The following is a 144,179-nucleotide window of genomic DNA, read 5'->3' on the forward strand; positions in this document are numbered from 1 at the left end:
CTGCATGAAAGAGAGAAGCTAAGGAAAATAATTCAAACAAGGCAAGACAAGGAAGCTGGTACCCTAGCTTTAGCATCACTCTGAATACTGATGCTGAAGAGAACTGCCCTGCTGTACATGTGAGGTGAACTGAGGGTGATTTTCTTGTTTTATGCCCACTAATAAACACCAAAACATTTGGGGGAGCTGGAAAGGGCTGGCTGAAATGGGGACAACAGAGACATATTGGGAAATGCAGAAAGCTTGTCAAATTGTGTCTTTTCTTTTACGTTTCTCTCTCTCTATATATTTCTCCTTACAGAGAAGGCCTAGTAGCATGTTAAAGAGAATGAACCAAAGTTTATTTAATATTTCCTGACTTTTTTTTTTTTTTTTTTGGTATGCTATGACCTAGATTACTTAAACAGAGTTTTCTTTTTTAATTAAAATAAGTATAGATTACAAATCACTGTATCCTTTTAAAAGTATTAAAGTCACGTAAGAATGGTGTAATTAGAGTAAGTGATGAAAACTTTCTGGTAAGGACTTCAAAACACGTCAGATTAATAATGAACAACTTGAGGAAGGTGTTGCAAATAATGTTAATTAAAAATGTCCACGTGCAGTCCCTTTGAGAGCATGTGGATAAATATCTAATAGTTTATATCGGGGTCTCAGTTTATACTGAAAATGAGGAAGTCTTTATAATTCATAACTATTTGGAGGTTTTATGAACAGTCTTTCTCATATTTCCCACTGGAAACCATTAGATAATCTGTTTTTATTATACAGAGCCAAACATTAGGCTTAATATTTTTGTTTTAGAACAGACCACAGAATCATGGGGATATTAGCCATCTCATAATTTTTAGGGGTGCCTTAAACCATGTACATTTATTCCTGTCTTGAGAGTTTCTTAATGTTACAATCTTTGATTCCTGTCCTCCTAAAAATGTTACCCAAGATACATATAAAACAGGCATTAAAGCAGTTTCCTACTCCATGTTTCTTCATTAACCATCTACCTTACCACCCACCAATCTACTGGATTTAAGAGCCTACATAACCGAGTCCATAAATTAACAAAAACTCCAGGCAGTTGGAGCAACCAAGCAGTAGATGGTACATTGGCCCTAATGTTCTCATGTTAGCACATTAAACAAGCAGGCAGGGAGCTTTTAATAATAATAATTATAATTATTAATTTTTACAGACAAGATGCATGTCTTTCCTTGACCTTCTTTCTTGCAAACCAGTTCATTTTTGGGGCCGAATCTGAGTTAACAGAGATAACAAAAGGTCTTGGATTGAAAGATTATTCTGAGTTTCTGAGGAACATTGTGAATAGGAAATAATGAACTTCAGGCACAAACAGAACTGGTGTTTGGTATTCTAACCTATGAGTTATTCAGCATTTCAAACTGACAGCTTGTAAATGTAAATTTTATTAAACACAGAGCAATAAATATTTCTAAGTTTCTGTCATTTTGAATTTTAGTGGCTCACCTTGAGGCCTCCAGCCTTTTAAATCACAACTTGTACGAGCACAGCTCTGTACCAGTCACTATTCTTAAATGCCTGCTTTTAAAAGCCTCATTATTGCATTTGCTCACAAAACATCCTTGTCAGAATCCAGGTATGCATGTCTCACGTCAGTGATAGGCTGACAGGCTCATGCCCTCTGTTGTGTTTACATTGTATGTTGTATAAAGCTTTATTCATTCTCAGAAAATAAAACAGAGTTAGCCGTGATATCATCCTTCAGACCAGCCAGATTTTCTCCTTTGATCTCACAAAAATGCTTTGCATGTGCATGGCAAGAGTCTGGCTCAAGGATCCTTGTTTTGCACTTGAGACAGTCACTGAATGATTCAGGACAAATGAAAACACACCAACACATATCAATTAATGCTAAAATCCATCAGGAAATATTTTGGGAAAGTTCTTGCGTGACACAGTGAGATCAGTGGAGACCTCTGGTAACACTTCAGTGCATTAACAGAGCTTGAGGAGGAGGCAGTTTTGTGTAGGGAAAGGATCTCAGGAACTCAGCCAAGCAGCTCAGACATTTATGAGAGCAAATTTTTTTTTTGTTGTTTTCAGAAGATTACAGCTGCCACTGAAGCACCAAAGCAAAGTGACAGAATTGCACAGCCTCCAACAGGTTTATGACTGCCAGTGAGAATCTAAAATCCAGCCACTTCACTTGATGTGCTCCAACAGTCACACATAAAATGCACATCTGTGTGTGCGGCTTGGGAGTGAGTGTGTTTGTCCATGTAAGGGAACACTATCAAGACAAATTTCAAATTTTCTTATAAAAATGGTTACTCTAGTTAAAAGTAACTACAGCAATCACACCAAACATTTCAATTTGTGTTGCATGGTGAGAAAAATTAAAGACTTAGCACACCTAATTGTATGTCTGAATCTTGGTTCTCGTAGCACTCTAGATGTGTATTTTTTCACAGTATTTAATTTTCACTGTATTTCATAGTATTTCACTTGCAATGAACCGTACAAATTCTTAATTTAATATATTGCCAAACTGAAAATCTATCTATCTATCTATCTATCTATTAATCAGCAAGAATTTTCCCCGAGGAACAAGTTAGCCAAACCAACAGGTTTAGATTCTATTAGATTATTCTATTACAGTCAGCAACTATTAGATTCTACGGGGATATGTGATGAAAGCCTCAAGACGTTGAAAAGAACACCTAATATCATTAGTAACACCTGCATATCCTCAAAACCTTAACTGCAGTCTGCTTGAGTACAGAACTAGTTATGTAAATCATGTCACAGTCTTTGCTTTTATTTTTTCCTCATGTACTACCCCTTACAATCTCGTACTCACTGACCATTTTCTATACTCTTCTGGCTGCTAACAGTTTGGCTGACATAGATCTGAGATAATCATATCATAAAGCTAATCCAGCTCTGTCAAGAACACCTACAGTTTTGGCAGCAGTAAATTAAGAGGCCTCAAAGATATGAAATTTCCTGGGAGGAAATTAGTTTGGGAGCACTTAGACTAGCATTGAATGAAAGCATTTTGGGTGAGTTTTGGGTAAGTGAGTTTTGATAACACGTTAGAAGAGAGTTTTGAAAATCAGTTATCCCAGACATTATTTTACTGGTCAGACTCATGAATTATTAGCAGTTAATTCTCATTTTAGTTAGTTGTATGCAATAAGAAGAATAGACAGAAAGTCTCTGAAACTCTAGCCCTCTGTCATTCCAGCTGAGATACATTATCTCAGAACTGTGAGCTTTACTGTGTTAAATAACACCAGTAATATCCAAGAGAGTATGTTTACTACAGCTATGACAGGCCAGCTGCTGAATCTGACCATCCTCCCCAGCTGCCCAGCCAGGACATCAGCTGCTTGGCTTGCTGGATAGCTGAGATGGCCCAGCCTTGCTGAGGTGTGACGGAGGTATGGGTACACATTCATTTTTCCCAAACCTCTCGTGGTGGTGGTAACTGTGGGCAGAGGTGTGGTAGAAAATAATGGAGGGAGTGGGGATGATAACATCTCGAGCTGCTGCAGCTGTTTGCTCTCTGATGTGTCAGAGCCCTCTGTCACTCTGGTTGGTGACAAGAATGCCTCTCGGGCACAATAGACATTTCAGAGCTGATTAAGACGTGCTACATTTGGTTATTGAAATGGGGATCACTTTTCTGGCAAAGTACACAGGGGTATTTAATATTGCCATCATCTTTGCCTCCGTTTGCTGACAGGTTGCACTGACATGGCTCGGCGGGTGAGTGGCTGGATGGTTTGTGGAGGTAACATCAGGCCTGTCATCTCGTGTAGTCTCCAGCAGCAACACAGCGTGAGTGGGAGGCTAATAAATGACATTTACAGACATTTCAAACTCATTTTGGACTGTCTAATTGTCTAGTCAAGAAAATCAAGCTTGTGTGTCTGCAGTTGGTGAAAACCTATGTCTCCATGAAGGTGTCACAGAAAAGTGTGCATCCAGCTAAGTAATTAGATAATTAGATGAAATAATTATATATATATATATATATATATAATAATCAGGCTGAGGTGTACAACTGACTGACTACTTTGCTTGTATAGTCAAGGCAGCCCAAAACACGTTGTCAGGGATGAGGATCTCAGTTCTCTAGGCGATTTACACAACCAGAGTCATTGGCTCATATTTGTTCCATAAAAATCACAACTTGCAAACTAGGGATAAAGAAAGAAATAGGAACTTGCCACAGTCATAGAGCAGAACCAGGAAACAACAAAGCAGTTTTATTCAACAGGATAGACGACTGTACTGGATCACCAGTACCTTCCAATTAAGATATTTATAGACAAGCAGGTGGAGCTGTGAAGGACAGGAGCAACAGGCTTTTATCTCTTCACATCTGAGTCTCTGGGTAATTGGACTTGCAACAGATTTTTCCCATACAGTATGGGGTCTTCTTGAAGAGCAATGCAGATGCATAACCATGAGCATAACAAACATCACTTAAAGTCTGCAGAGATCTCTTTCTGAAAAATAAAAAAAAAGCTGCTGGAACAGAGGTTCACGTTTTGCCAAGCAGATCATAACCCAGAATATTTTTTCTGTGCTATTCAGAGACTAGTAAAAGAAAGCCTAAGAGTCTAGGGAACCAATTAGTTTAGAGCACACTGAAAGCACGGTTGGCATGTGCTGCAGTGAACACAGAATTGCCTGTTTAGATAGAGCAGTCATGACTGTAACACCTGCGGGTTAGTGACGGAGATAAATGTATTTCTGGAGAGGTCAAGGTAGGAGGCCTTGAGCTCTAATCTTGCCTTTGAGGCTGACATCATGTAGGACATTTAGCAGGTCAGTTAGGCTTGGCAGAAAAGGGATGGTAGTGAATTTCCCAGGTCAAGATTCATTCAGCTCATGTATGTGCAGTTCTTGGGACAGATATCAATAAAGAATGATGATTGTTGGAAAGGCCAACTACAAAAATGCTGAAAAGGATAAATTCACTATCAGGGACATTTTAACAATCGTTTGCAATTAATAAAACAGAATTTTTCTTCTTGTAAACTGTTCACGAATAGATCATATCTTCACAGATTGATAGACTATTTAAAAGCATTTACTGATGTACTTCCAAGGGAATTCTCTTGGCATAAAGCGTAGTGTGAGAAAAGAAAAATTAATAAGGACCCCCAGGCAAGTAGAAAATAGGATACATTGCAACACAGGTTTATTTCAGGTAGATTGTGTCAGACTGACGTGACAGTTTTCTTTGCTGAAAGATTTTTTAGACAAGAGGTATATAGTAGGTATCATCTACGTGTATGTGGACTTTGATAAAGATAGGGTAGCTACTCATCAAGTTAGAAAGGTGGAAATCTGTAAATTATCTGTAAGATGGGTGGACTAGCTAAAGGGAAAATGATTATGGTATTACTGAAAGAAGTATCATGTTGGAAGGGCTGGGATACCTCAAGGAGCTCTAAGCTTCAGCTGCAATCTTGCATTTCTTGATGAGCTGACCACAAAAAGAAGGATTAGTCTGAGTAACTGATAAGAGAATGTTCAAAAGCTATAGCAATGTCTCAAGATATTGGGCCAAAAGAACTGGTTGACTGTGGGATAAGATTCAGCCATATATAAATGGCTGTACTAGGAAACTAGCAACTGAATCTTCAGGAGAAGATAACACGTAATAACTAACAATTAAACAAGGGAATGCATTGGCTGCTAGATCTATTGGAACTATCTGTCACCATTGTGATTTATCTGTGAAAAACCAAATGCAATCCTAGCATTTATTGGCCGAAGACTTAAGACAGAGAGAAGGGAGTTGGACAAAAGACTGCTAAGATGTTATCTGACTCTCTAAAGTGCTTACTTGGAGGGACTGGTAAATTGGACTAGAACAAGTGCAGGGAACTGTTAAGATGATCAAGGGATAGGGGACACTGAAGGGAAACTAGAATGGAAAAAAAGACTGAAGGAAACTGAAGGACAGTGTTTTGGTTAGACCAATAAAATTAAAGATTAATGACTACAAGACTGCTGAAGCTACAGGATGAAAAAAGCATCAGGCAAGAAACTACATGACAGTTTAAGCACCAAACATAATGACAGAGAGCTTTGATCAATGAATTTAGCTTATGGTTTAATTTGTAGGCACTAGCTCAGGTTTTGTAGTGTACTGAGTCTGGCTGGGATGGAGTTAATTTTCTTCATAGCAGCCAGTACGGTGCTATGTTTTGGATTGGTGACTAAAACAGCATTGATAACACCCTGATGTTTAACAGCATTTGTACAACATCAAGGCCTTTCTTTTTCCCATTCTGCCACTGTAGCAAGTACACTGGGGGTGAGCAATAGGCTGGGAGGGGACACAGCCAGGCCAGCTGACTCTAGCTGACCAGAGGGATATTCCTTACTGTATGATGTTCAGCAATAAGAGCTGGGGGAAAGGAGAAGGAAGGGAGGACATTCAGGATTATGGCATTTGTCTTCCCAAGTAACTGTTATATATGTTGAGGCTCTGCCTTCCATGACATAGCTAAACATGTGTCTGTTGCTGGAAATAGTGAAGGAATCCCTTATTTTGCTTTACTTGCATGTGCAGTTCTGCTTCACTTACTATACCGTCTTAATCTCAGCCCGTGAGTTTTTCTCGGTTTTGCCCTTCTGGTTCTTCTGATTCTACAAGAGGACACTGGTGATTCAGGTGTTTGCTTCCAATCCTGCCTTCTTAGATGCTAGAAAAGAGGCTGAGAATTATTTTCCTTAATTATTGTAAGAGGAAGAAAATTTTCATGGCATGGCCTTTCACTAGACTGTCATCAGGTCAACACTGTGAAAAGGACAGCTTTCTCCGTTATTCAAACAAGCACTGTGGTTTGTAGACAAGGAACAAGAGTTCCCCGTGATCCCTGGTGTTCAGGCAAGAAATTCCAAATTTGTGTGACTCTTTCAGTAGCAGTTAGACCCACTTTGTGTGAATGTAAGTTCCCTCTCCTCCAGAAAAGTTCTTGTTCTGAAGGTCTTTTTGACCTCTTTTGTTTCTCTAGCTGTTGTTGTAATTTAGCCTGCCTTTAGCTGAATTTTCTACTCTGAGTTGGCTAGCGTGCTTTCCTTCAACAGCGAGAAAAAATGTTTACCACAGTGAAAATGTGGTGTGGCTTCAGTAGCAAATTTGGCTAATGGAAAGACCAGAGAACTTGTTTGTGAGTTCACACAACTGGAGAGCAAGTTTCCAATGTGGGTTTTTCGGGTTAGCTGTGGCCAGAATTACTGTTGGTGTCTTAAGTACTGGCCAGGTGTTATTTAGCTATTTCCCTTTTCACAGTGCAGGGAAAATTTAGCACCTTACACAAAGAAAAAAAAGAAAAAAACAACAACAACACTGTACTATTTAATTTACTCTTCTCTCGCCAGCACAGACTGGGTAGCAGGAGATGTGCTATTTGGGACCAAACGCCTTGTTCACTTTTGCGGGAAGGAAGATGAGGTTAGCCTTCTCTTAAACATTTAGCTTGGCCTCCATACTCTTGTGCCTGGTGAACCTCACTGGTCCTGTTTTACTGGTTATTTTGTGGGGAACATCTGGCTAGCGGTTCTTCCCTGTTTTATTATGCAATGTAGTTCATAAAAGTTGCGGCCTTCAGTTTAACCATATTCCTGTGTGGAAAGTCTTGTTCACTGCAGCGTCTGGGCCAGAGACATTTACATCACTGTAATCAACAAGCACTTAAAGCAGTTATTCCTTAAACAACCTTGGCTTAGCAGAAAGCAAGATGGAAGAATGCCCTTCCAAAAGCAAGGATTTCCAACTTGAGTAGGAACTGTTTTCTACATGTATTAAAAACAAATGATTATTTGCCATTTCCGTTCAGTTGCCAGTCTAGTCAGCTGTGTTCATCACTCAGCCTGACTCAAGGCACAATAATCAAACAGCACAGAAGAAAGATGATCTGGTAAAGACATTAGAGATGATACCGATGAAGAACAAACCATTTGTTGCTGTTGTTTCTTTCTTCATTTGCTTTTGTTTTGTTTTTATTTGGAAATCTCTACTGCAATGAACACTAACAACTGCTTTTTACTCTGGTCTGGAGCAGGGTGCTAAGATCACCATAATAATAGATGTTATTTATTTTTTATTGATGCACATTCCACCTATTTCTGCAACATGTTCACTTTTCAGGAAAGACACTCCTCATTCAAACAGATGTAATAGGAATTTGCATCTTGAAGATTAGGAGGGTCTATGGATTTCAACTGCAAATGACTTGAAACAGAAGAACTGGTCTGAATGAAGTATATTAGGAAATGCGTGTGTGTACAAGCACAAGAAGAAACAGCAGAACAGCAGTTAAAGGAGGGGCTTGTACTGGTAACAGAGGACGTGGTTCCCACACAGTCAAACTCATAAATGTGTTGTTTCCATCAAGATCTGAAGACAACAGCATCAATGACTTGCTAGCTAAAGACCCTGAATTCTTGATTAGGGTGGCAGCAAGGTTGCAGAATCTCACACATGCTGTTCCTTTTCCATCAGTCCAGATTTCTACCTCATTGAGCTTGATTCACAACTATTACCAGAATGTGAGAAACATCCACAGGTCTGACACAGGGAAGGATGATGCAAATGATTGATTCTTACTATGGATATTTCCTATGGAAGTAGTGATCTTAGTTTGCAGCAGCTGCAATAAAAATAAACAAACAAAGCTTTATGGACTCTTGAAAGTCTCAGTTGAAAGTGGAAACCTATGTTGACTAAATTTAAGCCTTCTGACATTTGGTTTACTCTTCTCAGCAACCTCCCAGGGACTTCTGCAAGGTGTTTCAAAAACCCAACTGATCAAGAACCATCAGGTTAGGGAATTAAACAAACTAGTTAAGATTGCAACGACAAAAACATTTGAACTTCTCCCTAGAGGGCCTGCTGGAATCAACAACCTGTATCACTCTGTAAAATAACCACAGCACAATGCTAATGTGCTTGCTGAACTTTGACAAATAAGATATATAAAGACATGTAGCCTGATTGTCTTCTCTGCTATATAAATCAAAATTGTCAAAATGATTTTTTTAGTATAAATCAAAATAACGGTATTCTTTTGTATTTCTATTTTCAATTAAAGATTTGACGGCACTGGGCAACTTTAGTCTCATACACTGATTTTCCTATGGCCATAAATGATTTTGGTACCTCACTGTTTTCCATGCACTTAACAACTGCAAGAAGGCTTTGGGGGCTGAGTTTTCTACTTATTTTACTCTGCTGTCTCCCCACCTTCTGTGGTGGTCAATCACAAACATCCATTTTTTACCCATAACAACTTTTTATTTTTATTTGCAAAATGATGCTTTAACATACAAACATTTATTTAAGCAGATCAGTTATGCAGCCTTAAGACAATTTTAAGGACATGATAAAATAGTTCTGTATTGTTTACTCACTTAGGTGATGAAGATAACTTTTAATAAGTTCAGATGATTTTCTAGAGGACAAATTAAAGTATTATAGGAATAAAATTATGTTTGGGGAGATGTATTATAGCACAGATGTGTCTTTGTTGTATTTCAAGTGAAATACATGGAGTCTAGAACATTCTCTGACTGTCCGACTGTCCTGCTTTTGCACTTGTGGCCCGAAATCACTCTAAATTATCTTCTCTCAGACACAAAAAAGCAGTGGGGAATTTTTATTTTGCTGGGGTTTAACAATCTGGCTCCTTCATGCCTCCTCCTCAGCCTCTGCCCCTTCACCCTGAGGGGAGCAGCATGCATGCCCAATGACTGCCATGCCACCCCTGCCTCCTGGCAGGTGCCCTGTCAGCACAGGGTCAACATCTTCTCACATGGCCCAGCTCCTTCCCTTCTGGGCTGGGAGCCCGTATTTCCCAAAAGAGAGCTCTCCAAGGGTTGGGGCTGCCGTAAGGTCGTGGGACCTGAGTGGAAAAGTTTCCCCCGACAGAGCTACAGACCTCTGTGAGGAAAAACTTAAAGCTAAGCTCCTGGTGGAAAAAAAATGTAATGAAGGATGAGGAGCCTGGCTGTGTTTTCACTTGCTAACCCGTGCTATGAGAGCACTGATATAAACATCTTTTTTCTGGAGGAAGGAGGAAAAAACCGCCCTTTTTGTTCATGAGTTTTAGGTAACTTAATTGGGAAGCTTTGAATTTATCCTTTCTGCTCTTTCTTAAGGTGACTGAGGCAGAATCAGCAGGGTTGTGGATAGTTCCACCAATATTTCCAGCGGTTTACTGAAGCATGTGTCTGCCCTGATGAGAGATGTGGAACTTTTAAATGCCTAATGGTAAGTGTACAACAGCTCTGTGTCAGAAGTCTTCAAGGAAAATTCCACATTTGTTGTCCCCATTGCTCTTTCTCCTGAGAGCTGCCATTCAGCTGGGCCCTGGTGCTGATCTTGCTGAAGTTCTTATTCAGGATAACTTGCAGTATAATTAGGCCAAAAGATGATCTGAAGTGGAAAATAGTTGATGAGTAACACGCTTAATTTGTTTTCAAGTATAGAGAGAAAGTGACATAGATGTGTGTCTGTCTGGTTTTCCATTAGAAATTAGTCTCTCTCTCTCTCTCTTTAAGAATGTCACTGGGAAAGCATTTAGCCTCAATTCTGCAGATGCATGAATACATGAGTAATTTTTTTTTTGCATCAGGAACCTTGATCCCACTGAGGATTCAGTAAAACCGTGTACTTGTAAGACTGAAAACTTCTGACATGCATTGCAAACACAAAACCTGAAAGGGATTGAAACAGGAATTATTTCTATTCAGATGTTATACAAAGCTGTATTAAATATTTATAGCTTGTTAAAGTACATCTATACTTTATACAGCTTATGCTGTCTCTTTTGTTCAACTTGCTTAAAGCCTGCACCAAGAATTGTTATCACTTGTCATACTGGAAGGATATGGCAAGTAGGGGAGCGTGGTGATCTGGCATTATCGCATGTTTTATGACTTTGGAATAAAGAATACAATTCTTAAATTTACATATAAAACCAAGTTGGGAGATGCAGCATGCATTTTGGAGGACAGTACTATGAATAAAATTATATCGACAAATTTTATAAGTAACCTGAAATATAGGATGAAATTCCATGGGGACATGTAGAAAGCACCACAGTTAAATAGGAATAAAACCGTAAGCGTATGAAATTCTGATAACAGGAGAAGATTCAGAGGTTGTGGTGTGTGTGTGTGGGTTTTTTTTCTTTCTTTCTTTCTTTTTTTTTTTTTCTTTCAGTAAATCAGAAACAGTATGAGTCAGCAATGTCATACCGTGAAGAAAGCAAACATCATACTGGGATATATAAACAGGAGTCTCGTATGTAAGACACATGAAGTAATACTTCCACTCTACTCAGCACGTATAAGGCCTCAACCAAAGTACTGTATCCAGTTTTTGGCACAACACTCAAGGAAAGTGGAGAGGGGCCAAAGGAAAAGAACAAGAATAATCAGAAGTCTAGAAAAGACAACACAGGGAAAGACTGAAAAAAGAGGAGTTGTTTAGTCTACAGAAAAGAAGACTGAAGACATACTAACAGTTTTCAAATATGTGAAGGATTGCTGTAAAGAGAAGGTTATAAACCATTGGCCATTGTGCATAACAAAATAATGGTTTAAAATTTGGTTGGGGTAAGGTTTTACTACCACTTATCTATAGGGTTAACAAAAGTTCTGAGTAAGTAGCCTAAGGAAACTGTGATGTCTTTGGTGGCTTTTGGAGGTTACAGAAACAGCTGTCAAGAGTGGCTGAACTGCAAGTTGAGGAAAATAGGTTGGCATAGGTGTGATGCTTGCTATCATATTTGTTTTCTATGCTAGTACATTTTTAAATAAATATTAATATATCTTGTTGCTGTGTGAAAGCCCAACCAAACAACAGAACAAAGAGCCTTAGCCATGTAAGATGATCGAGCTAGAATGAAAACATCGCTCCACTGTCAAAATTCATTACCTTCTTTTAAGAAGGCTCACAGACCATGTTTTTTGTGCTTATAGAGGAAATATCCAAAGGACTTGCTTGTTTTTTATTTTCCTTTTGTAAGTCTTAAAAGCGACTGGCCAGAAAATGCCCTTCGCTGGAGGCCTGTGGGGTAACAAGGTACGCAAGGACTTGGCAGGACATGGGGTGGCCATCCCAGTGGGACAAGTGACATGAAGTAGTGATTTGGACTGGTGGTGCTGCCGGTTGGGGGCAAGACAGTTGAAACCGTGCTGGTAGGTGAAAAACACGGAGTTTTGGAGTTTTTCACCCACGCCAAATGGCGGCAGCGGGCGGCCACGGCGCAGCCCGGCCCCCGGCCCCGCGCACCCGCCTCAGCCCCGGGCGGCGGGGAGGCGGCTGAGGAGGCTCCCGGGCGGGAGGCGGGGCCTGGGCGGGCCGTTAGCCCCGCCCCCGAGGCGTGGCTGGCCGTGGCCCCGCCCACACCCCTCGTTGCTTAGTTACAGCGCCGGGCGTCACTCGGCGCTCGGCCGAACCACTCGCCCACCCGCCGCGGGGGGGGAGAAAGGGAGCGAGCCTCGGCCTCTCCCAAGTGCGGCTGCGGGGCTCGCTGTCGGAATCCCCTCTCCCCCCTCCCCTCCGCTGTCCCGTTGGTTTCGCCCAGCGCGGCCCTTAGCGACGGCGGGGGCGCCGAGGGAAGATGGCGGCTCCGTGACCGCGCCGCCGCCGGCTCCTGCTCTCCTGCCTCGCGCCTGCCGCCCGCCCTCCCCGCCGGGGCCGGGGGCCATGTCGGACTCGGACTCTGAGGAGGGCCCGGACCGCCAGCTCAAGCTCGTGGTGCTGGGGGACGGCACCTGCGGCAAGGTCAGTGCCGGCCCTGCCGCCGGCGCCCCGGGCCCCTCCCGGCCTTCCCTATCGCCTGCCGCTGTCGCGACATGGGGCGGCGCGACCCCCTCGGGGGGTCATCCCGGTGGAGCTGCTGGGAGCGGGCTGAGGTGGCCTGGGGGTGGCCGGCGGGCTGCGGGGGCTGAGGGCTCGGGGCCCGGCCCGCGAATCCGGTGTGAATCCGGTGCCCAGGGCAGTTTGTGGCTATTTCAGTTATTGTGTCAGGGCACCTCTGGGCTGTGTTAGAGCGTTTGTGGCTTTTATTTTTGTTTCCCATGGTCAGCATAAGCATCCTTACAGTTTCTGAGTGTATCTAAACGTCTTGCGATGTTTGCGAAGTGCTCGTGATCGTATCTATTGTAATATGTAGCCCAAATCCCTTGGTGAGATGCACCCACAAACGTTCCTTTGATTGCGCGTTAGATAGTCATACGTCTGTCATTAGCTTGAAGAATACAGTCGTATCTCTGTCATTAACTTCTCATAAGAGGGGCAGGAGGCCTTCCTCACAGGTCAGATGTAAAGTAGAAATACTCACAGAGGTGGTTTAAATGAACCACCTGCCACTAACAGAACGAAGCCCTTAGCAAAACCATGCGCGTATTTTCACTCATGCAGAACTGTGGGAAAAAAAAAAAAGTTGTCTTTAATGAATCTAAACCCAGCCTGAAGTCGTGTTGTGCTCATGTGAGTCAGTAGATACAATTTCAAGTGACTGTGTGAGGAGAGCATAATAAATGCCCAGGATTGACAGCCAGAGTGCTGTTGCACTGGTAGCTTTCCTCAGGAATTTTCCATTGAAACTGAGGAATCCTTTCACTACTCCTGTTCAGCACCATGTAACAAGACCTCTAGCCGAATGTGGATTTTCAAGCATTCTTGAGTTTTGATGTGTGTTCCTGCTGGTTCCTACCTCTCACTCAGGAGCTGCCATTCATTGAATCTCCTGCTGGCTGTAGGAATCCTGTGCTTCAAGTGCAGCTTATTTTCCATGAGCAGCAGCTAAATTGTGGTGGGCTGCTTTTCCTCCTGTCCCCCCTAGATGATGCTGTAATAGAGGCTTCTTCCACTCATCCTGATGGCCTAGCAGCAGACACTGCAATAATAGATTTATTGTAAGATATTGTAAAATAAAGAAGTGACCTGGTCTCGGAATGGAAGGGTAAAATGTGCCTAGTGCCATTTCAAGCGCCTCAGAAGGCCAAATTGTTGAGGTTCATCACCTTCATTTGGCTCAGTTGTATCCTGCCTCTCAGGTCTGTGTTACAGCTGGTCTGTATGCTGTACGTACTTAGCCTCACATTTACTGTACAAGGCATTGTTTTTTCTCTTCCTCTGTCACTGGGATCATTGGACAGGAGGAGTGTAGGAAATAATGTAATGTCTTTGAAATGTCACATCTCATGTGTTTAGTGTGAGATTTTCAGATTTGACCTTTTCCCACTGCTTGCTCTCCCCTGCCTTCAAACAGAGTTATTTTACTTTTTCCCTCTTGGCCATCTGGGGCTGGCTGATCTTCAGTTCTCTAGCAAAAAAAAAAAAATGATGCTTTTGTGCATCAGCGAGCTGAAGGTGAAAACTTGTGTTCTTTTTCCTCCTCTGGTGTCGCACATTGTGTAGAAGCAGTGTGATTCACGTTCTGTGGACATGCCGGTGGCAGTTTTAAAACAAATCAGTATCAGTTTTAAGCTAAGGGCAATGTTTATGTTTCCACTAGCTAGGAATTCCTGTCTGTGAGGCAAAGGAGGGATATTGTCCTTTCTACTCTTTTTTTTTTTTTTTTTTTTTTTTTTTTTTGTGTGTGTGTGGTTTCAGTGAGTGTTGGGATACTTGGGGAGTTTTAATGTAAGGAGTAAGCACGGCTGGAGCAAGCTCGAAGGAGATAAGATTATAAAGGGAAGAAGGAATGAGAGTGGTGTGAGACAGAGTAGAATCTGAAAAAAAAAAAACACATTAGAATAAAATGGAGAGAGTAAGGAAATGGTAAGTTGTTGAAAAGAAAAATTAGGAAGGCAGGATTGGTCAGTAAGGTAACAGTAAGAGAATGGTTTTCTAGTTTGTGTAGTTCACCAAAATCAACCTGAAGGCAGATCTGGAATTGGAGGTAGGGATAATTTGATTAAAAAAAAAACACAAACAAACATCAATTATTAATAGCAATCAGTTCCTTGATTTTGATGACAAGAAGGAACGTGGATGCATTAGGCTGTGTATATAGGTTTTAAATCAACCCACTCTTCCCAAGCCTAAATGATTTTCCATTAAAATAAACCAGCAATACAAGTATGAATTGGGGTATGGGGAGGTGGAATGTGGTTGTTCAGATATTTCTACTCTTGCTGGATTGGTGTGATATGGGAGTATATGACAGTACTGATTTATTTGCTGATGTTGTAAAATGTTTTGGGCCTCTGGGAGCTATTCATAGGCAAGGGGGTCCTGAAAACCAGGTGTGTGGGAGGAGGAAAGCAGTCAAGGTTCTGTCTTCCTGCTGTCCCTTGCAACTGGGAACTGAAGGATGTTAGCAGAAATGCCGCGTGTCGTCTAGTAGTGGCTGATGAAAGCAGGTAATGCTCAGCCCGGTGTGGGAACTTGCAGGAGTTGAAGCATAGGCTGGAATACAGAGGGTTGTCCTACTCCCTTGAGGATTTGGTGGGATAGCACTTTTATTTATTTTTTAAGTATTGTGCTAATTCTGGATCTGATTGTCATTCTTGGGCTCAAAAACTCGGTAAATGTTGACCAGAAGTAGCCACTGCACAGTCTTGCAAAAGGAAAACTGCATCAAGTGTCCCATGCAGATTGGCCTATCTTCACACCCAAATGTCTAATTTGGGAAAGTCTTGGTATTCTCTACTTCATCAAGCAAAGTTTCATCAGTAATTAAGAATGGAAGGACCATTAGATGACAGAACTGCTTCCTCTGTTAGTATTCCTCAAAATACTTCCTGCTTCTCGCCCTGCAAAGCGAGGCTGTTCTGTCAGGAGTCCTCTGTGCTGGACAATTACGAACTTCTGTGCTAGCTGAAGCATTTCGTTAGTTGGCCTAACCTTTTCACTTAGCTTGTCTTAAGCTTCTTGCCAGTAGGGATGGTATGTGAACGTTGCTGTGCTTGGAGAAGTAGAACTAGGTGTTTAAGAATAGAGGGAAGGAATAGATGGATGTTGCTGTTTGGAAAGTGAATTTTTCTCAATTGGTTGGTGAAGTTGGTATGTGAATGGAGATTTGTGGCTCCAGGACTCTGTGCTTGCATCCTGCTGACTTTTGGCTTCGGTTTTAATTTCTAACAACTGTGATACTACCCTTTGGCTTCATTTCTGAAAGCATTCTTCTATAGGAATCTACTCAAAAGAATTGCCTTTGGCAGGGTGGGTAGTTGGAGCTGCCTATCATTGCTTGTTCTATTTGGCTCGTCTGCTACTATTTTATCAATATTTCTTTTTTTTCTGTTTCTCGCTATGTAGGTATTTAGGAACGGTGTGTCGGCACAATTTATAGAGTTAGCTGATTGCACTGAAAAATGCAAACAAGAAATTGTCTCTCCTCACCTGCAAGGTTTAATTGTGTCTTGGTTTATTTCCAGAAGAACCTCCCAAATAGCCCATTATATTTCACGCTTAGACAAGTGTGTTTATATTTGTAATTTTTTTTTTTTTTAGTGTGCCTTGATTGCTGTGTGTAAGAACCAGATAACTTTTATTATCTGAGAGGGGTGTTTGTAAGATTTCACTAGTGCTGTTTTGTTCACAACAGCACATGAAGATTGTTTGAAGTATTAAGAAAAATGTGCAAGCCTGCCAAGCTGGGTCTCATGGCAAGTCTGCTGTGAGAGGTGATGGCTTGGTTGTCTCGGTAGAGATGTCAAGGAAGAAGGCCTTCTTGACAGCATGCTGTCCCCAGATTTCTAGATTAGTGACTGAAACCTTCTGAATCCAAACTTATTTTTGTAAAGTGTTCTGATCATTTTATTTCTTTTTAAAGCTACAGTTCTGCCGAACCATTGTTTAACTTCCACTGTATTTTTACATAGCTCATCCCCATCATATCTTTACAGGTAAAGCTGTTAGGCAGAGTATTTCATGGGAAGCGTGGTAGAGAACATTTTTAGGACTGAGGGGAGTATTTGCATTGTAGAGGTACCTGAATATACATTGAGATAACTCCTCTGACTGGTGTGGAGGAGTTTGAACTGTTGCTCGTTTTGTGGATAAATGGTTTTTCTGTGAATGAATAGAGAACTCCAGTCTGGTAACCCAACGCCTTCCGTGAGCACTAACATTCATTAGAAAAAAAATTAAAAAGGAGTTAGTCAATGACTTTTCTGCTATAAATTCCTTTGCATTCAAGAGCACAGTAGAAGAAAACTATTTAAGAGAACTTTGCCATGCTGTTGATTGCTTGCCGCTCTTATGGGCTTGGCTGTTAATTGAATGGATGTTGTTTATTTTTACTAACACCCTTAGAAGCCCTCAGGGAATATTGAGTATCACAGAGTGATAAAGCTAATATTTACCAAGCCCTTAAAACAAGAAGGGAGTGGTTGCTTATATAATAGGGATCTAAATTAGCATGTTGGAGAATACAGCACACTATGATAGAGGCAGATGATACTGTCGTCTGTGCTTTGGTACTGATTTCCTTTTATGAAAGGGAAAAATTCAGGAAGACTCTTACAGTGTATTTATTTCTGCAGTGTTCTTATTCGTATCTACGTCTTTAAGGTCCTAAAAGATTAAAAAGGTCTTTGTAATTCTGAAATGCTACCTACTGACATTTTTGATATAGATTTTTTTTTTTTGTACTACAGTCTAAGTTTGTATTGAATTTAATTTGTGCGTGAAGTTGGTAATACTGTTACGTAGCTGTAGGCAGAAGAATCTTTTCACAATTCATCCTCTGTGGTCTTTATCCTTTACACAGTGATATAAATATATAAGCATACTTGTGCTATTTCTAGTTTACTTTTTTTCTTTTCTTTCCCCATTTACTTATTTATTTTTAATTCTCTCTGGGCTTGAGTTCAGTGAAGTAAATGAAAATGCTGCTATAGTCTTTAAGTGATTTTTTGGATTACTTCCTGAACATATCTTCTGATCCCAAAATACCACTTAAGTATATTCTTATCACTGTCATATTTAATGTGATTAGAACCATAAAAACAGTATATCTTCTGTTACTTACTTCACAGGTAATTGTGTAGTTCAATAGATGTTTGCCTTTTCATGCTAGAGCTTTAATGCTGGAGCTCTTGTGGTCATGTTTTCTTGCAGAAGAAGAGTAAGTTACCTTTTTTTTTCCTGTGTGTGCTTGGCACATTGCTATATAATTTAGATAATTGTTATAACAGCTCTATTAACAGAACTTGCTGATTCTTTTTTTTTTTTTTTTTTTAACTGTTGGTGCTATTTTGCTATTGCATTTTTAATTAAATGTGCTCTAACAGCAATTACTAATAACAGTTGATGTGAATCGCTTTTTCAGGCCTTGATGAACTGAAATCTGGAGGAAAAAAAATCCTTCTTGCTCATTTATTTATTTATTTGTAATGACTATTTTTTATTATTGTTCCAGGGCTTTTGTGAGGCTCTCAGTCTTCCCCCCATACATGTAAATGCATATTTTTCTGCTATTAGTTTGTTCTTATATTTCAGATGTCACACCAACAAGAAATTTCTAAGCATGTGCCACAACTTGATGTAGGATGTATGTTAGCTACCTGACATTCATATTTAATATAGCATTTTGTTTTTTTTCCACAGCATGAACTTGTGTATTCTTTGTAATTGCATGTTTCTCTCTTTTTTTTTTTTTTTTTAAATGGTGGGGCTTCTGTCTGTCTAGAAATCTTATATTGCTAGTGAAAGAAAAGAAATGCCCTGCTTCATTACTTTATGTAAGCTGGGTATCCTTTCAGCAGTATGTAGCAAAACCTGATTCCAATAGTGTATTTAATAAATCCATATAACATAAATCGAAGAAATAAGATTCCAGAGTTCTCTTTAGAGGAATGTTTCTGTAAATGTACATTCTTAACCCAAGTTTAGTCGTTTCTCTGTAAAAGTGTGTGCAGTCTCTCTTCCTATCTTAGACCGCATGTAGTTGCTGCTCTGGAAGCTTTGATGCACAGGGGCAGGAATCCTGCCACACTTTGGAGCCCCTGTGGGACTGTGCTGTGCAGATATCCCTTCCCTCACAGAAGGCTGGTCTGGGGTTGTGGTGTTACGCAGCAGGGATGGACCCTTGTTTGGGAAATTTAATACTTTTTTAAAATAGTGAGCTTTCCAGGTATGGATATTGTCATTTAGATTTGTGTCAAGTTGAGCGTGCTGTTGGCACCTTACTCAATTTTGTGTAATATTTTGTGATATGAATATCAGAGTGTCTTTGAATTGCAAAGGAAATACGCGCCTTGCTGATTTCTGCATACATTAGTAGCCATTGCCACCTGCTGTTACTAAGCTGAAGCTGGCTGGAATGCTTATCAATATAAATTCATGAACACTGGCAGCACACATTGACTTTAAACTGTTTACCTGTGTTTTGTACTTCTGGTTTAATACAATTTATTTTGCTGTTTAAAATGACAACGTAATATGATATTGTTCTTTTTTAGACATCCTTAGCCACACGTTTTGCCCAAGAAACTTTTGGAAAACAGTACAAACAAACCATAGGACTGGACTTCTTCTTGAAAAGGATAATATTGCCAGGTAAGAGAATAAAGATTCTTAATGCTGAAAGGTTGAGATGCAGTAAGACTCCAGAAACAGTCTTCAGAGTAATGTATACTAAATAAGCTTAGTACAGTGCTTTTTATGGCAAAGTAAAACAGGCTATTTAGAGAAAATTTGCTTAGTATGTTCTTTCCAGGTGACAAAGGGTTATGTATTTGCAACATATCTTTAAGTATTTAAGTTAAGCACTGCATTCAAGTAAAAGGAATGCTATGCTATTTGTATTCATGATTTTTATTATCTCTGTTTGAGCATACTCTCTGTTCATGTGAGTAGTGCAACATAAAACAGTGAAGTAGAACTTTAAATGTATTCGTTGAAAATGTATATGTATTTTGAAAGAAATAGTTTTATTATTATTATTATATTTTTAATGAAATACACAACTTGTATTTGGGTTGTGTGTGAGAAGCATAATGCAGCTATGGAATCGCAGGGCTCTAATATGTGAATGCTGTTTTATGCAAGGCAGCATGAAATTGCTGGCATTTAATAGACCACTAAAATTTAGGGTCCCTTGGCACTCATAAAAATACAGTTTGAGCATTCAAGATGTTTCACTTCACGACGGCAAAGAAACTATTTAGATGCCAGTTGCAGCACACTGCATGGAAAATGCAGAGAAATAATTAAAAAGAATAGTTGCTGCTAGAAGCTTGTTTCTGAACAATTGGAAGTGTAAAATAAGGCTTTTCACTGAGTGCTTTGTTGCTCAGTTTCCAAGCATGGAAGTTTTTCGATGTAAGCATTTCCTCCTGTTTTCTGAAATAAAAGTTGGAAAAAATATGTTTAATGGTTAAAGTTGTAGTGAGATTTGATAAAGTTGATGCAAGTTTTGTGTTTTTTCATTGCGGGTTGGTGGGAGAAGCAAACCCAGATATTTAGTATTTCAACTGTAACCTGATGTCATAAGAAAATAGAAGGTCCTTGAACTTATTTTTGTGAAAAAATTATATTGATGATAATTTTATGATTATGTGTTACTCTGCATAAACAGAGTAGTCTAGTCAGAATATTCCTGTAAGCACTGTCTTGGTTTGGCCACTTTGCTGTACTTCTTCAGTATCTGCTGAGCAATATAGTACCAAACTTCAGTGCTTATTTCTACATATCATCAACTGAATGTTTTCTTATTGTCCTACTCATGCCTTTAAAAATGCCAGTATGCAGATTACATACAGCAGTACTTGCAAATGGAATGTGTACACAAATCATGCAGTGTGAATGCTGAGAACTTGTATTTTGCAAGTTTTTTTTTTTTTTTCCAGCTGCTAAGCATACAGAAGCTATTAGTACATTACTGGGATTCTAAATATTCTTCTTGAGCAGGAAAATTATCAACTGTTGACCCATTAATAATTTACTTTGTTCTAATTTATTCTGTCATAAAATCAGAATGAAGATGCAAATAGCACCAAAACAACAACAAAGTCTTTGCATCTCTTTTCTTTGTTTATCAGTAACAAAATACTAACAGACATGGAATGTATTCATATTTAGAAAAAAAAAAAAAAACCATTTTTCTGTAGGTTGTCATTCAGGTTTTGCCTTTGAATGTACGTAGGGAGATATAAATTTTGTGTTTTATAGGTAACCTGGACTGGTGGGGGAGTGAGAGGGAAGTAAGGGGGGAGGTAATATTTCTAAATACTGCTATGGAAAGCATTACTTAAGTAAATGGATTTTTCTAATTTCTTGATTAGTTCTGGGTTTGCAGAGCTGCTATGTTTACTTGTAAGGCTAATTCATACCACTGCACAGGATTTATAATCTGCATATCTGTAGGCAAAAGAGGCCTGATTTCTCTTATTTAGTAGAATAGTTAACAATTGCCTATGTTACAGTGTTTGAAATGCGTTTTTCTCCTTTAAATGTAAGCAAACACTTCAGAACTTAAAATTACTGATTTCTAGAATTGCACAGAAGTTTATATAATGATGCATTAGAAGTCCATTTTAACTTGTAAAATAAAGTACTGGTATTATAATTTTTAATAAAAGGTCTATTTATCTCCTGTTCTTTTAATAACTGATGCAGTCTTACAGTGAAAGAGGAAAATACTTGGTAAAACGGTATGAGTTAATACAAATAGTCATTTAACTCCTATTTATTTGATTACTATTTAATTGATGATTTAAATTAATCTTTGGTTGTGTGCAATATGATACATTATTTAGGTGCTGAAAATTCTCTTCATGAAGTTTATTTGAAGTATTTTTCTCAAATGCAAATCAATTTCAGTATATTTTGTGACGCAGTATGTTGTATAGTCTGGATGCAACCACGGTGCAGATTTTAGTGCTTAAATAGCGTATGTGTTAGTCCGAGCTTCTGCTGATAGAGATCCTTAAGAGCCATAGTCAGAAACTTTTAGGAGGGTTGTGGGTGCAGTTCAGTAAACAAGATTCTTCCGTGAGAAGGATTTTTTAAGTTGTCAGTGCAAGAAGTGGGCAGACGTGTTTTTAGCTCCATCTTGACTGTGCAGCACTTTAAGTAAGGTTAACCAATGCACCAAGTGTACCTCTGCAGGGTTGCTGTTGAATCAGCCCAGTGGCTTTAGTTCATACCAAAAGTGATCTAGAAACCTGCACTGTGTTGCTTCAGCTATTTTATCTTTGTACTTGAACAAAGTAAAAAAGTGTTACTGTTTTCTTGTTCGGTGTATTATTATTGCTCCGGGATTCTTCAGTTATTTTTATTGTGTGTTAACTTTGTTTCTGTCTTAATTTATGCCTTAATTTAGGTTCTTTTTATTTTGTTCCTGTTCTCCAGATTGTATGTTCCTTTTAAATATACATTAAAAAAAATAAAACAGATTTCAAACTTTTTGCAGAAAATTTAATCTGTTGTTCTCATAGTTATTAATTGAATATTTGCTAGGCAAATGATCTAATGTTTTTCTTCTGTCAAAATAACTTTAACATCCTTCTTTCTCCCCCAAAATCAATCTGAGCACAAAGCAAATACTACAGGACCTGTTTTTTAGAAAGGGGAAAGTAAAACATTGTATAAGGGACAATCAATATTAATTTAATTAATTTCAGTAGTTAGCGAGGTCTTAATAAAGAACCATTTCATGCAAATGAACATTCCAATATTTTTTTCTCCAGTCTTCTGTTGTTAGTAAAGGAAGGTAAATAGTAGGTTTTTAAGTTGAGGCAGACCATTTAATTTAATGTCCTGTAATAAAGTTTCTCAGATAATCTCTGAATCCAGGTACTAAGCCCAGTTTGCTGTGCATGGTTGCTACTCTTGGGGGAGAGAGAGAGGATGAAGTTAGATTAGATTTAAAGCATTTGAACACAAAATTGGGCATCCGAAAGTTGTTGGGTTTGAAAGTGGTCATGGTTCTAAAGCTTTTTTTCTAAATAGCTGGTATGAATGATGTGCTTAATTTCCAGTAGAGTGCATGCAACCAGGTTTGGGTAGAATACTTAAGCGTTGTGGACTTCTTGAGCATGTTTCTTTTGTTTACTCACTAAGGATGCGTGGTCACTTCAAGCTTTGGGCCAGCTGATAAGACCAGCTTATCCATGACAGATGCTCTGTGGAAGACTCTTACCTGCATTGTCTGCAGTCACTCCTGCTCTAAGCTTTAAAAAGAATCAAATAATAAATTGCAGTAGGTGCACTGTCAAAAGAAACAAACTTCTTACTCTGTAAAAGGTTGCCTTTACTGGAGTGTTAGACTTATTTACTGAGGTACATTCGGAATTTCTTTATCTTAATGTTTGCTAAAACTTGAAAAAAAAAAAGTTTGAAAAAACTTAGAAGTACTCTGACCAGATTGTCCCACATTCATCCCTGCGTATTTGAGACCAAATTACTGGTTTAGGAAATCTGTGCTTTTAACCAGATAAAAGCAAGATATATCATAAAAATATACGGCATTACATTTAGTATCACAGGTAGTATGTATTCAGCTATATAGTTCTAACTTGTTCTTTATATCCCAGCACTCCGTGACTATATTTCCAAGGAACGCATTCACTTGCATAACTAAGGTGGTTTGTTTTAAACTGATGGCTGAACAGATCACCTTGTATAAAATAAGGTTGTTAATAACACAAAATAGCTGAATTAAAAGCATACCTTAACAGCCCCAAATACCCTTTTTCACTCAACTCAAGTTCTGTGATGGGGAATTTCTCTCTCTCTCTCTCTCTCTCTCTGTGTATACACACACATATATAGGAATAAAATTCATAGGCAGTTATGGTTGGTTTTGAGTACATAGGGTTGTCATTAATGTGATTTTATGGAGATTAGAACAACTTTAGTCAGATATTACTGTATTAATTTGGTGCTTCCAGGTAATCAGTACAGTTTTGCAGTTTTCACTGCAAAATGAGTCAGATTGTACTTTAAAATCTGTAAGTGTGTTGTGACAAATTTCTCTGTGCCCATGTTTAGTCTGTGGGTTTGCAGGGTATGTATGACTTGGAGAATATTAAATATTCTGCATTTTTTTTCTTGTAACTATGTTTTGAAAGCCCATTAACAGTTTTAACATGGTTTTAATATCAAATCTGAAGACTGTTTAGAGTAGAAAGGAAGATCTGTTCTTGGTGTAGATTCTTGGAAGATGAAATTATGTAAATCACATTCGGCTTAGTTGCCTGCTTTGGGGTGGTGGATGGAGGAAATAATCATAGTCTGCATCTTCGGTGTAGACTTGTATCGGCATCTCCAGTTTAATTTGTCAACTACATAATTCTTTGTAGTACTACTAAGAGCATCATTACTAAAATACAATTACTCTGTGCATTTTCCACACTTCTAAATTTTCCTCTCAAATTTTGGAGGTGGAATAGAAAGGGGACACAGTATTACCTAATGTGGTTAGGTTGATATTAATTGCATTAACTTTCATTTCCAAGTGTTGCTCTATAGAACTTGCTTTCTCTGCATAGCTTTAGGCATTTCTTTATTAAAGTATGTTGTATAATTTCTAGTTAGGAATCTCATACTTCGTGCAATTCTAATTCTTTTCTATGAGGTAACTATATTGGGAAGTTAGTATTTAGCTATGGTTTTATGGCCTTGTAATGAACTACCTGGACGCAAGTGATTTTTTTTCCAAGTGATAGTCATTTTTATCTTTAAATTTGGTTACGATTTCTGCTATACTCATAAAAAGCTATTGCTGTTGATATGCTATGGTGCATTACCTGCCGTGATAATATATCTATAATTTATTTCTATCTCAATTTTCCAGGTTATACAATATCTGTGTAACTTTCTTTTCCAGGAAATTTGAACGTTACTCTTCAAGTGTGGGATGTTGGGGGGCAAACAATAGGAGGCAAGATGCTGGATAAATATATTTATGGAGCTCAGGTACAGTATAAATGATTATAACTATATCTGTAATAATTATATAGAATTAATTCAAACTTTATTCTCAAAATTATGGATGTCTTGCATCATATTGTTTTCTAAATCTCAGAAATGTTGAATCTCTGAATCTAAACTTAATTGATATAAATATACAATTTTTTGGTGTTGATTTAAAAAGAAAAGGAAGGGTGTGCGTTTGTAGATCTGAACAACTCAAGAACAGATGTATGTTTCCATGCTTTTTGTCTTGAGTTAAGAAAAGCAATCATAGTAAATAGTAAGAGCTATTTGGATATCCACATGGTAGATATAGTGGCTGCTTTTAGAGCAGATGCCTCCTGGGGGGAAGAAGTAGAAGGAGGAAATTAAGAGCAATCCTACACCATTAAACTCATACATGCAACTGAGGTTATAGGAAGGCAAACAAAAGGAGGCAACCAGGTAGCTAAATGTTTTTGCAGAACTCCAATCCAATGAAAATTTATTTTATTTTTAGGTTAACTAAGTAACATAAAGTGAGTGATAGGTTTAGGTAAGAGCTAAATGTTATAATAGTATCTTGAGTTATGAGCTGATTTAGGAGGATGCACTGTATGTCAGACTTCCTAAAATGATTAATCCTACAACGTACTCTGTTATTTAATTTGGAGTTTCTAATGAGAACAATAAGCACGATACATTTCATTATACGATATTACATTTATCAGAAAATGTATCTGTTTTCTGCAATAATTTATGAAGTATGGAATCCTAAAACTTGATTTGGATGGAACCTTTATGGTGATAAGTGCAGCACAGGAATGGCTAATTCTAAGAAGATTAGGAATTACTAGCTGATTGGATAAAGATAAACTTAATGTTTTGTCACTTTCAAAACCAAATACAAGTGTTTTTAGCTGTTGCATCTGTTTTATAGGGGTTTTTCTTATTTTTAATAAAAAACACTTTGCTGCCCTGTGAAAGGTATATCAAGCAACAGGAGAAACTGGCTTTCATGACAGAGAGAATTTGATTAATCACAAATTGTTGCCATATGCCCAAAGGGAACTCAGTGAAAGAAATAAAAGGCTATTAACCTTTTTCCTGCACTGCATTTGCTGATAAACTCAACAGTTCCTTATCCCTTGTTCCTTGATAGTACATCAAAAATTAATGACAGTACCCCAAAGTAGGTGAAAAAATTGGTATCAGTAAGTCTAAAGTCAGAATAATATGACTTGTAGCCATTCTGAGCATATTAACAGCAAAAAAACCCTACATCCGATCTCTTCTTCACTTCTACTCAACCCCCTCCACGTCATTGCAAACCTATTTTTTTTTTTTTTTTTTAAGGAACTAATGGCTGTTCTCACTGCTGGTATTGGTGAACAATGTCAACTTCTGTAACAGGCTTCTTATTGTCAGAGCTGACTTTCAAGACACTATTCTATTAATTTTGTAACAGCATCTTTGGAAGTCAGATAAAACTTAACTTTATTTTTACCTATTCACGAAACACCATGAATAATTCTGAAAAGCCCTGCTTTTAGTTTATTTCCAGGCAGATATTTATTTCATGTTGAGCATCTCTAGCTGTGTAGAAGAAAAAGAAGAAAGAGGAAGTAGAACAAATAGGAAAACTTAGAAGGAAAGTTCCTTTTATGTACACAGAAAAATCCAGTGAATGGATGGCAAAGCAGCAAGAAAATAATTAGGAAGAGCTAGCATGGAATTATCAAGGGTTAATTTTGCCCAACCAATCTGATTGCCTTCTGCGGTGAGATGACCAGCTCTGTGGAGAGGAGAGCAGTCGATGTTGTTTACCTTGACTTCAGCAAGATCTTTGATGTAATTTCTCCTGGTACTCATATAGACAAAATATATAGATGTAAATTGGATGGATGAACCATAAGGTAACTGAAAAACTAAACAGACATCTGGACTTAAAGGGAGGTGGTCCACAGCTCTGTGTCTTACTGGTGTCTGGTTGTGAGTTGCTTTCCTTAGGGGTCGATACTATTTCATGTCTTATTAATCCTGTGAACAATGGAACAAAACATGGTTTGTAAGTTTGCAAATGGTTCCAAATCGGGGAGGAAGGGTCACTGTGCTGGAGGTGAGGGCTGATACTGCAAGAGACTATGACAAACAAGAGGAATGGGTCAAGAGAAATGTTGTGAAGTTCAGTGAAGGCAAATGGAAAGTACTGCACCTAGGACAGAGTAACCTCAGGCAACAGTACAGGCTGGGAATCGACTGCCAGAGAACCAGCTGGAGAGTGTCCAGCGAAGAACCACCAAGCTGCTTAATGTACTGGAGCATCACACGTGAGGAAAAGTAGAGAGAGCTGGGACTGTTGCTTCTGGAGAAGAGAAGGCTTATCAGTGTGTATAAATACATTAATGAAGGGGGCTAAGAAGACAGCTGAGCTCCTTTCAGTGGTATCCAGTGACAGACAGTGGTCACAAACACAGTACCATCTGAATATCTGGAAATACTGAAGGTGTACTGAGGGTGACCAAGCACTGGCACAGCTGAAAATGTGAAAATACCTTGCAAATAAACAGAAATGGTATCATAATGATACTCTACTAAAGTTAATATTAGAAAAAAAAATACAGTTTTGCTCTAACACTTCACGAACATTAAAAAACAAAATGAAAATTGTAGTTCATTCATACTGAAATCCCCCATAGGAGGAGGGCAGCTGAGGATAAGCCTGAAAACCAAAACAAGTGTTTTTAGTTATTGTTCTCTGTAGCTTTCTCCGATGTCCAAGATTTACCACAATAAACTTGACACCTTTTAAATGGTGATTGTCCACTATTCAACCAGTCACTATATTCATACTGTTATGACACTTCCATAATTGCAGGTCTCTTGTATAATAGTGCTACTGCTGTTTGTGTAGTAAATATTTCAGAACCACTCCCATCTCTCAGCTGTAATTGCTGACCCTATCCACGTATCTAGTTTAAAGTATCCTTAAAAGCTGGCATATGCTACCTCATAAATTGGCTTGTTAATAGTAGTAAAAGTACTGCAGACTCTGCCTTCTCTAGAGACCAGCAAATCATTTCTGCAATATTCTAAGTTTCCAGTGGCCTATTTTTTTGAACATATTCTATAATTCTGAAACAAAAAGCACTCACATATGCACTAATGTAAGCAAAATGTCCCTATTACTGGACTGCAATTATGCAAGCAGGGACTATTTGCCACATTGCTGGAGACTAGAGAATTAATACACTGTTCTCAGCATGTTGTCCTCCATATGTGCCAAACCTTTTTCATGGCAGTGAAATGTGCTAATTATTTAAAATAATAATAATAATAATAAAAAGCCAGTGTTAATTTTCCATCTCAATTCCTCATGCATAATAGGGAAATAACAGGCTTTATACTGTCTACTCATTCCATAGTAGTCCCTATACTGTAAGTTGGTGGAAAATAATGCATTTTTTGGGAAAGCAGTGATGGGTTTTCTGTCTTAAATAAAAATAAATACATTTTAGCTGCGGAGCTATGGCTAGTCCTTTATTCACATCGCATTAAGTTGCTTACAAAGTGCTTTTTTGACAGAACTTAGGCAGGAAGTATTCTTTATGACTTGGATGATGTGGTGCCTTTTTTCTTATCTCTGAGATACTGTATCTGTCAAGTACAACAAGTATTCACAAGATTTAAAAAGAGAATAATTAAGAAAAGAATATGCTTTCATGGCAGTGTGTTAGGTCATGCAGAAGGGTAGAAAAAAAAAAGGAAGCTAGTTCCAAACTTTGTTCAATAATATGTTTCACGGTAAATCTACAATGAATGCCCTTTGTTCTGAAGGAATTGGCTACACTTGACTCGATCTGTAGCAGTGTAGCATTTTGAAGAAGAATTAGTAGAAACAGCCAACATTAAGTGCTTAACTTATCAGTGCTGAAGATGCTTTAGATTTTTGCAAGGTGGTGAGAATAGGACTTGACTGCTGGTGAAAGAAATGTGCTGTGTGCTTTTTCTCCTTTACAGCTTTCAGCTTTTTTTTTTTGCCTTTACAATACCTGTCCTTCAGTTCAAATTTCCAAGAAGCATTTAATAACACATTTAATAACACAGGCTTATGTTACGAAAGACATATATACATACAAAGTCATTTGGATAGTTAGAAAAGTGTTCAGGAGATACTGAGACAAGATATTAAGGGATAAATTATAGAATAGTTGGATGAGGGAAGTGGATGTTTAATATTAGATTTGATTAGTGAAGTAAAGGAAGGAAGATAGAGAAAAGAAGATGGGTGTCACAATTTATAACTTTCTTAAAGTAACTAGTGAAAGCTGTTCTTCAGGAAGTAATAGTGGATATACCAATGTAAGTCACTAGAACTCAGTTTGCCAAGGAGTTGATGGCATTGAAGGAAAAGGGGATTTTCTGTAAAGGGGATTTTCTGTGTGTTTTACTGATCACAGAATTATAGGAAGGTTCACGTTGGAAGGGGTCTCATGAGGTCTCTAGTCCAACCTCCTGCTCAAAGCAGAGTCAGCTGTGAGATGAAACTAAGTTATTCAGGGCTTTGTTGAGTTCCTTCTTGAAATCTCTAGGATGGAGACTTCACAACCTCTTTGTACAGCCTATTCCACTGCTTGGTTCTTCTCATGCTGAAAAAGCTTTTCCTTGTATCTAGTCAGAATCTCTCGTTTCAACTTTTACCCATTATCTTTCACGCTCCTGCCATGCACTGTTGTGATTCTGTCTTCTCGACAGACTCCTCCTGGCTCTGGGAAGGCTGATTTTAGGTCCCTGCAAAGCCATCTCTTCTGCATAATGAGCAAGTTTCGTTCCCTCAGCTTTTCCTGTTAAGACAAGTGCTCCAACTTCTGGTCATTTGGTGACCTTCTACTGAACTTACTCCAGTTTACTGATGTCTTGTGGTATCTAAGACTGGAGTTCAGATGTGATTTGACAACTGTTGGTATTAATATGTCCCTCAATCTAGTGGCTATGCTACTGCTAATGCAGCCCGGAATCCTGTTGGCCATCCTTGCTACCAGGTATCAATGCAGGCTCCTATTTGGCTTGCTGTCCACCAAGACCTGAAGGTCACTTTAAGATGCTCCCCAGCCTGCATTGTTTATTCCTCCTTAGCCGCAGGACTTTGCATTTGTCCTTGCTGAATGTTGAAAGGTTATTGTTTGCCCATTCCTTGAGTGTGTCTACATGCAGACTGTAGCCCTGCCCTTGAACATGTTGGCTGTTCCTCTGAATTCAGTGGTGTCTGCAAACAATGCATAAAATCATATAAAAAGAGATCTACTGATATATTCCCTCCAACCTTTTACCAGCATTATCATGCGTTTCATCAGTCTTGTGTTTGTTGAAGTATTCAATTTTTTTCAATTTTCTTTTGTCAGTCATGTTTTCTAAACCTCTGATACTGCTAGTTATCTTCTAGCCTATCCTTTTCTTGACGTTGTGTCCAGAGTTGGATGCAATATTTCACCTGAAATGTTTCATGCCAGTGTGATATTTGCTTTTTTTGTTACAAAATAAGCTTGATTTATATTCAGCTGTGATCTACTGTAACTCCTTGATCCTTTTCTATAGAACCTGCTACAAAGCCAGATGTTTCCTATCCTCGTGCAGCTGATTATTCCTTCCTTTGAACTTGTCATGGTACTTATTGAACTGCATCCTATTATTTTTAGACTGTTTCTCGTTTTATAATCTAAACTGTCCTCAAATACTCTTGTAGTCTTTACCAGTTTGTATAGTCTGTGAAATTAATTTAACGGGTACATTATATTTTGTGATCTAAGGCAGTCCTTATAAAACTATCAAGTAAAGCAGGGCCCAGACAAACCTGTGAAAAACTTGACTTGAAAAATCTGTATGTATTTGTATGAATTATATTTATAAATTATTATTTTGAAATAATATTCATTAAAATTTAATATGAGAAACAGTGCTCGGTTGCGGGGATCTTTTCCAAATGTGAACTCCATGAAAACAAGCACAACAGAATCCAATTCTAACTTTATTCGTTGTATACAAGATTCTCAGGAATGCCTGTTTTGAGTATTCATCACCTGTAGCCTGGTCCACAGCCTCTGAACTATGGAACTACCCTCTTCTTGACTTCTAACCATTTCTAATTTGTCCTTTGAAAGTTAAAAAGATTGTTAGTACTTCTTGCTTGGCTTCTATAGCAGTAAAGGAAGGGAGCTGGACTTTCTTCCCAAAGGAAAGCAGAGATGTAACAAGTTGGGCAATGTGCAGAAATGTATGCTTAAGCTGTTTTTTTTTTTTTTTTCCTCAGGAAGGGAACAGTAAACTACAAATAAGATTAGCTAAAATAAAAGTCCTTCTCCAGTGTGATTTTTCTCTTACCATTAGTATGAAACGCTTTTTAGATTTTTCACAATGCATATGCAATTTGATGTATTTCTAATGTAACTAATTGTACTCTTTCCTGAATTGCCATATTTTTCTCCCTTTGTAGTTCATCTAGTGTCTGAATTTGGAACACACAGAGTGCAGATGAAGTACTGTAGTAAAATTTGTTTATTACAGTGGCTTACACTGACTCTTGTTTAATTCCTGAGAAGATAAAATGTCATTAATTGTAAATGCCCTATTTTATTATAATAATAAATTAGACTAATGCAGATTTTGCCATATTAAAATATTTTTACAACTTGTAGCATTTTAAATGTATCTTTTTCTTTAGGGTATTCTTTTGGTTTATGATATTACCAACTGCCAGAGCTTTGAAAATTTAGAGGACTGGTATAATGTGGTAAAAAAAGTGACTGAAGAATCAGAAACACAGCCACTTGTGGCCTTGGTTGGAAATAAAAGTAAGTTATTCATATTTAAATATTAATTGGAATACTCTGGATGTTGCTCTCTAGTGAAGAAATGTCACAGGGCATATATCATCAGTAAAACGAAACTAAATAATACTGTCTTGTGCATTACTGCCATGTACAGATGACATATTTGGGTGTACCTCAGGGTTCTGGGCAGTTAAGTTGAGGAACTTTTTGCAGCCTATCTGCCTGTGTTTTCTTAGAGAGCAGCACACAGCAGTGGAGAGATGTCTCATCCATGTTTGAATTTGATAGGGCTTTAGGATATAGCCATGGCATGCATCTAGAATGGAGACCCGAGAAGCATTCCTGGCTCTAATAACAGATATATTTCATGGTTCTGTAGGTCAAGAGACTGGTATGTTAAGCACTTGTATCTGTTACTTAAAGTACACTAGACACAATATTTGAGTTGTTTATTAGGCCTTTTTACATGCTATCTCTGATTTTGCACGAGTTTACTTATTCCTGTTCTCTGGATTTTTTTTTAACTTGTCCTCTTATTGATCATGTAAGTACAAAATAGCTTCTTTAAATAATGATCACCTCATTAGTTCCCTAATTAGCTGGATATCAAATTCCCCCATTTCCAGTTAAGAAATTTTCAGAAATATTATTAGCATATCTGAGGTCTTGATCCTTGTTCTATTACCCTTTTTGTATCAAAGATAAGAGCAACATAAAACAATTTTATAAATAAAGTCAAGTGGTAGAAGCAGGTACCATTTTTTAACAATTTAAATACATTTATTTGAACAACATACAACAGACTTTTTCTTTTCACTTTCTGATTCCTTTGTGTCTGTGTCACAATGTCCACATCAAGAACAAATCTGGAAAAAAACAAATAAACAAACAAACAAAAAACCATTCTCATCCAGAAAGGTAATGCTTAAAATAATTTTAATACAATCTAGAGACAACGCTTTCATTCAGAAACGTTAATGTAATGTTGCTACTATGATGCTATAACATTTTATGATCTTCATTGTGAAAGAAAACAGGGAAGACATTGGGAAGAAAACATTGGGAAGAAAACAGGGATGCTCTTAGAGTTACAATATACAGATAACATTTCTGGAAGTATAACATAGTGTTGTTCTGCATCAGACCAAAGTCAATAATACAGATTCTGTTGAAATTCATATGAAAAAACATATTTCACTGATTTATATTTTGTCCCAAAACTGTACTTGCTAACTGGAGTTCTGCAAATCTTAAGAGGCATTTGTAGTAGGATACTTTGTAACATAGGATAAGTAAAATTCTTTTGTTAGAATGACTCCATAGAGGTACTAGATCAAACTCTGTTTTTCATTTGCAATTAAAGGACTTTGTTTTGTAATTATTACACCTTTAGTATGTATTTTTTTTCCTCATATACATGCCTCTGATTCTTTAAAATCCAACTATTTCCTGGGGAGCATCTGCAAACAAAATATGGTTTTGTAGGTGAGTTTCCAGATAAAGACAGATGCTGACTAGGGAAATGGTTTTCATTTCATGGTGATGGCAGCTGAAGGAATAGTGTACTTGCTAACTTGCTTTTCATGAGAAACTGTATATAAAGAAAAAAAGCAAGCTATTACTTTTGTGTGGTCCTAAGGATACTTGTTGGTTTTGCACACGTTGAACCCCTTGGTATCTCTCAAAAGAAGGCAGGCAGGAGGTAGTTTTACAGTTGTCATGCTTTTAATTTTATTTCAGCATGATAAGAAGTTCAGCTTTTAGAACTGCATTACTTTTATGAATTTGATAAAACAGAAGAATATCTAGGAGGGCTTCCCCCTCAGTACTTCAATAGCCTGTGAGAGGTTACTGATGTTACTGAAATAAAATACAAGGTAAGTGTTTATATAGAAGTATGGTATTGATTCTTGCATATTATGAAAGGATAAAGCTACTGATAACAAGTTCTTCAGATGGAATCACTGTGTTCAGAATAGCTCAGCTTTACTCAGTAAATTATCAGAGACCTATGCATGACATAAGAGCAATAGGTTTGAAGTCAGTAAAAGCCATTTGATGAACTAACAAACTTACTTGACCTTGTACATTGTAAAGAACATTTTTCAGTCAGTAGTTTGGCTCAGAACTGCACTGTGTTTTTGGAGCTATTTGTGTGTTTTAGAAAAATATCCAGCTATATTCACATCCCCAGAGAAGTGATTCATAGAGTCATAGAATGGTTTGGGTTGGAAGGGACCTTAAAGATCGCTCAGTTCCAACCCTGTTGCCATGGGCAAGGACACCTCCCACTAGACCAGGTTATTCAAAGCCCCATCCAGCTTGGCCTTGGTGTCGATGGCAAACTTGCTGAGGGTGCACTTAATCCCACTGTCCATGTCACCGACAAAGATGTTAAATAAAGCAGGTCCCAATACCAGTCCCAGCAGAATGCCACTCATCGCTGATCCCCACCTGGGCATTGAGCTGTTGACCTCAACTCTTTGAGTGTGACCATCCAGCCAATTCCTTATCAACCAAGTGGTCCATCCGTTAAATCTGTCTCTCCAATTAGAAGACAAAGATGCCATGTGGTCTTCTCATGTTGGCTGTCACCAATCACCTCCCTCTTTTCCATGTGCCTTAGCATAGTATCCAGGAGGATCTGCTCCATGGTCTTGCCAGGCACAAAGGTGATATTGACTGGCCTGTAGTTCCCCAGGTCTTCCTTTTTTCTCTTTTTAAGAATGGGGCTTATGATTCTAACACTCAATCTAATGCTATCCTAATTCTATTTTTCTGATAAAAATTTTAAAAATATTGCCAAGAATAAATGAAGATAATTGTGTGGTATTTGAAAAGTTGGGCCAGCATTTAGATCCATCTAAGAATTTTGAAACCTTGCTGAAACCATGCATTTTGAAATTTGGGTGTAAAATAAGTGCTACTTTTTTAAGCATACTTAGTTAAGCTTTGGCTGTCATTTGATTTTTTTTCACTTACCCGTTTCTTACAGACAGTATTTTTCTGTTTTGGGGTGAACACATCTGGGATCTCTGTTGTAGTGCTTCAGGAAAAAAAAAAAAAAAAGGAATAACTATATTTAAAAAAAAAAACAAAAAAACAACAACTCAAAATCAATTGTTTTCTCAAATGATCTTGTTCTTAAATACAAGTTACTTTAAGTACAGTAGTGTATAGTGTGTAATTGTGTACTAGCTGTTAATTTGGCTATAAAACTTCATAATTTATTGGTGTTCTGTTACATCAATTTGTAGTCAATCTGTTAAATTTGTTAAGTTTCCTGCAATTTCTTCAGTATTCCACCAAACAAACAAAATGTTCAGTGGTGTTTTAAATTAATCAGTGCTAGTTTTGACTATTCTATTTTGTTGTACATTGCAATAGATTGAAAGAACACACACAGTAGGTTACTGTGTGTATGTTGAAAGCACGACAATTGAGTGATGGCAATTCATTAAAATGATGTGATTGTAAGAGGTTAAGATTTACTTATGAAACAGTAGAAAGATAATTTCTACATACAAAGCTCTAACCAGTCTCCAGTCTCATCTATCAGAAATTTATTTGAAAATAATGTAATATTATGAATTGAGATCTTCTAAATTCTTGAGAATTTAAGTCATCTTAAGGTGCCTATCCTCCTGCTGGGTGCTTAGTTTTATTCTTCACTCTTCCTTCCCATACATTTTTTCTCTAACAGATTCTGTAAGAGAAAGTAAAAAATTGATTTCATTCGGACCTGCTGAAAGTCAGACCTTACCCAGACCTGCTTCCTGCAGTTATGTCCTGTTGTCAGTTAACCTGATCTTTCCATATGCATTTTGTGGATGAGCAAGGAGCTCATCAACAAGATCAAAAAGAAGGTCTATGAATTGTGGAAAAAGGACCTGTCCTCTTGGGAGGAGTATAGCAGTATTGTCAGGGCCTGCAGGGATGCAACGAGGAATGCTAAAGCACACCTGGAGAAGAAGCTGGCAAAGGAGATACAGGATAATAAGAAGGGTTTTTTAAAGTATGCAAACCCTAAAGGGAAGACTAGGGATAATGTGGGTCCCCTGCTGAATGAGGGGGGTGTCCTGGTAACAGGGGATGCTGAGAACGCAGAGATACTGAATGCCTTCTTTGCTTTGGTCTTTGCTTCAAAGACTCTCCCCTGGGACTCCTGGACCCTGGAGGGAGGAGAAAGAATCTGGGAAATGGAGGGCTTTCATCTGGTTGAGGAGGAAGTGGTTCGGGAGTGTCAGGGTGGGATCAATGCACACAAATCCATGGGCTCCAATGGGATGCATCCACATGTGCTGAGGGAGATAGCAGAGGTGATCGCCAAATCGCTCTCTATCATTGAAAGGTCTTGGAGAACAAGAGAGATGCCCAAAGACTGGAGGATAGCCAATATCACTGGTCTTCAAGAAGGGCAAGAAGGAGGATCTGACCACAGGCCTGTCATGCTCACCTCTCTGGAAAGGTGATGGAACAGCTTGTTCTGGATGCCATCTCCAAGCTATTGGAAGAGAAGGTTATGAGGAGTAGTCAGCATGGATTCACCAAGGGGAAATCATGCTCGACCAACCTTGTCACCTTCTATGATGGCATCACCAACTGGGTAGATGGGGGGAGAGCAGTGGATGTCATCTACCTTGACTTCAGCAAGGCTTTTGATACTGTCTCCCATGGCATCCTGCTAACAAAGCTGAGAAAGTGTGGGATAGAGGAGTGGACAGTAAGGTGGGTTGAGAACTGGCTGACTGGCCGAGCTCAGAGGGTGGTAATCGGTAGCGCAGAGTCTGGCTGGAGACGTGTGACTGGTGGTGTTCCCCAGGGGTTGGTGCTGGGTCTGGTCTTGTTTAACATCTTCATCAGTGACCTTGATGAGGGAACTGTGTATGCCCTCAGCAAGTACGCTGATGATACAAAGCTGGGAGGAGTGGCCGACACTCCAGAAGGCTGTACTGCCATTCAGTGAGACCTGGACAGGCTGGAGAGATGGGCAGGAAAAAAACAAATGAAGTTTAACAAGAGCAAGTGTAGAGTCCTGCACCTGGGAAGGAACAACCACAAGTATCAGTACAGGCTGGGGGATGACCTGCTGGAGAGGAGCTCTGCGGAGAAGAACCTGGGGGTCCTGGTGGATGGCAGGTTGGCCATGAACCTTCAGTGTGCCCTGGTGGCCAAGGCCAATGGGATCCTGGCATGGATTAAAAGGAGCATGGGCAGCAGGTCAAGGGAGCTGATTCTCCCCCTCTACTCTGCCCTGGTCACGCCTCACCTGTAGTACTGTGTCTAGTTCTGGGCTCCCCGGTACAAAAAAGACAGGGATCTCCTGGAAAGAGTCCAGCGGAGGGCCGCAAAGATGTTACGGGGCCTGGAGCATCTTCCCTATGAGGAAAGACTGAGAGATCTGTGTCTGTTCAACCTTGAGAAAAGAAGACTAAGTGGGGATCTTATTAATGTTTATAAACACTTTAAGTGTGGGAGACAGAGGGATTTGGCCAACCTCTTTTCAGTGGTTTGTGGGGACAGGACAAGGGACAATGGCCACAAAATGGAGCACAGGAAGTTCTGCACCAACATGTGAAAGAACTTCTTTATGGTGAGGGTGATGGAGCACTGGAACAGGCTGCTCAGGGAGGTTGTGGAGTCTCCTCTGGAGTTCAAGGCCTGTCTGGATGCCTACCTGGGCAACCTGCTTTAGGGAACCTGCTTTGACAGGGGGGTTGGACCTGATGATCTCTTGAGGTCCCTTCTTGCCCCTACAGTTCTGTGATTCTGTGATTTGTGCATTTGATAATAAATAGAATTTTAAAAGTGTAAAGTTGAATTTCTTTTTTTGGTTGTTTTATATTAGTTATAAATTGTTAGATGATGCTAATCCCAAAATTTACAGTTAGCGTGGAATCTTAAATTTAACTTTCTTTGTAACTTACTTTGCAGTAGTTTAATTTTATTTAATATCACGTATATCTGAACCATGCTTATTTCTATGTTGCTATGTACAACTTGAGTTGCACCAGCAATAAAGGTTTAAGGCTTATTGTGAAGATTAACAAATACTTTTGAGCTTCAGTGCAGTAACTTTTATAGACATATTACTGTGAAATACTTTTGAGTTATATTGTGTAGTATAAATTAAGCTGTGGTCATCAAATGAATGTATTTTTTTCACTTAAGATGTTTACTTAAACTTAGGATTGATTTAAGGTTCAGTAATTCACAGTGGATCTTCTAGTCGTTAGTGTGAGTTAGAGAGGTTTTATGGTGTTATGTGTGACTGATGTGTTTCTTTCCTTTCTACCTTGACTACTACTATATATATTTTCCTCTGCACTAATCTATAGGCGGAGTCCTCAAGTGTCCTACCAACTTTTTCAGTGGATATATTGTAAACAAAAATTAACCCAGGTTGCATGGGAGCTACACTCATTTTGATTTATAGCTACCTAGATGGTCTTAGGGCGGTGGTTATCTGTAGCTTATATAGGGACTAGGAATTATCAGGTACTGTTGTATAGTGGATGGATGAATGATTTCTATCCCTAGAGATATTAACCAGACCAACTCCTCAATAAAGACTAATAACTCAGATTTTTAAACAGTCTTCATGACAGATGAGGGCACAGAGGAGAATGCATCAACACTAATTAAGAATGTTGACCATTTGTTCGTCTTAGCCATGATTAATTGATCTTGGAGTGCTATCTCTGAACAGGAAGTGATATGCTGTTACACTGTGAAGTTGAAAGGTTACATTTTAGTGTATCCTTTAACTTGCATTTACATACAATGTAAAATCTTTTTACCTATCTTATCTGAGTGCGGAAAGAAACATTTTCCAGCCCTGGTCCCAATGAACATTTGGCGTACTGTGTCCTAATGTGAGTCTGGCTGGTAACAGGACATACCCAGCCTGCATTTGTACTCGGTTACTGCCTTAGCCACTTAGTCTCCCCAGTTGTACTGAGAACACTACTTCATTAATACTCTTTTTGGGTCTGGCATATTAAAGTTTAGCACTACACATTTATTCTCTCGTACTTTCCCACCTCCCCCAGCTGTTTTCTGTTCTTGTTTCCTGTGGGCTTGCACTTGTTATGTCCTTCACCTGTAATTAAGACAAGTGTTGAACAGTAAATGCAAAGACCCCTGTTCTTTTGAGTCTTATGCCTGATTAAACTAAAGTTCGTGTATGTCTGACAGCAGGTCCCATATGTGCTTCTGGGATTGGAGGGTAAACTACTTACATGTAGAGACTCCCTTAAAAAGAAAACCTTGTCCTATGCTACGGTCAATTTACCAACTCATTTGAATAAATGTAGAATGCTACCCTGTTTTAAAATATGTATAGAATGTTTGTCTCGACTAACTTGTAAGATTAATAGAAAATCACAGTCTTATGTATTTGTTTCTTTCAGTGGTCAGTTAACTCTTTAAAAATTATTTTTATCAAGAAGCTGAAATTAACGAATGGGAAAATCACAGGTGAAAATGGTCTTTTATTCATCATAATGATAAATTTCCAACTCGGTGTCTGAATGTATTTTGCATTACTTTAGAGATGGGAGCAAGGTGAAAACATACAAATTCTGGAGTGATAAAATTGCATTGCTTGTCTGAGAAAACATCTGTCTTGAAAGATTTTGATCTTAAATCGTGCTTGTTGTAATAGTAGTGGAGCTGGCTGTCTTCAGTGCCAAAATGGTCTATTTAATTAATTCTGTTACGTTGTCATGTGGGCAATACTTAACTGTGATATATGCCACACAGGGATAGAAGTCACAAGTGTGATTCCTTAGAAGGTAACTAAGCTCACAGAAATTCGTATAGAACAAAAGGAAAGGAACGTGTGGGGAAGGTTTACTGCTGTTCTGTAGTATTTACTTAGTATTCCATTGCCTGAGAAGGGAAACCAGCTGACAGGATATGTCACAAGGATCTGGACATACATACATAATGAATTCTGGCCCAGATCTGTTGTGATAAATGTTGCTTCTGGCCACAAATTAAATCACAGAATCACAGAATTGTAAGGGTTGGAAGGGACCATGAGAGATCATCGGGTCCAAGCTCCCTGCCAAAGCAGATTCCCTGCAGGTTCCTTGGCCACCAGGGCACGCTGAAGGCTCACGGTCAACCTGTCATCCACCAGGACCTCCAGGTCCTTCTCCGCAGAGCTCCTCTCCAGCAGGTCATCCCCCAGCCTGTACTGATACTTGTGGTTGTTCCTTCCCAGGTGCAGGACTCTACACTTGTTCTTGTTAAACCTCATTTGGTTTCTTCCTGCCCAGCTCTCCAGCCTGTCCAGGTAAAAAATTAGCCCATGTTTTAATTGTAGCCTTCACAAAGAATCCTTCATAAAATGGTCTTGTACATGGGAAGTCACAGAGGACACAGCAGCTGCTGAATCAGGTAGTTAAAACTAAATTTCAGACTTTCTGGACTTTCTTCCAATGCTGCAGCCATTACTGGAATATCTATACATGATGAATTTTGATGGTGACTCTTCAAGGATGAGAGCAAATAGTCTGTGCCAGAGTGCTAACACACGCACATGCGCACACACACACACACACACACACACACACACAAATGTTTTCTGTTGTGTTGCTCAAAAGACCATTAATGATCATTGGCATCATTGTTGTGCAAACTGCTTGCTGAAAATGACATTTCCTCATTCTAATTTTACGGTGCTTTAACAAAAAAAGAGGGTAGTTTTGAACTAGTTCAGCCAATAGACTGTTCTTATGTTATGCTTCCTTACTTCAGTGAGTGTGGGTAAGTTGGTTTCTTCTCCTTCCTGCACTTAATCCCGAGTCTGCTTGTCACTTTTTTTTTTCATTTGCTCACATAAGTTTTGCCTGCTAAGACCAACCAAGAACTGAGATCAATTTCAAAGACCTGGTAGAATATTATTAGTGTGGTTGGAACTCAAATGCTAATGTGACAGAAGTGCCAGTAAATAATATATTCTCATTCACTAACAGTTATGCTTAAATTCAGAAAAATCTTTAAAGATGTCATTGAAAAATGGAAATAGAAGTAAACCGTTTAAATACAAAGGTTAGAACAGTATATGTATCCTATTTTTACAATAATACACAAACGTAATGCTGAGAGATCTCTTACTGTTTCCATAGATTTTGTCTTTAGTTTATTTAGCAATGTAGACACACGTCTAATAAAAAAGATGCTGCATAAACCATAGTCCAGGCTGAATGTGCTTCTGTTTTTGGTTTAGGTAGAAATGTTTTTTCTGGCTGCGTCCTTCATACTTAGGTCTTCTTACAACAAATGGAAAGCCCTTAATTGTACCTAAGGGAATAGTTAATCTACGGTGGACATATGGTGGACAAAAGCTGAGTCTAGTAAATGAAAAAAATTATAAACAGAAAATGTGTGAATGTCTGCACAGTCTTGAGAGTCATGGGAGATATTGTGCTGTTGCATTTTAGCTTATTATAAGTTATTCTGCTATTCTTTTCTATTATTATGTTAATGGAAGTCAGTACAGGATAAAATATGCGATTAAAAAAAAAACACAAACAATTTCTTATCTATTTTATTGGATTGAAAAAAATACCTGTTTTTAAGATAGGACAGAATTTATTTTCTTTGCAAGTGTTTCTGCTCCCATCTTTGCCACGTGCTGTAAATGCAGTTTGATTTCACTAGTCGAGTGAAGCTCTCTGAAATTTTTAAAAGTTATAGCTTCTGATTAGGGGCAGTTAATCAGTGTTAACCCTGAACAGCTCTTGGGCTTTATGGATTCAAGCATTATATGTGGTTGCACTGCTCCAGCAAAAGGTTAAGTATTAATGGAAAATGTTCACAGCTCTTTTACTCAAAGAAAACATGTTACTTGTAAGTTTTCTTTTGATTTTACTTTTACAGTTACATTGAATGTCTTCATTCATTTAGCCATCCATAAAGCAAATATTGTTGCACATGCAGTGGATAATAAGTCTTTTTAGGACTACTTGTGTGGTATGTCACAGATCATTAACTGCAAGTAACCACCTGACTTGAGGGAAGTCTGGAAGCATCATTACAGTGAAATAGGCTTTTATTTCTGTATCACTGCAGCACATTGATTTGTAGGAATGTCTCCATTAGCTACCGTGGAAATATATTCTCATATATTATTATTGAAGGAAGTCGATGATAGAGGATAACCAATGTTTAGGTGTGAATAGGACATTAGTACTCAGATTTCGGACAAAGCGGGGAAAAGAGACAAGTGCTATTGTAGTGTTATTTTCAATTTAAAACCTAGATAAAACTTATCTTTTTGTAATGCCTCACAGTTTTAGGGTCACACTAATAAAATATAGTAACAGTTGCACAGTATTTATGTGTACACTACAACTTCAACTGAAATGTATGCAGTAACTGAGTATGTTTACTAATCTGTACAGGCAGAAAGTGTGGAAGAGAGGTTTCTTCCTAACCAGCAAGGAAGACTTAACCTTTCTCCATTTAGTTCAACAAACCCTAAAAATTTCTGATTTTTATCAGAAGTAACCTGTAATTATTTCATATCCAATTAGAGAATTAGAGCCTATTAGATAGGCTTTGTCAATTTGGAGGACAGTCATAACTAATAACCTCCATTAATAAGATTAACAACAGTTTGTAGTATGCAAAATACAAGTCTGACACAATGCCCCGAAAGTACTTTAGAAAACTTGAAGTTCTTACAGAGATAAAAGTTAAGATAATACTATAGGATTATCTTGCTATGTTGATCTTTTGCAAAGTAATTTGCTGTGAGATCCCATCTCATCCAGATGAGTATTTTTAATGCTTAATTTTTTTTAATAGTGTAAAATGAGCCATACCATGTTTTCTGCATTCTTTTGTTCAGTGTGGGGAATTGTTGGCTGTAAGATAAAAATTGCAGTTGGTTATGTACGTCTAAACGTGGAGCAATTCTAGGGACTTTATTTACTGCTCCAAGTTTACTTTGATATATTCATGACTAGCTCATAGATAGTAATATTCTTGTGGATTACTTTTTTTTTTTTACATACCATATGTTGTTTCTTTGTCATGAAATATCATCCAATAGGTTTACTTAATTTTGTGTGATAATACTGTAGTTGTATGTGATGATAGAATCCCTTAATATTTTGAATATTTTGAATTAATATTTTGAATAAAAGAGAAATAACATCTTTTTTCTGAGACTAAAGAACTTATTCCTAAGCATTCCTACATTTATAAAATAAAAATCATTTGAACACTGCCATCAGGTTTATTGCTATTATTTTTTTTTCAAATGCTGAACAAAAACAAATTCAGAAAAGGTGTAGGCTAAACAGCTTAGTGGAACACACAGAATGATAAACTCCCTTAAGAAAGGCTTGCGTTTGGAAAATACTACGAAAATTATTTTGGAAAGTCATTATGTGTATTGAGGGCAACTTTAAAATGCCTGATTCTGAAATCTTAAACATTTTTGTGGTGGATAAGTTAATTTTGAATGAAGGCTGGAAAAAGGTTAAGATCTGTACTGATAGTGCACCTTTGATATTATTGAAAGAAGAGAAGAGAGGCCCTCAGTTGCTAAATGTTTACTTTATACATTTACAGGAGAAGTTTGTATGAAAATTCATGTGGTGTAGTCATGCAAAGGAAAAAAGCAGGGTGTAAGAGTTGTTGGTCAGGCTGTTAAGTAGGACTGTTCCTAAAAATGTTTATGTTCTATGTCCACATAGAAAATTGTGGCATTTTGGAGTCTACTGAACACTCCTCAAAACCATTACGGAAAATCTTTTAAGTATTTTGATTTGGAGATGCCATTGCTATATCATGGGAAGTCTCCTATTCTCCTACAGGCTGGGCTCCTTACATTGTGGTTATAAGGGCTGTTTTTGTTTTGATTTGTTTTTGTTTTCTCTTTGTCTTCCATGAATGATGAATCACATTGTCTTAAGTATGGTAGGGCTTTGTCAGAGTAACATGTTACAAATACTGTCTGATTGGCAAATCCAGAATTGGGAGAAAATGACAGTTCAAGACAAACAAAGACCCCTCAGACTGAGCACCATAGAGATATTTCTGAAACAAACTGTTCTCCTGGTTGGAATTTTTTAAGGAAGTTAGTTTTTTTTGGGGGAAAAGGAACATTTTTGAGCAGACAAAGCAGTTTTCAGTTAAAGAGAAAACACCAACTAATAGTTTTGGCTAATGATTCTGGACTTGTCCAGTTGTAGAGTATTGCCAGAGGGTTTTTTTTTTTTTTTATTTTGATCCATTGTTCAATTCTAAGAATGCTGTTGGGGTAGTTTATTTTAATAACATAACCTGTACTTGCACATAGTAGGGGCAAAAGAAAAAGCTATATTGCAATTCTGTGAGCTTAAAAATTGAAGGGTATTAACAGCTCTTTAAGAGGAATATTCAGTAACTACTCATCATGCTGTAAAGATATTTTCTAGAAAACACCGTATAAGGAGTCATAAAGTATGCAATGCAAGTTCAGGGTGTAGAAAAGTTCTTGGTTTTCCTAGAAGTTATTGTATTCTTTACTCTGTAAATTCTTTTCATGCTACAGTAACTGTAACTTTCTACAACACTATTAATGTTTATCAAGAGCAATTACTGAAAATGTCTGTACTTAATGACACTTAACTTGCAGTTGTTTTGTTTGTTTGTTTGTTTTGGGAGGTGTTTTTAAAGTGAAGGCTTTTTACTTCTTAAGTTGTCCCAAGCTACAAAGTACGAGTAATGGAAACAATATAATGGAAGAATAAAGAATGATCATGGTAGAAATCTCTTCATTGCCAGCTAATGCACTGCAAAATTGATAATTGTTAATTTTCTTGAACTGGCTTTTTAAAGAACATACATTAACAGCTCTTCTTCGTACACAGTAAGTTTTGCAGTTTAGTTTTGGGAATGGTGTATCCAAAGGGTTTTTAGAGAATAGTTACTGGTGTAGTTGCATGTTTAAGTGGTTGATCACTAGAGCAATAATGCTGGTTTCTGAGCACAGCCAGTACTTTTTCCAGCTGCTTTATAGTGATATCTTGAAGCTTAAAATGTAATCTATATGGGTAAGCCACAAAAGCCACTATATATTAAAGCAGACTCTGACAGTAAATCAAAATTGAACAGCTGGCAACACTACTAAAGTCATAAACTTATTTATTAAAAAAACTAAACAGAAGAATTATATTAAAAAGAGAGGAATATGTTCTACAGACCAGTGGATATAGCTTAAAACCTGGAAAGTGCTGTAGATTAAGGGCCCAATTTATGAACATCTGTTCTGGCAGTTTCTGTAAGATTCTCATGTTCTTTACAATAAAAGTGTGAAACATGCTTCCCCCCTCCCTCCCCATACTAACCATGCTTTTCTGCAGTTCATAAAAACTTGCACTTGAGCCTTATGTAACTGGGCCTGTCTGCTTTACGCACTTGCTGGAGTAATTACTATTTGTGAAAGAGCAAGGACTACAGCATCGTCACAGTCCCACGGCATGTAGTTCTCCTAGCTTGTTCCAAGCGGTCTTAGAGACTTCAAAAGCAGTGAATGAGCACCAAAGTTTCCTTCATATATTTAGACTTAAAGTGTGGCAATGAATAATGCAGGCAGGCCACTAGAGAGCAAAATGGACAGAAAAAACATCTTGTACGTGGTCATGATGTTCTTGAAATGTACTTAAGAGCGTTGAAATGTACTTACAAATCAGCTGTTTTGCTCTAATGTATTTCATATCTTCAGACACTTCAATAGTCACCAGAAATAACTGCTAACACCCCTCATATTCTAATTTTGAAATAAAGTATCCTATAATGAGTAATAACATTTTGTTTGTGATATTTCCACTGAATTCATTTTTTTGTCATATTGACAGCTGTTTGGAGATAAGCTTTAGGATGTTCTTAATTCTGCTTTGAGAAGGAAATGAAAAATAATGCATTCAAAACTGAATGTCCCATTCTGCTGTCACTAGTGCTGTTTTGCCTTTGACATCAGTGTGCCTAAGATTCATTTCAGAGATTTTAGCTACAAGCTCCTTTTTATAATGAAGTTTGACCTATGCAGCATAGGTGATAATATTTTGCTGGCTAGCTCTTGCTTCATGTCTGGTATTTAGCTTGCACTAGAGTAGATCACTGTCAAATATCAGTTTTATTCTCACCCAGTGCGGCATCTGCTAACATCCCAAGCACTGCTGCCATAAGGAGACAAAGTCTGTCTCTTTACAAAATCAGAGATTAGGAAACCGAGGTGCAAAGAAACCGCCGAGCAAATGTGCAATAAAACCACTTTATTTGTCCTAAGCAGATTATAGTCCTTTATTGATGAAAATGGTTATGCTTTCTTTTCATTTGAACTCGAGTAGTTTCACCACATTATGCCTTTGTTTATTAGGTTGGATATATGTTATTATAATTGTTTAACCTGAGAACACTTCTAGCTTACAGCAGGAAAAATAGAGTATTTCTATTATCTTTTGGACAAACAAATATCATATGGGATCGAGGCATTTTCTGTTTCCATGTCATCCACTTTTGAGCATTTTATAATGTGAATATATCCCTGTGGTCCTATTTATTGGGCATATCCATTTCTCAGAACATTTAGCCATTCTTTTTTCTTTTAAGCTAACTTATGGAATATTAAGGAACTATATTTCTGCCAAGTCTTTATTGGTCATTGATAGCTCCTTTTGCCTTTTTATTAACTGATGCTATAATAATTGATTTATATATATTTGTAGGGCTGAGGGGAGCACTATTAGACAACTAAACAAAAAGTTACTTTACTTAAAGTTACTTTTAAAACCACCTCATAGTTATGAAAAATATAGTTGGGAAATTATTATTTTTTTGGCTCTGTCTAATATGAAACATGTTTTGTTAATTGGTTCACTGTGAATCATTTTATCTGTCAGGGGTGTACAGTATATTAATCTCAGTTCTCAAAGCATGCCTTCATTCAGAGAAGGTTCAGCAACATTAATGCTCTATTTGCTTTATCAGCATGTTTCCCTGTAGTGAACTTCTGTTTGTTGGGTTTGATATGTTGAAATGCACCAATGTAACTTATATGCACCTGTATAAAGTATTTCACATGACCTTTGTTTAATTTTCAAATTGTGTCTTGATTTCAGCAAGGAACTAACCCAATAGAAATCAAGGCTACATATCATCAAAGACAGTATCAGGTTATGTCTCTTAGGTAGGGGTCTGAGTTGTAGTGTGTTTATTGACCTGGCTAGAATACTCTGGATTCCTGGTTTTGATTAGGTCAGCTGGTCAAATTTGTTGTGAATGCTTTATGTCTCATCCTTGAGTCTCTTGTATGCGTGTGGACACTGGAAGGAACAGAGATCACTAAAATTTTCCACTTGCCTTCCTCTACTAGGCACTGCTGGGCTGGATTACTTCTCATTCTTCCTACACTACTTTGTTCTCTCCATTCTCTCTATGCCTAGTCCCTTTTACTTAGTGCAAAGGGAGTGCTCTTAGTGTTGTTGCTTTTCTTTTTCATTCGTAGATTGGTGCTTCATCACTAGGTGTGAACACCAGGTTCTTGTTCTTTTTAATAGTATCTGCTTTTGAGAAGTACAGGTTGTTCTGCATACTTCTTTAGTATATTAGACATCTTCTAAAAATTCTAGCAGCTTCTTTGGCTGAGTAAACTTGATGGATGAACTATTAAGGTCTTCTGGTTTAAATGGTATATGTACTGCTGCACTGAAAAAGATTTCTTCTGGAGCTGCTACAGTCTGCAGTGTATATAATCCATGGGAATTAATGTGGCATTTCCTTCATAATCCTATGAGTTTTCTGCCTTAAAAATATGTTTATGTTTTTCCTGAATGTTTGAGTAGAAAAGACCCTTTAAATACTGTGAAGATATCTAGAATTATTTTATCGTCATTGTGTGTTTCTGAACTTAATGTGTATACGTTGAACTATGTGTAATGTGTATATGTAGAAATATGTAGCTTGACATTTTTACTCTCCTTTAAAAAAAAGTCTATAGTGCTATTTATTAAGTAATATTAAACTTTCATGAATCTGCCAGTGCTAAGAAACGTAGATAGCTGTCTGATGGGATTTTCAAATGTAGCTAAACCATTGCCAGGTTGCCCAGTAGTTGCTTTGGTGCTTTAAAATGTCCCTCTAGGCATGCCTGCATGCATCTTTCAGTATCCCAGTACATTTGCAAATCTGATTAAAAATGTTTAATTATTCCAAGAACAGATGTAAGTGGAAGTCAAATTCCTTTGAGAGCCAAAGCAGTAAATATATGGCAATATTAGTGAGCTAGTGCTGATTTGTGTGTCACATAAGATGTATTTGGGAGTAATATTGGAACCTGCGAACTCCATTCTGGAATTAATTTTAGGATTGCTCCAAAGGAAGAGCAGAGCAGATAGCCAAATTCTATTATATTTGCAAAATATGACAATTTAATTTTCGAAAATATTTCTGAAGAAACATAGGGTTAACTTTCCATTAGCTAATAAAATCTTATAAGTGTGGTGTGCACTTAGTTTTGTGAAACTTACTTTGTGTGTTTATTCTACCTCACTTCTTGTTCTGGAATTCTTTTCCCTAGCATCAGCACAGCTGCATCATCCATTTCCACAGTCCTTTTAACCTCCGCTTTTAATTAAAAAAAATTAAATCAGATGCTGTTTAAAGCTTCCCGTTTAGTTTTGGGAAAATAAAAGTTCACATCTAGCTTAGGCGTGTGTGAACAGCTGTTAAAAGCCACAAGCAAAACGATACTTGTAAAAGTGGTGGGGGGAATTTTAAGAGCAAGCTGCCAGTCTGACTGTACCTTTCAATAGCTCTTCACTTTCAGCCAAATGGTTTTAACAATAATTTTCTTTGGAAAAAAAAAAAATCCAAACTGTGTTTTATAGCAGCAGCAGCCCAAGCAGTTAGACCAGTGGTAATAGGAGGCAACTTGCCATTTCTCTTTAACTTTTTATGAAAATTTGCTTTGAATCTGGGGAAATTGCTCATTAGAGAGGTTGGAAGGGCTGATGTCCATCAGCGCCCACCCACTGCGTGGGTACATCTGTCTCCATCTGATTCTAATGAGGGACCTTGTACACTGAAATTCCAGAGTTCCAGGTCTAGGCATAGGTAATACTTCACTTGCACTGTATTTTACAGGTATTATAGTCCTGTTCATGACCGCAGCATTTTAAAGTAATTATAGAATTTCTGTTTGAGTCTGAGTTACCAAATTTGGTTAATCTGCTGGATGGAAACATGCAAAGAACTTAATCAGATGCTGACTATTTAAAGGAAAGAGGAAAGACTTAGAAAGTTATTTATCCAGTCCACAACTTTCAGAGGCAAAAAAAAGAAAATAGATTTCCTCCAAAAATGCTTTGGCTTTACTGGTGGTGAGGGGCAACAGTGTGAAATAACCTGTGACCTAATAAACTTATATACGTATCTCTGGAATTAGTGTGGGCAGTTTTCTCTGGGCCTGTGATAGTCTGTTCTATAACTGAGCTATCTTCAGTGCAATGCCTCCGAGACAGGCCTGCCCCGTCCCCGAAAAGGCTTGCCCCGTCCTCCCACGCTGCAGCATGGCAGGGGGAGAATAAATTGGCTTAGCTCAAGCTTCCTATGTCTCTATGCACTGGTACTCGTGCAGAGCATGCCTCTGGCTGTAGAATCATCTTCATGAAGTTTGTAAGCCTGACAGATTTTTGGCTGTGGAACCGGCCTGGGCTATGTGTGGAATATGGATGTGAAGCGTGAGTGTGACAGAACAAGCTGGTGGTAACTCGTGCTGAGCCACTGAGGTGAGAGGTCTGCTGAGCCACGCTTTCTAATTAAGTCTCTTGACTTTAACATGGGGCAGCAGAATGATAATAAATGCTTTTCAAATCTCTGCAAAGCTGCAGTTTTTTATTGAGGTTATTGAGGTGTCTGTTTTCTTTTAATCTCAGTGGATTATGGCCTGTGCTAACTGGTGCTGTCAGTAAAATGGCTTGGTATGTATTGCTTTGTTATACCAGTAGCTGCTGTGTTGGGGTTTCCACACATGCTATGCCTTCAGTATCACTTTTGTTCCCAAGAGCATAGCCCACAGTGTGCAGCCTAATGTTTTGTGTTTAAAAGCTCAGCATGGCTGTCATTTGACATGGCTATCTTTAGAGTATGCCAGTGCTTCCTTCACTTGAGCAGCTAGTGAAGAAGTATTGGATAGCAGTGTTAACTCTATGAAATTATTTTATGTCTTCACATCATTATTAGCAAGCAAGATTCAAAAAGATTGTTAATATTTCCAACTTCTTGGGTGTCTCATTTTTGCATCATTTAGTCAGAATTCCCTAAAAATTTCCCACCATCTTTTCTGAAAGGGAAAGAAGAGATGAATACAACAACCAAAAAATGCTATGTTTGTTATTTCCACATGTGACAGGGAGTATCCCTCAAGCCATATTGCAAAGCTCCTGTAGGACTCCGTCTATACTGGATTTAGAATTTTGGGTATAAACCCCAGAATTATCCTTAAGAATCGAGAAAAGTTAAGGTGGTCCCAGGCTGCACAGTGTATATAGGAGAGCATCAACAATCAGAGGAATGGAACAGCTTTTGTATGAAGAGAAATGAAATAGTTGGATTCCTTATCATTAGAAAAAGAGACAAATATGTGTATGCTGTGGAGAAGAGACCAAAGAGCAATTATTTAGCATCTTGTCATGAGATTTCCTTAGTTTTTGAAATTTTGTTAAACAGCAAGCCTTAAGCAGATTAACTTATTTTCTTACATGGTAAGTAATTAAACTGTGAAAGCCAAAATAGCTGTCTGTTGTAAAAGCCATGCATATTGGTTCAGAAAGGGACTGCAAAGATTTGGGAAGGGCTGAACCACCAGTGGCTAGTAAATATTTCAGCTGTATTCCTAGCAGGTCAGAGATATAGTATCAGGCTGATGGTGTATATCAAGGAACAGTCACTATATTAGCTTATTATTTGCTTATGTTGCTTTCTAAATATCTGTTACTGACTGCTCAATGAGGCAGGTTACTAACTGGGTAAAACCAGACCTTCAAATATCAGATATATAAAAAAAAAATCATATATATATATTCCTGACCTTGAGCAGTTACAACCCCTGCTCTCCAGCCCCTCCAGCCTTCCCCTGTACATCCAAAATAACAAGAACAGCCAACAAAACCAACCCACTCACTGTTCTGGCATTCAATGCCGTACGTTGTGTAGCTGAATTTATATGTATTACTTTGTGACTGGTTAGTGGGAACAATTGAGATAAGTGAATCTGGGTTCTGGCTGATGGGCCATGGTCTGAACTGTTCAATACAATTCAATGTTTCAATGATCAATGTTTTTGGATGAAAAACTTGAAAACTAGTTTGTGGGCTAGAGAGAGGAACTGTGTATTTGAGCAATCACTAGTCAATAATGTTATGTCCTCAGGTTCTTTACAGTATCTGCTATGAACAAATTCAGCTGTGGTAGTCACTCAAACTCTTCTGAATACCCAACTTCTTGTCTATAATATATTAAAAATGTTTGGTTCACTGGAAAGATCTAGAAACCTAATGTATTGTTTAATACATTTTTATAAAAGTATTTTAGATGGAAGTATGTTAAATAGTAGCCTAAATGGATGTCCAACCATTAGCTAAAGCCAAAGCTTCTTTGCCATTCTAATTTTGAAAATCTCAGCCATGGAAAGTATGCCCTCCTAATATATTTTAGAAGAGGAGTGTATTAAGTCATAAAGAAAATAGGATAGGGCCACGCTAAAATTTTAATAGATAATATCTTAGGGTTGCATACCCCAAGATATTTCTAGCTTCTTGATTCATTCTCCCTTTCCTTTTCAAACCTAGCAAAGGAAGTGTGGCTTATCCTCGAGGGCTCCTACTTATAAAAAGTAGAGTGGGTTTGCTGAACTGTTTCAGGTTGTGACAGACCAAAGTGATCTGGAGAAACATGCTTACAGCATCTAAATTCCCCTGTAAGTCAGATGTCACTTGTTGCTTTTCTGTAACTTCAATAAAAGTTGAATGAGGCAGAAACTCTTAAAAAACTTTTCTTTGCTTTTAGAATGATTTAGGGAAAAATGTTAAAAAAAGTTTACAAATAGGAGTCCCAGATTAACCTAACTTGCTTGCTTAATATTTCCAAATAAAAATGATTCTTGACAAAAATAAAAAAAAAATAATTGAGTGCATACATGTGTGACATTCAACTGCTCTCAGCGTCTTTGCAACACTCAGGCTCTAAGAATGTGGTTTCACAACTGATTTAACCCAGTTTTGCTTTTGTCAGCTGTAGGCATGGTAGTACTGCACAGAGGGTTCAGTTCATTGATCCAATCTAAACTGAACAGAACAAAGGGAGGAGCTCTTATTTGCATGAATTTATGGATTTATCTTGTGTTGTGGTGGTGCTGTCACATAAGAAGATTTGGAAGTGCTTGGCCAGCAGCAGCAGTCAGGACCATCCATTTGACTTGCAATTAGCTTAAACTGCTGAAGAAATGACTGCTTTTCTAACCCTAATTTCAAGCTAGCCTCTTCCACTGAACATTTCTTGAAATAGGTTTTTTTCCTCAGACTAGCAGAGTCTGAGGAAATAGGATTGCTCTGCACAGCCAGGTCAATGAGGTAGTTTAGAAAAAGAGTATAAGAGGCTGCTTTGTTAAATTTGTAACAATCAAATAATTTACAAAGTATTTTTCTTACGTCTTTGGATTCTTTATGTATTATGTATTTTGTTCAGTCCCTTGTAAATAGCCTGATGAGTTGCTTCCCCTTGCTCATCTGGGAGATGGTAATACTGTAATGTTGCAAGTGTAAGTGTACTCTTAGTTTATCAACTAACTGATGTTTTTAGTTTGCTTAGACAAATAGTAGATACAAATATTGTAGAAGATTTTTTTACATTTTTTTTTCTTCAGTATTTTATATTGTATTCATTATATGATATTCAATATAACTTCTTCAGTATAATCAATTATAATTTTCAATTAAGTTAATGAATTTTTGGACCGAAGTGTTCATGTCATGATAGAAATTTGTCAAGAAGAAACAAGCTATATGCTGATTCTACTTGGAGATGAGAACAGCTTTACACATACTGTGATGAATCCCTTATTAGTAGATGTATTAAATGAAATTATTATTATTTGCCTGGGTAACTGCTTAGTATATTAAAATACATGAGATGGCAAATGTGAAAGATTTGTACAGATCCACTTCTACTGCCTGGTTTGAAATCATCCTGTTGTTGAAATATAAATAGTCTGAATTCAGTTCTTTGTAGCCTTTCAATTGCCACAGATTGGTTTAAGAAATAGCTAATAAATTTGCTATCAATGATCTGAATATATTTGATATTATTTTCTGATTTTATAGTTAATCAAAGTATATTTCTTTACTAAGCAGTTTTACTTTTTTCTTATAAAATCTTTCTTATAAAATTTTTCACTGCCAGTTGAAAACAGGTTAGCTTGTTAATAATTAGTTACAAAAGCTTCCAAATGGAAGAAAATCTGGGCTGCTGTCAAGGAGGATTTGATACACATGGAACAGTTAAGCAGTAATAAATTGCTTAGTAACTGAGTAATTTTACTCAGATATGTTCCAGTCTTGCATCTACATTGGAAAAAGTTTGGAAGAAGAACTGAAGTGATGTTTTAAATTGCTTAATGCTGGAGTTTTATTATAATAACAATAATACTGACTTGGACTGATCTTTGAACATTTAAGGCTTGTTTTTATATCCTAGTGAATGATTTCATGTTCATTTATACTTTTTGTTGTGGGAGAGCTCCCACAGGGGTATGTAGGAGAAGCAGTAAGTGTCTCCAACCCATTATTACATCTTCTGGAAGCAACACTGGAACCAGGCATGGAAGGGCCCTGGAGGTGACCTGGGCTGGCTCTGTTGGGAGCAAGCAATTCAGAGTATTGGATGAAAACACCACACAAGTTTTTTAACATGGCTGTTTGTCTTGAGATGAACAGAAATATACCCGGAGAAACAGTCTGTATAGATGGATGCAGCAGTGGCCATTAAGAATGCTGGAGCGGCTCCTGTGAGGAATTGTTATTTATTAGGTAAATGCTTTTTATAGGAAGAAGGTTCTTATTAATGGTTCATTTCCATGTCTTCATAAAATATATTACTCTTTGTTCCTACCCATTCTGTTGAGAGAACTGTTCCAGGAAGTGCTATGTAAAGATAAAGCATTTACCTTGATGTTGTAGTATGTCTGGACTTTCTATTTTTGGAAGAAATGACTTGTACAACTGTACCTAGCCTACAAGATGCTGTAGAATGCTTGAATATAGACACAACTGCAAATATGCCAAACACTTCAGTGTAATTAAAACAAAAGCAAACAAACAAACAAAAAAACAAAAACACAGAGAACCATGTAATCACAAATTGCATCTAATCTCTTAATAAGGAGATATCTACCTTTAACAACCTGAAAGATTTAGTTTTCCATTTTCAGTAGTGAGACTGACTTTGTTAACATGCCTGCTCATTTGAATGCTGACAGGAATTCAACCCATCAGAGTTCCTGAAGGCTCTAATTCCATAGTGGTTGGTTTTGCAACAAAACTGGTTTACAGCTTGAAGTTAGCACTGGTGCCCCACAGGAAATCAGAAGGGTGACTTGGTCTGGGTTAAACAGAAGATAGCAAAAAAGAAATGGCTATTTTTAAGATGGATCAGCTCACTGAGCTTCATAAGCTCATACAAGCTGCATGGCCTCCTAAGCTGGTGAGGAGAGAATAAGTGCATTGTGGCATGAGGGTGAGAATGAACAACCAGGAGTGAGACAGGATGGTGATATTTTTTGAGCTTTGGTGCTGACATTGGTTTGTCTTGAAACTGTGGCCAGAAACTCCTGTTGTTGCCTGTAGAAGACAGATGGGAGTGACTGCAGGTAGGATTCAAGAAACATACAAGTCTTCAGAAAGATCCCCAAACCCTGAGTTTACAAAATTATCATGAAATTTATATTTGTTGGTTGTCAATCCACTAAATCTTCATGAATTTGAGAATGACAAAATCATTTAGTAGTGTTCTTAACATTTAACTAACGGTGATTATACCTTTTCCTGCTATTGACAAATTCATCCATGAGGTAGTAGATGCATCAAAATTAGTTAAAATATTTGAGAGATGAAGAGAAGCTGATCCATCTGTGGCTTGCAGATATATTGGACTAGCACCATCTTCTGAATGTTTGCTACATTACAGCTTAATGTCTTCACTAAGGTATTAAAGACCACATTAAAAAAATCACTGAGCTTTGAATTTCAGCAGTCATAGTACTGTAATACATTCCTTTTACACTCTATTGAATTTATGAAATTGTTAAATAAAACCAAGATCAAGAACATCTCCACTTGAATTAATGAGAAATCCACATTTTTTAACACTTTATCTTTTAATCTGCGTCCTAAAAAGCAGATCTAATATTACAAGGAGGAAAATTATTTTGTGAAGAAAGCTATTGAAATATAGCAATTTGTCATTAGTAGTTCAACTCTATCAGTATAAGCAGTTTTTAATGTTGTTTCAGTAATTCTGATTAAAAAAGTTCATGCTGAATAAAAGCAGTTCTTGTTTTTCTGTCAGTAACTTTTGTTTCAGAGTGTCTGGTCAGTTATTAAAGTTCAGTGTGGGAAAATTTGAAAACTACTTCCAAAAATGTTAATGTGTAATCTAAAGAGCAGCATATGTTTTTGAGGTTAGACTCAGAGGAGTTCATATGAACATTTAAAAATGCATCTTGCAGTCATCAGTGTTAAAAATTTTCTTACAAGATTATGAATCAAGCATTCTGTACTTCTCATATGTTGTTCTGTGTTTGTGAGAGGAAATGTACATTCTAAATGGCATAACTTGTTCTTTCAAAGTATTGCTGAAACACTGGCAATTAGAAAATGAAATACCATTTACAGCTTTTTTGAGTGTTTATACTTAGTTATGTCGTTATGAAGGATGCTGGAGACAAAAAGTGAAATATTGCGCTTATTATTTGTAGAAACTTTTAAGTATGTGAGAAGAAATGCTGCAGCTGGAGTTTTAGAAGTACAAAGTAATTACTACAGATTTTTGTGCTGTATTTCAGTAGAGTTTCAGTATTTAATTAACAGAATTGCCATGTCCCTGAGATGGTCACCCTAATGCTATTATGGTATTATTTCTAATTCCACTAGCCTTTTCATTGTCCACTGCCAGTGTGTTAGAGTGGGACAGAAGGGACTGGAATTCCAGTCCCTGTGTGATGTGTTGATGCTGGGCATCCTGGATTATGGTTTGCATGAGTATAGGTTGATTTGTTTTGTTTTGCTTTCTTGGTGTTGTTCAGTAAATAAGTCTTCCCCGACTGTGTTCATGTGCCATGCTGGCCTGGTGATTTTTATGGTCGAATTAATACAGCAAGGAAAATCCAGCTGGAGGTGTTCTTCTGGTCTGGCCGCACTCAGTTCTTTTTATCTCCAGGAAATAGCTATTTATAAGGATGTTTGAGTCCAAATTAGCAGCTTTAACTTAATAAGGAAGAAGAACTAATTGCTATCAAAGTTCTTGTTGGCACAGGGATTAGGAGACCCAGCCACAAGCTTTAAAGAAGATGAAAGATGATTTAATGCATAAAGCGGTAAAATTATGGTTCAGTGAAACTTCATGTGATCTTAGGCAAGGCTTCAAATTTATCTTTTCATCCGTATTTCATTTTTCATTTGTAAAAATATGGACAGTCTGCCTGAATTACTTGGAAAAGAATTAGTCAGCAAATAATCTGTTAGTAATTGCAAAACGCTTCTAAATGATGGTGATAAGAGCTGTGTAAGAATCTGACTGTCTAGATAAAAAGCAAGTGAACAAATGGTCTTTTTTCCTGGAGTAGTTTATAATCTCAGCACACATTTCACTGTGGAAAGTAAAAACTAATTATCCAAAGGTGTGAAAATAAAGAAGGTTAAAGCCCTGTGAGATGATGCTTTTGAGAGAGAGTGGCATCAATTTGCTCACACTAAGCTGTTCACTCTCCATAACACTATCCAGAAAAAATGTCTCATGTTCTTTCATTCACACCCCAGCTTGATGTTTTAAACTTACCCTAAGGGCCTGCTTGTTTAGTTATGTACGCTGCAGACAGTATACAGAGGTACACGGTAAGTTCATCTGGGCTGCCACATCTACACCCTTTGTGACCAGGTTAATGCACTTACTTGGTCATCTCTTTATGTCACAGTCTGCAATACAGATATATCTTCAGTGCACTTAGTCTCACTGGAGTTGCAGGACAGGGAGATGCATTTCATCCTCCTCTTGCTTTATGTGTCCTTATGATACTCTCCTAAAAGAAAAATAGATAAATAGGAGAATAGGTCCAGTAATATTTTAATTCTGAGCTAATACTATAAAGTAACTCATTTGCTATATTTGTTTAATAATATCTCTTTTGAATACTTGCTTCCAAAAACATCTTCACTGAGGTGGGTATAAGGAGTATTGGTGCTTAACAGTGGATATTGGATTGTAACTATTAGTGTAATTGTAGTCTGTTCAAATGATAAATGGTTGCAAAAATTTCTGCAAAGAATGTATTGAAAAATAAAAGTGGGAATTGTCTGAGAAAAAAAAAAAGTATTCTCTTTCACTGTCTATTCAAGCTGTGTCAGCCGATCATCATCTCATTTTTGAAAAGAAACTTTGGTGTATTCTTTTATTCTTTTTTTTTTTTCCCTTCACAATAAATTTTACTTTGGTATGAAAAGATGCCTGCAGTTTATATTTGCAAAGGTTAACATATCTTCTTAAAAATGACCTGTCATCTATCAAACATACATGCTTGTTCTTAGGTGAGAATCTTGTCTCATTGTGTCCTCCATTGTCACTGGGTTTGCTGAGTAGGAAAGACCTGCTTCTGGCTTTTTCTCTTGTTATTTCCTACATTAGAAAGAACTATTAGGACCAACCTGATTTTATTCATTTACCTTTATCACATGAGCTCATCACATTTTTTTTTTGTAATATGTTCTTTGAGAGGAAAGAGAATTCCACATAAGCTTTGTACAAATAAATGCAGGCCCATAAGAGAGGTATGCCTGAAAGCAGGCAAACCTCACTGCATGGACAAGGTGCCTTCCTGCTTTTAACTGAAGAGACATGGGGATTGCACATCTTATATTTCCCGTATTAAGCATACATTTTTTATATTGATTCTGTAGAAATTCATGTCTTGGATCAGAAAGAGCTCAGATCATAGATTTGACATTTTATAAGGTTGACATATGTGTTTGTTGATAATTCTGATTTTTTTTTAGAGGAGGAAGTGTTACAATGCTTTGTGTAAATCACAAGAGTTTTTAAGCTATCCATTTTTTTTCTTTCTGAAACCAGTGATTTCCTGTTGTAGCTGGAAATGTTAAGTATAGTTTTTTAAGTATTAAAGTACAGCACCAGCTATTATTATTCTGCCTTAGCAAGTCTTCTAATACAACATTTGATTTGTTACTACATCCTCATAGGGAAGCATCAGCAGTAGAGTGTACATGACAGTGAGAAAGTAAACACATGCTTGCAATCAAATTAATGTATTTCATCTGTCTTCAACTAATAACAATCTGTCATGCTATCTATCTGAGAAGGGGCATAAACAGTTTATTTTGTGTTTGGAATAACTTCCTGGAGGTAGTTAATGTGACACGTAGTTTGTCTGACATGAGTATAACCAGATCAACACTCTAGATGTTTTCTTGATAACCTAAAAAAATTACTGAGAAAATCTGTACTGGAACTATATTTATATTTCGTTGAGCTTCCTTAAATCAGACTAGAGGCATAGTTTTCAGGACTTCCATGAAGGAGTTTTCTTTTCTTGGCAGCTATACAATTTTAGTGTGAGAAAAAGATTGAAAGTATTAAAAAAAAAATACAAAAAGTTGCTGTTTGCACTCTGGCATTTAGATTTTTGAAAATTAAGTGCTATATTAATTTGAAAATACCAAATCAAAACTGATTTTTTAGAAAGCTAAGTAATGTACAAAATGTGTTAATACTGCAGACTCATTGCAATTTGTTGCAATTGATTATTGTTTCTGCATTATTCTAGTTAGTCTTATAGTATTATGTCAGAAATTAATTAGTTATAATTAGTAATAATAACAGATAATTACTATATCAGATAATTATTTACACAGAAATAACCTTTGTGTCTAATTAGAAAATGAAAGTGCACTTGCTTGAAGTTACAAGTAACCATTCAAATTCTCTTGAAAAATTAGGGCTTAATTAAGCTGCATCTTTTAGTGAGAAGGTTACTGGCAAGCTGGACAATAAAAAGCTGGGGAAGTGCTTTTTTGTTGTTGCTTTTTTTTTTTTCCTGTTTTCTTCAGAGTGATGGCAGGGCTGGAAGAAAAGCTGGGTGGTATCATCTAGTGCAGACGAGGCCTGGACGGCTCTTGGTGGCTGGCGCTGTGGGGCTGACCAGTCCAGGCCCTGCTGAGGGGCCTGCAGAGCCCACTGCTCCCAGCATGTGTAGGGATTTCTGCTTTTTTCTTTCGAATAGAGTACATGTTGGAGAAAGCCCCTTTACTTCCCTTTTTCAGGCACTTTTACTTAGGTAGAGGCAAAGCAGAGCCTTCATGCTCTGCATCAGCCGTGTATGCTGCGTGAAGACAACACCGCGTAGCACTGCTCTGTCAGGGCTTCAGGTGCTCAGGCTAGGTTTGTTCTTAAGAAGTCATTCTGAAATTTTAACAGAAAAAGGATGAAAAAAATTTTCATATACAGCCCCCCTCTCCTTTTTTTTTTTTTTTTTTTTTTACAGCCCTGGAGTATTTTCAGAAGGGAAAATATGTACATAATTTTAAGCACATGTAAATCAAATTAATAAATTATTAAAGCATTTTACTTGTCATGTCTGTGTGGGCTAATCGTGATAGCTCATTATTTAAACATTATGTAATTGTATACCTTGTGTGAACAGCTGCAAATACTTTGCAGAAAGATTTATATTTCGTTTTTCACAGCACACTATAAAAGAATATATTTTTGTGCACTACCATAGATTAATATAGATGTTTACTCATAACTTTCAAACCACCTTTAATTATACTAAAATATAAAAGTTATGCATGATAATTATGGATCAAAATAGTTGTAAATTTATGTAAGTGTTAATACAAATTTTAATGGTAGATTCTATAATTATCAATAAATAAGTTCAGCTTAAGCTGGAGAACTAGCCCTTTATAACAGATTCCCTCATAGTTATTACCCTTGCAAGCTTTGAAAGTGAAAGACTATCAGATTTGGGTAGAGGGGTGTCTTTTTTACTGAAATACTCTGAACTCTAATATTTCTTTTCATAGACATGGTTTAGCAAGATTAGTTATCACTGGTATTATCAACTGAAATGACTGTATAGTGCCTTATAGTTTGCAAGTATAATCTCAGGGTCCAGGAGAAATGCCAACAAACTATTAAACATTCAGACTTGCTTAACATGCATTATGCATGCCACTCAGCTGTTTATGGCACTCTGAACAAGTACTGTCACTATTTTTTTCAGCCGCCTGGAAGTACCTGTACAAGTTATATGTTTGTTTTTCTTCCAGACTTACCTGAAAGAAAGATTCTTGCAAGAATGTGTGTTTTCTGACTTAAAGGAAGCTTCTAGTTTTACATGGAGCTCTTCTTCAATGAAAGAAGACACTGGCAGTCCTTTGGGAAAGGGAGATAAATAGCAGAAGTAGCAGCCTTTACATTCTGCATAAATGATGTTCTGGTGTCTTTTTAAAATATGTGCAGTTATTTGCTTTGGTGACAATATTTAAATCAGAATAAACTATTATTATTTGTGCTTTGAAAGATGATGAATTCAGAACATTCATCATTTCACTGGTTAATGATGCATATTTTAAAATGTTTACTAGCTTCCTGTTTTTCCCAGTTGTGTTACTCTGTAAATTGTTATACATATTTTATTAATACCATAATTTTAGACAATACAGCTCTGGGATTTGATATCACACTTTATTACTTGAAGCATTACTTTATTACTTCTGGTGAGCTAATTATGTTTGTGATAGTTCATTTCAGTGAACTAAACTAGTATTTATGCTGCTTGACTATTGGTTTTCCACTTATAAGATGTATTGGAATGGAAAACAGAATATCCTGAGCTGGAAGGGACCCACAAGAATGATCTCTTGCTCCTGCACAGTGGTGTGAAGTGGCTTGTTGCAAGCCTCTGTTATCTTAGAATGGTATATACGTAGACTAAATAGTGTAACAGAAACACATTTGACATTCATTTGTTTACCTTTAGTAGTTTCAGAGTCTCAAGTAAAAATAGCAGCATGAATCAAGATTGTATTGCTATTGAATGGTTACGTGTGGTGGAGATTGTGAGACACCTATTTCTGTTAGCTAGCACTTTCTAGTCTCTTTGTATTTCCTTGCTGCTAACCAATAAACTCAGATGTCTGTGGTTTACTCCTAATTACTCATGTGAAGTTACATAAGAATTTGTCTTACAGTAGGCTAGCTTATATTGTCTCAAGTGTTTGCTCAGAATTTTTCCCATTGTCATATGCTTTCTAGCCTTGCAGACAATCATTTAAAATACACATCTACTCTGTTTCCTTTTCTGTTTTAAATTAGCATTGTCTCTCAGCGATGTATATCAGCAATTTGAAGGATGATGAAAAAGTTGTTTATATGTCACCTGAAGATAGGATCTAATTAATTTTCTCCAGTTCTGACTTAAACACACTCTTTTGTTCTTGTCTTCTTTGAATTGTCATTTGCTTTCCAAGAAGCGACTGTGGTGTTTACATCTTTTTCCTTATATTGATTCTGCAATTTTCTTCTTACCTGCTTTTCTTCACACACTTTCAGGAATGTCTTGGAGGGGATATCTCTGGGACTTCAGTGGGAGATCCAGACCTCTCCCCTTGGTTCTGTTTTCTTTGTTCACTTCATTAGAACTCTGTTTGGTCTCACCAACAAATCAGAATTGAACTCTGCAGAGTTCATGAGAATCAAGTCTTATGGCAAGTCTCATCTCTTGCTACAGCAGACTGATCTATTCTAGTTTCATCAATGAGTTCCACTTGTATCTATCTGGCTAGGTGGAAGTCATGTCTGAATTCATGAAGTTCCCAATCTACTTCGTTGTGCCATTATTTTTATAGATCTCTGTGCATACTGCATTTATAGATATGTTACTTAAGGAGCAGCAATTATGTCCAAGCTTTGACTGAAGTGATTCTTCACACCAGACAATTTGAAGGTAAATGTTTAGTTTGATCCCTGAGAAACAAAAAGTTAGGTTCTTCACTAGTTAGAAACAAAGTTGCACAAGAGGAAAAATAAGACAATGGAGATAATTTTTGGAGCACATCTGGGAAAAATGATATTTCTGTAGTTGTCACACCAACTTTTAGCGTGTATTTCAAGAATAAAAAATGACCAAATGGCAGCAGCCTGTGTTGTTCTTAGAAGAGGACTTCAAAATGACTTTGGAGGCTGATGAGACCAAGACCAGATTAGGTGAGGCCCTGAGCAACCTGATCTGCTGGGTGGTGTCCTTGCCTATGGCAAAGGGGTTGAAACTAGGTGGTCTTCAAGGTCCCTTCCAACCACAGCCATTCTGTAGTTCTGTGAGCCCCTCTTTCTGTCCTCATCTGGCCAGTGAGGGAAACAATACTGGGACTTCTCTCTCACTCCTGTTGGTTGTAATACTATGCTGCTTCTCTTGCTTTCAGTTTTATTGTGGTCTATTACTCCATTTGATGTAAAAGTACTCCATTTAATGCAAATGTGCAAAAGTGGTCCCTGTATAACCAATGAATTAGTAATGTTCTTGTATTCCTATTAGATTTTAACTATCACTTTACTAACTTTTATACTATCTACCACTTCCCCTTGGCCCCATTTTTAAAATCTTTGAAGATATATAAAAGAAATATCCTTGTCGTATTCTTCAAAATTTACTCATCTTGGGGTTTAGCTTTTTATGAACAGAAACCATTACTTATTAATATAGATAACACAGTTTGTATGCAAGTGTTTTAACCAGAGTACCGGTTTGTAACATTTATGTATTTTAGGGTTGCGATGTTTGTGAACTGTTATATCTCTTTTCCCTTTTCAAACAAAATCCTTGTGTCTCCTTTTGACATCTCATTGTGGATTTCTAGCCATAAACATCAATTCTACTTGGTAAAAATGGAGCTATTAATTTCCTCTTGCTATTGTCTTCTCCCTCATTCACTTCAGATGAGGAGGATGATTGAACCATCTGGCAAGTAAACTTCTCTTGGCCTTTCTCTAAATGTTTGTGTTCAATCCGTGTCCAAATCTTACACATTCTTTATTCGTGACCTTTATTAGACATGGCCTATGATAACTGCTATCACAGTTAAAACGTTCTTTTTTTGCATTGTAATTGCTGAAATTCCTTAATTTTGGCAAATGCATTGTTATCTAGTCATTTAGAATATTCTGCAAGACCATTTTCCTGGTTTGTAAAATCAAACAGTATTTATATATATAATTCTCTTCTTTCTGTCCAAAAGTTATTTGTCTTTGCCATTAAACTTTTCATGGCTTAAGTGCATCCTTGTTATCATCCTTCATCCCAAAGATACCCATTCCTGCTGTTAACTGGCTCATCATACCAGACCACATTGGCCAGCTGTTTTTCTTTTTTTTTTTTTTTCCTATGAAGTTCCTACATTCCTTATAAACATCTATTCAGAAGATCATTTTTCTCATCCATATCCCTCCTACAGTCTTTTACTGTCATGTCTAAAAAAAAAAACGGACAAGAGTTATCTCCTGGTAACCAGGAGTTCTGCCTGTTTAGCTGACCAATGTCAGATGTTCAAAAAATCAAAAGAAAAAAAGAAAAGGACTGGAGGGTAATTACTCACTTCATTTTAGCAGATCTTCAGTGACTCTCTATGATTATGCCCTTAGCCTGTGGCAATGCAAGGTAATTTGAGTTAGCATAGTCGTCTTTCATTGACTGCAAACAGCAACTTTTTATAGTTAAATATTTATTAACGCTTGAAACCCTTTTCTTGTACTAAAACTGTGCCCTCTTTCATTGAGGGCTAATGTAACATGAATTGCCTTGCATTTACTGTGGGCTGAGAGTGTGCACATGGACAGTTACCTGGCAGTTATCTAGCATAACACTAACTGTACAGTTCACAGCAGACTGCCCATAATTCAGAAGACATGAGCTGAAATACTCCTAAGTGGGGAGAGGGACTGATAATTGCACAAAATTCAGAAATGCAATTTCACTTTGATTTTCACTTCCAGTCTGTTAGATTTTTATTTGCTTGAATAGAAAATAGGAGGCATTTGGGGGATATGATTTCCTACATGGCAGAGGCATGTTCTTCTTGAAAATTCATTTACATTTCTGCATGCTCCTCTGTTCCTCTGGTCCCTGTTCTTTCCTCCTTAGGGAAGAGATTGTAACTTGTAAGTCTGTAAGCACAAGCTCACATAGGTATGCCATGGTATCATCAGATACAGTGTAAATATTGGTTGACTGGATCAATGGTTGTCATTAAATTGTAATTGTGTGTGGGTTTTTGGAGTTTTGGTACAGTTGAAGAAATACATTGATGTGAAGGTGGGGTTAAGGTTCTTCAAATAAACATATTTATTGACTGATTTTTCCCAAAAGATTAATCTTACTGTTGTGCTTTCCAGGCTCCACTTAGCATAATATATAATGAGTAAAATTAATATTTAATAATGATGTGGTTTAGACAGCATGCTGTGCTTTTTTTTTCTTTTTTTTTTTTCAAAAAGCATTTCAACAGAGGCTCTCTCCCAGTAGTTAGTTTTAAAGGAAAAAGTTAAGTAGCTGTTACACAGACTGCATGAAGTTTTTTTATCAACTTTGGGATTTAGCTTAATAAATGTATTTGTTCTTCCTATTTTTTGTGAAACTGTATAACCTACATTTAGTATTATGAAATACAGTACTACAAACGTTCATGTTAATAGCTTAGTATTTTAGTCCTTCACAAATTAATGCCTGCGGTAACTGGATGATTTTAGGCCTGTTCTTGTAAACAAGGCCTTACTGATGTGCAAGGAACAGTAATATGTGGCAAAAACTCCACATTAACCAAAGTAAGCAGTATAAATGGGGTATAGGAATCCCCTGTTAGACTAAAAATCTCCAAGAGAAAATCTCCAGAGCCTACAAATTAAAGACCTCCAATATCATTTTAAAATAAAGCCTTTTATGTAGTATGAGAGCATTTTTTCAGCTGATAATCAAATGACACTATTATGCAGGCTTACTAGATTTGCAAATTTACAAGTTTTTACAAGTCAGTTGGGTCCCTTCCTCAGGAAATCAGTTTAAGTTTTTTTTTCCTGTATTGACTCAAAGAGCCTGGTTGTCCTTAAATCCTTCTGAATATATTTGCCTTATAATTTGACGGCATTGAGTCAACACCCTTATAGGAACTGTAATGCAATAAAAAGAGAAACTGTTCAATATAGTTTCCAGTTACCTTAGGATCAGATTTGGAGAAACTGGAATGTACACAATAAAACCTGTGCGAGACTTGAGTTCCATGTTACGTTGTAAGCAACTAGGGATTTTCAACAGAAAATGCCATTTGAAAGCTTTACCCTGCTTCCAATGGTTATAAAATGATAAAAATGAAAATGTGTGAGACTCTTGAAATATGCATTTTACTATTCTTAATTTTTGGATTCATACCTTTTTGTTACTGAAAACTTCACGTACAAGTAAATAAGCACATCAATGTTTTTATTCAGTTCTTTTTTATTATAGTGAATGTTTTTGCTTTACCGTTTTCTGCAATAAAATTCTTTACAACTCATTTACATTTTTTAACTTAGAAAAATATGTAGATTCATCTGTACTTTGTGAACTCTATTTTAGAAGAGTCTTTACATTACAATAGATATCCAGCATACATCATGCTTGCAAATGGAACGCACAAAATTTAATTCAGTCTTGTTTTTTTTTTTTTTTTTTTTTTTCTCCATGTAGTTAGCAGGAAAGTTTTTACAAATTGCTTGCGTGAATCCAGAAATAAATTTGTCCTTTAGTTCAGATATGAATTTGTTGCATTTGGTTGCACAATTTTAATTGTGGATTCATTTTTATTTATTATTACTGTTTTCTGGCATAAGATTATAAAAAGAAATGTGTATTTGCATACATATGCAAAGAAAAAGATTACATTTGATGTATTTCCATTGAATGTGTTTTCTAAGACAGGTAACTAAATAAATGGTCTCTACTGTAGTAATTTATTTTTTTTTCTACTTGCTTTTAGTTGATTTGGAGCACATGCGTACAGTGAAAGTTGACAAGCACCAACGATTTTGTCAGGAAAACAATTTCAGTAGCCATTTCGTGTCGGCCAAGACAGGAGATTCTGTAAGTATGAAAAATAAAGTCCTTGTAGATTTTTTTAAATTTATTTTGTAGATAGTTGTTATTCTGAGATTTATTATACTTCACATATTGAACACTGAAGAACTCTGGCTACTGCAGGTCCTTTTTGCTAGCCTGCTTGCATGAAAATAGATCTTTTTATGAGTGCGTATGTTTTTTACAGTGGCTTCTCATCTGATTTGTGGTTTGAGGTATAGATCTTAATATGGAAATGCTCTGGCTTATACGTCAGCATGAGAAATGTGACCTGCTGGATCTCTGCTGTCAGCTGGTGACTAAACATATTCCTTAGTTCCAGATGAAGTTCCATCTCTAGAGCATCAATACAGAAATTTTTAATAGTCGATAAAGTCACAGGATCCTGTTATGATCACAGTTTTAATATGGGTCCTGAGTCAGGAGTCATTCTCTCTCTGGGTCCATTGAAATTTGAACATTCTGGTATTTGTAATGCTTTGCAGAGTGTATTTTTGAACAATCATTTGACTCTGACCTAGCTGGGATATTTGTTTTAGTTGGAAGTGTATGGAAGAAAAGGTTCTCTTTTAGTTGACTGTATCAGTCAGATTAAACCACATTGTATTGTTTCGCTTGATTTCTGTCATATGCCTAATGACTTTGTCATTCCCATGAAAAACAATAAATCAGTATGTCTCAGTAATGTTATTTATGACAACATAATTTACTTTATTTTAATGTTATTGAACAGTAAGACCATGTTCAATTAAATGGAAGTATAGTTCTGTAACACATGTGGACTCACTGATTGTTTTAAGATCTTTGATGAAAGATCATTTACTTCTACAATGGATTGCCAAATTTTATAAGTTAATTATTGTGTTACACTGCTGATACAAGTGCAGTGAATCCTGATTCTCCTTAGAATTTGTGTTAAATCTTTGGCATAATTTTTTGTTTAAATGGGAAAATGGCTTTTTATGCTAGAGGAAGAAAAATTTTATAATACTTTATGCAGTGAAGCTTGCAAATGATAAAATATATTTTTTTTCTCAAGGAGACAACTGTTTGGTGGGAACTGGTAATAAGAAAACCAGCATTTTTATAAGATTGATATAGTTAACATTATAAACTATGAAGGAATCTTTATTATGTCTTTTTAATTGATTAATGGATTGCAGCAGCATCCCACTATATATACTGATTATACTTTTTAACTTGCTGTTTAAAAACAAAAGTAAATCTGAATATACCTAGAAAACACTAACCAGAAGTTTCTGTTTAAATGGCTACTAACAAAAGAAGGTATGAGCTATAGTTTACAGTAATTCATTTTGAGTTTTGGTATAGATTTGAATTAACTCTTTCTACCTACTACTGCACACTGGCCTTTCAAAATCTTCCTAGTTAATATATTTGGGTAGTCGTGTGGAAAAGACAGGGTGCCAGTGATTTGAGAAGAGGACGTCTGTTGCTACTGTGGATAGAGACTAGGGAGTCTTACATACCCAGTTAAGGTAGATGAAGTGATTTGTTTGGTTTACCTCATATCTTTCCAACAAACTCATTTGCAGAAGATAATTTTATATACTTAGAAAAACCCAAATGTCTCCTCAGAGGAGAATTGATCTTCATGAAAGACTTCTTGCAGCTTAACCATCTCACTGTCCATCAAACTGCCTACCTAAAGGGTTGAGCTCATGCCTCATGTTTTTGTGAACAAAATATCCTCATGGTAGGGGATCTAGTTTAGTACACCTGAGAGCCTGGTGTGGGTTAAAGTAGGTCTCTGGAGAAGGTCTGCCTGCTTCAGGTTGCCTTCCTTGCTGTGTGGATGCTAGTAAAATAGACCAATACTAGACCAAGGAGGGCAGAGTAAGAAAAATGGTTTTTGGAAGCTACTTCGGCTTGTTTGTTGTGCCACTTATGTGCTACCAGTTTCCACCTGAGCTGTAAGAAAAGACTGCGTGAATGGTATTTTTATTTGACTTTTCACTGAAAAGGGCTTTTATAGAGGCCTTACCTTTTGGGGGTGGTGGCTGCATGATGAAAAGCAAGGTATGCTGGTGGGTTAGATTTTGTGCACCGTGGCACAGCCACATAGGTAGGATGCAGCTTAACAATGCAGCGAGTTCAGCAGTGGTACAGTCGTAAGCTGTTCCTGTTTAATGTCTGTTCTGTTCTTTAATGTAATTTAGAATGCAGCTGCCTAAACAGTCAGATTGGTGGACTGTATTGAGATGAAGTATAGGAGTTATTTAAGATAGCCTTGCCTCCCAATGTTATCTGTCAAACCGTGTTTGAAGTCTAACTCTGATAGACTGCTTCATGCCATACAACATTTTGCTTATTTACTAAATACTTCAGTTCAGTATAACACATTTAATGCTTTGTAAGACTCTTGAACAAATGTATCATTGCTTGGCATTGGCGTTCATAATGTTTTAAAAACGTGTGCAGCAGAGATTTTTGTGATGTTGATGCACAGTTCCATTGTTCTTAATTTCAGAAATCTACATCTCTGTTGCACAATACACCGGTAAAATATTTTTGTGCTAAACATTAGTGAATACCCTTATTCATATTTTATAGCACTGAGAGTGGTATTTGAGAGGTGGGTTGTGTAAAAGCTTGTTTAAACTTGGGTCTCTGGAGGCAGAGTAGAAGTGTTGCCTAACAATCTAGCATACTGTTCATTCCTCATACCATTGTTGAATTATTTTCTCCAATTTTTAAACAAAATTGAAAGTACCAGATGAGGTTATTTTCAGATCTGCTTTGCACAGGTCATAATTTTGTATATCTCATTGTTTACAGTTCAAGAATGGTTTGATATATTTGAAAGAACTTTGAGGATGTCTGTTTTTAATCATTTAAATGTGATTTAATTTTTTTTTTCCCGTAGGTCTTCCTGTGTTTTCAGAGAATTGCTGCTGACATCCTTGGCATCAAATTAAACAAAGCAGAAATGGAACAATCACAGGTGATTTCCACAAATACATGTTTTTCCTTAATATTTTGCTTAGTATTTAGAAAAAAAAAAACAACACAGATCACATTGCAAATTATTAACTGTCCTATAAAGCAAACTACAGCTATTGTTTTAGAGACAATGATTTACGTTTACAACAGCCTTTTAAAAACATTATCGATCTTTATTTATCCATCATGATAAACATGCTGAAGTAAGAAAATATATGTTCAAAAATATAATAATAAAAAAAAGGTTTTAGATCTGTTTGTTTAAAAATAGTACATAAAATTTTCTTAGAAATTAATGTCTCTATATGTTTGCATATACAGGTAGCATGGAAGATATTTTTCTATATACGTGAATTACTGTACAATGATGTCAGATACAGTTTTTATGATAACCCTCTTCCTTTTTAATTCTTTTAAATATTAAGTTTAATTTTAGAATACTACAAGGTTAAATGATAGAAGGCATAAATTGTGAATGGAAATCTTCTAAATCAATGTTCAGTGTAGAAATACAGGAAAAAATATTATTTGTCAGTCACAGAGTCAGGAATTAACTATGTAAAGTCCTTTGGTTGGTTAATCTCAGATTTTAGTTTTCACTGTGTGCGTATATAATACAGGATAAGGATACTTTCCTCAGTAGTGACTGCTTGCCTCAGAGAAAAAATGCTGATTTTGTAAAAGCACTATTTCCAATTTTGTTTCTGATCTGCAGATGAGAAATGAATCCTGTTCTGTTTCAGTATAGCCATTCTCAACTGCATACATACCTGTGGAATCACATGTTTTGGTAGCTATTGTGGCTCCTTGCCATATGAAATTGTTTTTCTCACCATACCAGTCCAAAATAATCTCCCCCTAAAGGAGTAGTGTAGTTTTCTTCCTTTAGACTTTGTGTTTTGTTCTTTACAGTGAGTTGGGGATTTTCTGCCATCTCCTCTGCTGTATAAAAGGGCTGAGAGAGAGGACAGTGCTTCCCAACAATAGGTGGGAAGGTCATTAAGAAGGATGTCCCCCATTCTCTTATATTGGTTAGTAGTGAGTTAGGGATATGAATGCAGTGATTTTACTGTGTACACATGTCAAAACCCTGTTGCATGTCCTGCTTTAAACTGTAACAGAGCTTTTTTATTTTTCTTTAAAGAATATTCCATGTAATTGTATGCAAAATAGCTCTAATGAGGGCAGTTTTATAACCTTTTAATTTAGTGGGGAAAAGATGTTTTCAGTATTCTTTTTAAATTTGAACTCTAATTTGATTAGCTGCATTTAATAGAGTTAAACCATTTATTTAATATCAGTGAATGTTCAAAAATGTGTTAATTGTTCAAATAAGCAAGCAAGCAAGACATTTTCCACTATAACTCCTTTTTCCTTACCACCTCCTTCTTCCTAGTTCCTGCTTCTAAAAATAATTTTGCTGCCAGAAACCTATATGCATAGGTTTAAACCAGAAGGATTTTACCAGTTTCAGAAACCTCAGAAACAAAGATTATACTACTGAGACAACCTTTACTGTATAAGGACGTTTAAGATTACAGCACACTTATTATAAAATTATGTGTTAAACTAAAAGGTGGCTGAGCTGCTGGCGTAGTATCCTGGAATTGCTAGTTGCTGTTAATATTAAACAAGTACTCCAAAAAAAAGTCAATAAGTTTATTTAAAAAACAAACAAACAAAAAACCAACACAAAGCACTTCTTGTGTATACAGGTTGCTCTTCTGCTTTTTGAAATATACACTGAATATGTAATTTCTGTTTTCAGCATGGCAGTGTTTACAATCTGTGTGGAAGTGGTCAAGAAAACTGTATCACAAGCAGTAAAATGGCAAAATAGCGTGCACATCTAACAAGTAAAGCAGAAAAGCTTCAAAAAGCTATGATTTATAAGTAGAGAAATATGGAGCATATATTTTTAATATTCTTTTACTACTTAGTCATCATTTTTCTGTTGTTCTGAACCCTATAATGGTTTGTACTTAAATAATTTATCACAAATATTCTTTAATTTTTCTTTGGATGTTTAGCTTGGATTGGAACAGTAGACTCAGATCTGTCTGTGCTATTGTGTCCTCATAACTCAGGTGTAAACTTGTAGATAGGTATGAAAATGCCTTCAATTATAAAGAGAACATGGGGAATGAGGTTATACAGAATATTGTAGCTTTCTAAAGAAAGTGTCTGTTTATAGGTTATTTTTAAGGTAACTGATACTGGCTTTTTCCTTTTTACCTTAGTATAATAATCACAATTTTTAATTATGTTGACCAGATCAATGGAATATAAAATATGAGGATAGGACAAGGTTGATATTAAGCAAATTTCAGTAGCAATAGCCTCTAAATAATGTGCATAATATAAATACTCACTGTGGCCCACACATTACTGGTAATGTGAATCCAAGCTGTCAGAATTAAAAAATAAATAAATCTGAACATAAACAGTAAAACCAATAACAAAAGAAGAAACAAAGCCTGTAAATGGAAGTGGATAGAAAAGAAACTTAATTGTCTCATCATTCAGGTACAGCAGAAGTCACTATATGGTGATATGCTTCATGTAGCTAAAGGGTGTAAAGAAACTTGTCTTTGAAAGCTTCTTCTGATCAACCATAGTATCAATCTATTCTGAATAAGCAATAATTTGTTGTTAACGGTATAATGTTTGCTCCCTTTGAGAGTGCTATTTTGAGTGGGCAGTAGCAATTGTCCATAATTAAGTCAATGAGAAACCAATGATAATCGTATTTGAGAGTCCGTCTGTTAGCTTTATCTTAAGGTTCATTGTTGTTCATTTGGTATGGAACCAAATAGTCTGGTCACTTCCTAAGAACAGGAAGGAAAAGTCTTCTTAAAATTGGGGAAGGAAAATGTTAACCTTCACAGCTTCAGAGAGAGAAATAGAAGGATGTTTCTTGAGAGAAATGTATTAGTCTGCAGTGGAAAAGCCTACCTGAAGTAATGTGTAGATGCTGTTATCCAAAAGCATGGATCTGGTCTTTTGGCTGGGAGGAGGTGGTGTTAAATGATATTACCATTACTTGGGTACTGGTTTACTACAAATGTTTTTGTATAATAGGTACAGATTCTATAGTGTGCGTAATGGGGGGATGTTTGCTTTTAAATTTCTCTCAAGTGGGCATTAGGCTTCCTTAAATTGTAGAATGGCTATATGGTCATGCTCCTAAAAATTTCTGGGACTTTAATATTCTACCTATTGTGCTATAAAAGTAGATAGATGGGTAGATGCTATAAAGGAACAAAACAAAACACAAAAATAAGTGTGGCGTATCCTTATCTCAGTAAATACGTGAGTAATGAATTGAATTTCATCTTTGATCAAAGAGTAGAACACATTTTAGTTTTACAAGAGTGCACTGTTTACTACCTGGATTATATCTTTGAATTTTCAGTATTTTGTGTAATGTGAGGTTTCTTCATTTTGGAAAATAAGAAGGTGTCTGCTTGAGTATGTTTGTCAGAGAACATCAGATGTCTTAATTCAGTCTAGGAGGTGACAAAGTGTAAAGTGAAACACTGAGTTTGAGTAAAACACGAACAGTGGAACACTGTGTGCTAGTTACAATCTGTTATGTATTTATTAATTATTACTGATTGTCTAATATTGAGAGTATTGTTTAAAAATCATTTCTAGCACTTGTGATTCTATGTCTGAAGATGCTGTTTTCTTTGTTTAGAAACCTATTCTAACTGTTGAAGTCAGTAAGAGGACCCTAGAAGTGAGTCACTTGGTTGGAAACAATAGGAATCCTAAACACGTTATTGGAACTGGTGTGAATTTGGGGGGGTTGACTCATGTCTTCTGAGCTTTGATAACTTGCAGAACTGCAGCAATCCATGTGAAAGTAGATTGGGTACTTGGTCCCCTTCAAATTAACGGCTAAACCATTAATTAAGTGCAAGAACAAACCATAGCAATTGAACTATTTACCATGCATTGTTATAGAAAATGGCTGCAGCAGTTTAACATGTAAATGCGACCAAAGCTATTTGTTACTGCCCTTTTCCTGGAATTTATCGCTCCCACAGCAGAATCACAAAATGGAAGGCAATCATGTGCCTTGGCCACATCAGGGTGAAGTTCAGCAGCTTAGCTTAAACTGCTGATGAAAGTTATTTTTAAGTGAAGTTGCCAGACTTTGTGCTGAAGCGGATGAGGTGCAAGTACACGTTACATTCCACCAGCTTTCCTTTGGCAGCAGTGATCTCCAGCAGAGGACTGGAACAGACATTTGGGGGTGGTAAGTTTTTAAGCTATCTCAGCTAGAGCTACTAAATCTTGTCTGTTCCCATGCTGAGATGACTGTTAATCAAACCTTTATTTGGTCAGAACTGTGGTGAAACAAAGGAATAGATTACTGTTTGTGTGTGACTGGAACGTGTTTTTGAAATGGAACAGTTCCAAAGTAAGAAAATTGCAGATTCTGACTTATTTTCAGTCCTCAAATTCCTCTCTTTTAAATCACAAGGGTCTGATGAAATTTGAGGAAATAGCTCCTTTACTAATCAAATGTTTTTCTTTCTATATTTTTTACTTTCAACCATAGTATAAAAACTGCATGGGGTACAGCTTTGTTCCTTGGCATTGGCAAGAGGTAGCGTTTTTGTAAGTGATGTGTAGTTTTCTCTTTAACTACATGCCAGTTCAGCAAATGAGGGTGTGCATGTGCCAGCTTTGTACAATAAAATGTTTGGCAGATAAGTCAGATTGGGAATTCGGAGCACCTGCACCAAGTAAGTTTCTTTCTCATTACCGACAGTGGTTTGAACCTTGGCAATGATATGCCTTCTACAGATACAGATACAAAGAGGTTTTTAATTACTGTGGAGTTAATAAAATAAATGCTGCAGTGTTTTTTTTTTTTTTTTTTAACTCTTATTTAAGTGAAATTCCTTGAGAAAATCCACGTCATTTATGTTAGTCAGCTTCTTGCTACAATGTGCCTAAACAGGGGTCACTAACCTAGCTCTGTTTACATGATGGGATTTAGCCCAATGTTTTGAGGAACAATTAATTGCCTACTGATTGCAAGATTTTTTTCTCAGCTCCAGTCAAAAGATTGGTATGAAGAAACTAGGTCCTGTGAGGTCAGATAACACTGTTTAATGCTAAAACTCCTACTACTGCCTTACATGGGATTTGGCAACCTTTCCCTTGATAACATCAGGCCAGGAGTCTAGTAAATCATGAGTGTTGTCTACTAGATAAGATAATACGAACGTGATCAATTAAATTCAAGAAGAGTACATCAGCAGCTAATAAATCCCGATCCTTTACCAGGCAATCTAATTACTATTACTTGTTTGACATACAGGTTTTATGTACACTGTACTGATTATATGTTCATATAATCCATTTATGTATCCTTCAACATATAATCAATCAATATAATCAATTTATGTTCCTTCAACATAATAACATAATTTCATTTATCCTAACCGTGAAAATATGTTGTGTAAAAATCAAAGTATTTTAAGAAAAAAGAATTAAATTGGTTTAGCATATCTTTCATAGCAGACCACCTCTGTAGCTTTTTTGCTGAAGTTATAGTATGAATTTTTCTCCCCTTTGTATAAACATTGTGTTAATAAAAAGCTCTTAACAGTTTTGTTTGCCTTTAAGGGGAAAAATGACTTTTTTATGTTTTTGAATGCAGTAAAAATCAAAGCTTGCAGCACTTTGATGTGAGGTTTTTAATTTGTCACTGTTTTTTGATTAATATTTAGTTATAATGTAATAGCTATGTAATGAAAAAGATTGATGCATACCTCTAGTAGACTTGTTACAGTTGCTGATAGGAATCTGACTACTGTAAAAAATTTATGTACTTTATGCTTAAAAGAAGAGGCCATTGTCATCTTTCCTTCCACTGTATTGCTTTGCCTTTTATTCTGTCTCTTCCCCTGCTTTAACACATTTTTGTTGATTGCATGTATGAATATTTCACTTTGATGCTTTGAAAGTTGCATGTCCTTTAAGAAGCTTGAGAACCAGCTCAGCTGCTGTTAGTGATGCTTTCAGCTAAGCTTGTTGCTCTTGTTCAGCATTCGACCTGAAAATAAATGCATTTTGTTTTTGCTTCTGCATTGTCATTTTATGTCGTTCATTCTTCCTTTTCAGCTACTGATCAGTCTTTCCATTTTTTTCCGTCTCTTTTCTTTTTGCCTTCTTCTCCTTCACCTCTATCCATTGTGTTGATACATCATTAACAACAGCATGTTGTCAGGGCAGAACTAGTGAAATATCCTGAAGAAGATAACCAACATCACAACACTTCCAACTGCCAGAGCAAAGTCTGCTCAATGCAGTAGTTCAGGTATTGATGTAAAACTTGTATTTTTTAAAGCTGCTTTGCTTTTACATGAAGTAACAACTACAGTAAGTTCTATTGGGAAAACATATTTTATATCTGTAAGTAGTAATAATACTTAATAGCGTATGAATTTGAAACAGTATGCAATTATGTGGTATTTCTAATAAATGGTTAGTTCATAGAAAATCTGTAATAATTCACAATAGTATTAGGAAGGGCTTTCAGTGCTGTATGTTCGAAATGTTACGCTGCTGCCTCAAATGGAAATGGACACAAATTGGAATCTTTTTTCTCTCTCATATATGAGAGACCAACAGTCCTGTCAAATGCTTTGTAAATAGAATGTGTAACATCTGTTGGATTTATAATAGAAAATAAATATTTATAGTATGCAGAAGTTCTTTTTATGTTAATCTTAGTCTGCATGCCTGTTGAAGCTTTTTTTTAAAGTATGGTTGTATATGAAATTTGCTTTGTATCCTATCTGTATTTCCTCTGAAAGTGCTTATAGTAAAGAGTGAAAGACAAAGTTCCCTACAATTTCCAGTTACAACTAAGGGAGTTATTCTTAAAGAATGCATACTATACTCTTTGTAAACTTCTATTATTTACATACAAAACAATTCTCATGGAAGAATAACTGTATTCATTGCTTTTGCAAAGGAGTTCTGTTTTGTATTAGTCCTGTAAAATTGTTATGAAAACCAACCTTCTTCTGCTTGGTATGAATAGACTGGTATTTAGACCGAGACCTGATAAGACTTTCTATAAGGTGCTGAAGAGAACTGAACTGTGACTGTTTTGCCTAATTGCTTTTTTTTTTCTCTTATGTTTCATAGTAAAATATCTCTTGAATGCTTTGCCAGCATCAATATTGTATTTTGTTTCTCATTATTGCTGTGTTTTCTTTTATGACAGAGGGTGGTGAAGGCAGATATTGTCAACTACAGTCAGGAGCCTGTGACAAGAACCGTTAATCCTCCTAGAAGCTCAATGTGTGCAGTTCAATGACCATATTATTTCCCTTTGGTTTGATACCTTTGACTGTTCTCCTACCTTGACACAGGCTCTGGGATTTCCAGGAACTTTTAACAGTGACCATCGCTACAATGCAATTCAAAAACGTGTTGTACCATTGTTCATTGAGAAGCAGCAGGCATTTTTTTGACCGGCTGAAATGAAATGTTAGACCACACACTTTGAAAAATTGAAGTCTATATTCTTTTAAATTATATTTCAATAAAACAGTATAACTGTGTTTATAAGTTTTCTCCTACCTGTTTGACTGGTACTGGAATACAAATGGATGAAGAAGTCCTGCATTTGAAAGCTTTTAAAAGCATCACTACGGAAGGGTATTTTGCCAAAGTGGTTTTTTATTTTTTTCTTTGTCTTTTTTTTGCTCCTGTGATCTAAACTAACATTCAGCAAACTGTTACTTGGAAAAGCTATTGCTGGAATAATTTTAGACACTAATATATTTTATCAGGATAATTTGGAAAGTACTCCATAAATATATCTACATAGTGCGAAATGTATAAATTGTATCCAGGAAGAAGCAGTGCTTGAAATAAAGCTGTAATATAAAAATAGTTACTTTTCTGAAGTCTCAAATTGTCTTCATGGATGCTCTGGAAAATGCTAATGTTTTATGTATTTTTATTAAGCACATCAGCATTACTTCTTGCAGCAGCAGATAGGCTCATATGTCTTCATGAATATGGATGAACCTCAGTCGGCAGTTTGGGCTGTAAATGTTGAGTGATATATTCAGCATGCATTAGAAACTGTTGATAGATCAATTAGGATCAGTCATTTTTAATAACTAATTGAATGACTTACTTTTGGACTGGTATTCTTTTCTTTCTAGTTCAGAGTAAAAATAAAAGCTGTCTCCTTTGTGATCATCACATTTCTCCTCTGTTCTTTTTCTAGCAGTCTCTTATACATGCAGTTCTCTACTGCCACATCTAAATAGAAAGGTAAGGTGAGAAAAAAAAAATCAAGCCAACCTAATTCCAAGCTAGAAAGCTTTTCCTGCTTTAACTCTAGAATGTGTTTTCTTACAAAGTATGACAAAACATCGTGAGATTTAGAAAATTCATGAGGCTAAACAAAGGAAACTTGTATATTGCAAGTGGAAAAAATGAAGAGGTCCTTTAAGAAAATATTTTTGTTGAGCTGTTCAAGAAAGGGCCTAATAGTTGGAACAAATATGTTAAAAAATTACAAATGGCATGAATACGCTATTTGTTATCATTTTGGTATACTCAAAGTTAACTGAAAAGCTAAATCCATTTTTAAACTGTTCAGTATGCAGCTTGATGCATAGCTCTATAAAGTCACGATAATGACTTTGTGTTGTGATATTTTAGCATCAAATGCGGGAAGTTTTCTGAAACAATCTGTGTTACTGAGAGCTTGTACACTAGAGGTAGGTGTGAATTTTCAATAGATTATTAATTTCAGAACTATAGTCTGTGTTCTTGCTTCTGTCCCATGGAGCTCATGTCCCACTGCATAGCATTTACCTTACAGTTAAATGCAACTGAACTATCTTCCACTTGCCACCAGATGAGAACATCTGCCTCAAACATTTATTCTGAAGTAGCTGATGAAGTTTATATACTCCAAAGCATGTGGTAAGTTTTTTTTGAACCCTCAGGTTTTTTTTTTTTTGTGTTCGTTTCCTGAACACTGCCCATATGCTCAGATATTCATGAGAACTAAGAACCTCTCTGAGATCTCCCTAGATCTTTTTCTAGCATGTGAGTCAACTTCATAGTCCTGCTTACCAAGTGATATGTAATATGGTCTTAAAATGTTTTTTGGCATTTCAAAAACTTTTCCCCACATTTTATAGTAAGCTAAAATCAAGGGTTTTTAATAAAGTTATTTGAAAAATGGTAGAAATAAGATGCACATCAGTTTTTATTGAAAGCCTGTCAAAGATGTTCAGGTACTTAACTGGCAATTATCTTCCATTCTGTTCACTCTGTTGGTGTTGATGTTGAGGAAGTTCTGTGTGCAGGACCAAGACAGCAAATGCTATGAAATTTGTTTGCTCCCTGTATGCTTTTGGCATGCAGGTTCAGATAGTGGGAGGATTCATAGTCATACAGACAGGTCTACTGAAGACTTTTTTACAATGTAAATTGAGGCATCCAACTTTGAGCTGCAGAAAGTCAACATGACAAGTCCTTAGCAATTTTGATTAAAAAAAAAAGTTTGTTTCTCTTAAAACCTTTTTGTAATCTCACTTTTCACAAGCGAATATTTTTTTCATAACTTGTTAAGCAAAGGCCCTTATTACCTGAATAGTCAAAAACTTCTGCTTTTACACTTCCTAGTCCAGGCTATTTTACAGATAGATTTTGTCTCTGTCCCTTTGTGATCTTTTATTCTCAATGTGTGTTTTTCTAGCTGTCTTTACTTTTACTTCCTTTTGTGTTTTCTTCCCATTGATCTCTTCACCATTTTTTATGTTTCAGTCCTTTCCTCCTCTGAATGTGTTTTGTTTACATTTGCAAGCCATTCTCATTCTTCCTACCTAACAAGCATGTGTATTATTTACGCTAACCATGAATCTCTTGTCTTCTATGCCCCCAGCCCCTCCTCGTGCTGCCCCTCTTAACCTCCTCAAAATTTCTGTGTTGTATACTCACTTCCACTCTCCCTGCCTTTCCCTACCTTAGCCACCCCATTTAGATCCATTACCTGTCCACATTTTAATCCTTACAAATGAGCTTTGCTCTTTTTTGCTCAGCCCTGGGGACCCCACCCTGAGCCTTTGGATTCCAGCTGCAGCCTAAATCCTCGGCTGTGGTAGCTGCCTTTGAAGTATCGCAGCAGCTGTTGCTGGAGATTCACGGGTGCCTTTGCCATCTGTATGGCCTACGCTCCACCAAGCTGAGCAGAGAGGTCAGAGATAATTCTGGAGGATTAAGCTACGTGGAGAGAGGGAGTAGCCTGTTCTGCAGATGAGGCAGGGGCTATCTGGAGGCTGATAGGGAGGAACTGATTGAGTCGGCGAGGTGTGTAGTGGGGAAGCAGGCAATATCACCTTCTGCAGGTAATATTGCAGATCTCCAGGGTGCACACACAACTGAATTTAAGCATGTACCACATCAATGAACTTAAAAGTTTCTTGCAAGGTGAGAATGGGTTGAGAGCAATTCAACAAACAGTAATGAGGTTAAATAATGCAGCACTCTCCTGAAGTGAGGCGACATATGCTTAATGTCCATTGACATTGGGGGGCGGGGGGGCAAGCATGTTCTTTCCTGAAGCTGAGGCCAGATGAAGGGAAGAGGCTTGTTTAGGCCCTGATCTTACACAGATGCACACTGATGAAGTGATCTGCCTGCTCAGAGCTGTTGTAAGTAATCACTGAAGTAACAGCTCTGCAGCTAAAAATTGTTTTTGAGTTCAGCTTGCCACTGCAGTTAGCCGCACTTGCTGTCCTGGATGCCAGTGGCTATGTTCTCGCTGATGGTACATTTAACCACCAGTGCTTTTGAAACAAGTATTTGAAATGTTGTTGTACACATGCAACTTTTTTCTCTTGTGGCTCTAAAATTTGGTAGGGCCAAATTTAGTCTTTTTCCTGAAGTTATTTTCCCTTATGACCAACTGCAATGAGTGCCAGAACCTCTGATCAGTCCTGGATCTCCTCTCCAAGTATATTGTTCTTTTGACAGTTCATAAAAGCTATGAAAAGACATGAATTTCTTTTTAACCAAATAATTTTTTTTAAAGGTTTTAAAGGACACATACAAGGTCAAAATTACATGGTGTGCTCTTTTGAGGGTTTGAAAATTGTTGGTGCTATCTATCTGCATCATTAAGCATCTATTTACCTTAAGAATTTGTTCCATAAAGCACTGATTGGGTTTCAGTTAAAGTAAAGGGCTTTTGAATTAGGTTGTTTCTTTGAAATGAAGAGCTAATTTGATTGTCATAGTAAGTGCTGGCAAATTCACCTCATGATGAACCTAGTAGCCAAAGTTTTGTAATAATTTTATAATGAAAAAGGGCACAGTGATATTTGATTAAAGTTGGCAATTCTTTTGCTTTTTTGATGATACGGTAATTTAAATAAATCAGTCTGTGTTTTTCCTTTTTACATCTACCCTATGTTAGGGTTGCATTTTAAATGGCTGTGTTTTCATGAAAGAGCTTTGTAATTTTTGTTTCAAGATTATCATGACCTTTTCATAGTCGTTATAGCATGGAGTACTGTTTAGGAGGGGCCCCTATTTCGTCACTGGCACAGGCTGCCCAGAGAAGCTGTGGCTGCCCCATGGAGGTGCCCCACCTGGAGGTGTTCAAGGCCAGGCTGGATGGGGCTTTGGGCAACCTGATCTGGTGGGAGGTGTCCCTGCCCATGGAAGGGGGTGAAACTGGGTGGTCTTTAAAGTCCCTTCCAACCCAGACCGTTCTATGATTCTATGATTTGTGTGTTGACCTGAGACCCAAGGTTTAGGCCACTGGACAAGAGCAGCAGGCGGCACTGAAGCATGGTCAGTATGTACCTTTGCTCCGGTCAGATAATGGCTCTGAGCTGGCACAAGAGCTGTAGTTTACTGGTAACAAAACAAAACCCCTTGTAACTTGGTGTCTTTAATTCTTTTGAAATACATCTTGGTATATGTGACTGGAACTGTGCTGTTCTGTTTATCTTTTATCATTGACCAAAGACTAAACTGCTGTTCCTTAACATAAGTAACAATTCTACAACAGTGGGAATTTTTCTGTGAGAGGATTTTTCTCATTCAGAATACTTGCATTCATTCCTGCTGGTAGTTGTATGCCAGTAGTTGTATGATGGTTGTGCTATAGATGTGCTTAAAGCACCAATGAATTTTACAGAAATTATATTTGCAAAACTGACATGATTAACTGCTGTCTTCTTTCGTCTGGAATTTTAGTGTTATTTCCCAAGCAAAGTTGTTCTTCTACAATGTTGGACTTGAATTCTTATTTTTCTCAGTTCAAGTACTACTGCTTAACATATCATCTGATTTCTTTAGGCTGTCTTTATTTAAAAACAACTCATAACCACTTAAAATGTCAAAATAGCTGAATGCTGCTGAAAAGAAGCAGCCAAAACATATCCGTGTTTGCGTAGGGGTAATGGCATACATATGAGATTAAAACACCAGTCCAGATAATTATCTGAAGGAAGCAAATTTATACTCTGATTTCAGACACTATGAATAGTATGTGATTAGAATTTAATGTGCTACAGCTTTATTTACAAAATACACAGGTTCTATATAAAACTTCTTTTTATAATGTACTCTCAAGAAGCCTTGGGGATCCCTGTTTAACTTGCAAATGCCGAAGTTTGATCTTCCCCAAATAGAAGATAGTGAAGCTCCTGAGTTCCACGAACTGTGATTTCTATTTTCAGCTTCCCATAGAGAGCTGACTGTTCAGCCAATTTAAACTTTTTTCTACTCCACTTCATCTTCGTTCATTTTGGCACCGACGGGGCTTTTGAACTGGAAAATTTCCAGTTAGCTAATTGGCCATTTGCCTTGTTTTATGTGGGGGTGATGTCAAGTGCTGAAATAACCAATTGACTGAAAGCAATCTTGTTTCAAAGGTTGGTCAGAACCAAACCTAAGAAGGTACCAATTTCAGGTTTGTTTTGTATTTAACCGCTACACTGAGTTCCTTATTCTGGTGGACAAACCTCTGAGAAGAATATAGATTTGAGGTCAAGAGCTTGTGTTTGCCCAGATACCACATTTAGAGCACTGAATTCTAGGGGAAATAGCTAGGAATCCAGATCTTTTTTTAATTTCACTTTCAGGACTTTCTCTACATCTACTCCCTAGTATCATATTGACAATCAGCATTTTCATAAAGATAAGGATTTAAGTCCCTGTTTAAAAAGCAAAATGTGGTAATTATACATTTGTTCAGGATTTTTGGACCAAAGTGCACATGTATGAGGTGTCACTGGAATAGGTGAAAGTGTTTGATACTTACTGATAGCCAGCTTTACTAGTTAAAATAAGCTGAATATTCCATATTCTGCTTTTTACTTTTATTTTAAAATATGTCCTAGAATGATTATGGATACCAAAAAATATACCAAACTGATTTTAGCTAGTTTCTACTTCAGAAAAATGGATCCTGCAAACTGCTCCAGGCAAACATTTTTTTCTTTGCCAGCTAAACTCCATTTCTGTCCTTTCCTGGGCTGATCCATACCAGGTAGCTTGCAAGATCATGACCTACTAATCCTTTTTGATTTCTGGTGAGCTTTTAAAAACAAAGTAGACCAAGAAACATCAAAGGAGGATTTAAAAGACACACACCGTGCCCTGAGAAGTAAATGTTGCTTTGGAAAGCATTCTCTCCTTTACAGAGACCTGAATGCTGTGGTTCAATACTATTCACCAAAAGCACTTAAGCATATGCTCAAAATTAAGCGCATATTTAAGTTCCCTTGAAGTCTACAAGATTTAAGTACACACTTGAAGTTAAATACATTTTGGCATACTTTGCTGACATAGAAATTCTGGCTTCATTGAAGTAAATGCCTTTGAGGCTAAAGTTCATTCAGGAATTTCAGTGTTGTTTCTGAAATTTACTATCCATTGTGAAGGGTATAACCTAAAGCCACTCCCAAGTTCAAAAGAAAAAAAAAAGTGGAAAAGGTGTTTTTCAGATATTCATTTGCCTTTCTGATGCCTTTTCCTAGCAAGAATGATACTGAATGTGGAGAGAGAGAGAAAGAAAAAAAAAAAAGGTGAGAAATTGAAATGTGGTTCATCAGTGTATTTACTTGTCATTGGGTGAGTTGCCATTTTTGGAACAACTGGTCTTTGGATCCGTGATGAACCAGAAACAGAGAAAATAATCTGGAGAGGCTTGGTATAGGCAAGTCACACTGAAATCTGAATGCTGAACCTATGGTGCAGCAAAACATATTTGTAGCGTCTGAATTGCAGATCTGACAAGGAGGATAAACAAGAGCTGGTACTTGTTGCTCAGATTTGGAGAGGTATTTGATCATCATTTTGGAAAAAAATGAAGTGTGATTTCTGGATATATTCCAGTATTTGTCAAAGAATGGTGAGGCAATGTTTAGCTGCATAATGGAAACTGGAGAGAAATTTTGACATCCCACTCATCAATCCAATTGCTTTTTTATCTCCCCACTGTCTTGGAAAGAGAGCAAAGTGTAAACCAACATTTGGCACAAATGGGCTGTCTGTGCCGTTTAGCAGCAATTAGCATGTAATTGGTAACAATTATACAGACAACCCATTTATAACAGTGAGTGAGCTAACAACCTAGCATAAACTACAAGAAAACTAATCATATCCCCCAGGAATCACACACTGATGTAAGAAAGGAAATAGATGTCCTTCAGAATAACATCTTTTCTGGTTTTATCACCCAGAAATTCAGGGATGCAAATTGGCCTATTCTTGACAGATTACACATTCTCAAAAGTACAATTTGCATGTGCAGAGAATAAGCTCGAGTGCAATCAAGAGTCTTGAGAGAGCTCCTTCCCCCCCCCACCCCCCCCCACTGTGATTCTGCTATGCTTCCTCCTTTTAAAATTTCTTGTCTTGACTAATTTTTCTTTCCGACTAGAAGGGGAACCTTTGAAAGTCAGAATGTGAGTCTGTCACCATGCAGTTAACAGCCTGATCTCCTCAGTCAAGAGGACCTGGTAGCCTGCCGGGTCCCCAGCAGCAGAGACTGAGATGACAGGCGGTGGTGTCATGCTTGGGGAAAGCTCAGCCAAGTTGTGCAGTTGCAGAACTGCATGTGATCAGTTTGACTTGTACACAGCAGCTGAACATTCAACCGGCAGCTGAATGTCTTCCACTCTTCTGGAGAAGAGACAAACTGATATTTTTTAAGGGGAGTAGAAGTTTACTGTAGTTCTGTAATTACGACAGCAGGCTGGATTTTTCTGCATTATCCTCGGTGTGGGCATAGTCTTCTCCTCTTTGGGTGAGAAAATCATAGCGGTATAAAGATGTTAACTGTACTGATTTTGCCTGCTTCTGTAGGTCTAGGAATTCCAGGTGAATGTTCCCATTTCACATGCAGAGTAAATCCAGTTCCTTGCAGCTATTATATAGGTACTTCCATGATACCTGTGCTGTTATATCATAAATAATCATCTCCTCTTTTGCTATATATATGTACTCCATAAGAATGTGTTTGAATTCATACAACGTAGCCCCATTAATAGTTTCATTAAAATAGAAATAAGGGAAGAACTCCGAGTGAATGACAGAACTGAGGAAAATGCAACAATTTCAAAATGGAGGTTCTTTTGTGCACATCTGCTCTTTTCCATACTGGCGTAAATCATACATGTGAAAGAAGGTTGTGGTCAAGGTCCATGCAGAGCCTTCCGTTTCATGCAGGTCCTACACAGATTTGTGGAGCTGACCACGTGGAAAGGTAGAAAAATTCTAGACAGGATCAGCACAAGAACTGTGCTGTTGGCTCTGCATTTAATTATAGGTTTTTAACCTTAAATTATTTTAACTGGTTTTGTACCCATTTTTTGATACTTCAAAGTGACTAATCAAATTATTACTATTGTAAGTGCACATAAGCCTCCGTTTTTTATTAGGTATTTTTGCAGGCAGATTTTGTGTGTTTGGAGCTGGGCTTTGCAGGCAGGCATTTTCAGCAGAAATTGGCAAGACAGCATCTCTGGTGTACAAGGAGGAAGTACAAATGCTTCCCGTGCGCCCTTGTACAACACTCAAGCTGTCTGGATCTCAGGACTTTCTGCAGAGTGCCCATAACCCTTCACCCAGCAGGACTGCTATGGACACGATGGGGGATGCCCTTTGCTTATATACTGTGGCTGTGGAGCTGTGGTTTTTACTGGTATCTTGCTGAGACATGGGAGGCGTCAAGCAATCTTGTCAAGGTATTATTGCTAATGCTTTCATTGTGCAACTACGCAGTCTGATGGTGTCTCTGCTATAATCACACACACAGTGGAGAACTGGGCCAGATGTATTTCAAGTGGAAAATAGGTTCAAGTGTACAAATTATCCCTGTGGAGTTAGCTGACTCTTTGCATCACACAAACCATACAACATTAAAAAAGTCTATTTCTGTTACGCAAGTGATCGCTGAGGTATTTTGGCAAAGCCTGGGGATGGATGAATGGTTTGCTTGACTGCAAGCCATGTAAGTCAGTCTTGGGATTCTTCTGAATTAACAAAAGAAAGACTAGTCTTTTTACTGTTTTGGCCCTTTCCCTAATTATTCTAGTAAAACCCAAGAATTTAACAAAACCACCTTGTTAAAATGCTTAACTCATTAGAGCTGTGGTCTCTTGTATATTTGGCAACTTCAGTCATCTAAACAGCAGCCATGTATCTACATAGATCTATTCAAGACATACAACTGCAGAAGAATTGTTAATATTAGCTTATATTATCTGATTTTTGTTGTTGTTTGATTTTGTTTTCTTAAAGCATTTGGTCTGAAATCTTCGGCTTTGTTTCAAACTATGGTCATTTCAGCTACCATTTTTCTGAAGAGCACAAGTAGGGTTCATATTCTTTGGAGTCTATTTTTTTCTGCTCTTTAAATCAAGCAGGTAATGTATAACTGACTCTTTCCTTATCCTTATCTTCATTTAAGCATGAAACTTCCAATATGCACTTTTCAATGGAAAGTTAGGTCTGATCTTGGATCTGCCTCATCCACAACTTGATTTACTCTTGCAAGTTCACAAATACATCCCTAAGTTTCTTCTAAGCATGACTGACTCTTTTCTTGCTGAGCTCTTTAGTGGGACATTATATTGCTTATACCCACACAGATGTGTGTGTATAAGTATATATAAATGTGCATACTCTTGCACATGTGTATATTTCATGTTAGTTGGTGTTAGATGTTTTGGATAGATGATTTTCTCCTCACCTGTCTTTTCTTACTGATTTAACATGTGTTTTTTTTTTTGTTTGTTTGTTTTTTTTAAGTACTGCTAAAATCACATATTAGATCATTTGGCTAAAACTTGGAAGTACCTACAATTATTGATATTATGTATAAAATACTGCATTAAGTATATCTGTCTCTACACTATGATGACTATATCATTACAGTAGATTAAGCAGCTCCAAGGAATGCTGCTGAGCAGTGGTGCATTGTTGCTTACACTACGGTGGTGTAGACTTGACATGCCTGCTCAGAGCTCATTGACTTCCAATTACATGTTGGGTGCAATTGCATGGTGCTGGAATAAGTATAGAAATGGGAACGTGGCTGGAGAGTAATTGTCAAACTATGTCTTGTTCTCATTTCTCCAAAACACTTGGAAATTGCCAGTAGTATCAGCCTATAGTGTTTCAAATCCTCCTTCCTCTTCACCAACCAAGGCAGCACAGTTACTTGTCTGGCCATGTTACAACCTGGACTAGAAAAATGAGCCTGCCAAAAAAATGTGCAAGAGGAGCAAAAGAGAATCAGTTTTTATTAAAAAACAGGAGCAGAATGTAGAGCAACACACATTTGTTAAGCATAGCTGCGGGAACAGGGAGCAGTGGCACAGACATATACCCTTGGTCAGTATTTCTGTGAAGGCAAATTCTCATGGAATTGTAAACTCGGGAATATGTGTGGGTCTTTATGACCTGCATTCCTCAAGCCATACAGAAGTTTTAAGGAAAATTGACCTTCTTCTCACCACTGTATGACCTCGTCTTGATGTATATTCACTTGCAGAAAGTCAGTTTGAAAACACATCCTTTCCTGGGCTCCCAGATACTCAATTCACAATTCTTTGCATGTTGCTATTAATGGCAAGGGCACAGAAGACAATGATTTTCAAGAATTTCCTCTTCTTTTGCCAAGACAGCTGGCTTATCAAACAACTTTTGGCACAAAAAGACAGACCTCGCTTTGTTCTGTATATGGATTTCTTTCGTGAGTATGTCTGGACAGGTGAAAATATCAAAAATAAGACATTGAATACCTGAGCATCTGACAGTAGGACTCGGGTTACTCCAAGTTGTACAAACTGATCTCTCTCACTTTGTTCTATAAAATCTTTTTTTTTTTTTCTCCTTTTTCTTTATTTTTTTCTTCTTTTAATTCAATAAAGAAAGATAATTACAATAAACATAAAATGACCTGTTCCTTCTCTTCTGCATCTCTACAGTGGTTTCTTGAAACAGCAAAGGAAAGAGCAAGAAATGCACTGGGATAGACTTTCAGTCTATCTGAAGTCTGTTATAAAGAAATACTTTACATTCCTCTCTGGGTTTGCTGGCTTTTTTTTTTTCTTTTCATAAAAGGAACAGTTGCTGTTCATAACATACCTGGCTTTTCTCTTCTTCCATCTGATTGTGAATAACTGACTTGAGAAAGGGAGTGCAACATCATGCCAGTGATGGCTCTGTACTGATAACTTTCTTGTTTAATTCTGCTCCTGGATCAAAAATGTGTGTGAGAAATGTGTATGCTTACTTCAGTATAGTGACTTGCAACTGAAGCTCATGTAATTGTGTCTACATGCATCAAAGCTGAAGTTACCCTCTCAAACAGAAACTATAGTGCCTGGGCATAGCTTGTTAATTTATACTTTGGAGTATGTTATATACATAAATGCTTATGCCATGTAAATGACACATTTATCAAATAATTCAAACCGAAGAGTATTCCCCTCCTGATTGTTTTGTCTGTGTTTGTTTTGGGAAGCACAGAAATACATTTAATTGTAATCTTTATCAAAAAGTGCTAAAAACTCTAACTGTGATCTGGAACTCCTGAAGGTATGTTGTTCAAATGCAGAAAGAAACACGTTTGCCCCAAGGAGCTGCCATCATAGGCAAATGTGGATCTCCACCACAGGCATAAGTGTAAGGGGAGGAATAGTGTACCTTTACAGGTGGAAATGGGAAGCTCTCTAGGTTGGTTGTATGACCAATGCAACAGCTCACTGTTCTGCTGTATCTGGGATGCTTGGTGGCACTGATTTTCCAATTAAACTTACTTATTAGACTCTACTAAAGACTGAGAAACATTTCTGTTTGCCATGGCTTCCACCTTCTCAAGGTGGAGGCTGAATGAGGCCTCCTGGATTCCCACAGAGAACAAAGGGAGTCTGCTCAAGCTCCTAGTGTTCAGACAAGTATGTTCGTGTATGGCGAAAATGGTGATATCAGCATCATATATTCAGTGTGAAGGTCTTGTACCTTGCACTGAAAAGCTGGATGGAGTTGTAGCACAGAAACTGAATGGTGGTGCTGCAAACATCTTTCAAATAGGAGCCTGTGGCTGGGATCTGTGACTTGTGAGTTTGTTGGCATCACATGAGCCATCTCTGCTAAATTCAGAGAATGTGTTAGCTGCACAGGGGCTTCTGTGCTCCTGATGGAAAATTGTCCTGTTCTGTGCTTAACAGTGTCATCTAGTCAGATATGATATGAGTTTTATGTTAGGATCACAGGGTTTCTTGTCTTCCAAGCCCACATTAATACTTGACAACCCAAGGAGATAGCTGGAAACGTAATCAGGTGGGTTTATGTCCTTCACCTGGAAAGCATCCATTTTCGAAATGTTAAAACCACAAGCAGTACAACTAATTATGGTAAGAGAGCAGAGGCTCTTTGATTCCAGGTTGTTTCTACACTAAACTAGATGGTATAGCCTTCAGAAGAGTTGCTAAATTTTAATGAATAATCGATGCATAAATGACTAAGAGTTTATCCATGCAGCTACACAGTACTTACTACTGAATCTAATACTGACTGTATTGAGTCAGGAAATGGATTTCATGGAGTTGGACTCCTGCCCCAGATTGCTAATTGGTTACCATTTACACTCACAGAGTCATTGACCTTTCAATTTGTAATTTATGAGGCAGTCTTACATCTGATGATACTTCAAAATATTTTAGATCTTACTTTTTATCCAGGCCAGCTGAATAAATGTTCTAAAAAGTCACAGGGATTTGATAAAGCTGAAATAAACCCAAGCATATTATTTTTTGTCAGTGTGCTGCTATTTTTTTTTTTTTAAACTTGAGGCATTTCATTTGGTCTTAAAGTTGCAAGTAGGAAAACTGTTTCTGTTGTGGTCTCTGATCTTACAAGTCTTTATGGCACTCCCCATGAAGACTGAGTGCTCCTGGTTGCTGTGAGGTTTTGCTGTATGAATTTGATAAAAGGAAAAATTAATTTTGCCTCACACCTCCAACCAGGGTATGCTACCAGAGCTGATAATGCACAGTGGAGGACCAGCACCTCTGTACTTCTGTAGTCTCATTTGGTCTACAAATGAAGCTGCATAGCTGTAGATTATGCAATGACATACCAGGTGTTTTGGAGCTCCAAAGACACACCAGTGACCTAAGGAGTACAGACAGGCCTTCGGCCTTTAGACTGAAGGCTGCTGATCTCTGCACTGAACATCCACACTCTGACCATGAACTCTGGAATGTAAAGGCAGTGCCAGGATTTCCTTCAGACTCAGAGGCTTAAAGCAACTGATGGTGATGGAGTGTTTGAGAGGCCTCTCTTCAGAAGCCAATAGAGAGCAGACAGCTTGATTTCAGGACGGTAAAGATTTAAATAAGCATTTCCTACATCCTTCTGGTTTCTTCTTAGGATCTAGTGTAATTGATGTGCAGAGATACTGCAGAAGATGTGTGTATGATCCAAGGCATGCACCCACCACTGATACATCTGTACTGGGTAGCTGTGTGTGTCTGGATGAGGAGAACCTGCAGCAGGGGATGCAGAGAAACACAGGTTTTGAAAAGTGCATCTGTTCTTATGCTTGTGGCTGACCAGCCCATCGACACGAGTTGTTCTTCAACATGCAGGAGTGTGCTGATTTGACAACCAAAATGCAGGTTAATGTAAGAAATTTTCAAATAATTCCTTTTCAGTTATTGTAGAGATGAGAAATTGGAGCTTGTGGGAAAGGAGAAAAAAAAAGTGTAATTTCATGTTACTGTTATTTTAACAAAACCTCAAATCTACAAAGATAGCAAGGGTTAACTCAGAATGTGTAATACACTTTGCCTTTTTGAAGAATTAAAAAAATGTGCAGGAACAACACCTTTCACCACAACCGTTAGCATCGCCTGCCTTCAATTGGATCATCTTTCTTTCCTCAGAAGGCTTTTCTGGGAACTGGCCCTTGAAGTGGTACAAAATGAGGCACCCCTCACCTTGGAGGTGGCCTTTGCAAGCGAGTGCCTCTCTCTCTTCCATGTGGAGATTTTAACCCATTATGAATTTAATAATATATATATAATATATAAAATCAAATATATAAATCAAATTCCCTTTCCCCAGAAGTTAGTATTTTCTTCTGTAAAGACTGTCTGCAGAGCTGCTGCAGCTCCGGCAGTGATTTACCACGTTACGTTCCCCCTTCCAGTTCCCTGCTCTCAGTTCGTAAAAAAAAAATGTACTTTTCAGGACTGGGGAGAGGAGTTTCACCAGCAGGGGTTCAAAGAAATCAGGAGAATAACCTAAAGTGTTTTTTTGGCCAGAGTTGCGACTTGGATGGAAGCCTCACTGTCTAGGTGTGGCTCAGCCCAAGGCTGGATGAGAAATGGGGTGAGTGGGGCGTGAGAATGCGCGGAAGGTGAGTGTCGGCCAAAGGGGTTGGGGCTGAGTGGGGTGATAGAGGATGGGGATGGGGATGCCGCGAAGAGGCCAGAAGCAAGCAGGTTGCCATGGTGATACTCAACACAAAATAGCCCGCAGAGAAAATTAATTCTGCTCTCTCAGCAAGGTTTTCATTCAGGCGCAGTAAAGCGAAGGATGTGCCGCACCTCTTGGTGCTGTGTCTGAGGGAGAGTGCCTGGAAAAAAGAGTGAGTGGCCGTGTGATGGGAGATGGTGCCACAATGCATGGGCACAAGTAGCCAGTGCTAGGGGAGAACAGTAGACCCCGACTCTGGCTTTCTGCTTACTTTTGGTGTTTTGCTTCGGAGCCTTAAGGTTCCTTCCGATGGTGTCTTCGAATTCAATATAGGTGGAACCTGATCCACACATATAAATAATTGCTCTGGGGTGGAGCCAAGCCTGTAAGGCAACGTGTAGTAGAATTTAAAGCAAATTATCTTGTGTCTTAATTGAGTTTTCAGATAGATTGCCCCAGCAACGTTGTAAAAAGGGGCACTTTCAGCTTTTTAAAATATATCCCTCAAGATTATTTCAAGTTACCGCAAACAGACTGTGTGGGGAATGTGTTCATATTCTTAACATTCAATCAGTAAGTAATCTGTGAAAATTCATTTTACTCTGTGTTATTTTTTTCTTATACTGCTTGCTACAAATGATCCATGCCATATGATCGTTCCTTGGTTTTGCACATTATTCTTTTTGTTTCCTTATGGAAAGCTTAAGACTGAAAAATGTGCTATCTTGTTCTCTGTTTCCAAGTTGCCTACAGATTTGTAATGGTTATTTCTATACTGTGGAATAACAGCTTTATTTTTCCTGTAAATGCAGAGTGTGTATCTGTGGTTTGCATGGGATGGCTTTTGATCTGTGCGTGCATGGTGCTGGCTGGCTCCGCGTGAGCAAGAGTTTGTGCACACAGGCATGAGCAGGATCCAAGGCAGGAGGGAACAAACAGGGTGCAAATACCAGTGCAGTGAATCACCAGAAAAAATAATTGACAAGGGGATAGTATTTGCAAATAAATGTTGGCGTATTAGCCAGCATGAAATAAAAGGTCTGGAAATATTAACTGCTGTGATTATCTGACAAGTGAGCAAAATTGCCAATAGTCACTACCAGTTAAGCTTGGAATTAGTTAGTCATAGCAGACTGAAGGGTAAAAAATTAAAGTACCAATATGAAATGCCAAAAATAACTCCAGATAAAAGAGAATGTTAATTTTTTTTAACTTTCTCTGGCCTCCTTGCCCCTTCCCATCTGGTATTAATTTTAATTTTATTTTATTTTCAATAATCTTTAAGACATCAAGGGCATTAGGACTTTGCAGCTTTGGAGCTCTGCTTTTCACATTGAAGTGAAAAGAGCACACATTTGAAGTGCACTCATTCATGTTTAGAAAGGAGTAACCCTCCCCCCCCCCCCTTTTTTTTTTAACCTCAGAGATTTTAAATATTGTTTTGATAAATGAAGTTGGAAAATGTTTGGGAGCAGTTTTGTTTCCTCTTGAGCCTTGCATCAGCTTTGAGGGGAATGCTGCCAAGTTAGAGATGGATGGAGAAATGCATCTAGCAAGTGAAAGATTTGAATGAAGTTCTTGCTCCCACCCAATTCTATGATGATGGTCTGGATTGCACTGCATGCTGGCTGCTCCCTAGCTCTCAAATTGCCTGGTACTTCCCTTAGTGCAGAACCAGGATAGTCACAACCACAAGACTGCATTTTTATGCCAGGCAAACTTTCTTCCTATGGCTTCTCCCACTCATGGTGCTTGAAAGTGGAAGAAGTACTGCTTCTCTCTCAAATACATCTCACTATGAAGCATACTGTGACAGCAATAAGGTAGCATGCTCTGCTAGGAAATAAGCTTTATTTTAAAGGTTGCCTAAATAGATATGATGCCTAAATAGACATGGTCCTCCTTCCTGCACAGTATAAAGCATCTGTCAGAACCTTCCCCAGGAAAATATCATCTCCCTAGGTTGGATTTTGCTTTCATATTGCAGTATTTGCACATTTATTTATTTATTAATGGAAAAAGTGAAATCAGGCAAGTGCTGTGACATCACGTGGTAATGGTGGTGCCTGCCTTTTAGGGATTTTCACTACTTGCTCATCCGTGTTAGTGTGAATTATGTTGCAGTGCTGCAGGGCTACGAAGTTCTTTATATGAATAAAAGAAAATGTTTGAACAAGAACAGTGCGTGTGTGTATATATATATTTAACCTATCCTTTCTTTGCCATGGTTAAGAATGCTACATCATTAATATTCCATGTAGTAGATAGTTTTATGAGGAAGGGAGCTATTATAAGTGTAAGATTTACAATTCCTTTGTCTAACTTTGTGAAACAATATTAATTTCTCAAGCTACTGCCTAAAAGAAAACATGTCACTGTTGATTTATAGCCTTTGGTCAAATACTCACATAGAGTTTGATCCATCTGCTAGATTGTACAAATTTTTAGAAAGATTAATTGAAGCATGTAAATTACATCTTGGTGAGGTTTCTCCTTGTCTAACTATGCATCTGTCAAATAGATAATTACGCTGATTAAATTTGTCAAAGAAAAGGAGTTCTAACCAGATGCATGCATATTTTTTTGTGCTTTTATAACAATTAAAATCTTCTGTTGATGCAGCCATTTAAGGAAGCACTGAATTAATTAGACTTCATAAGAAGGGGGTACTTCCATGAAACCACCCATGAGATTTTACTGAAACCAAAATATTTAAGATACATGTTACATTTCATTAGGATAGTTTCACATTTCCTCTATGATTCTCTCAGCTCAGAAATACAGGGCTTTGAACAAAAATATGTCCACCTGGTTTTAGTAATTGTGTTCCGATGAGTAATGTCAGACCTGTTGTACTCAACATGTGATACAGTAGTGAGTTTATGGATTGACTTGTATTTATTTAGGGAACAATTGAATCTTTAACTAATAGCAGAATAAGAAGCAGTAGGAATCCCATAGGTTCTCTTATGCTATGGAAAGCAGATGGGCCTGATAGATCCTTTGCACAAAGCAAAAAGGGTCAGTGATGAATACTGAGAAGAGGAGAGAATAAAATGTAGAATAGTGATTAGCCACCATCAGCACAGTTCTGAATTCTTCATATATTAAGTGAATAGTCCCAGAAATTGTGGTGAGAAATGCGTTTAAAATATTTTGCTATAAAACTCTAGATTCACCATGAACACAAACCAGCTAATTCAAAATGTGTACATCTGTCTATCTTACCAAGAAAGTGAGAACAAAACTGTTGTCTTGAGATGTGAGGTAAAGCTCAGCAGAGCTGATTTCTAAGTATCAGGCACTAGAAGTATTTAATCTCCAAATTTCAGTGGGAATTAGTATAACAATTAGGATATGGACAAGTGAACACCCTTATGGAACCAGCCTTGACCAATTCCAGAGAAACAGATGAAACTGTGTGTGCCGACACAACACGTCATTAGGTATCCTCATCTGGATACATGCATGGCATGACAGCTGAGCAAAAATAGCCTTAAGGATAGATTGTTTAGTTGGTTATTATGATTTAAAAATAGTATGCTTATGTTTCTGACTGTGTACATTAGTACAATTTTAGATAACTGATCCAAAGCCTGTATCTTCTGAATCCTTCTAGAAGCATACAAGACCCTGCTGTTTGGATGCTCAGAAAATGGGAAATTATTTATTGCTTTTACTGTACTTCAGCACTGGGAATGGACCATAGTGTTTAGTGTTACAAATGATTTTCATCAAAATGGCTCAGTCCTCTCAGTCCTGTCTTCTTGAGGGAAGTACCAATTTTACCAGAACGTATTTCAGCAGTGGGGCAACTCTACCTATAATAGTCTAAGGAGTTTTTGTAATCTATCTCCATCTTTTGAACAAAATTCATCTTTACTTACCATGTCAGGGATATATCTCACCCAATATTTATCTTATGTTTGTGTATGTGGGATAATCATAATTCTGAGCTATTATTTTATTATTATATAGAATTTAGGAGTCTGCATTCCACTTGCTTGTAATTTATGGCATGCCGAAATTTAGTCTTGCTAAATGACCTCTTCATGATGAATTGCTCAACACTATTTCTGGATAGAAGAACAGCAGAATTAGAGTCAATTGGATTTTTACAGTAAACTTGAGAAACCCTCAGCTTCTAATAGAAGAGTAACTACAACTAGATTATTTCAATGTGCCTAACAGTACTTTTAAGACAAATTAGTTATTTTTAGTCCTGTCTATCATAAGGAATTTTACATGACAGCTGGCTGATGAGGCATAAATTGGCATTCTTCAGTGTAACTGAGACGACCCTTCCTTGCTTCCAGTCTTTGCCGTCCCTCTGCTAATCTGACAGCTCAACAAAGGTGACTGGTGTCTTTGGCTTTTAAAGGAGTTCAGGTGATCTAAGCCCAACAGCTGTGTGTTTTCTCCTGGGAACATCTGGCACTCATCGTGGTATGTATTGTTGTATGTTTTGTTTTACATGTGCCAATACTGCCTTAAAGCTACTAGAAGGCCAAAGTTTATTTTGGCTGAGTAGTCAACTATTTAGAATACACAATAATTTTAAATTGCTCATTTCCCTCCGAGCTGCTACAGCTGTTTTGATAAGTTGTAAAGCAAAGAGGAAAAACTAGACATGACTGCAACTATAAGATGGATTCTCTGGTGCATCTGCAGTGGGCTCACAGCTTGGGTGGTTGCAGGTCAGATATATAAAAGAAAAGGGATCATTTCGCACTGGTATCCATCATTAGTAGTAACTTAGGACAAATATTAATATTAGTGAAATCAAAGCTCCTTGAGTTTTAAATGGGCTAGTTACATGTAATAAACTACTTAAAACATGATGAATAGCTTTAGAGTTGTAGCGTCTTCAGCAATTAAATGTCCATTAAATAAAATTTTGGATCTTTTTGATCACCAGATTGGATTCATTAGAATTCACTATATTAAGATGAATGCATTCATGGTAGTGATGGTCAACCTGCCTGTGGTTAAAATAAGGACGCTTTTCCTGAACAAAGCATGTATGACTGAAAAATGCTTCTGGGGTAATCTTTTATTATAATAATTTCTACACATTTTTTGACTGTAATAGCTTCTCTAACAGGGCTACAAAAAGAAAAATTCTTAATTAAGAATCTCCACAGAGATTTACTTCTGTCTAAATAAGATTCCTGAAAGCAAAAAAGATTAAGTCACAAAAGGTCTGATAGTGGGTCACCAAGGAGAAGCTATTCCAGTCTGTTTGCAGAAATTCACATTTAATGTCATGGTAAAAATTTATTCAGTAGCCTGTAATGGAAACTTCAGGTGGTATGTTCTCTTGTTCTCTTTCACACATTCATCACAAATTACAGAACCACTCAGTTCTGTGCAAGACACAAAATGGAAACAGTCCCCTGCTCATTGCGTTCAGTGCTTAAGGATGGAAAGAGAATATGCGTTGGGAAGCCCACTGGAAGGATTAGTTTACAAGTTATGTTTTTAGGCAGAAGAAGATGGAATTAATTCAGAAGTGAGGGTGGCATCATATTTATCATAAACTTCAGTTCTCTTTCCCTGGTATGAAATATGTCAAGTTCTCCATTGGACAAGCCACTTCAATTACAGGCCCTACAGGACTTGCCATCTTTGGGTACCCATAGGGCAGAAAAGGCAATTTAGCATAGTACAGAAGCCTGCTAGCAATTATATGTAGCAGGGGGAAATCAAAGTGTTTTTAAGGGGATTCTGCCCTTTTTTGGTTGGATGTTCCATTAACTTTATGGTAATGTGGAAAAAGCCACAGTCAGAAATAAATATGAGATGGGACAGCTAGAAGATACCGCTGTCTGGGCGAAGAAACAAGATGATTGTTAAGTGGTGCCTCGAAGGTAAAGACGAGCTTTGTTTTGCTTGGAAATGCTTAACATAAGGGTGTTAGGAGAAGACAGTAGTGGGTGTTTGTGTTAAATGGACTGGAAGGGAGAAGCATGGGAAAGTTGGGTGTGTTTTAAGTGTTTCTACATTGTACTTATACTTTCAAAGCTGTTATCCTGCCTCTTGGGTAAATAATATTTAGAAAATATTTATAATATATACAGTCAACTTGATGTTTTGGTCTTTCAGAGCCTAGAAAAAGAAGGAAGTAGCAGGAGTGTTAACATAGTTCAACACTTGTGTACTGAAATTGTAAACTCATGGAGGAAGAATTGTACAGGGATATGTTTGCACAGTGCCTGATACAGCGGGTTCCTGGCTTCTGTGTCTTATTATACTTCACATAGCAGACGAGAAACATAACTACATTACAGCCACTGCATTTTAAAATTATAGTTCAGACACTAGTGATCAAACTGGTGGTAAAATGGGCTTTCAGTCTGTATTTTCACATATATAATTTGAAATTAAATCCTCAAATAAGCCAGGAGAAGTATAGCTGTAGTGGGAGCAGATGATTGGAGATCAGAGGCCAGATAGTTTAGTGGGAGGAAAAATGGGCTCTGGGGCTTCCTTTGTTTCACCCATGCATTTTTGTATCCCATATAGCTGCAAAATTACCTTAGTTTGCCCAGCTACTGCCTCCCTCTTCTCCCCCTTCACTGTACATGGCCTCTTCATACCCATTCCAAGTGCAGCTGCAGAGCTAGTAGCATGCAGCACTAATGCTGGTGTTGCACCAGCCTTGTCATTCCCATGCTTATTCTCTGTAGTACCTGCATGGAACCTTGATCCGTGGAAGTGAAGATTTTTATTTTTTTATTTTTCTAATGATAGCATGAGAAGATAAAATCTTGGTGAGATTGCACAATCAAGACATTTATATGTTTTTGTTTTGTTTCAGTGATGACATCCATGCTGGTCTTCCTGGGCAGCCTTGTTAAAATCCAACTTCTTCCCCTCTGGAGTCACAGAGGTCTCTACTGGGCTATTTTGCCTGCTCTGGTCGAGCAGGAATCCCACTGGCTCTGCCCACAGAAGGAGAGCAAACAGAGATGAAACCTGGTGTGCATGTGTAAGAGGGGAATTTTGCTTTAGGCACCTGAAGTATTGTGGGAGGCTTAAGATAAAAGTTGTTTTTGTTTTAGGAGTGCAGCTGTGGAATATCTGACCTAAGGCTCAATAGCTACCAGGGACTTTTACCTTCACCATTTGTTGGTATAAAGTTTCAAGAGCACCGATTCTGCCCCGCAAATGCCTTAGGTATAGTGAATGCTGCCTCTAGTTCTTCAGACGACTTGGCTGGAGGGCATGATCTCAAGAATTTTTCTCTTCACTTTATTGGATAAGAGAGACTGACACTGGCTTTATGTGAGGATGAATTTTAAGTATCACTTCTTAAACATCTCTTTTTCCACAAAGCCTACAAAAAGAGGCAGGTATCAGACAAGCAGAGACTGCTGCACCCCAGGATGACCAGTTCCATCTGTCCACCTGCATTTCTACCTTCTCATCCTGTACCTCATTGAGATGTTTCTGTCACAGGGCCTTTCTGCTCAGGGTCTTGCTACACCTCACACACTCATGTCCATGTCCAGCGCTTGTCTTCCTACAGCTAGTAAAAATACAGTTGAAAACGAGCTGAAGCATGCTTCAGGAGCTGCTGTCGGCAAGCACCTTTCTGCTGCTGATGCCTACACTGGCTGTTGCTTACAGGTGCAGGCTAAGTCCTCACAGTGTAATTCTTCTTGTATGCATGTGTATGCTCATATTCCTCTTCACACAGTGCTTCACATTACCAGGGATCTGGGACTTGTTTGTTTTCTTTGTTTGTTTATTTTCCCCCAGACGAAAGCAGGAAAATGTTCTCCATCCCAGACAGATGCAGAGCAGAAAGAACTTTTTTTCCAGATCAGGTCAAGTTGTAGAAATGATGCTTATAGTATCTCGTTGTGGCTTCATTTTGTCTTTTCATAGCCATGATGCAACAGCTATATTAGTTGGCAAAACTGTTTGTTCAAAAATGGCTATATTCACTAAGAATCCAATGAAGTTTTAATTCAATCGACTGCATGAGCTCTCCCAGTGTGAAGTCCAAGTGCCTCAGTATCCCAAATACTGCACAAATTTATTGCAAAAACATTCTGTGCTGTTTGAAAATATGTCGGTCCCCAAATCTCCGTAAACAGGTTGACACCTTCCCCCAAGCACTTAAATGGAGGGGGTCAACTCTTTTGTCTAACTTCAAGCCCACTCAGATGTTGTGGCTTTTGAGGTTCAGCTGAAGTTTGAACATTACCATGCTTATGTTTCGTTCCAAGATTGAGGTAGACAGAGAAAAAAAAATGCAGTGAAAATGTAAGCCTACTGAGTGCTTCTTCCTCTGGAAAAACAAATATGAAGGTGGTAAAGGATAAAGAAACAGGACTAGAAAGGGCAGAAATCAGTTTGAAAATGTTCTCTGTACTGTGTGGGCCAGTCAGTGGGCTGGGTGTGGAGAAGTATCCCTTGCTGTGCAGAACAGTTTCCATTTAACTGAACAGTTGAAAATACATTACCCCTATCATAACAAAAAAGGTTTAAAGAGGAAAGAAAGAAAGAAATTGAAAACTTTGAGCACACTTAATACCAGTGTTCAGCAGGAGAAATTTCACAAACTTTTTAGCTTGGGAAAAGTTGTTCATCTCTTCTGATCAATGTTTCTTTTTCTTCAGTTTTCCAGCTGAACAGGTGCTGCATGTCTAAGTCTGGCTTGCTAAGGTGCGATAGGACTAGCTTTCAACACTTACAGTCTTTTTCCCTATATTTCTCTTTCCCTATATCTCTTTTTCCTTAACCCTTTTTTACTACATAATATGATATATGGCAATTGTGGTGCTCCTTATTCTACTTGGTAAAAATAATTTGCAAGTATGTTTTGTTTTCTTGCTCGCTTGCAACATGTTGCTTATATTTCTTGCTTGCAAAAAGTATGTGATGACTGTTGACTACAGTTCAGCTAAGTCCGAAGGACTGGCTGGGAACAGCTGAAGGCTGGAAAATTTATTTTGTTTTCAGATGGGCTTTTTATCTGAACTTTCTTTTGCCTTGTGTTTGGGGATCCCTGCTTCATGTGGGTGCATGGCCAGGGAAATATGAAATGTGGAAGCCCTTAGAAAGAAGACTGGAAAATCACAAGATTGATACATACACCCGATTCTTCTCTCCAAATAATTCCCATATCTGGATGTGCACAATTTCTCTGTTTTTTAGACCAAGCTAATTGTGCTGGATTATTATTTTGTGTCCATATCCACTGATTCTGTACTTTTATCGGCCTGGCAGGAGAGTTGACAATGACCATGTTTTTTGATTTCCAGTGTCAAAAGCTAGCAAGGCTCCATAAACTTTTCATCTTATACTCCTAGACCTTACTTCCATGTTGTATTTTTTTTTAACTGACTTGTAGTATACAAGCACCCCTCTCTCTGTATGGACCCTGATACTATAATCCACTAACAGTATTTAGGGGCAATGGTGTTCTGATTAGCTTCCAGTGGTGATTAATCTTTTTCTCTCTCTCTCTCTCTCTCTCTTTTTTTTTTTTTTTTTTTCCTCCTGTATTGGCAGTTGTTTATATCATTGGTAGCGCTCTTAGTTCTGACCAGCCTTTTCTTATCAGTCAAGTCCTTTTTCAACACCTGGACCTGGCAATGGATTTCATGCATCAATGCCTAAGAGCTATTTTAGAGCCATTAGCCACACCAGTGCTTACAAACGTAGATGCTGCTCTCTCGAAGCAACATCCTGCTCCCCAGTCTCCATACTTCTCTTCCTTCCTCTCCCTATTCCCTCAAATAATTTTAAGGTAACCCCAAAAGTCAGACTAGCCTAGCAGCTTTGGCAGCCGGTCTTGCCTTTCCAGTTTCCAACTGTATGTTGCCTTCAGTTGAGGAGGGAATGGGGCTCAGGGGGTCAGGAAAAGGATTTTTTTTTTTTTTTTAACTGGTTTAAACATCTGCCTACTATTGGCACTATCTCAATCTGGAAATTTAACAATGCTGTACTCAGGGTTGGCCAGTAGGTGTCAAAATAACCTGTCATTTGAACAACTGCAGTGTGTTACTGACAGGAAACTGATAATCTTTTGTCTTGGCTATGTTTTATGAAGAATTGGGGTCAGTGAGTATCTTGCATCCTTACCCAAGAACAGAGCTGATGTTGAGGCAATTTACGAAGAGTTTAGTCCTGCTGTAAAAAATAATATTACAGACACTGTCTCAAATTTGGTTCAATAGGTATTGAATATTTACTTAGCATGCTGGATGTGTGCTTTTTAATAGTCTGCATGCTGTGCTCCCATAAGTTTAGATGAACACTTACCTTTGCTGGTCTTGTTGACTTTGCTTTCAGCTCCTTTGTCCCTCCACAGTTGACCTTAACCTTATTTCTTGAGCTTCTTGTGCCTGAGAGCAGACCACAGGAGATGAGCCCTCAGGGTGCAAGGTTGCTCTTGGTGACCCTAAGAAGTGAAATAGTTTATTCGGATTTGGTGTCTCACTGAAACACTCGGGAGACTATTTACATTCTTGGTGCATTTAGATTAGGAACAACTTGCATGGTCTTTGAGCACTTTGGCTTAGAAAACAGAAAAATAATTGACTCCCCCCCCATCAAAATCAACAGCTCACATAACTTTCAGGCTTTCAGGTGTAAGTTTATTCTTTTCAGCTGGAAGTTTTCCTATTTAATAATGCATATGAGTATATTTTGTGGTCTCAGTGTACCTGTATGTAGGTGAGCATGGGTCTGCTGCTGCCCTAAAACTTCATCTGCTTGTGCAATTCCGCTTTAGTATTGTGAAAGGGGATATTTATCTCCATCTAGTAGTAGATGTCATAAACTATTTTTTTTTTTGTGTTTCAGTTTAAGGAACAGAGTGAAATACACAAGCTGTGAGCAGAGGTTTAACCTGTCTCTTTCGGGATGGATTTTTATCTGATTTTCTAGTTTCCTCAAGAAGTCTTATGTGTCTGTATATGGATTGCCTGACCTTTGTGAAGGGTGCTGCTACTATTAATTCCAGTTTATTTCAAGTTTGGTCACCCACATGTGGCAAAAGAGGCAGCCTTTTGGTTTCAATGAGGATTCCAGGCATAGGTCTGGCTGGAAGATCTCTCTCCTAAAAATCACCCCCCTCTCTCTGCTTACCATGGTGATGGACTGAATTAGCTACAGTAAGGAAGAGAACTAATCACTTAGCAGAGGCTTCACTGAGAAAAAATCTGGTTTTATTTGGAGTTTTCACTGAAAGAGAAAATAAAAACCAAGAACAACCTTAACACAAAGAACAGATGGATATAAATTGGTCATAAATGCAGACTAGAAATGAGAATGTTCCCACCCTTCAGAGCAGTGAATGTCTGAAACAGTCTTCTAACACAATGAATGGGAGAAACAAAACCCATGAAAACAAAACAAACCACAGATTATTTGAGATGAATAAAAACACTTACCTGAGTCAATACCTGTGAGAGCCAGAGCTGGATCTGATGACCTAAAGGGTACTTCCAAGCCTGCTTCTTTGGAAAACAATATTTGAATCTGTGTTCCCTCTCAGGTGCTACAGAAGAGCCTGTGTTCATGTCACAGGATTGCCCGGTGCTAAGTACCAGGTACCATGCTGGCTTTGATGAGTGATTGGTGGAAGTCTCTTGGTTTGTCTCTCTGACACTGTGGCAGGAATGCAACCCTGAAACATCTTGTACAATGGTGGGAAACTTGGCAAAAATAAGGATGTTTATTGTTGTTTTGACCTATGCTAATTCATTGGCTTGTGTGTTCACAACTTGTGCTGTGTGTTCCTCTTTACTGCCTTAAGTTAATGGGTGATTGTGGTGAAAAAATTGTTTTCAGGTGATACAAGACCAAAATCAATAGCAAATATTAAAATATGGAGGAAAAAATCAACCATGAAGAGTCCAGAAATGACTTTCATAGCTCAAAAAATAGTACAAAAGCTCAAAAATCAAAGTGAATATTTTCAAGAAGCACTGTGATCAGCAGTGTTTGATTTGAGTGAGAAAATTGCAGTTGATGAGACCTTACAAGTCACACATCCAGGGGGTCTGCAGGTACCTTGGCTCGGTGAGGAAAATATAATTACTTTAATAGGATTTAAAAATGAAGTACAATACTTTGAGTTGTACTTTATAGTATTGAATATTGAGCCCTTTCAGCTTTCACTTTTTTTTTTTTTTTTTCAGATGAGTTTCTGATCCTTAATGCCACACTACAGTAACAATAAAAAAAAATCTTTTTAATACCTTATAGTAGCTGCCAGTAATAACACTGGTTTATAATGAAGCCAACAAGTACTGAAATTTGAACAATTTGTGAAGTCAGTAGAAAATGTGTAACCACATACTCAGGCAAATAGGCTTTTCTTATATAATAATCACCCTACTCTTATAAGAAGCAGATGCAATTTCAAAGCAATAGAAAATGTGTGCTGCATACTGGAACACACTTATTTAAGAAATCATCTCTTAAGAAGTCCATGGCTTCATGTTTACTGTCTCTGTCTCGTCCTTTTTCTCAGTGAGGTTGTTCTCTGGTTCCCCCCGCCACCCATCGAAGGTGCACACCACCCACCACGATCATGCTCCATTAAGCTCTTGCGTTAAACAAAAAAGTTCTACTGAGCTTTCATTTATCAACCTTCCCCCAAAGTGCTTTACGCATTTCATCAGGGATTTGCAAAACTATTCACAGCTTCGGAAGCACAGCACTGGAGGACCGTGATCGATGGAGGAGGAATTCAGTAACTGCCCAGTGCTGTGGAGCAGTCCTGGGTAGTGGTTTGGGACAGGAAGGGAAAGAGCAGCAGATAACGAGCTGAGGTAGTTGATAGGGTCCTTGTTTAAAATGAGTTGGGATTTTTAAGTGCTCTTAGTCATTAGAGACTCACTTTCAACTCTTGTTCAGAGGTGTTTGTTTTTGAGAAAGCCATAATTTAACATGCTGCTGGGTGTTGGTCCAGGCCTGTCCCAAGTAGATGTTCAACCCTGCAAAACGAGACAAAGCACAAACATATTTCATTTCTTCAGAATATTTCCTGTATTTATATACACTAATTTTATAAAGATGCTGATGGACAGTGATAAGCACACATGTAAAACCCTGTGAAAGATGGATACGACTGCTTCAGGACAGAAAGCCCTGTAAGCACAAAGTTTTGTTGTTTGGATTTCACTTAAGTACTTCTACCAAATACAGTCATAGCTTAACACTTCTTATCTTATTAATTAAAATAGAAATGCCTTTGTAGGCAACATTTTTTCTTTCTCTCCGTCTGGTGTAATGTCGGTGTGATCTGTCGGTACTGGTATAAGGGGTTTTGTTCTTGCAAAGAACTTCTGAGGGTGTCTGCCTGAGCCCCTTTATTCTGCAGTGTAGATGTTTGGAAAGCTGCCGTGTCTCCTCAGCTGGGTATTCTCATTGCTTAGCACATTCCCCACAGCCCCTGACAAGAACGTTACTGTGGGAACAGGGGAATGTCCAAAGCACACTATGTTCTGGCAAATCCCAGCTGGCAGGCAGCCCTCTGGGGTCATAGTTAGCCAGATGTGACGTGGGCTGCTCTAAATCAGGCCATTGGCAGGCTCGAAGGACCAAGAAATTTTTTGCTGCATCCACTTACCCCCAGCAGATACTGGGGCAGCTGAGGTTAGAGGCTAACATAGTGCTTCTTAGCAATTTTGAGGTGGAACATCGATCACTGGTTTCCATGAAGAATTAACTGGTACATTGTGTTTATTGACATGAGAGGATATATAAAAACATTTTCTCTCATACTTGAGAGAGAAAATTATGATACTTGAAGCATTCATTCAATCCAGAATTTCTATCACAAAAACATGGGTCTGACAGCAATGTTGTTTACAATATTAGTTAACACAGAATTAAATGGGACTGTTCTTGTGGCTGGCCATAAATAATGCTGAAGTTACTATAAATAGAAGTTAAATTATTTCTGGAAGCACCTGAATCTTGTATCCAGGATTGGGGTCCTGTTGTGCTGGTTATTTATAAGCATGGAATAGAAAATTCTTTCTGAGAAGTTACTGGAAAAAAAGGACACGGCATGACATGGACAAATAACAACCAAAAGTGAAATAACTAAGTGACCATATGAATGAATGAAATGATCTTCACAGCCCCATGTTAATACTCTTTTTCATGATCATGGGTAAATATGTAATTACTATGAACAATCCACAGTTGTTTTTTTAAAGTACACATCTTATTTAAAAGCAAACAACAAACTACTGGAATGAAGACACTGCAGAATTTTATTAAATATTATTCATTAAAATTTTTTTTAAAATTCTTATACGGATGGTATTTGTGTTTTTATAAATGGTTATTTGCCATCTATTATTTCATTAAGACAGCTATGTTTTTTAATAAGTCTTTTAACTTTCTTTGGGTTGTTTAGTTTAGTTGTATTGTAATCACAACCCTACTCAAGTGGTGCAGGATAAATAGTAGATAACAATGATGAATGAAGTTGAATATTGCAGAAAATAGGTGTCTTATCCAGCTTCTGCTGAAATCCATGAATAGATTCCTATTGACACTGATGAAATTAAATGGAGAAAAGATCTGTCACTTCAGCTTGCAAACTTTATTATAAGTTAGTATACAGATTTAAATCACATAGATCCTCAGCCATAAGAAAGTAGTAGTGCTATAATTTTTAGACATTCAGAAGGGGGTTATTAATGGAAAACTTTATCTGACAGTAGAAGAGTTGTCCTTTTACATTATTGATTATGGGTAATTTAGGAAGACCTGGGTGGTCTTATGAAGGTCAAAATACATTATGACAGAGATAGTGTCTATGCATGTATAGATGAGGTATACCTGTTAGGTATATCATATAGCAATGCTACATGAAAGTGAATTACATATTGCTTTTTATTTATTGCCTAAAAATACTGTTAAGAGTTCTTAGTCAATAACTTTATATGATAAAAGAACAAGAGCAAAAACAATGTTTCTGTGTCTTTCTGTGCACTCCAAAAGTGTTGCTTATTTATGGAATGTAATATTGTTGATTTTTAATGTTGATACAGTTGGTTTTCTTTATCTTTATAAATAAAGATTATGCCACATATAATTTCTAACATGGTGTGGCAGAAACCGCAGAATCAAAATTCCTCTGACAAGGAGCATAGGATGATACATCTTGATCATGCGAAACTGATAAAATCATTCTGCTTGAGAACTTTCTCTGGATCACAAATTTAACTGTAGTTGTGCTTTTCTGTTTCCTGAAGGAGTTGTAATAGTGAATTGTTCTTTTTCTGTCCACTGTCTCTGAAACTTGTTTATTTCTAGTTGGGAGGCAGAGTATTTTCCTGCTTAAATCTATTAGCTATACGTAATTCTTGTAGTTCAGTTTGTCAGAAAACAGAATTTACATATAAACGACTTACTGAAATTTTCATGCTGAAGTCTTCACCAGCTCTAGGAGAGGAGTTTTTTGAGGTAGGGGTTCACTAAAGGCCCTTTAACAAGTGGCAGAAAATTAGGGCACAGACCACAAAGATATGAACAGCAGCAAAGACGTGAAGTGATAGACACTTGAATAAAAGTCTTGTTGATTAATCAACAAACAGATACTATTTTGATGATGTAAGAAGAAAGCTAGAAGAATACTTTAGACATATACTCGATGTGTAAACTGGCCATGGTGAAAATTACTCATAAAAACAATTGGAGGATGTGGAATCTTGATAGAGACAATAGATTATGCTAAACACACAGTTCCCTACAGAGAAGAAAGCCATCCAATACATGTTTCTTACTTGAAAACAACTCTGTAATGGGTCTGTAGACTGGAGAGGAAATGGAGATAGAAAGGACAGCCAGTTTACATAGATATGGAAGCTCAAGTAGAAAAGGCAGGTAGAGGATAGAGTATTTGGATCATTTGCTGAAAGTGGGAATGAAAAGGAAGGAGTTATTCTGACTAACACATTGAATGCATAATCGAAAGGCAAAAAGTAAAAGATTAGATGTAAAGAAGAGAAGAACAGCAAAGAGTTAATAAAAGCATGTGAAAATTGAGGGACCATGAAGGTAGGGCAGGCCCATCTAGCTTCAGGTGGGAGGTATGCTTCACTGTACCTGGAAGGATGTAATTTAAAGGGAGAAGCCAGGCTGGCCTGAGTGAAGAATGAAATCGGCAAGGAAGACTTCAATATAGGTTTTCATGGCAACTGTACAAAAAGTAGGATAAAAAGGTGGAAGACAGAGGATTTTTTGTGTCTTCTTCACACAACGTAGAAGATTAAGGCATGTTTGAGTCAAAAATGTGAGGAAAGTAATGTGAGTGAGAAGTTAAGGAAAGGCAGGGAGACTAACGGGACAGCAGGGAGAATGGACTGGGTCATTGTCTGATGGTGGGATTGTAACAAGTCACACAGTCACTGTGACAGAGTGAAGGAGGAATAAAGTTAATATTAATAGCCTTCCCTTCCAGCGTGCTTATTTCTCTAATGGCTTTACTTTATGACACTGCTGATAGCCTTCTGACTTCCCCCAAAGTCACAGCCAAAAATATGAGCAGTCCGTAGGCTGTTCTCCTGTTATGCATGCAATGCAGAGTGTGTTCCAGTGTTGTGTCCAAGACTAATGTTAAAGGAAGGCTCTGCTTTTTATTTTCAAGGACTCAAGCTTTCAAGGCTTTGGACTGAGTGCCAAAAACAATTCATCAGGAACGCTTTACAACTCAGCAATACAAAACCTGTTAGGACACAGATCACCCACAAGACAGAGTTTGGGGAGGAAATATGTAAAGCACTGGTTGACCTCAGCATGATTAATGGTTTTTAACACATTGAACTCTGTTGCTTATGATGTGAATTTTTACACTGGCTCACCCATGGTTGTTTATTTTTATTTTTTGAGGGAGGGGGAACCTCCATTAATTTGTGAGACTTCCATTCATATAGAAGTTAATGACAGTTCATGTATAACAGCAAAATATTTATTTGAGACACAAATGTCCCAGCAGATTCTACTATTCCTCAGCAGTTTCCATCCCTCAGAAGCAGCCCGTAACAATTACAGCCCTTTACAGAGTTTGTGTCAATCATGTCTGTCCCAAAAGGATCATTTACTGGATGAAGGCAATGAACAAGATCTCTTCCTATAATTAGGAAGCCACTCAGTCCCAATCTCCTTGGATTAAGCTACTTAAAGAAAAGATGAAATCATTTTGATCTTCTGGCATAGCTCAGGCCTGTTGATGGTCAGTAGGCCTGATTAGGCCATTGTGATTCATAAAGCCCAAGGGTCTAATAAAGAAAAAAAAAAAAGTTATTAATGTTGCATTTGATGACCTACATTTGAATGACACCAAGAGTACCTGTACATGTCTAGGTGCCTGTAGTGATGGGCTCCATTACAGCCAGAAGCTTGGCCCTGTCAACATCTCTGTTCACAAGGCCTGCAAGAGGTCCCCAAAGAGCAGCAAGTCCCTTACGATGAACAGACTTGCCATTTTGCTTAATCTCACCATTCCTTGTACTCAGTGCAGCTGCGTGATATCTACTTGTTATCCATGAACCACATACGCAGTCACCTGGAGGGGAGATTTCTGCACCAGGACAAAAAATTAGGGCTTGATCCTCCTTCAAGTCACTTTAACATCATAACAGTGAAAACCATGAGCAAATGAAAAATTACTGTGTGAGAAATGCTCTGGTACTAGCTGAAAAGGAGGAGGGCAGCACCTGCTTCATATGTATATACCTTTAACCTAGAGCTACAGCTTTCATGTGGTTGACCCCTTGTATAAGTAAAAAATCCAGACCTGCTATCGATTTATCTCCCAACAAGCCAGTCTCCAGATTTCACCCTTGCTCTGACTAATGTTACTGGTTAATCCCAAACTAAGATTATAAGAGTGAACGTGTTACACAAGGTTAATACCAGCTAGTTCAAGTCTTTTAGCAGTTGGTATCTTTGTAAATTAACTTAATGAAGAAGGAAAAATTTGACTCCCCTTCAATTTTTTTTTTTTTTTTGCTTGTTAGACCCCAACACTTTACCTCTCCATATATGTATTAATGTTTTTCATTATTGCTTAACTGCATGTTCAAAAGTTACGTGCTTAAGCTCCTTAGAAAAAAAGATGTTTTTAGGAACACTGCATAAGATTTTGGAGGGTTTATTACTTGCTCCTTTGTTGGGGAAATCAAGCAAATGGAACTTTACAGAAAAGCACTTACAGGAGTATCCATTTGCAATTTTGAAATGGTAATTTAGAGTTAAGCCATTATGATACACTGTTGAAATATACTGAAAGTTAATATTGAAAAATGTAATGGTACTATTTCAAGTGGTTAATACTACTGTCATCATTGTAACCTTTCATACTTATTTACTACAGAAATCATCATAACCATGTGATCTAGATTTTAGATATCAGGCATAATCTAGGAGGAAATGATACTATGCAGAAATATTTATATGCTCTTAGTTGGCTAAGGCTAAAGAATAATATTGTGTCACATCAGACCTACAGCAAATTGTTTTCCCTAGCAGCAAGACGAAGCATGCAAGAGTCCTGAGTTTTAGCACGTATTCTGCCTTTCTTTCTGAAGGATTTTATGGACTGCATGTTCAAGTACAAGCATCAGGTTAATATATAAAGAAAACATGGACCATGCCTATGGACACAAGGTGTGAGAAAAGAACATTTCTGCAAGCATAGAAGTTAATGGAGGTGCTGAAATGAAAATCACATTTCAGATGAGGTGATGATATCACACCAGATGAGATGATATCACCCTGTTATATCGATATGCAACATGAAGGTTTTGGGAGGGTAGAGAAGAGGAAGAGAGCATAGTGCAGGGGCGAGGCCTTCAGTCTCATTTCAGGACAGATTGCAGTTTGTTAAATTAAGTCACTACTCTGTTGAGCTCCGTCATCAGTCAACTATCTAGATTCATCTCTTAATGGTTCTGGAAATGAAAATTTCAGCTGGTTGGATATATTCTGATTACGCATTTATTGTTAGAGAACAACAGAATATAATGGAAAACAAATGAGATTATCTAAAGAATAAGGGTACTTTGAGTACTGTAATAAAAGCAAAACAAAGCAAACCAAGCCTTTTCCCCCTGTTTAACTATTTTCCAAACGAAAGTTTGTGTGTGTGTGCCTTTTGATTCCAGTGCAAAGTTGGTTTGCTCTGAAACTGTAGTTGAGTTGTGAGGGAAAAAGTGCATATATTTAGCAGGTCAAACAGCAAGTATTTCAAAATGAACAATTCAGTTAGCCAGCACTATTATTTATTTGCTAACCTCTTTTTCATCACTTTCACTTTTCATCCTATTTTGGACTGGCCAGCTATTTTGTTGTCTGTAAAGAGTGCTTTTAGAAGATCAATGAATATTTAGAGAGATTGTCTTCTATTTGTGCTTATAGCTCTTGATATTGTACATAGTTGCTGATTTCTAAAGTAGAGTAAATGAGGAATCTTTTTTCTTTGATTTACCTGCTGTGAAATGGGATAGACATGCAATGAGTGTTTTAAGTGAATGGTTATTTTGAATTCCAGAGTAACATTTTTTTTTCCTGTTCCACTGATGAGAATATGTAAAACCATAGCTTGGTTTCTGGCGTCCATTTGTAAATGGAGCGTGGATACAGCAGCATAATAAAGATAGCATATATTTGATTTAACATAATGCTATGGTGACACTTGATACAAATCCTGCCTACTTCTTATTGAAACATGGCACTGATGCAAGAATAAAAGCTTTCCCCCTGCCCAGAGTTTCATAGTCTGAATTTACCCAGTTCAGGGCGCAGTACTGCTGAGCCCTCACAAAAGGGGTAGGTTGCTGGCTGTTGACATGTACATGTGTTTCTCGCAGGAGTATCCCCCACCATGAAAACTTGTGGAGGTAGAATTCAGCTCTAGTTCTGTAGCTGTAATTTCTCCAAAATACTGGGCTTTCTTTCCTTGTAAGTCTCCCATCTTGAGGTTTATCATTTTCGCTATTAATTCAAAATGAAGCTTTGGCCCACTATGTCTACTTTTAGGACAGTGGAGGAAAAAGGAAAATAAAAGAAACCTCAAATGGAAGATTCATTTCCATTTTTGAATTATATGAGGTGATATGTGGCATATAAAAGCCTGTATTGGTAGCTTGGGATCACATGCTTGTGTTTCTGCTCTCTCTCATCTGGAATGAACTTGGACTATCTGTGTTATGGTTTGGACTGGAGATGGTTTTTCCCCTTCTGTTAAACTGGTGACTACAGGATGTGGCAATTCTGATTATACTGAAAATTGCTGTAATTGTTATCAGGCAATAAACATTCAATATATATTTTTTTTAAGATTTAGAGCTTAGTGGATGTTTTCAAGTATTTGAGAATAATAACTGGAAGAGAAATGGTAAGGATACAAATTGAATTTGGACTTTGAATACTGAGAAAGTTGGCCTGCTTTATTCTGTTAAGAAACCAAGGATTACTGTAACACTGCAATGCAAGACATGTTCTCAGCTACGAAGGAATATGAATGTCTTTTTTGTATAAAAACACATTGTAAGTAGTGCAGGAATGCATACCTGTCATAAGCATAACTGCTGTACAGAAAACAGAACAGGAATGTGAATTAAATGTACTTACAAAGGACATAATTTTCCTTTTTGGTTCTCTCATAGCCTATATATGGGCAACTTCTATCAAACAAACCTGCAATAAAAACTATGTATTGTGTGTTCACCTTTAAAGAAACCAAAAGATAATGCTTGTATAATTTAGGTGAGAGCTCTTATTTATTACTCTGAAATTATAGTACTTTTTAAAGTACTCCATATGTGTAGATGGGAGTGAAGATTCTTAAGTTGTTAACATTTGATCTCCTGTTATAATTAATCAGATCCAGAATGTAGCTTAAATAATGTGTTTATATAGTGTTGTCTAAGAGTTTTACTTACAGTCCTGCTTTGAAACTGTCTGTATTCAATGGGACTAAATATAGGTGCACTCTTTTTCTTTTGATAAAACACATTTCCACCGGATATTCCTCTTACTTTATTTTAAGAATTGATGATTTTAGAAAAGGTAAAGCTAATTCAGAAATCCTGTAAGTATTTTATCGGCCTAGTAATGCCCATAACTCATTCACTTGAAACATTGCAGGATGGGAATTAGGTTCTTGGATTAAAAAGCTCCCTTTTAAAATAAACAGGAGGAAACATAGGGGAGAGACAGAAAAGTGTAACTTGTTTAACATTTAACAAGCCTCTTGATCCGTTTTCTGGACCAGTTACTATGCTTTTGAAGATAAAAGCAATTACATTAGATATGGGAGTGGTTTTTGTGCACTGAGGGTTGAGAGAAATTGGTTCTTTACAGAAGCAGGAATGTGAATACTTGGCTCTGTCTCTGTGGTGATTTTTTGACCATTTTTTCTGAGTCCATCTGGGATAAATCCAGACCTCACTGAAATCAGTGAGACTTTGCTCATTGCCTTCAGCAGGGCCAGGATTTTATTTGTGAATTCTCTACTTTTCAGTCACTGGCCAGCTCCAATGAAGCTACATTTAAGCTTTTCTTTTTTACTACTGCAAGTTGCCTCATCCTGGACCTAGACAGCAAAATGACTCCCAAGAAATTTTCTTTCTGGAAAGTACATCGTTGATGATCTTAGCATGGACTCTTGTTAGCTGGAGCACAACAATATTTTGATTAAAGACTAGGGACCCAATAATAAAGTCTGAACGTTTGCTAGGCTGTGGGTTGTGTTAGGCTGTGCCGGGTCAAAGAGCTGTCTTGTAAATGTTGGCCAACCAGTGAAAAGCTTCCGCGTGGGATCTGAATGTTGGCCAGGTCCCGTGGGATCTCTGTCAATGCTGTAACATAGCTAGCAGTGACATTAGATGGTGCAGGGGAGGATGTTTGAAATCTGCAGGTCTTGGACAGTGGGGATACTGCCTCTGTGGAGAGAAAGAGACATTCAGTCGATGCAAATTCATTCAGCTGGGTCCTCTGATCTGTGCTTGTCTCCAAAATGCTTTGTAGGAAACAACACACAGAAGCTAACTCAGAGACTTAGGAACTTAAGGAATGTTTTTTGAAGTCTCAGGTGTTTAGGCCTAGCCCTACTGCAGGCCAGTGGATTTTGAAGTCCTTGATACATCATTTGTATCTGAAAAAAATGGGCCTGGTCTCCAAAATCATTTATCTACTGATAAGCAGAGGCAGAGAGGAGTTTCAGTGTTCCTGTGCATTGTCTATGCCTGACCTCTAGCCTCTGCTTTTAGGAGATAAGTTTTCAAATTCAAGGTAAGTGCCAGGAGTCACCTCAAACATTGAATAAGGAGGATCAGGTACCAAAGATTGGGTTTGCAGAAGGTGAATGAGAGTTGAGTCTTTCCATTTGGCTGTTGTTTGGTCCCTGCTGAGACCTGGATGTGGGATACCTATTTTGAAGGCCTCTAATGAAGTTACACAGTTACACGCAGGAGGATGGTGCTGTAGGTACTTTATGGGGCCAAGGTGACCAGAGCAGTTGGGTCAGGATGTGTCCTGCCCATGCAGCACTCTCAACTGTATGCTGTCCTGGTTCAGTTGGGGACTGAACCCTCTATTCACTGCTAGGCTGCCATCTTTTCAGGTCTGACCTGGACCTTGTGGATCACTCTCTCTTCATTCTGGATTGTTTTGAGGAAAAAAAAATAAAATAAAAAAAAGGAATGAAAACTGAAATTTGAATGAAAACTGTATTCTGTAAATCCTTCTGCTATGATGTATCTTCAGTGGAAGAGTAATCTGTCTTCCAAGATAACACAAATACTATCACTCATCACAAAGGTTACCTTCAAATTTCAAGTTACCCTCCTAATACAGTTACAGATCTGTTGCAAAGTCATCCAGCAGTTGGATGTCAATGTCTTCCAGTTTCTACTAATCACAGTATGTTCTTTGCTATTGGGAGGTTATGTAAAATTGTGATTGGTTGTGATCTCATTTTGTTATCTTGTATAGTTACTGGAGAGCATAAAGAAATGCGTGGGCGCATGCAGTCTTTCTGATAATATGAAAGTGTCGATAAAGGCAATTTAAGTTGCAGTGAGTACTCAAGGAGGTAAAATACATAATTTGCCCCTGCCAGCTTTCTCTCAATATTGGTAATGTGCTTTGGATTTAAAATATTCAAACAGTTACAATAACCGAAGCTATTACAGTCCTCTCTCTGTGTTGTCAGTTTGCTGCTCTGCCAATCAAGTTTTGAGTCTGATGCAATAAATAGAAACTTTTATTTTTACTTTCCTCAGGCTCTATGCAGCTTACCAGCCTGCTGTGTGTTAGCCACAAAATGAACTCGGTGGCAGGTCAAAAAGAAAGCTAGCAACTTTGCAGCTAGGATGCCTCTCTTCCAACTATTTAGGCTATTCCCTTCTCTTTCCAGGATGGCACTGGAGTTCCCAGGTACTTATGACTCCTGTAGTGTTTTCCTCCTCTGTTAGGCCTCCGGGCTTCTTGGTTCCTCTGTTTCTTTGCCTACACGAAGCAGCTAGAGGCAGGTCTGCGAGGGTAGGCAAAGGGCTGCTTGAGAGTGGACAGTGTGTTTCAGATAAAGGAATGAAGGGGGTGAGGTAGCTCAATATATTACTCCAGGAAGGGTTTGCTGGAGCCAGGAAAATACAGCTTGTCCAGACTGGCTCTGCTTTCCTTTCACCCCCTCCTGTGAGTAATGTGAGTTGTTTATTTCTTCATCCCTGCCCTTGCAGAGAACAACTAGGCGTTCATTTCTTCTCCCACCTCCTCCTCTCCTAGGCCCCTCTTTGTTCCTTGAAGAAGTGGGGAGGAGCATGGGAAGGGAAAATACTGCAAGGAAAAACACTTTTGCTTCTTCTGCTTGCTGGATCATGAGCCTGGGGGGGGTGGGGGGGGGGAGGAGGGGAGAGGCAGAATCAGATGAAGAAGAGCAAGGACACTGAGGGATTTGGAGTAATATCTCCCTGTCAAGGGCATGGAGCCTGCCCCAAACCTCTTCTTCTCCCACACCCAGCATGGTGAGAGCATTTTTGCTGCTCTACTGCCTCTTGCTGCTGCCCATACATTTCCATACAGCACCCTATTGGAGATTTCTGCTAGGGCAGGTTTTAAGATAAATTTGAGCCTTAACTTCCTGCTCCTCTAATGGTTCTCACTACCAATTTCATTACCCTGTTTTTAATATTCTAAATAATTACTGAAATAGATGGTTACTTGATAATTTTCAGTTTAAAGAAGAGTTTGAAAATAAATTAATTTCATTAAATTGGAAGACACTATGTAATTTCTTCAGACATTCCAAGTTTCCTCTTAATATTTTACGGTATTTGTACTATTTACTTTGTATCTCTTTTCTTGAAAGTGTTTATTTTGGGTGGTCAAAACAAAATTCTACGTCTCTCATCAGCTGTAAGATGAATGCATACAGTTGGAACAAGTTCCATTGAAGCTCTCATGCAGAATAAACAAAGTCCTGACCGAAGGCTTGACTCATGATAGATCTTTAATGACTATTGTCATGAAAAAGTAGTTAACATGTTCTCCACCAGAAAAAAAAAAAAAAAAAAAGAAAAAGGGTGTAGCTTTGCTGCGGAGTCAGCAACACATCAAGTTGGGGGCAACCAAGGGAGAGATTCAAAGGGCAAGGCAGATACGGCTGATGGGCATTGGAGTGAGCATTAGCAGCTGTGTGTTCATTAACGAGGGCAATGCAAGTGTGCTGGGGAGGCCAAGTATGTCACGGGGAATTTCTGGTGTTACAGGGTCAGGCTCTTCAGATGGATCAGCCTGTAAAAATAGGTAGGGTGCTGTAACCGTGGAGTCACCACTTACGTTTTTGTAGGCTGTATCACACTACCCTGTGGTAAAGCAATTTTGTCTCAAATATTCCTGTACTCTGTGGGAATCCAACGTGGGGATTATTTTGGGAAGGGAGATTTGGTATTTCTGCAGATGGAGCTAGAGAGCAGGGAGATGCCTGTGAAATCACAGCACATCCTTAAACAAAGCAGATCTGTTTCCACTGCCTTTCCTACTGGTGTGACAGTTAGCGTAACACTTGGCAGTCAACAAACGCTGCATGCTGCTCTTGTCATCATGCGGTGGGGCAGGAAAACTGCTGACATGGAAAAGTGCAGACAAAATCAAGCAAAATGATTCATGGGTTGGAAGGCTGCTGTGTCCTGGGGAAAAATTAATCAGAACTGGCCCAGAAACCTCAGGGATAGTAATATACATGTGTATTATAGTTACTGGGTGATAGAAAAATATCTCTGCATGGGCTGGGCCACATTCACAGATGCTAGTTTAGGAGGTACATTATTATTTTTTTTGCAGTTAGGAAAAGTCTCTCTTGTAAAAGTCTAATCTCTCTGTGAGCGAGGGGTGAGGAAACCTGCCTTGTATAGCTTACAGACCTACAATGTTCATAAATAGTCCTAAGGACTGGGTGGAAAGTCACAGAAAAATTGCACTTTCAGACCATTGCTTAGTGAAGAAAAGATGCCGTGAGAGCTGTGGGACAAGCTTATCAACAGGAAATAAAACACTTTGGTTCTTGAAGAGTTCAAGGATCTGAGAGTGGTTCAAACTGTGATCTCATTCTCTGTGGCAGTGAGAGATTAACATTCTCATTTTCATTTTAGTGCTATATGATAATCTGTACATTTTGGTAAGGATGCATTTGTCTTTCTGTAGCCTTACCTATATTTGAGATGTAGGACTGGAGGAAGCAGTAACTGGAATAGTCTCAAAGATTTACAGTTAAAAAGAGAAAACATCTTTGAAACTAGTGGGAAGATATACACAGGTGATCTAAGAGCAGGGAATATTTCAGGCTAAATTTATAAGGGAAGGCACTTAGTAAAATTGTTCTTTAATTTTGATCAGAGAAAAATTTTCAAAATAATAAATTCCAAACCTTCAGGCCAGTTTTAACAAAATGCCATTACTTTCTTAGAATTATTCGGTTCCTGTTTATTGTGAAAAAATAGAGCTAAGAAAGTCGTGAGTACCCCTATGGAAGGAAAAGTTTCAATATAGACCATAAGCCAGTAAGCCTGCATATCCTGGCCAGCCAAGTGGTACACACAGTGCTCAGAAACAGGCAGGGTGTGTGCTGCCTCTTGCATGACCTGAAGCTGATGGATGTAGGAGGGATGGGGGGTGGTGTGGATTGCAGGGAGGAGAATTTATCAAAGGAATATGGAAAAGGGGTTTGGGTTGTTGCACTATGGAGAGGGGAATGATGCAAGCCACAAATCTGTAGGAAACTGGGCTTTATTAGTTCCACTGCTTTTGGAACAACTTGTTTAAACTTCCCTTGTAGGTAATTAACTTTCTAATGGCACTGTGAGATAGGCCACCTGCAGAACCCTTGGGCAGGGGGATTCACAAGCATGTACGGTTCAAAATAGGGCCTCATGGAAAACTAGGCAAAAGTGTGTTAGAATAATATTTACATTCAGTAGCATTAAGTACATCTGTTTGTTATTAGTGGGAGGCTGAACTGGCTAAAAATCTTTCACAAGAGAGTGACCCAGCAGCAGAAGGCCAGGTACCTCTGACAGCTTTTCTACAGCTACCAATAGGGCTATTTTCAAAAGCTTGACAAGAGTTCCCTCGCAATGTCAATTTGAATACAAAGGAGGTCAAATTTTGATTACTGAAATATGCAGGTATTTCTGTTCTGTCCCTTTAGGTCCCTGGTTTTGTACTTAGTTCTTTGCTACACCTATGTTTACAGGGGTGTGCAGTTTTCATACAAACTATGGGAGTGCAGCTCTGGTTGAAATCAGTGCAAGCTAAAGATGGTCAGCGTGTCTGAAAAATCAAGGGAGATGGGTCACAGTCTTAACCCTACTAATTTTAAACAATAGTTTTAAGCTTCTCTAGAGTATTATTCAATGGAAAAATATTATTTTATCTTAATTAGTCAAAATGAAATGCAGTACAAGATGTTTTAATGCATATAATTCAGTTTAGTACTCCTGAACATAACTTTGATGTCTGAAGATTGTACACATAATTGCTAACAAGGATTACTAATTTTAGTGTAATTGTGATGATCCAAGATACCTGAAAACAATGCTTATCTTCAGTTGGAAACTCTGTCATAACTGAGAACAGTCTCTCAATCTTCTAATCATACATCTTAGATGTATGTTATGTTTATGTGTGTATGTACTAAACAGTATTAGAGAGATGGGCTATTACTGTTTAGAGGTTAGGAACTCTGTTGTAGTGGTGTTGAGTCTTTTGTGTTGAATTTCCTACTTAATTATGGATTTGTTTGATGTAAAATTTAGTAACCACCTCTTCTTTTGTAATTGTTATAATATGTACCTCTTTCTCTTTTCTCTTGATTTGTAAAAGCTTGAAGGACAGGAAGAAAAAACACTCTGAGTGTGTATGTTTATATGTAACACACAGCACATAAAACAATGGAGCCCCCCACCTTTGCTAGCTGACTCTTTCAAATCTTTTGTATCCACAAGTTGCAGAGAAGTTTCTAACTGAAAACTCTTATTGCAGACTCCTTTTAGTCACAGATTATTGTCATCTTTTCTCTCAGTTCTTAAAAATCTCTCCATCCAGCCACTTTGCAGGTTTTCTTTCCCTTTAGGTCAACACTCACTGTCAGGAAACAGCCTTATTCAGTAGTCCAGTGTCTGCTGTCACAGATCACTGAATGTTGTGTATTTCCTGGCCAGTTTGCATCTTCAGTGTCTGCCAGGTATAAGTATGCCCAGGAATTATGACATTACATTACTCCTTACCTAACATTACCTTACTCCTTAGCTTACATTACTACTTACCTCAAATCATAAAAGTAGACATTTATTATTTATGTAGAATTCTGCAGTGTAAAACTCTCCCAGGAACTCATTTCTGAAGAGAGGAAAAAGCAAAAGCCATTTTGATTTGACCAAATATGGAAGAAATCTATCTCAGTTATGCTCAAACTGAAATGAGCATTGGGAAGTAAAACATCTCCAAAGAGAATTAACACAATAGCAACAGATGTAAAGAGCTGTGTGTCTGGAGCTTAGCAGCAGAAGTAACCACCTTATCAAGAGACTCAGAGTGTTGTTTTGTGGTTTAGAAAAGCAAGTAGGTATGACCAAAATTACTGTCCTTTGGGAAGACGGAGTCAAAGGGCACATGCTTGAGAGCCACAAATATGAGCTATTCAGAAAACAAACAAAGACCTCTAAACTAAAATGTGCAGGTGACTGAAAAGGTCACCCGGTGAAAAGCACAAAGAATGAAGCAAAGCAAGGTGATGAGGTGTGTTCGAAACAGTGGCCTCATCTCCTGTGCAAGAGCACCAGATGAGGAGTGGTGTGGGTCAGTAGATCCGACGCTGAGGTTGGGATCCTCCAAGCTCCTCCGGTGTGCACGGAGCACTGGGACACAGCTGCTCATTTAATGGCCAGTAATGTGGGTGGGTAATGTGTTCAAAATGTGTAGGTTTCTTGAGCTGTGCTATTTAAACAGTGCAGAATGGCAAGACTTTGAAACAAATCTTAACATTTTATAAGCTCTGTAGCTGCTTGAGAAGAGGAAGCAAATATTCATTCAAAAAGGGGAGACCACCTACTTAAAATGTAACCCTGCGAGTAAGACAAGCATTTCTTAAATAAACTCAGTGTGCAAGCGGTGAGTCACCCTTTTGCTTCTATAAATTTTTGTGTGGTGTGTTTCTATTGAAAGTCATTTGGTTTCAGAAAGGTGTGGACTTGATTCTCTCCTTTGTTGTGCTAACTCATATTCATACAAAGCAGGTAGATTACTCATTCAGGGGCTTACTCCCCCTCTGACCCTGCCAGCTGAAAGCTGATGCTGTGCTCTCCGATACCAGCTCCATGCCACGCTGCCACTTGTTTCCTATTAACCCTTTTCATGCTCAGTAAATCTGAAGGCTCTGCTGAAATCACACACCCTTTTTCAAATCACATTTTGTATCAGTAACATAAATTCAGCTACACTCAGATCTATCAGATCTGCACTAGTAGTATGCTCACTTTAAGTGTGCTGCTTGCTTTCTTTCTTTCTTTCTTTCTTTCTTTCTTTCTTTCTTTCTTTCTTTCCTTCTTTCCGTCTTTCCTTCTTTCCTTCTTTCTTTCTTTCCTTCTTTCCTTCTTTCTTCTTTTCATTTTCATTTTCATTTTCATTTTCATTTTCATTTTCATTTTCATTTTCATTTTCATTTTATTTATTCCCCATCAACGAGTTACAACTGTTTTGATGAGTCTCATTTTGTCCTGTGTGGTCACTTATCTGTTGCGGCCCACTTAGTGGCTTCCACATGTTGCTAAAATGTGTTTGGAAGAGGGGATTAAGTTACTATTTCTAGCTGTGAGTTTGTTTGGTCACTTGGACACGTTCACTGGGATGTGAGATCCGAGAGCCCATGTAGAGCCTTCCAGTATGAGATTTTCTATTTTCTTTCCTCACTATGGGGGACCTCACACATGCTTCCCCTGTAAGTCCTGCTGCATGTAGTGTCAGAAGTAAAATCTGTTCAATCCAGCTTCTGGTTTCCACTGCTTTTGGCATATTTTTTGTGATGCCTTCCTCCAGAGGTAGGAGAGGAAAAAAGAATTGTGAGAGGTCTCTCAAAACACTAAGAGTCTATTGCAGAAAATCTTTCTTGAATAATTCTTGACAAAAAATTAAGTGAATCCTTGCTTTTGTTTGAGTTATAATTGGGAAATCAGGAATTCAAAAAGGATGTTTAGTGACCAAAAAAAGCACCACTCTTCCCAGATATATATATATATTTATCCTTGATGTTCCCTGTTAGAATTATTTCCTACTAATTTTAATGCTTCTTTGAGAATGTAAGGGTTGTAAGCATTGACTAGGTCACATTTTAGTCAACCATATTTAAACATATTTCCTTGTGAGTGTTATGACTCATCTAGATTTTACTCTTTACCATCTTTTTGCTGATGCCTTTGTATGAGAGGTTTTTGTACTTGAGGATGTTTGAGGAAGATGTTTTTTCATGTGATTTCTCTTGTGATTCTTAGCAGTTAAATGTTTATTAAAAATAAACAACATGCAGTGACATTGTTTTTATACAAACAGGGATACTTACACAGTTCTGCATAACAGTCTTTGGCCATAGCTTGGGAGTGAAGAGTTAAGACAGAGGCAGAGATGAAAAATCTATTTAATTCAAGCCAAGTAAATAAACCTAAAGAGCACAAGAGACAGGATACGACTCTGTGAGGTATGACACCTCAACCATCACCAGCGTGGCCACATGTTGCAGTAGGAGAATCACCTTCATGGACATGTGTGAGCCTTGTGCATAGTGTGATGCTGTGCAGGTTTCAGCTATCTAGCCTCTTTCAAATAGGCTGCTCTCCTGGGTTTTCTACAGTTGTGTTCTTCCAGCACACTTGGAAGATACATTAATTTCCTTTGCATGGTATTGAACAAGACATAACTCAACAGTTTCCCAAGGCCTCTAGTAATGGAATTATGAAATAAAAAACCCAAGAGGAACTACTGTTTTCTTTAAAAAGTTTGGAAATGTTTGCTGATTTGGAAATGAATGGGTGCTGATGCAATGGAAACCAGAGAATTCAGTCTCTGCTTGAATAGTAAAGTATCTAATTATTTACAGTAGTATTTTATCTGAAGACCTGAATATGAATTGATGGAATATGCAGTAGCTTCCTGAAAGCACCAGGCACCCAACTAACTGAACAAGCATGTTATGAATTTGAATGTAACTTTCACATCTAGGGCTGTGTATGTACAGGCAATTACTTGTGTGAATGTGCAGAGGAAAACAGAATGTAATGTCTGCTAGGCAGCCAATAAACTTGAATTATATCTTTCTGTTTCCCTCAGCCAGGAAGTCACCCAGCTATTTTTAAATCTGTATCCATGAAAGTAGTCAGACATAAGGCTCTTTCTTGAGGAAAAAAAGTTCAGGAAAAGATTTAAAATATCCTGAAATTCCCTACCCCTGTTTATCTGTTGCTGCCTCTCTCTTTCTCTCAGAGGGCTTACAGGTTGCATTTTTTTCCAGCCTGAAAGCAAGAGTTCAGGAGGTTTTTTTCCAGAAATGTACATTTTAAAAGGGTCTGCAATATCAAGTAGGAAATCGGTGAGTCTTTCACACAAGTGATTCTACCTTTGGCACCTGGTGCATCTCTTGGCAAGTTCCTGGGACACTTCCTAATAGCTAGAAACTAGAGGATAGCGATGACAGTCAGATGACAGTGGTTTTTCACTGGAGTGGTCATTACTCTCTGGGGTAGTAATCCATGAGAAAACATGGGAGTATGAGCTGTTTTCAGCTGAGTTTTGCAAATGGAAAAAAATAAAATGAAAATGTAAAATTTGATCTTTTAAGAGGTTTCACAGGGGTGAAATCCACTTCCGATTTTGTTTTGTTTTGTTTTGTTTTGTTTTGTTTTTTTCCTTGTTTATCTCTGGAAGAGAAAGCTTAGCAGGTTAGTAAAATATCCAAGTTTAATTTGGGAGGTCTATTTTTATTTATTTATTTATTTATTTATTTGTTTTTAACATCTGGCTCCAGAACAGAGAAAAGATATCACTTTGGGCAAGGTACTCAAAACCAATCATATAGTTGTAAAGCACACACACATACAAAAGAATTCCTTTATTCTTCACTGCTTTGAATGTACATTTTAAGGTAGCTTCTTTAGCTTGTGCAGCCCATAGCACAAATGAGAGTCTCTCTCTCCAGGAATTAAAATTAGAGGAGACAATTTTTAAATGAAAATAATTTTCTATGGAATTTGATATGCTGTTACTGTATGCATACACTAAATACACAAAATTAAGACAGACTTAGGAATTTTATGGTGAAAAAACAGTATATCAAAAAATTCTGGCTTGTGGAAACAGAAGCTATCTGTGAGAAAAACATGGCATAGCTAAATTTCCTAATGCAAACTTTTTTAAAGAAGAGTTTTGGGTTTATTGAAATATCTTTCTGACTTTTCTGAAAGATAACGAATTCCCCCTTTTCAGAAAACTTTTTATTATGAAACTTTAATGTGCACTGCTTGGTACAAAATTTGTTGACCTGAATTTTTGTTCGAGTTAGGTATGGAAAAAATTCAAAATGTTGAAAAAATTTTATGGAGTAACAAAACAGATTCAATACAATGTTCTAAACTCTGAGATCACCCAATGAATAAAAAGTAAGTTTCATATTCAAACAGGCTGAGTTATCATGTCAGACTTCTTTGTGTAGATTTGTCAATTCTATTAAATATTTTAAATGGATAACAATGATTTATATTTTAAAAAATATTATTAAAATTTCATCATTATTATTATTATTATTATACTTTGTTGAGTTTCTACTAGAGGCATAGAGAATTTGCTTGCTTGCTACTACCTGGTGTTTATTAACACCAGGAGAAGGATGAGTCATATATTCATTTTACAGTTTTTTTAAGGATTATTGTTTAGGCATGTGTTTGCTTAAAATTATGTAGTACATGGATGATCACAATTTAATAGTAATGCATGTTTGTGCTAGAGGTAAAACTCCTTAAACCCAACAAAGGCAAGTCAAAGGAAATGTGCTGTCACACATCTCTGTGTGTTGTAGAGTTTCTGTTTCAGTCTGGATATGGAACCTCTCATTTGTGGGTAGTTCAGTAACTGAAGAAATTCAGGAGATCTGAGAAGTTCTCAGCATCATGCATCTCTTCCTGGATCTAACTGAAAAATACATGTATGTCTTTGTTAGGGAAACTAAGTAAATAGCTATTTTAATGAAATGCATATTGCTCCTGTGGTTACTTAATAAGTGTATTGCCATTGTTGACAAAGAAGAGCTTTCAGTTATTTCAGTTCTTAGTATAGTGTAAATTAAAAAATAAAATAATAAAAAAACCCTTCTTTTTCTTTCCTATGTGATGAGCACCAGTGCAGCATTGGAATATTGGTTGATATTTCTGTTTAAGATATAAAGTAAATAAAACAAAGTCCCTGGGGGGGAATACGTCTTGCCGTGTTCTCTCGGAAGGCTCCTAATGGGACAGAGCTGCCCTCTGTCCATGCACGGGTGCTGTGATCAAACGCATGCGGGGAGTTAATTCCAGCAGACTTTATAGCCACCCCTGCATAATAACAATAAATAATGAAATAAATGCAGAACACTTTGGTTGGTTGGTTCTCAAAGCGCTCCACAGACCACTCACACAGAAGCGCATTGATTTTTCTCGCCCCTGGAATACAGCAATCCTGTGTCAAAACATGGCTGCCATTTAACGGCACACAGCAAAACTACACAGTGCTTAGGGCAGAAATTACAACTCACTGTAAAAATGGCAGGGCATTTATAATTATGCAACATATTAGAGTTATGAAATGCAGAATATGTCTGTCTTTTCTGATATATGTCTGTCCTTGATGATTGACTTCAGAGTGTCAAAAGAAAACTGTAGGAAATGGCTATATTATCAATATGTAGTCACTTAGCCAAGGCACTTCTTTTGCTCTTCCGTGAATACCTTTTTTATTTTATTTTTTCTTCTTCTTCTCTCTCTTTTTTTTTTTTTTTATTATTATTTCTAGTACTGAACTGCTTACACTGTTTGTTCATATCTACAGCCTCCTTCATGCCAATAGCTGAGCCTGATGAAGCCAGAGATGTGATCTCAGTGTTGTCAGCCACATTGGTCAATTTTATGCATCCAGCTGGGTACCAAGAACAGAGGAACAGAGGTACCTGAGTCAGAGCATGCCTCTGTGCTGTGATCATGCTTGTGAGTGCACAGCACAACCCTCGTATGGTAATTTTCTATGTTTCACATAGCACTGAAATCTACGGATGTTAAGCTGTCAGCTCTTCCCTAGTGAACTTGGAGCTACCACTTAAAAAGCCTTATTCAGTATTTTGTCTTTGATCCAAATGTATTTGTTTGCATTTGATTGGACTAAATGCAGATGTTTTTGTTTTTACTTGAAAATCTTAGTATTTTTTTTTTCCCACATTTATCTTAGTATTTCTTCTCAGTGAGGCCAGACTAAAAACTCATTAGCTTTTATTCCTCTTTTTCATGTGTGTGTGAGTGCATATCTATCCCAGTTACTCAGTTTATAGAAAAATGTTTTTCAAAGCTTTCTTGGTAATACTAACAGCTCCTCCTAAGTTCTCTGAAATCCTGCATTAGAAATTTGAATACGAGTACTTTTTGATTTCTAGTGCTGAGTTGCCTCACCACCATTTTCTCCATTGGCTCCTCCTTTATTTATAAGATATGTATGGAAAAAGTCTAAAAAAAATTTACCTTGCATATCTTTTTTAAGAAAGAAAGGGAAGAGTGTCAAAGACTGAGTGGTCTCTTCCCCATCCCCAGCCCTGCTTTTATTTTCCCCGAGCCCTGAAATATCCTTGATAATGAATTCTCTGTCATTGAAGTTTAAGAATACAATTTATACTCTTACCTCAGATAAAGTTGTACTATATTATTTATTTCGATTTATACTTTTTTTTTAAATTATTTTTATTTTTAACGGTGTGCTCTAATGACACACTGTTAGAGGAACTACTGTGTGTTCAGTAGTGAGGAATGAAGCTCTAAAGGTTTGGAAGTTTGGAAAAGTTCAGATGCCTCAAAATGCTTGGATTCCTCTCAAAAATTTTTTCTTAGCTGTATAAATCTACCACCCAGCTGTCATCCTCTGAGGAATTAGCAAAAAAGCATATTTATAAGACAAATTGTTTGGCTGATGGAGAGAAATATGCTAGCAATATTTTTTGATTCCCATTTGAAAGTAGACTAATTCTTCCATTGCAGTCAGAAGTCAGAGCTGCAAGTAGGTTCTTTCCAGCAGACTTACAAAAGCCTTTTTCTTTCTGCAGGCATTTAGCCACACCACTGTGGGCTGTGATCTTGTCAGTTCTCATAAGCTGGTAACACCAATGGTAACAAAATACTTTCCCTAGTTAGAGGATGTACATTTCCATGAATTGGTTTGGTTCATCTCATATATGAAGTGTCAAATCTTTTTTTTTTTTAATCGTGAATCTTTTTTTTTTTTTTTTTCCCCTCAAACTAGAAGCTAATGGTATGAGGAGAAGCAATTTCATATAAACAATTCAATAACGGCAAAATCTGTCAGGCACAGGCTTAACTTGAGAGGTTGGTAGCACCCTCCTCTGTAGCTGTCCTGGCAACGCAAGCTGACTAAATAGACAGGATCAGGCCCAAATAATGTGCATGAACATGAACCAATAATTCACACTACAAGATTTTGCATCTTCTGCAAAACAACCCAGCGTCTCGGGTAATAACCCCTGAAAGGACAAATGGAACGTGGACTCTCCCTCGTTGGCTATATAAGCAATTATCATTCAGGTGGATTTAAAAGGGCTTTACAGCCCAGCTCATTTATACAATGTGTTAATGTGTGTTACTTCTCCCGCCACTGAAAGCCAGCCACTTATGAACTGAATCATGGCATCGGTTCAACAGCGTGCAGCAGCAAGCGGCAGCATGGCAGGCAGCAAGCACAGAAAACATCTCCAGCTGAAACAGCCCCAGGAGCCTTGGGAGGGAGAATTTACATTGCACAGTGTGTGTTAGGTAGGACCTGCGACCCGAGGCTACTTGTGGGAAACATAACCTGGGGTTGATAGTGACCAGTGGTCGTGATGAGCTCAATCTTGAGCCTCTCTTAGTGGACTGCTAACACTGCAGACCCATGCTGCTGCAGTTTGTTGTTGCGGGCTGAAGAGGGAAAGAAATTTAGAAATTGTTGGCAGCACTGCTAGCAAGAGCAGTGTATTTTTCTCCTCTAAGTAGGCCCAGCAGACACAAGTAGAGCTCAACACCTGAGTTCCTACGTCAGCCCTATATTCGTTTTGTAATATTTCCATTTGTCAGAGTTCTTTGAATGGGCAGATTCTTAGAGGGAGATGCATTTGCTGCTCTGCAGCTATAGGTCTCTCTTCCTGTGAAAGTGAAGTATTATGAATGCAAAAGACTTTTCTTGCTAACACTGTTGAGAGGATGGAAGTTCTGTTGGGAAAACTTCCAAGTGAAACTTTGGCTTCACTCAGCTGGAGTGGCACAGTCTCCATACTAACAGCACCTTCCCCAATCCTTCCCCCCCACCTCCTTCTTTTTTTTTTAAAAACCACAAACTTCCCCGTGTCACAGCTCTGTGCAAATATTTCCCATATGTCAGCTGGCTGATCCAGTAATCACTTAGGGCTGGAGTGTAAATTACACAAGCAGCAGCACACACACAAATATCTGACTTGTACGATTCTGTAATTCGGCTAGATTTAACTACGGTGAATTGAACTAATCTTAAATTAAAACATTTCTTTTCATAGCTGTATAGATTCAGTGCTAGAAGGGCTATTATTCCATCTTCCACTTTACTACTGGCCGATGCAGAAAGTCTCGCTTGTGTTTTAATGGTGCCTCTCTTGCTGTTTGCTTTCCCTGTTTGCTTTCATTTCTATCCAGTGTGCTGTCATTACGCCATGAACTGGATTCTTTGGGTAGGATATATCTTTTTTTTTTTTTTTTTGAACATCTAGAATGTGCATGGCATTTTCTAAACAAATTAATTAATAGCGTATGCTATTGCTTATTTTATTTCTGTAATACCATTCGTGAGAAGTTGACTGTAATGTTTCAGACAGGGTAATAGCCAGGGAGTATTTTGATTTTAGGGAATTCTGGGAGGCTTTAAATTAATCTTTTCCTTCAAGGTGGTAGGAGTGCGTTCCTCAGCACAACACTGCCTGAGTATATGCTGGCATTCAGGGGAGGCAGAAGAAATATAATGGTGTGGGAGGCTTGGATTTCTGAGACTTTTTAAAATGAAAAGTCTTTTTAGAAAAGAATGCTTTGAACAGCCCTGGCTGCAGGTTTCGCTCTCTGCTTGCGTGCACGTGCGCCTACGAGCACAGGGCTCCTCTTGCCTCCAGCACTGACTGCTCAGCATGGGGCTGGTGGGCAGGCAGCGAGCCGGTGGTGGCTGCAAGGCTGCAGGGTGGAGCTGCTCCTGCCTGCCTTCATTTGAGGCTGGAGGAGCCCCTTCTCCCAGCTACACCACTGTCTGCAGCAAGAACACCTTCTCCCTTCTCCCTTCATCACTTTTACTATTTTCTCTGCACCTGCACAGATTTACAGACCAGTCTTTTACACCGGCTCTAACTGTTCCTGTGCAGAAAAATAAATAAATAAAAATCTGCTCCCTTACCCTCTTGCTTTTCTGACCTCGGTTTCCAATTTTTCTTAGTTTTCTGCAACTTCACTATCTCATTTAAAAAAAAAAAAAAGGAATAGAAACAAGTTTATTTTTCTCCTGTCTCCCTCTTTTATTCCCCAATATTTTTTCTTTATAACACTGTTGCAGGTGTGGACTTTGAGTGCTGTGGAAAAATATAATTGAAATGGTTTCTACATTAAAGAATTAGACTTATTTGACCTTTCCCCGAGCTCATGTTCATCCTCTCTTTCATGGCTATTTATGTATAACAAAGTGTACGGTTTGCACTGAACAATGTTGTAAATGCATGTAGCCTACAAGATGTTGAGAGTAGATTCAGTCACAGTGATTGAAACTCTTGTTTGGTTACAGCTGACAATAAAGTGGTTGTAAATTTGAAATTTGAGTTCTATGGCTCACCTGCCATTTTTTCCTTCCTTCCGTCCTTCCTGAAGAGATGCAAGCTCTCTTTCATATTTTTAGCTGACTGTGAAAAAGAATCAGTAATTTAAGGAAGGGATCTAGCCTCATTCTCAAGAAGAAATGTGGTATTAGGAGAAAAAGCCCAAGCCCAAGAGGTAATGTGGTAGAGTTTCAGTACAATTGATTGCATTTGATGTGAATTGGCTGTGCGTAACCCCAAGAAGAACACCCAGCAATATGGACTGCTATGTTAAGTGCCTTTTTGAGTAAGTACACGGATGACCATAACCTTTCCTCCTCTGGGCAGCTGCCACAATCCGAAGATGGAGTTAGCTTTGCTAAGGGTCATCTAAAACAAGCTGTCTGCTGCCGATATACAAGGCTCATTCAGTACACCCCTCAGGAAGTTCTTGTCCTGGAGCTTGTTTGGGGATTGCTGTGTTCAGGGAAGCATGGAAAAGAGGTGGAAGCTCTGTGTGCTCTTCCTTTAGCAGAGAGAGAAGCCCTTGCAGAGAACAATAGCCCTCGATCATGCAAACCCCATCTCCCTGCACCTGCAAGAGTAAAACTGGCTTGTGATGCTCTTTTAAAATTGATTTTAATGTCTGTGTAGCAACTCTAGAAATTATGTGGGAAAATGAAACTCTTGTTGTTTTCAGTTGCAAAGGGAAGAAACAGCAATAATTATTTATAACATTTTATAATTCGGGGTTATTTACTATGACAATTGTTTCTGGGAGCTCAAAGTCATTTTAGTTGTTTTCTATTTATTTATTTATTTCTCTCTAGCAAAACCTGCAGAGATAAAAATGGCTCTTGCTGCGCTGGCACAGTGGCAACCACTGCAAAGCAAAGTGCTCCCCTGAGATGTGAAACTCAGCAGTTTCCCACTGAGTGCTGGACCAGCTGTGGAAGAAGGAAGAATAAAAGGTGATATGATTTATGCTGATGTATGAGGTGAGTGTAGATTTTTTGCTTAGAAGTTGCTAGAAGGTCATGGTATTTTACCAAATGAGATTTATACATTTGAAAATGAACCTCCAAATGGGAATGTATCCAAAGTCTAATAAAGCAGGGCTATGCTCATACACTGACCTTGGCAAGCCTGCAGGTAAGTTCCACAACTTCTACCACCTTATAAACACTAAGATGGGTTATATAGAAAAAACTATAGAGGCTCTATTTAGAGACTTATGGTAGCAAGTAGGCAGAAAAACTTCAAAACCACCAATTTAATTTATTGAAGGTCTCAACAGGAACATATAGGAAAAAATTCTGTCTTCCACTGCAAATATTCCCCCAGCAACACAATCTACCAGCCAAGAGTACCCAGAATTGAAGGGGGAAAAGAAAACCATGTTAGACCTGCTCAGTAATACCACTAAACAAAACTCAAAGGATGAACATGAACCTGTTTTTGTATTTTATCTGTTTAGCTCAGCAAAGAAGCACACAGCTGAGAAGTTTTCCTAGCTGTACTTTACCATTGATGTAATTGTAGATCACAACTACTGTACACAACACAAGAGAAGAGGCACTGTGGTTTAGGCACTTTTTTTTTATTATTATTATTTTTTAATTCTCCAGCCTGTCTCTGGATTTCATAAAGGCTCTTAAAAGCTCCTTTTGTGGATCCATGTCAGGAAAACAGGTGTGATCAAGAAGTTTTTCCTAGTTTCATGTAAAGTGCATGTAACGCCATTTCAAGTTTCAGGATCTCTGCTTCCAGAGAGGCAAAGTGTGCCAGAAAAAATGAAGGCTAGAAGAGTCTGGACTACTTCAGGGTGTAAATTAGAGCAGGCCCTTCCCTCCAGTGTCTTCCCAACCTGTCGGTGCAGCAGGGCAGCACAGCTCTGCCTGCGCTGGCTCCTGGCCACTCCTGAGCTCTAAGAATGTCTAGGGGCCAATTCATGCTGCCTCTGCTCTGCTGGAGCACTATAGAGGCCGCAGTGGGTGATGGGAGTATTTCCATGTATAATTCCAGAAAGTGACAGGAATCACAATCTTCACACTCATTTGTAATAATTTTGTATTATATCATTACTAGGTTCTTCACTGGATTGTTTTTCAGAGTGTATTTTTTTCTTGTGTTACCTAGCCAGGACCAGAAGAAATCCAAATAATATTTTACAGTAGTCAGACAAAAATATTGTTTCAAATGTTAGTAACAAATCTTATGATACGTTGGGTTTTTAGATTTTGTAATTCCGAGATGGACCTACATGTATAACTCTGATATATTTCAATATGAAAAGGGGCTCTTCTAAATGACTAGGAGCTGGTAATGAATCTGTTGTGTTTGAATGCAGCCTTCTGCTGTAATATGCTTTAAGAGCTACCCCGTTCATGGCCTTTCAAGTTCTATTTGCCCAAGAGATTTATAATACTTTATAATACTTTAGCATGAATGGATAGATACAGTGAATAATATGATAGAGTGAAATAGATAGATAGAGTGAAAAATACGATATGAATAAGCATGTGTGCTCTTTGTAGCTGACGGCATGTTCCACCTCAGTGGATCTACTGAAGAGCTGAGGTTATGAATATGGTCCTAGCTGCAGTAATATTTGTTACCTTAAATAACTGCTATAATTTATTTATAATTGTTTTTCCTTATTGCATTTCTAAAAGTTATTTTTTGTTATATCTTTAACCAAATAAAATGTACGAGAGGTTGCTGTTCGGTTCTGAAGTTTATCTTGCATAGTTCCAAGAAACTGGGTCATACTTCAGGGCTGAGTTTATTTTGTAGGAGTGTAGTTCACTACGCAAAACTGATCTGAGTTGTGGAGTCCTGCCAGTACTACCCATAAAGCGGACTCTCACCTAACATAAACTTTTTAGGGCTTATCCTACATCTGTGATTCACGATTTGTGGAACACACAGACCATGTGCTAGGGGATGTATGGAACTCCCAGCTGGTTTCATTAATGTAGGTTTCCAGTTGTGTGTTGGAGACTTACTTTTGTCAATGCTGAACAATGTTTTTGCAAAGATTTTGTCTCTTCTAGCTCAGACTTTGAAATAGTGGAATTTATCCTTGATTATATTAATAGAAATATGTATGTGTATATATAAATATATATATGTATATTTTAGAGGGAGAGAGTCATATTGTTGCTCATATAAAGGAAGCATCATTCACCAGATCCCTTTCCTTCAGTTAGAAGGACTGATCTTACAGTTCCATGAAACAGTTTCTGGTGTGGCAACTAGGAACCTTTTTCATTTAAATGTATTTGCTCTCTCATGAAAACATGAAAACAGGGTTGGTTGTTCCTGCTGGACTCCCTGTTTGTCTAAAAGAAAAGACAGAACCTTTTTTTTTTTTTTTTTTTTTTTTTTTTTTTTTTTTTTAATATATATGTATTTGTTTAATTATCCAGCTTTGAGTAAGAGGTCCTACCTTACTCTAGTGCTGAATCCTCCTGACTACATCCACTTTGTGTTTTGTGACTCAGACCTCCACTCAAGTGAAAATTTGTCATTTGTCCAAACTGTGTGACTGTAAGCCCATAAATCGGTGTGGCCTTAATTAAGCTTCAGTGCTTGCCAGATGAGGCATTTTGGGACTATGATACGTGTCAGTACAGATCTGAGTTTGTCCCTCTCTGGAGAGAGGACCTGCCAGGTGCACTGCAATCACAGCTTTCCTGTGGTACTGTTGTATGGTTCATGTCAGGCAGATAAGGTGAAGGCAGAGTCCTCCTAGAAGGAAGCCAGTGAGGTGGATGGGATGTTTAAGCAACACGTGACATAGCAGACCTCACAGTACTGAGGATAGTACTGTTGTAACACAGTACTGTTCAGTGCCCTGAACAACATATTGGCCATTTGAGTGCTTAAAACCAGCTGAGGCTGTGTTTTAGGTTTTAGTAATTTCTTACATACATGCCTTCCTAATGTGCAACACAAACAAAACCTTTTTAACCAGCAGGACTGTTTCATGAAATGCACTCTAGAGGGAACTGAAGGCTATAATCCCATGTCTGTTTCACTTTTAGTGATTTATTTAATTTCTACTTCCTCTCTGCTATAATTTTATTTTTTTCCTACTAAATTAGACGTATAAAAGATCTACTTTTTGTCTTTCCCTATATTGCAATATTGGAGAAGCACACATTATTTCCATTCTTTATTATCATTACCTCATTATTAATATGCAAGAGTATTTGCACATTATTTCAACTCACTTCCACAGAATCCTTTATTCTTTGGAACAAATTTTTCTATATCTGTTCTTATATTCTCATCCTAATGTGTTTAAAGCAGTGAGGCCTACCATATTGTCAACAGTTGTTTTTGTTGGTCAGTTTAAATGTACTCGTATAATACAATTACAAAGGGGCAGCAGCTTTGAACTGTGTGGCTCACTATATCATATGCAATGCAGAACAGTACATATCAACATTTCTGGAGATACTTTTCCTGCAGATATCCACTGTGCTTATAGTTCATTAAATATACAAACCCCACATCTTTAGACTGAATATCTGGGGCCTGGAAGGTGAAAAAACAACCCACTGACGTCATTCTTCACATCAGTTTCCTCACTTATCCATGATACCATACAAAAATCTTTAGACATGTTTGGATATACTGTATACAAAATTAGTTTTACCTTGGCGGGCAGGTGCTCTAAAACTATTGCTCATACCTTTGGAGATCAGGGAAATAATTCTACCTGCTCTTGAAGGGCATATCTGTATTAGTAATTTAGTGTCCCGGAGGAGTCTATTTGGTATAGAGAGCTACTTTTCTGAAGGTAACATAAAGAATAAGAGTTGTGCTGTGAACTCAAACTCAGCAGTCTGCAATGGGTGAGTGTATCACTTCTTACGTTGCTTGTACCATATGTACAGAACAGTCATATACGTAATCAACTTTTCAAACAAAGTTTAAAAGCTTTAGTGGGAGATAATTCACTATTAATGAACAGTTGCAATGACTGTGAGAGGGTGGACTGAAAAACTGTCAGCCTCTGTAAATGAAGTAGAGGATATCTTGGCAAAGCCATTTGACAACCTGCAACACATTTCTTGGGAGTAAAGAAATATTTTTCATATCTTCATGTATTTGAAATGCCACATCTAGCTACTCTTAATCTTTCTGACTTTTTTTTTTTTTTGGGGGGGGGAGGGGGGGGTAAGGTGAGATTGGGACTTTTTAGGTGTGTAGGTGGCACTTTATGAAGTAAAAATAGTGAGGCAGGTTGAAGCTGTGGATGTGTCAGAAAGTTCAGCCCCCTGCCTGGGAAGCTGCTACTCAAACTTTATAAAGAGGATCTTTTTTCCTGTCCTGACCCCTCTCCCCAAGTCTAGCATTTGGCTGTATAGCACATACATGCCATACGTTGGTCAGTTCTTCAGTCAGCATTTCCTTGAATGTTTATAGCTCTGCTTTAAAGGTGGAATTCTCATCCTGAAGATGATAATCCTTCATCATGTAAAATGACCGTAGTGTAATAAGATCTTCTTGCAGGGTGCAAATATGTTATTAGGTGTCAGTCTGCAGGCTTGGGTCATCCACCAGCTGTTATACTGCACAGGTTGTATTTTTTTGCAACATTTGGTGGAACATTTCAGGACTGCAGGATTATCTGAACCAGATGTGAAAAGCCATCTCCCTGACACAAGTGTGCAATTAGTCATAAGTGATTATCCATGACCCCTTGTGTGCAAGGGGAGGGAAACTTAGGGTTAACTGCTGTCTGCACCTTAGCTGAAGAGGGCTATAAAAGTTCCTCTTTTTTTACTTGTTAGAGTTCAGCCAGTTTTCTGCTTGCTCTTGCTTTTCAGGTTTTCAGGGACATGTAAACCAGGAGAAACCTAGAAATCTGAGCCCAGCTTGGAAAACTGTAGCAGAAAGTCATGGGGAAAGAGAGACCTGAGTTCCAATTGTTCTGCACGTTTCTGTCATTTGCAGTTGCAACACCAGTGTAATATTGCATCTTCTCACCAGTGAAGGGGCTGGATTTGACTGCTAGCCCAAAGACAAGAAAAAAATAAAGGACCTTTCTCTGGCTAAATAACCTGTCTCTTCTGTACAGATTAGGACTTCATTTTAAGTTACCTCTGCCACCAACAGCTCTAGTATCATGACAGTAAGTATGAAACTTTCATAGGGCTTTACCTGTCGGTGTCAACACTTTTGTTCCTCTGGAAACTGACAAGCAGCCAGCACAGTTTCTAGACCACTGCTGAAATACCATTTCTCATGGTGAATATACTACTTTAAAGCAGCCCAACTCAGTTTCTGAACAGCTCTAAGTGGCAGCTGTATCTCTGTGCATGTGTAGGGCTCTTAATACAGTGGGCTACCTATATCTGTTGAGCTATATATTTGCTCATATTGTAACCCAATTACATGGTTGTGATGGCATTAGGAACTGTATGAAGCTTTTTATGATTTAGGACTAAATGAAAATTTGAAATGCCTTGGACAAGCTGCATGTTACTTATATTCTTTGCCGATTAATGATGTTCCTATGTACCACTGGGGTCCATCTTCACCTCCCCAGCATGACACTCACACCTACTTCCTCTTAGTTATGGCTGTAGGCTACAAGTTGATCAGATTTCTACATTTGTCTGCGAAAGGGCCACAGCTCAGCCACAGTAAAAGAAAAAAAAAAAAAAAAAAAAGGTAGCTGGTGCTACATAAACTTTGAGCAGCAGGTGGAGATATAAGCCCCCACAGGTTGTATAGTTGTCAGAGGAGATACATGTAGGTGCAGTCAGTCAAAGATGACTCCTTTGAATTGTTTGATAGCTACTTTCTTCTCTTCAGCCAAAATTGGCTCAGATTTACCAACACTGAGCCTTACTTCTCAGTTACCACACATCTCTAATGCAGGTCATCTACAGCTCAGAGGATGCAGAGGAACTGGGCAACATGAACTGCTTTCTGAAAACACTACATAAAAGCAGAGCTGCTCCCTGACTCTTTCAGGGAACCTATGTCCAATGGTCTCAAGACAAAGCATGTCTTATATGAGAGCCTCAACACTAAGCACAACATTTTCCCATGACATCCTTTGGAAAAGAAAAAGACCTCCACAATTTTGCTGTGGTTGGTGACCTATCTAACAGCTCAGGAGCTCTCAAAGCAAATACCAGCTGAAGCATTCGACCTTCACCCGCAGCCATGAGAAGACATGCCAACAGAACAGCTCATAGCTCTTGCCCTGCTCAGGTTATAAAGGGACAATAGTACATGGAGATTTCAGCCCTGTGAGAGTTGTCTCATCACAGCTACTTCTGTGGAAAGTGGAAATTTGAACTGTATGAACAAAGTGATGGTTTCTTAAGCGTAGTGCCTTTGTAGGAAACCAAGAGTCTGCCTTTCCTCAATGAGGTATTTAAAAGATTTACTAACATAACTCTTCTTCCATCAGTTCTTCTAATTCTTTACCCATCAGAGTGGGGGTATAAACCACAGTTTGGCCAGTAAAGACTTCCAGGCAGTTTTGGGTTCCCATTGCTCACCAGGCTCAGATAAAGAAGTTTTGGCATTTGTTCCCTGGAGAAAATTTCATCCCTTCAAAAATGGTCAGTTATTTCTGAATCTGCAAGATTGTAAATAAGAAGAAATATCTAAGTTCAGATTTAAACCTTTCACCATCTTTCTTGAAGGCTTTTTTTCCCCCCTCAAGCGCTTACCATCAAGGCCGGGCTGCATGAAACACATTTACTTCTGAGTTTTCAAGCACTGCCTGCACTGTAAAATTTAATGGACATCAAGGGAAGAATATTTGTTGGTCAAACAACATTTTTTCAAGATTTATAGTTTCTATCACTCCTGGTTGTGACCTTATCCTCTATCTTAGCCACCTCTCTCAGCATGCAACTGAATTTTTCCAGTTTCATGGTACACTTGAAGTCCTTCAGAATTCAGCATTCATACAGAGTCCTGACAAAGCATTGAGTGTTCACCCAAATGTTCAGATAAATATTAGACCCTCCATATGGAGAAAAAAATCAAAACAAAGCAAAAAACCCTTTGGAGGTAAGGTCAACTCCATCCAATGCTTCCTTGTCAGCTGTGACAGCTCTGTCCTGTGTGTAGCCCTTAATCCTTGTCTGCAGCCAAATGGCTCTGGGTACACCCTGAGCAGAGGACAGGCGAGGGATGGTTACATCTGCATGTGGACCCACTCCTCAAGAAGAAAGTAAGATGTTGTTCCAGAAATGAGGGATTAGCATGAGTGAAAGAGAGCTCTGACTGTAATTTCCCTTTGGCAGCTTAGATGCACACTTAGCTTTGAATGTGTGAGCAGGTCTGTGGCAGCAAAACAGCCCGTTCACCTCCTCGCAGTGTGATACGTGCTGGAGCTTTGTGGGATCAGCACTCTTGTTTGGATTTCTGAACTCCTGCCAGATCAGGGCATTTAGTTTGGACCGTAAGAGAAATAGAAGCTGTTCACAAGGCTTGGGTCCAAATTTCCACACCATTTGCTGTGTTTGGAGATCAGTATGGAGGTTTGGTACTCATAAAAGTAGAGGGAAAAGAAAGGAGCATTTAATAAAGAAATGAAATGTGAACAGGAAACATAAAGAATGAATGCAAAGGGTGTCCACCCATGTTCTTTAGTAACACTACACAGAGAAAAAGGACAGATGAGAGACAATGGAAGATAAAAAACAATGTAAAATGAAACAAGTTTTCAATGGCATAGTGGAAGTAACTAGGCCTTGATTCATCTGGAGTTAAAAGTTATCACTGAAGACTTCTTTGGCAATTTCTGGCTGTAGGTGCTGGAGAGTGGAAGAGGGAAATGGAGTATGGCAGCTGTGAGACACTGGTTTTGCACCAAGACAAGGTGAGTTGCCAAAAATCTCTTCAGTAAGGACAGCTCTAAAGTTCCCAGTTTGAGTCCTTTGTGTGTCTGGTTGAATAAAATATCAATATTCCTGATGTAAAGAACATACTCGGGTGATGGGGCTGATTTCTCTAAACATTGGTAATGAGCATTGTCATGATTAATTAAAATTGGAAATTGGAGGATTAGCAATAAATGTAATATAGTAATGTTTAACTGGAGAAAGTATTATCTCTGTTACCCTTTCAAATCAAGCTGCAGAAAATTGCTATCAGATGGAATTACCATGCCCATTAATTTAATTGGAAAATAACTTTAAGAAGAAAGGTCTGGTGCTTCATAATAAAGGTGGTGTCAATTTTACAGTAGTTCTTCACAGCCAAGAAAAAAAAAGATTAATGGAAACACCTATGTTTCATTGCATAAATGCCGAATCAGGAGCACAGTCATGGGTTTCCTTCTGAACACCACTTCCTTACTTGGAGTGATTTTCTCTGTCTTTCCAAAAAAGCTATGAATGTGCTTCAAAATTTAAAGTTGCCAATGTAGCAGCAAGAGGTTTAAATATCATTAAAGTCCTCTTAATTCAATAGAACAAGTAATATTATGTGCTGTCAAACCACAGAAAGTAAATGATGACTGAATCACCTGGCACTGTGTCTTTAACACAAGACCTTCTACTTCTGAATGTGTGGGGTGGTTTTATTTTCCTGTCTTGGGGCTGCTGCTTTTCTGTTGCCCTCTCTTCCATGTGATTTTATTTTCCGTTCTGTTTTTTTTTTTTTTTTTTTTTTTTGTTTAGGTAGGTGCAGTAATGGCATTCCCAGGGCAGAGCCGGGAAGCACTGGCTTCCTTTATAGAATACAAAAGCAAAAGCTATTCCGAAGCTGAAAAGTTGATTTTGCAGAGAACCCTGCATTTGGGGCAAATTTTCATGAAGCTAAACATTATATGCTACCACATACACTTCTTCCAAAGGCCAAGAAGAAATATATATTAAATTTTCTGAGCTTTTAATCCTTGGTATTAGATTATTTATTTGTTTTAGGCAATGAGGGATGTTATTTGATCTTTTGCTCACTGACACTTGTCTTGCAGTCTACTCTGCAGATGCACTGGGAAAAGATTATGTTCCTTCATCTCCCAAATAAGTTCTTTGTTTGTTTGTCATAGCTTTTGTACAGCTTTCAAGCTGGAGTTTCTGTGTGGGCTTAAGTAAATTTCTGTTCTCCTTGAAGCTAAACAATACAGTAGCCTCCTTAAAGGAATCAAGCTATGACAACATCACCTTTTTCTTGTGTACCAGTTAATCCACAAGATATTTAGGACTGTGGTAGCTTTGAAAGATAGAAAAATTAATTTGAAAGACAGAAAAAATAATTTGAGGAAAGGTTAATTTGTATAAATTTATGTAAAATACTGAAATCATAGAATCATAGATTATGGAATAATTTATGCACAAGAAAAAGGTGGTCATAGCTTGATTCTTTTAAGGAGGTTACTGTATTGTTTAGCTTCAAGGAGAAGGTATTAAGACTTTAAAACTAAAGGAGAACCTAAATAAGACTTTAAAAGTGTTTGCAACTTCTCAATATATGAAAACTATGTGTGACTCTCTCAAAGCTGTAGGTCTTGAAAAATAATGTTTCCCTTCTCTGTTGAAAGTTTTTTAATGTTTTCCCTTAACTCTTCTTTGTCTTTAACTCATTAATCCTTCTACACTTCCCTGAGGAAAGAGAGTATTACTACTATTTTATATGTAGAGAGCTGAGGCAGAAAGATATTAAGGGTTGGGCTCATAAGGGAGTTTAGTGGCGTAAATCCTCCAATTATGCTGATATCTGTGGGACTTGGATGCCTGTATCCACAAATGCCTGGGGACTTTTGTGATCTGAGCAGAAAATTTTTGGCCAAGAAAACACTGGGAGCCTTGGTCAAGCAGGAAATTGAAGCTGAGATCACACAGAGATGCTAGGCTAGTTTTCTAGCCATGGTGTAGCATTCCTTTCTGCCCCTCTCTCCACTTTTGCTTCCCACCTTCCAATCCTCACAGGTGTTTGCTCATAATGTGCCTACATCATGGTGTTGTATGAGCAGGGTGTGATCATTTAACTTGGTGTACATTCAGGGCAGCTCTAACTCAGATTCTACTCTTTGCAAACAGGCATTGCTAGCAGGCACCCAACATTCAATTTGTGCTGAAATTAAGGTAAGAGACTGAGTAATACAACAGCATAAGCTGTGGTACAAGTTCCAATAGGTTGGCTATTGCTGAGCAACTGATACTTGACAGCCACTGATACTTGGAGCTTTATGAGAAGTCAGTCCTCTTGCTGTCCACAACATGTAAGATATGTCATAGATGCCGTTTGAAAATTTTTTTGTTTTTTTTCAATTCCATTTTCAAGCTTTCCTTCATCTCCACATTCTGTAGCTGAAAGCTGCCAGTTGTATTAGGAGCTTTTATTCCATCGCTCAGACAGATTGTCGACTTAAAAATTACATAAATTCTACAATCCCTTGATTCTTTGCAAGGGAAAGCATAGGAAAGATGATATTTTGGATTAGAAATCCCAATTGAAGTATCACCATTTCATTGTTTACTTAGATTAAGCTAAAAACATTTGTCATTAGGAACGCAAGAGGTAATTTCCTGCCAGAACACCCAAACCTTTGACTTTTTTCCTTCAAAAATCCTTAAATGTGTGATAGAGTATCAAAGCCTTCTCCCTACCATCATCAGCAAAGGTCAATGGTTTCTGACAGATGCATATTAGGCCTGACTTAATTATGACTGAGTGCCACACTGTTTTATAACATCTGTTATCCAGTGACTAAAAAGTATCTATAATTCTATTTTTTTAAGGCACTAGCAGATGAAAATGGCAATTTCAATTGGGAAATTTGAACTGGCAGAAGAAAAAAAATAAGTCTTTTTTTTTTTTTTTTTTTCCCTGGAATATTTCTAGTAATTGCTATAATTTTGGAGCAACGCAAACTTCAAAAATTCCCACACGTGGCCTTGACAAGGTCAGCAAGGCCTCAGTAACTTTTATGTTTCCTGCATGATCCCTGCAGGTTAAAGAGAGGGCCTCACTGAAAGGAGACCAGCCTGCAAAATAGAAGTCTTCCTATACCTCTGAGGAGCAGCTGCTCTTGGACAGCTATGACCATGCTCCAACTAACTCATTTTCACAACTCAAGCGAAAATCTACCTGCTGGATCACTAAAATGTCACACAGCTCAGGTCATGTAAACAGTTTCACAAATAAATATTGCTGCCTGAGCTCCAGCATTCAGGAGAAGAGGCGGAGTATAACTCCTGCTAGGGCACAACTTGCAGTTACATCATTTTGTGTAGGTTGCTATTCACTATTGCAGCACTCGACTATCTTTCATATGAAAGAAATAGTAACCATTGAGACTGTAATAAACTTCATGGGGTCCTTGGGTCCTTGTCTGTTTTTAAGAAAAAAATGTGTTAAAGTTGTGGCTTTATTTATTTATTTATTTATTTGTAGATTCTACTCATTACTCTGTTAGGAGAGCTTTAGTTTCAAATGAAGACACTGCAATGTGAGGGCACATTAGAACCATTTCAGCAGATTTTTCATGGTCTGTAACAGTTGTGGTTTATATTTTACATAGAGTGTAATGCAAAGCACTGTTAAGTCTGAGACTCAGGACAGAGTCTGCAGCCTTGGATTTCTCTGAACTTGCAGCTAGGAACCCTTATGAGATCACATTTTACTTCACTGGTCTTCTAGGGAAATTTGTCTGAGCTTTCTCTCGGTATGCCTAAATTGCTAAAATTTGTGATTGTTAAGCTACATGCACAGAATCCTAATCTAGAAGCAATAATAGGATCTGAGGCTTTGCACGTTTCAAGATTTGGGAGATGGAAACTTTTCTGTTGAATATAAACGGGTATTTATTACTCAGCAAATCACAAGTAATTTTTCTATGTGGCAAGTTCTGGAGCTAGCAACTAATGGAGTGACAAGTGAGGGAAATTACAGGCCATTTTAGAACTGCTGCACAATTCATCAGGTCTTGCTTCATTTGTCATGTATGTACAAAAGCTGCTATACATTATTATGCCCTTGCTGTACTGCACTAAAGTACCTTAGGTGGGGATGGCTTTGATTATTTCCTTTTCCTGATGGGTAAATATTGAGCTGCTATTTAGCTTGAACAGTTTTCATATTCAGACAGATTTCTCAGTAGCTCTAGCTGGTAGAATGAAGTATTAATACATAATAAAAGGGAATGGAGCTTAATGAAGTAGCTAAAGGGTATGAAGAGATTAAGATTCAGTACTGACTGTGACTGGAGAGTTTTTTAATTTTCTGGGTGATCTTAAAGCATACCAGAACTGGTAGCTTATTTGTTTATTAATGCACTGTATGATTATTGCTAGTACGTTATAAATATTAACTTCTATTGCTATTTACAGTTGTTATTTACAACAACAAAAATTATTATTTCTTTATTGAAGTTTAGCTGTAGGCATTTGTTAACATTACAAAGAGCAACCAGTATGCTGGGTACTAAGTGGTTTTATCCAAATGTCTGATGAAAAGTAGAAACTGTCAAAGGAGGGGATTGTAGGTCTTGTTTCTGTATCTGTTAATGTCATTGTTTACTGCAACAACACCAGCTGAGATTGGATCTCACTGGAAAGATAGGACCATTAATCTCTGCTGTGTTTGGAATAGGATATACTGTTGGGGGGGGGGGGGGGGGGGGAGGGAGGAAGGGGAGAAAAAAAAGACAGAAATCCCTGAAAAATGGAGAACAATTCCTTTTGATTTTTTTTTAATATATTATTATTATTCATTATGCAAATATAATTCACCACTTTGTTTTTTACATTTATGCATTGTCTGTACTGAAATAAGGGTCTGTTATGTTAATGAGAGGATGGAGTAGATTTCCGTTTGTTTATTTTTTCTGTTGTTTGAGACATGGAAAGGGCTGAAGGTCATGCACGTGGCAGAAGTCTCTAACCCCTGCCTGCAGGAGCTACTGGTAAAATCATTCAGCCAGGGTGAGATGCAGACCCCAAGTTGCCACTGGATGTTGGTGGGTCCTGACCCACTTGAAGACCAAGACGAAATCCTTACTCACTGAAAAGGAGTTGGAGACTTTAGATGTGGGCTGTTGTTAATGATTTCTTTCATCCATTCTTTTCTCTTGCTTACACTTCTGCACATTTTTGTTTCTACTGGCAGTGTTGAATAGCTGATTTTCAGCCTGACCATTTTTGTTCAGGAAACTAGTATCTACAAGTGGGATAAGAGTGAAAGAATACATTATGTTACAGGTGGCATGGGCTATGTATGTCAGGCCTCTATTCTTTGGACCAGGGTCATAAGTGAGGTTGTAGATTAATTGTGTAACAAGGTGTCAGAAAATATTCCACAAATAAACAGAACATGGTTAACTCAACACTTTGAATTTATAGAAAGTCTAAATTAGATCCTTAAAACAACATGATTATTGCTAAGTTCTAGCCTGAAGCTAAACTGGGGTTCTCCTGTGAGTGAAGGAGCTCCCAACTGGCAGAAACTTAAAAGGTAACTTAATATGCTGCACTACCAGAAATATAACAGACTGCTTATTGGGACATGTTTAAAAAAGAGAATGTATAATAGTTTTCTGATCTCACTGATACGTATTTCTACAAATAACACCAGAGACAAGTGAAATCTGTTTTATGGCTCGCAAGAAATCAACTGGACAAAACCCGAGTTTCAGTTTGAGCAGCTCTACATATACAGAGGACTCCCAGCAGAATCTTTAAAAATAAGCATATGTTTCCCCAATGACATCATATTCTTGTTATCTGCATTGTACCACAGTAATTTTTTTCAAATAAGAGACAAAGAGAGCTACAGAAAAGCTAGACACCATAACATTTCAGTTTAGTTCTGTTTATTCCTACTAGTACATTTAAAATATTTTGATTAAGTAATGATGTAGTTAAAAAGCAGGGATGGTGAGTACTTCCAGGGCTGAAAAACATAAAATAGTGCAGAAATTGGACTTAATCCTAATTTTCCCTACAGACTATACAGAAGAGATCCATATACCACCTCTCTGAAAATAGTATAGCTTCAGAGAGGTTAAAAAGTAGAGATTAATCTTCTATTTCTTTTAGTTTATTTAGTTCAGTTAAATCTTTAGCTTTATTTTTAGTTCTTCTGATGGAATACTAGGGTTGCTTCTGTTGAACTGGTAGGCTACGTGGGATGAGAAAATAGCATACAAGAATATAGAAACTATGCAGTAACTAGTGTAATTCATGTGCAATAGCAAATATGTAATTCTAGGTTATAATGCTCACATCTGAAATTAAAGTCTGTATTGTGTGACGTTACTGAGGATTTTGTTTCTGCAGTGTGTACAGGTTTATTAGAGATATCTGTGTTAAGCATATGTGAAATGGGAAGGTTTTTCCGGCACGAGCTGAATCTAACTGTTCTATGGCTGATAGGCAGGAGCAGCTCCTTTCTTTTAAGATGTGTGCTGTTTCTAATAAAAATCTGTGTGAAAACCTGTGAATG

General features: G+C 37.7%; 1 protein-coding gene and 1 long non-coding RNA gene across 9 annotated transcripts; both read left to right on the forward strand.

The window, feature by feature from the left end:
* Positions 1-12,438: 12,438 nt before the first annotated feature.
* RAB28 (RAB28, member RAS oncogene family) lies at positions 12,439-77,365 on the forward strand. 8 transcript variants are annotated; one of them, XM_038178500.2, is made up of 11 exons: positions 12,439-12,802; positions 18,013-18,101; positions 18,396-18,431; positions 19,438-19,534; positions 24,810-24,898; positions 31,593-31,722; positions 66,057-66,160; positions 69,042-69,119; positions 73,689-73,736; positions 75,358-75,458; positions 76,374-77,365. In XM_038178500.2, exons 2-10 carry the CDS (start codon positions 18,081-18,083, stop codon positions 75,451-75,453), a joined length of 699 nt encoding a protein of 232 aa, XP_038034428.1. In that variant the 5' UTR covers positions 12,439-12,802; positions 18,013-18,080; the 3' UTR covers positions 75,454-75,458; positions 76,374-77,365. The 8 variants fall into 8 exon arrangements, 5 of the variants coding, with proteins under 5 accessions (XP_038034428.1, XP_038034431.1, XP_027313178.2 ...); XM_038178503.2 differs by lacking the exon at positions 18,396-18,431 and having other exon boundaries at positions 12,440-12,802; XM_027457377.3 differs by lacking the exons at positions 18,013-18,101; positions 18,396-18,431 and having other exon boundaries at positions 12,443-12,802.
* A 47,374-nt stretch (positions 77,366-124,739) lies between these two features.
* On the forward strand, positions 124,740-134,794 carry LOC140002347 (uncharacterized). Its single transcript, XR_011808724.1, has 3 exons — positions 124,740-124,855; positions 129,575-129,742; positions 134,588-134,794. It is a non-coding gene; the product is annotated as an uncharacterized lncRNA (long non-coding RNA).
* The last annotated feature ends 9,385 nt before the right edge of the window (positions 134,795-144,179 follow it).

This window comes from Anas platyrhynchos, chromosome 4 (assembly GCF_047663525.1).
Source record: "Anas platyrhynchos isolate ZD024472 breed Pekin duck chromosome 4, IASCAAS_PekinDuck_T2T, whole genome shotgun sequence".
Classification (NCBI taxonomy): domain Eukaryota; kingdom Metazoa; phylum Chordata; class Aves; order Anseriformes; family Anatidae; genus Anas; species Anas platyrhynchos.

Coding starts and splice junctions, on each gene's coding strand:
- RAB28 (XM_027457377.3), top strand. CDS start 12,725: ATGTCGGACTCGGACTCTGAGGAGGGCCCGGACCGCCAGCTCAAGCTC. Junction 12,803..19,437: donor GGGACGGCACCTGCGGCAAG/GTCAGTGCCGGC, acceptor GTTCTTTTTTAG/ACATCCTTAGCCACACGTTT. Junction 19,535..24,809: donor GAAAAGGATAATATTGCCAG/GTAAGAGAATAA, acceptor TTTCTTTTCCAG/GAAATTTGAACGTTACTCTT.